Source organism: Hydra vulgaris, chromosome 11 (genome assembly GCF_038396675.1).
Source record: "Hydra vulgaris chromosome 11, alternate assembly HydraT2T_AEP".
NCBI lineage: Eukaryota > Metazoa > Cnidaria > Hydrozoa > Anthoathecata > Hydridae > Hydra > Hydra vulgaris.
The window spans coordinates 41627482-41771660 of NC_088930.1; the positions used below are offsets into that span (position 1 = coordinate 41627482).

At 27.9% G+C, this 144179-nt stretch overlaps 4 protein-coding genes across 4 annotated transcripts; 2 read left to right on the forward strand and 2 right to left on the reverse strand.

The window, feature by feature from the left end:
- Positions 1–2562: 2562 nt before the first annotated feature.
- Positions 2563–14920, reverse strand: LOC100213106 (zinc finger protein 721). Its single transcript, XM_065808867.1, has 5 exons — positions 13781–14920; positions 12526–12678; positions 8113–8218; positions 6210–6929; positions 2563–6052 (listed from the first exon to the last, which is right to left on the reverse strand). Exons 1-5 carry the CDS (start codon positions 13829–13831, stop codon positions 2796–2798), a joined length of 4287 nt encoding a protein of 1428 aa, XP_065664939.1. The 5' UTR covers positions 13832–14920; the 3' UTR covers positions 2563–2795.
- Positions 14921–26377: 11457 nt separating this feature from the next.
- LOC100197697 (cleavage and polyadenylation specificity factor subunit 2) lies at positions 26378–105859 on the reverse strand. Its single transcript, XM_065808868.1, has 21 exons — positions 105645–105859; positions 95849–96008; positions 85625–85730; positions 81848–81977; positions 72692–72807; positions 72488–72576; positions 69338–69436; positions 69187–69254; positions 68769–68823; positions 68491–68658; positions 68259–68371; positions 64254–64353; positions 61620–61720; positions 61448–61542; positions 56781–56835; positions 43139–43226; positions 40208–40348; positions 39900–40091; positions 31089–31169; positions 26913–26966; positions 26378–26801 (listed from the first exon to the last, which is right to left on the reverse strand). The coding sequence occupies exons 1-21, from the start codon at positions 105791–105793 to the stop codon at positions 26709–26711; spliced, it is 2253 nt and encodes a 750-aa protein (XP_065664940.1). The 5' UTR covers positions 105794–105859; the 3' UTR covers positions 26378–26708.
- LOC136087448 (52 kDa repressor of the inhibitor of the protein kinase-like) lies at positions 78427–80985 on the forward strand. The gene is made up of 3 exons (XM_065810223.1): positions 78427–79677; positions 79725–80733; positions 80811–80985. The coding sequence occupies exons 1-3, from the start codon at positions 78427–78429 to the stop codon at positions 80975–80977; spliced, it is 2427 nt and encodes an 808-aa protein (XP_065666295.1). The 3' UTR covers positions 80978–80985.
- A 16932-nt stretch (positions 105860–122791) lies between the features above and the next one.
- LOC100201262 (methylcrotonoyl-CoA carboxylase beta chain, mitochondrial) lies at positions 122792–134864 on the forward strand. The gene is made up of 3 exons (XM_065808869.1): positions 122792–123595; positions 128719–128909; positions 133431–134864. Exons 1-3 carry the CDS (start codon positions 123127–123129, stop codon positions 134448–134450), a joined length of 1680 nt encoding a protein of 559 aa, XP_065664941.1. The 5' UTR covers positions 122792–123126; the 3' UTR covers positions 134451–134864.
- Positions 134865–144179: the final 9315 nt, after the last annotated feature.

Consider the following 144179-nt stretch of genomic DNA (forward strand, 5'->3'; position numbering starts at 1 on the left):
ACTTGCTCCTAATTATCAAACCACTTAAAAAACTTAACAAAAATACAAATCAAGATCTAGCTAATATTGTTCACTGGTTCCGTTCCAATAAATCCAGTATTTCTAAAAAAAAAACAGAAATTGTTTATTTAAATCTGTTCAAAGAAAAATAAGTAATTAAACTTTAAACTAAGTGGGCAGAAAATAAATCCAGTTAACTCTATAAAATATCTTGGAATCAAAATCGCATCTTTAAGACTTAGTATTGAAATTAAGCAGGTCAAACAGCATGTTAGCTAAAATCCATCATTATGTTAATCATGAAACTTTGCTTAATATATATCATGCTATTTTTCACTCTCATCTCACAATATAAACAGCTTGTAAGACTAACTCATCTCCAAAATAAAGCTCTAAAGTTAATTTATTTTCAACATACTACTTCAAACTGTAGCGTACTCAATTTTTTTATCTAAAGTCCTTAACATGTGTGACCTTATTCAGCTATCAAATTGCTTATTTGTTTGAAATTAAAATCGCAATAACCTACCTCTTACATTTATCAAACTTGTTAATTAAAGGAGAAATTTTAACTTTAAGTTCCAAAATATTGAACTGTTCATTACGGCTACGAATGCATACAACTTAAAAGTATACAAACGTGGAACAATCTCCCTTCCCAACTAAAATCTCTTAAATCATTCTCAGAATTAAAAACTGTTTCCTTTTTTTTTTAGAAAAATATTGCTTTTAAATCTTATACCTTTTTTCAACTTATTTATAATCCTAACTCTGAACTTCTATTTATCTAACTTTTTTTTCTCTTTTCTGTTGTGTTAAAATACTCATAGTTTTTTTTCTCTTTTCTGTTGTGTTATAATACTCATAGTTTTTTTTCTCTTTTCTTTTGTGTTATAATACTCATAGTTTTTTTTCTCTTTTCTGTTGTGTTATAATACTCATAGTTTTTTTTCTCTTTTCTGTTGTGTTATAATACTTATAGTTTTTTTTCTCTTTTCTTTTGTGTTATAATACTCATAGTTTTTTTTCTCTTTTCTGTTGTGTTATAATACTCATAGTTTTTTTTCTCTTTTCTGTTGTGTTATAATACTCATAGTAATATCTTTTGTTAAATTTATTATTTTTAATCTTTCTTAAACTGAAATATTTTTATTAGCATTCTCTTCATCACTGTTATTGTTATTATTACTATTTTTATCATTATAAATATTATTATTTGTACTGTTGTTAATATTGTTATAATTTTTTTTATTTTACAGTTTTTGTTATATGATTATTGTTGTTGTAGTTATTATTATTATATACTTTTTATAACCTTTACTACTACTTATAATATACTACTTATACTTGTACTTGTATTATAATTACTTATACTTGTATTATAATTATTATCATTTTATAATTAATTAATTTTAAAGGTGTTTACTTCAATTAAAATAATATTATTAATTGTAGATAATCTTGATGTAACAATTTTATTTAGAATATATTTGATTTGATAATATCTTAAAATTTGATTGGTTTAAAATGCTTATTTTCTATTTTGGTATTATAAGAAATATAACTTTGTGAGAAACTGTGTAACTTTTAAGAACTTTTGAGTGCTTTGGCTTTCGATAGGATTGTATTTTACAGTATTCATTTTGATCTATAGCTTAATATTCATCAATAAACTACAGTAACCATTATACACTTAATGTAAAACAAAAAGAATAGAACGCAATTCAAAAAAACTGGCAATGAAATTTAGAGGAAAATTAATTGTGAATAATGATGAGTTATATTTCCACTTGAAATCAGATTTAATGCTAAGGAAGAATTATTTTTTTACCAATGATAAACCTTGAAATGAAGTTAGATTTCATTATTATAAAATGTATCTAATAAAACTGATAGTATGAATGCGTGCTTGTAAAAATAGTATCGGGGAGCCGTTCTTCATTGAAAAACCAAGCAGCTGCACAAATCAGATTTATTGAAAAATTATTAAAATGATCTTATACCTTTTATCAATCGCTATCATTTTGATAACTATTTTTTGACCTGATTTGGTATTGCCCACTACCCGCGTAAATTATTAGTTTTGCTTAATGACACAAAGAACCCATGTGGGTAAAATTGATAATCCACCCAAATTGACAATGTCTTCCAATCAAGAAATATTGGTCGACTATAACGAGATTTAAAAGAATGGATCGGAGGCTGATTTTTTAAAACAACTGAAAAATGTCATAAAAAAGGTCCATTAATTAAATGGACAAACCGAATTTATTCTGCGACTTAGTGTCACTAATGCCGCGTCTAAAAAAAGTTAAAAAATTTGAATCATAAAACGTTATTTAACAAGGTTTTGTGTTTTTTGCTACTTTTTATGTTATAATATCAATGTATGTTTTAGATATTTTTTGCTTAAATCATTGTCACTTTTTTTAAAAAAAACTTAAGCTAATTTTCACGCAACACGAGTTAAAATTTGCAAATCCCCTTTCTTCTCCTTTCCTACTCCACAAAGGTATGCTTATATTATATATTATATGCTTACTAAAAAATGTACCAACAAAATATTCAAATAACATCAATATTAAACTTTGAATAGGACATAATTAAAATAAGTAATTTTAACACAAAAATATCAAAATCGTGTAAGCTTATGTAAAAAAAAAAAAATACAAAATTTATTACTAATACAAAAAATAATTTACAATATAAATAATTTTTACCAAAAAAGTAGTAGAAAAATATAGCTGTTAAATCTATGAAGAAATCTATTTTTAATAAGTACTAAATTGTAACTTTTAGGATTCCATCTTGGCAACAAAAGTAGGCTCATTGTCAACAGGTATGTCGTCTTGTGTTAATAAATCTTGACCTTCATCTTCTTCAATCCTTTGCTGAATGTCTAAAGGCACGTTTTCGTGGGTTGTCATATGCGCTAAAAGATTATCTTTTGATTGATACTTTTGTAAACAAATGCAGCATGAATAAACAGTTATTCCTTTATGCACAATATAATGACGTAAAAGTTGCGCTTTTTCGTCAAACGTTTCTCCACAAAATGTACAGCTAAATGACGTCCTTTCAGGATGATTTTTAACATGCTGTTTGAGACTCCACAGACATCTAAAAGACTTTTGGCATAATTCACAGGTCAAAGATTTTCGTTCTTTGTTATGAATCATTTCATGGCGTTGTAAATTTGCTTTTTGCCGGAATGCCTTGTGACATGTCTGACATGGAAAAGGTTTTTTATTCATGTGGATCAACTTATGTTTGAGTAAATTTGCTTTTTGAGAAAATTGTTTGCCACATACATCGCAAACAATTAAACTGTGATGTGCGCGCTTGTGGGATTCTAGACTTGCCATTGATACGAACAATTTTGAGCAGGAATCGCAATGATAGGATTCTTTTTTTGTTTTCATTTTTTGTTTACCAAACTCTGACAATTCGTCCGACGGAACAATTGTTAGAATATCATCGTTGTCGTGGTTTAATTCTTCTAACACACTAGTTTTTGGTTGTTCACTTCTCTCACTAGTTATAGAATTACTTTGGTTTAAATCGTCCAACATTGTTGGTAGTGGTTCCTCAGCACTCATGTAATCTTCTTTTTTAATTGGATTATAATGTGAACTTAATTCGTCTTCACTATTTTCACTATTTTCACCATTATAATAAGAGAGGTTTTCTTCATTAAAGTCAACTTCATTATTCTTTGATTCGTTGCTTAGCCGATTTCTTTTTCCGGTTTTATGAGTTTGAACATGTCTTTTTAAATTTCCTTTCTGGTTGAACCTTTTTGTGCAAATGTAGCATGAAAATGGTTTAGCTCCAGTGTGAATGAGAGAGTGCGTTTTTAACGAAGCCATATGATTAAATCTTTTGCCACAAATTTCACATACAAAATCACGATTCTGTGTATGTGTAAGTTGATGACGTTGAAGGTTTGATCTTTGACTAAACGCTCGATGGCATAAATGGCAGACGTGAGGTTTCTCTCCACTATGAACAATTAAATGTTTATCTAGATTTGGTTTATGGTTAAATCGTTTTGAACACAGATGACACTTGTAAGGATAAATGCCAGTATGAATAAGCATATGTTTTTCTAGGCTGTATTTATAAGTAAGAGTACGATTACAAATTTTACAACTATAATTTCCTCTTTCATATCGTCCTTTGGATTCATATTCGTGTGATCCACCTAAAATATTATCTTTAATAAACTCTTGATTGTCTTTTATCATCTGTTCTTCGTCTTCAGTGATTAGTTCAACTTCACCATCATCTTTCTCGTCTGTTTCAACTTTATGAATTGAAAACGCACTTGAAGTATTTAACTGTAGTGTATCTGTCTCGAACTGCTTTGGGGAAATAGAAAAGCTTTGGGACTGGATTTGATTTACATTTTTACTTTTTTTATGCAAATCAAGGTTTTCACCACTGTGCACGGTAGCATAATGTTCTTTCATGTGAATTTTAGATAAGAAAAGTTGCTTACATAATGGGCAGCGCGAAACACGAGTTGTTTTTTTCTCTTTATGATTTTCTAAACGATTATCATGCCTTGAAACAAATTCAATTGGAGTAGAAATTTGCTCGTCTTTCAGTTTTGGCACTAATGACTTATTAAGTTCTTGTAGTTTAGAAGACTGGACGCTAGAAACATTGAGTTTACTGTTTGGATCAAATGAGTTCTTACTTAAAGTATGGTGCGCTTCTATATGTTCTTTCAGCTTAGTTGATGACATAAAAATAACACCGCATACTTCACATTGTAAAGGAGATGCTCCATCATGCAAACGATTATTAATGTGTGATTCATCAGAAAATTCTCTTTGATGACATTGAAGATGTTGGTTGTAGACAATCGGATTATCAAAATTAATTCCACAATCAACACAGTAAAACGTTTCACCCGAGGACTTCTCGAAATACTTTTGAGGCAAAGACATTGCTAATGAGGCTTCTTCAATATGTTCACTAAAGTGTCTCTCTAAATTGTCTGAGGTAGTACACTTTTGATAGCAAATATAACATTCTGTATTTGATGTTACATGCACAAGCATGTGACGTTGTAAGTTTGTACGCGATCCAAACATTCGATTGCACGTTTGACACATAAAACTACTTGAACCGTTTGTATGTATTGTGTAATGCTTTTGTAATGAAGAACGCTGACGAAATGCTTTGCCACATACGTAACATTGAAAAGGTTTGGACCCAGAATGAATGAGAAGATGTTTGTGAAGATTGGCTTTCTGAGCAAATGTTTTTTCACATATATCACAACGGAACTCCTGACGATCAAATGAAATTAGATTTTCATTATTATTAGAAACGTCACTAAACTCTTTTGTTGATGATAAATAAGCATTTTTTTCAACTCCATCATCAATAAAATCATTTGATTCATCGATAAAATCAGATTCACTTAAAATATCTCTTGAAGCTTTTACAAAATCGTCTTTATTTTGCTCTGTATGTGAAAGTATATGTCTTTGTAAATTTGCTTTTTGAGTAAAAGATTTCGAACACATTGAACATCGATATGGTCGGCTGCCTTCGTGTATATGCATATGGCGTTGCAGGTTAACTTTCTGAGTAAAACGTCGAAAACAAACTGCACACTGATGAGGTTTAACACCACTATGAACAATTAAATGCGTGGTAAGATTAGTTCGATGACGAAACTGTTTACCACATACATGACAGTCTAATGAGTTAGAACGATCTACATGTATCAAAGAGTGTTGCGCACGGTCGCTTTCCGTTTCAAACATTTCATCGCACAGATTGCATCGAAAAAATTTCTTTTCATCTAAATTATCAATTAGTCTGCATTCACCCTTTTTTAGCAGAAGAGCTTCGTTTATAGGTTGAAAATCTAAAGCTGTCATGGTTGCCATTGAAGGAGATTTATTTAAAAAGTTTTTATTTTCCGAGACTTTTTGATTTTGAGAAGACAGGTAAAGCAAGCTTGTATTACACGATTGTTGGTCAGAGTAGTCCTCAAGTTCTATTTCCTCTTTTATTTTTGCTACATTCTCATCTAAAAAAAAAAAAGTATTCATTCTGATTACAACTTCCGTTTTGAATTAAAATATAATGGATTTAAAAAAAAAACACAATTAAAACCATTATAGTTGTTAAATATTATTTAATTCATTTTTTTCATTACAATATTTTTATAATAATAAAAATCTGACCGGAATTTTGAACTTTTATGTTTTCTGACGCTTGAGCAGCATGCAATGGATGCATCTCGAGATGTTTTTGCAGTGCTGACAATATCAAAAAACTTTGATGACATTGAGAACAAGAATATAGCTGATCCGTTGGCTGTGTGTTGACAAACTCTTTTTCATGATTTTCATTATAATGCGTTTTTAATTTGTCTTTTCCATCAAATATCATATTGCAAAACTTACACTCGAACGTACCTGGTTTCAACAATTTTGGCGGATCTTTTTTTAAAAGACTCACTTGTTCGTGCATGTACATATGTTGACGATACTTTACATCTTCGTAAAGTATTTCAGAACATATAGAGCATTTAAAAAAAACTCCTGAATTATCAAACGAGAGTTTTGTATTTTCACCAGACAATTGATTATAACCATGAGAGCTTGTATTTCGATTCAAACTATTTTCACGCGATAAAGGTGAATGGTGTGATTTAAAAGAAGAAGTAAACTTTGAATTGTTATTTGCTGGTATTAAGTTAGAATATGATTCGTGAGTTAAGCTTGAATATTGCTGGTGAATATAACCTTCAGTTGAATTATTCTCAACTATTAAAAACTTTGATCTATCGGGATCATGAATTTGATTCGGTGATTTATTAATGTTTTCTATATCAATCCGTTTAACAACTTGATCATTACATTGTTCGTCTTTTGTAGCTGTGTATATGGCGGGTTTTTGTTCTAAAAAAAGTTATTATTAAATTATTATTGTAATGCTAATAAGGAAAAAGTATTTTATTCGTTAAAATATTATAAATAGATTGTATAATGACTAGTTAAATAAACAAGGACTTATTAATAAGTTAAATAAATATTTTTAGTAATAAGCAGAGATTAGAACTCTTAAACCCTTTTTTAACATAAAGGTTCTGAAACTCCTTTTACAGAACCCTGATACGCAAGATTCTAAAACCACGCGGGTTTCCTAACCCTTTTTTTATGGAAGGGCTTCAACGCAACGCAACGAGTAAAAAGAAAAGAAAGACTAGTTCTTCTCAGTGAAAATCTACTTGACACCAATGAACCATGACCTGCTTCTAGTAGTATCGGCGATGATTCATCTCCATTTTGTAAGAAACCCTTATAGCAAAAAAAATATTATCCTAACAGAACTTGTTAAAAAAGAATTTATTATTTGCTGGTGGCAGTGTACATAGTGAATGGCAATTTTTGAAATATGTATAATTTACGAGAAAAAGTGCAATCTTTTACTATTATCAAATGATGAAAAGGTATATACTATAACTTACCATCTATAGATTTTAAGTATCAAATGTGCTTACTATTTGTAAAAAAAAAATTAAAAAATGAAGCCTTTGTTTTTTTCAACCAAACAAAAACGGTTTCTCGCGCACTAAAACATGAATTTTCAAATATTTTCCATTCGCCATCGTTCCTCGTTTTCCTCTGCATTTCTGATCCTCTATGTCGTTTTAATAATAAAAATCCTAAGCTAATTTCGGAAGAAATTCGAAAGCAAATTCGAAAGTACAATTCACTGAGGAACGCCGAATGAATTTTGAAGAATAAAAAACAGGACTAAACAGGATGAAAAGTTATCGACAAATTTAATATCTCAATAAAAAATATTTTATCGTTTACAAGTTATAAATTTGAAAAACAACTTTTTTAAAACTGGAAATATATTTTATATATGTATTTTATAGTGAAATTTTCATTTTCTCAAGGAATTTTTTTAACAATTATATAAACAAATAAAAACGAGATATAAAAAAAAAAGAATTGTTGTTCTCACAAGTGGGCTGAAGAGTCTGAATTTCAGGAAAATATTAATAATTTCTCTGCTTTAATACTTAATAAAATTTAGTATATTATGTTATTATAATATACTAAAAAAAATTACCTAAGCATTGAGACATTTTAAGTCTTGAAATAACTGCTTGTATCCCCCCAATCCTTCTTGGTTTTGACATTGATTCATTGCAAGTAAATGAAGCAATAGTATCACTCTAAAACGACAAAGAAAATTCTTAAGTGAACTTATTTCTATTTTTAAGTAAATAAAAACTTTGAAAACTCACAGCAACTCGGTGGGAAACGAGCTAGCGAGCAACTCGGTAGGAAAGCTAGCGAGTAAACTCGGTGGGAAACGAGCTAGCGAGCAAATCGGTGGGAAACGAGCTAGCGAGCAAATCGGTGGGAAACGAGCTAGCGAGCAACTAGCGAATAGCTAGCTTTATATCGATTTTTTTAACAATTTTTTTTCTCTTTTTACTATTTTATTTTACGTCTTAAAAAATTTGATTTTTACTACTGGGTCTAATATATTTACGATAATAATAATTATTATCATAAATATATTAGACGATATATTGATTGCAGCTTTACATCGATATTATGTATGATATATCGTAGCACTGTAGTTAGATAAAACATAACGACACATCTGTAGTTAGTCGATGACTACATATCGCAGCTTTGTAGCTAGCAATGTTATTACTACCTTTACTTTTAAGTTTACCTTTGTGCATTATTTAAAAAAAAAAAATCAATACCGAGAGCCGAACCTGGATTCCTCGGTTTACTAGCAAATGGGAAGAAAATTATATTTATAAATATATATTTTTGCATGTACAATATATTATAATGTATTATTATGTATTATATATATAATATTTTGCATGTATTATATATCGGAAGAATAGGTTTTTAAAATTGGTATCATGTTTAGGATAGCGATGCTAATTTATACAATCTTACACGGAACTATTGGGGTGAAGAAAAAACATTAACAGACTGAAAAGGAAGATACAAAGCTAATTTTAGGAGGGAGGTGTGTGAGTGTGTGTGAGGGGAGGGGGAGGGGGCAATAGAGTGTTACGGATGCGTTACGAGAAGGATGGGGGAGGGGGTCAAAAACTGCGTGACGTAATTTATGGACAACACCTAAAGAGATTTTTTTTTTAAATATTATTTTATCATTAATAAAAGTTTGGTTTTTATTTAAGTGACATATCACTTGCTTATAGCTATTACAATTATTTTTAATTGCTTTTTATTTTTACGGTTACCTTTTATCATTACTTTTTATTTACACTATTCTTCTTATTATTTTTCATTCATTAATTTTTTAGCATCGCTTTTTCGTTATACATATTATAATATACATATATCCAAAGCAGAAATTTAAAATTGTGGCAAACAACTTTCCTCTATTTTTCTAAGTTAGTTCTGAACTCTGAATTTTTCTAAGTTAGTTCTGAGTTTTCGTTGACAAATTTAAGTATATATTTATAAGCAGAAGCACAATATAATACACAAGTATACGCAATTGAAAGAAATTTATTTCTATTTAAAAAAAAATTATTAACATTAAAAAAATAAAAATGTTATTACTATTTGTTTAAACGAATAGTACTGTTACAACGAATTTGTTAGATTCGAAGATTGCAAGCTTTTCTAGCTAGCGATCTTCTTGGCCAAATCGCTGCCTTATCGTTACGAGTTGTCGCTAGCTGGCAACTAGCTAGCGATATCCTCGTGGCTAAATTGCTGTTTTGTTACAAATATTGTTACCCAGCAAACACAGCGTTTTTTTTTGACTCATTATTGACGTATTTTGACGTCAAAAATATGAATATGTTTGCTGGGTAGCTAGTCGCTAGCCGATTTCCCAATGGAAATGAGTTGAATTTTAATCTAATACATTTTATATTCAAAGTATCATCCCATCTAATATTTATATTGTATTAAGAGAGAATAGGGTGGCGGGATGGTTTATACTTAATAAAAATATGAAGGAATATTGTTCCACCTCAATTTGAGCTTACTATATGAAACAAAATAATAGCAATAAACGAAGGAGAATAAAAAAAAAAAATACTTTAAACACTTTCATAAATTGATAACTATGAATTATACATCCGTAAACTGGGACTAGTGAACAAATTAATTGTAGTGAACTAGCCTTTAGAAACATAAAAAATAAATAAATTAGGAATTATAATTTGAATATTAGTATTTATAACTTTGCTTTTTGATTTAAAAATAAACAAACTTCAATGTTAAACGGCTTCTCCTCACCATTTTTTTTTAGCTAAGACAAAGTAACCCTTCTTAGTCAAAACATGATATCGACACTGTTTTCAGTAACATATTTTGGTCATCACATGATATCGACACTATTTTCAACAATACGTTTATAAATCATAACTTGATTCAGAAGTTATGATTTATAAACTTAAGTTTAAATAGTTTTCGAGTAGAAACACACCTCTATTAAATGAGAAAAATTGGGTAAAAAAATGGCTAACAGGAATATTAAAAAAGTAGCACTTAAAACAAAAGTATTGATAAAATTTATTGTAAAGATTGAATACAATGGTCCTACTAACAAAAAAAACAACCAAAATATGTTAAAAAAATTTATCTATCTTAGATAAATTTTTTTAACATTTTTTTTGTAGTTTTTAACATGGTTTTTGTAGTGTCCCAGCTCTAAAGCTGGGACACTACAAAAACCTTTCAAAAACTGTGCAAAGAAACCGCTGTAGGAGTAAAGTACAATTTTATGGTAGTTTAAAGTTTTCATAATTCAAAGTTATTTATTGAATAACGGCATATGTTTTATTTGTATTTGATATTATTTATTTTGAAACTAGTCTATAATTATTCAAAAATTTTTATCAAAAAATTTATCCGAACCTATTTCTAGTTAGAAAAGGTTTCAAAAAAGTAAGGTCTTTATTTCAACAATCAAAAACACCAAAGAAATTTACATTCATGATATCAACCATTAAAAATATCAAAAAAAAAATTTACATTCACGGTAGGAACCGTATTTGTAAGCTATACTTGATAAAAAACAAAAAACGTTTTCAAAACATACTAAAATAACAATTTCCTGTTTTTTAGAACAACGATTTTTTAACTTTCAAATTTGGACTACCTCTCCCCGTTCTAGGGAAATGACCTGGGTCCACCACTGGTAGTATAATCTAAGTTAGTTTTTAAAAAAATTTCAAATAATTCATTCGGATTAGAATATATCTTTTTTTATTTGTTTGCATTTGTTTGATCGTGTATTTATTTACATAGGATTTCCGTTATAAATAATTTTTAGAATATTATATAAACTTCTGTACTAGTTTCTGCACTAGGTAGTTTTAATAATTACACCTCATGAAAGAATATTTTTTTGTAAGGAATTGTTTTTCTAAATGTGTAAATATAAAGATCTGATGCGCGCGAAAGACTACGAAACAGATCTAAAAACGGATTTCCATTAACACATAAATTTTCCGCGAAACGGAGCGGAAAATTTTTTCATCAAATCATATAGAAAAATAAACTAAGATAATTAATGATACTCATTCCACGGAATATTTCCCATAAATGGAAATTCGTGTTAAATTTCCTTCTTCTCCTTGTTTTTGAAGTCACTTTTTGGTATGGTTTTACATGCGAGCGTTGGGTGTGTTACATTAATCTTCGCAGAAAATACAGTTAAATTAAAAAAGTTATTTTTTACTCAAGTATATAAATATATTATAAACTTAAAGTTCTATAAAATAACACATCATATAAAATGATGTAATTAAAAAAATTCCACTTTTATTTTTTGTACAAAAATTTAGACAAAAAGCAAGAAGTTTACTAGCTAAACTAAAAACTTTTTTCTTACGACTGAGAGTGGCTTACCATTTTCAAAATTTTAAAGTTCCGAAAAAATATTTGTATGATTTTGTCACTGACAAAAAAATGTTTCCAAAATTTCTCCAATTATGATCTTTTTAAAATATTTTTAAAAAGATCATAATTTTAACTAAAATATTTTTCATTGTGATGTTTTAATTAAAAAGAATCATGATTGGAGCCTGGAAAGATAAAAATCCTCAAACTTAATCTATTAGTTTTAAGAAAACAAACTTTTCTTAAAACGAAACAAGCCTTTTCGTTTTCGCAAATTTTTGTTGAAAATAACACACCGTATAAAATAGATAATTAAAAGCATAACAACAACAACAAAAAATAACAATACTATGAACGCTGACAAAATAATTTTAATTTATAAACATCATCTAAGATTCCGCTGTATTGGTCTATATCATGAATAAAAAAACATTCCGTGAAAACACTTATCATTTATATCGGTCATTTTTTAATGAAAATTAGAACGCTTAACGCACAAAAATGATTTTTCATATTTACCATACAGATCAGTAAAAAGGACTTAAATTCTACACTAAAATAAAAGTGTAGGAAAAGCAGCAACAAAAAAAGTTACCATTTTCATGCGCAATAAAAAAAAGCTTACTGTTTCGTTAGGTGTCGTTTCGTTCTTATATTTTACGTCATAAGAGTTTTCCTTTGACAAAAACTCATCTAAAAGACCCGGTGCTATTTGGCGGATATATTCTTCATTCTCCCATGTTTTTTCCCACTCAACTTCAAAAAAACGCATTTCATTCTATAATAAAAAAAAAAATTTTGTACATACATATATATAAGTATATATACATATATATAAGTATATAAACATATATATTAGTATGTAAATATATATATATATATATATATATATATATATATATATATATATATATATATATATATATATGTATGTATATTCAAATACAAATTTAATAAATAGATATATATATATATATAAAATTTATATTTTAGGATTAAATTCCTAATCAATTACCGTGCTTTATACAAAAATGCAATTATTTTTGCAAAACCGCTTTTTATTATGCAGTTTATATAACTAGTTATTCAATTTATTTAATGAGTTTCGTGCGTTGCGTGTCAGATGCTAAGTAAAAGAATCCGAAGAGAAAAAAAAAGAAAACCTTAAACTGAAAAATTTGTAAAACAATAATAGAATGATTTAAAACGTTGCACTTTCTTATTGTTGTAAATATTTCCTAAAACTAACTTTAATTTGTTTCAAATCTTTTTAATACCTAAAAACATGTCTATTTATTAATTTGCTTACTATTTTTTCACAATTATTTTAAGTCAAAGACTGGTAAAATATTTTGCGCAAAAAGGGTGATTACTGATTAACAATAACGTAAAAAAAAGTTTCAATTTCAGAGGCATAAGGCATATAGTAAACGAAAAGTATCACGCGTACTACTCTCTTCAATGGACTTCCTTTTTAGATTGAAAAACAAAAATTATCATTACATTTGTACGAAGGAGAGCCGATTACAGTGATTATAAGTTAATGGTGAAAAATAACTCAAAGGAATTATTACTGACTAAAGTAAATTATAAGCTTATGAAGAAAACAAATTGCAAAGTAAAGAAAATCAAACGTTGCAAAACTCATAAAGAAAAAATACTTAGAAAAATAAGTAAGCAGTCATCGCCTAATAGAAATTTGGTATTTGACAACAACAAAATTTTCTTTGACAATTATTTCAACTTTATAAGTTTTGAAAAACTCACAAAAACGAAAACAGGAATGTTTACATAGTAATAAAATGAGAACGAAAAATTAATGTTCTACTCAACATAAATAAAATGTAAAAGAAAAAAAAAAAAAAAGGAACTAATTCTACCTCAACTTTCAGTTGTAAAATTTTTCTTATCGAAAACTTGTTCTTTATCATCTTGAATGCCAAAAACTTGTTCTCTAAATTTTCTTTACTGTCATGTCATTTTCATAACAACTGCTTACTGACGTAAGAAAATATCGCCTATTGACTTGTTATTAAAGCGAAGAATGGCTTTTTCTCGCTTCACTTCACTTTATTCCAGTAGCAATTTACAGACCAGAAAAGAAAAACAACCCTTTATCTTGATTTGTCAAAACGCTTTAAATAAAACGAAAACAACAGGAAAACATGTCAACGGATTAAAAGAAAATTAAAACCTGCGAGTAAGTGTTGGAAAAAAAACCACTTCTTTGGAAACTAAAACCAAAGTTACGTTGTTTGGTTTCATCACGCTGTGCGAAAAGATTTATTTTTCATCAGTATCGTTAAGTAAATAATAATTTTTTTTTGGCAGGAATGAAAAGAACAAAATTAAAATTCTAAGTTAATTTTGCGCAAGAAAAAAAGAGTAACAAAAAGTTTTAAAATAAAATATGTAAAGAAGTTTTTTTAAAAGGAATTTTTCGTAATTATTTTTAAACCGCATGCATTTAATTTCTTTTATAAATCACAAGTCCTTTAATTTATCGTCAATTTATTAAACTTTAGTCAAATTTGCACACGCATTCGTTTTGGCTTTTTGTTTTGATTATTAAGTGCTTTCAATACTTTTTCAATTAAAAAAAAATACCACAACTTTTTAAATTTATGAACAAGTCTTTTTTAAATAAAAAAGGCCCATATATTAATTATTTTAGCATATAGCTGTATTTCTTCATAAACTAAACGAGAAATACTAAAAAAGAAAAAGGTTAAAGATAAAAAAAATATAAAATGTAAACATTTAAAAAATGACAAAAGTCATAATATCGAAACATAAAACAAAAATAAAAAAAAAATGAAAATAAAAAAAATAATTTATCGGAAAAAAATTCCGAAATATAAGAAAATTCCGGACTACGATTTTAATTATGTCACACAAGATATACAATGAAACAAAAAAAATAATTTGCAGGGAAAGTACTTAAAACCATATTATTGTTTAATGCTTCAATTGAAGAATGACTAGACGTAAAAACAGGAATTCCTTCGCTGCTTTAAAAGACTTAATTTTTATTATGCGAAAATTCCATAGAAAAAAGAAAGCTCTTTTGAAAAATGCTGTTTTAATACGTGACTTCAAAATAAAGCAAATTTTTGAAAGAGTTTTAAGCTAATTAAAAATAAAAAAACTTCTGCTGAAAGAAGACGAACCAAATATACGATATTCGTTAACATTTTAAGCTGTACTTCATTTATTCAGTCAAACTTTAATTTTTTTTATAAATTAGGCTTTTTTTAAGTGAAATATATTTTTAAAAATTTTTCAAGTATATTTCAATTAGAAATCAATATATATATATATATATATATATATATATATATATATATATATATATATATATATATATATATATATATATATATATATATATATATATATATATTTTCCTTTACTGTTATGTATATATATATATATATATAACACTAAAGCCGATAAAAGAAAAACATTTTCAGTAACATAAAAAGTTATATAAGCACTTAAATAAATCATATAATGTTTTTTTTTTTTTTTTTTTTTTAAACGTTTTGTAGTTTATGTTGAAGTTCCGAGGACACAATTTCAGGCTGTATTTTCCTTTCTTCATTAAACAACAAAAATGTCATCAAATGTGAACTCAAATCACTGTAAAAATATAAAAAAGTAAATATTGACTTAGAAATTTAATTCAGGATAAAAGAATAAACGAACGTGATTCGATCTTTCCAATTCAATTTCCTTTTAAAACAATTTCCTCATAAACATGAAGTTGAAAATGTCAACTGAAATGTTCCGACAGTACTTTCAACTACACCGGTTGTTTTGACTTCGCCTAAATAAGTAGAATGCATTTTAGCGTCACGTATTTTGCCAGGGAACTGTGAGACTCATTAAGCTTCAACAAATGGCGGATAACGATAAAGCATGAAAAAAGCGTTTATAGGTGAAAAATGGACAAGATAGAAAAACCTAAATTAAGAAACGGGTGTAATAATCCTTAAACTTCACTATATATAGTCAAAATATTTGAAATATTGAAATGTAAAATATTGTTTTATATTAAAAGCAATAAATAGTTATATTAAAAAAAAAAATCTATACTACGTATTTTGCACTTCCTTACAAAAGTTTCTCGAACTTTAAACAACTGATTTAAGTGCTATCGTTTTCTAAAAAACCAAACATGACGTAAAACTAAATCAACTTTTTAAAATGTTAATGTTTTTTTGTTTATAAACCTAACCATCCTAAGGATAGTGCTCGTTTCCATTCTATGTGCCTAGTTTTAAAAAATACCTTTTAGTTCCATCTTTTGGTATAAAAATATTTTTAAATAACACCAAAAAGAAAAAAATAAGAAGCTGTTTCACGAACTGCAAACATACCGTAACCTGGGCTACTTAAGTACAGGATATTCTTTAAAAAAAATTCAACTATAAATAACAAACATTTGTTTATTTTGAAATATTTTTGCGTTACATTCACGAGGACCAACCAACAACAAAACACGAGGACCAACTAAAACGAATCTAGTAAAAAAGTCTTTCAAAGTAGGTTTATAAAAATAGAGCTTAAAAATATTGCATGCCTAAACTATTGTTATTGTTATTGTTTTAAGATTTTATTAAGATTCAAAAGCTAGTGTTAAACATGGTTTAAAAAGCTAGTGTTAAACATGGTTTAAAAAACTAGTGTTAAACATGGTTTAAAATTGATCAGTATGAAAATATTGTTCAAAAATAAGCAAACCCAGTTTAATATTTCGAAATCCAGGGAGGTTAATATTTCAAAATCGAAGAAGTTAATATTTTGAAATCCAGGGAGGTTAATATTTCAAAATCGAAGAAGTTAATATTTTGAAATCCAGGGAGGATAATATTTTGAAACAAACTTAATAAAAAATTCATTATTTGGATTTCTTTAAAAATAAAAACCATGTTAAATAACATATTTTTAAATTACAAGCATACAAATAAAATCTCAAATATTAACCCTGCAATTATTACTGGAGCTTTAAGTGTTTCATATCACGAACCACTAAAATCTTCTACGAAAAATACAACAACGAAATTCAGTATATAATAGATATATTTGTTGAAAACGGTCATAAAAGATCAGATCTAGAAATAATTGCCGCGAGTTAACTTTCAAGTAAAAACGATCAGAATAATAAAGTTGCAAAAAAACTAGAAAATAATGTTGCAATAATAAAACTACCTTGGTTACCAACGCTTGGACCGAAACTACGCAAAGCACTAAAAACATATAATGTCAATCTTATTTTTACAATGCCACCAAATTTAAAAACAATTATTTGTAACAACAAATCTAGGTTAATACCAAATAGCTTTCACGGGGTGTACAAACGTATTTGTGTGGGGGAGTTTATAATGGGGAGACAAAAAATTTTGCAAAGAAGCATAGAACACCAAACTAATAGCATGAATAGCAATTGGTATGCTTCTTGATCAATTGAAAATTGCAAAGAATACCGTGGGATATTCGACTGGTTGCACCCTAAAAATCTAAAAATGACAATTATCATGAAAGGAAAATAAGGGAATTGCTTAAACAATCCCCGGTATTACTGAATAGGGATAACAAGGTAAAAGGTGCCTCAAATAGTTGGAGGTTACTATTTAAGAAAATCTTTAAAAAAAAAATTTCAATTTGTACTGATGTTGTTTTTGCAATAATTTCTTTATGGTTTTTAATATTTTATATTGTAACGGTTTTTAAATTGGCATTTTACATCTGATGCCGACCTATACAAATTAGACTGAAATATTTCATGAAAGAAAATTAGTTTTTACTGTTTTTAATGTTTTATTACTTATTGTAACTTATTACAACAAAATTTGTTCCCAAAAACTAAATTATTAAATCTTTTTTTATTGAACAAATTTTTGTGTTTATATTATTTTGCATTATTAAACATTTCAACAAAAAACATTGCTAAAAAAGTTCTGACAAACTCGTTTCCAACTTTAATTAAATTTAGTTAATTTCGCCGTTTAAAAATGCTTACAATGTACAACAATATAAAAAAGTATATAATTGGATGGAGCAAGAATAAGGCATAAATTAGCCTTATCACTGAGCCCCAATAGTAACGTTTCTAAATATCCGTATCATAGCAACAGCATTTAAAAAGAGAATTTTAAGACGTTAAGAAACAAAAAATGTAATTAAAAGAAAAAAAAAACGAAAAAAAAAACGAACTGATTAAAATACAGTTATAAAAATGACAAAATTTTTCATTTTTGGTTATAAACTGAGCGTAATTCGAAATTAAAATTATGAAATTTCTGTTGCAATATCATAAAATATATTAAAGTAAATTATAGGTAACTTTAAAAGTAAATATTTTCAATGAAAGTCTGATAAAGACATTGAAATTCTTAATATTGATTTTGTTCTTTTTGTTACATGATTTTTAAATTTATTGCGTTAATTTAGTTTAATAACTTTTAAAAGCAACAGACAAAACTTTTAAAAGTAACAGACAAAACTTACTATATTAAAATCCGAAAGTATTAAATAACGCCTTAATTTAAATTTGAATTGCGGAAATGTTTTTTCTTTAATATTAACATCATGCTGAAAATTTTTCCACAAAATAGGTCCCGGTACTGAATAGAATAAGAACATAACCTTTGGTTATATTTTTGAGTAACAAAATTATTTTCTGAAAACTTGGTGGTGTATTTTTGGCTTACTTCTCTAAAATTGAGTTCACATAAAAGTGGCTTACAATGCACAGTTCTTGTTGCTCCAAATATGATTCTACATGCATGTTTTTGTTAAGTATCCTTTTTTTTTTAACTTAGCGTAACTGATACTTGCCCATACAAAATTTTGTATGGGCAAGCACAAAGTTTGAGATAAGAGATCATTTATATAAAGAGAAAACAGTAATGATCCTAAGATTGAGCCTTGAGGAACTCCACATTTGATTATACTTTTTAAGATTTCCATATTGATTATATTGCTGGCTGTTTGATAAGTATGCTTGAAACCATAGTAAGTTATAGTTTTTTATTCCATCCTGTTCAATTTTTTTAAAAGAATGACACAGTTGACTTTGCCAAAGACTTTAAACAGATCAATAAACTTCCTAATGTAAAACAGTCATCATTAAAGGTATTGATTACATGAGTTACAAGCTCGGTCAAAGCGTGATCAGTTAAATGATTTTTTTTAAAGCCAAATTGCTTGTTGTACAATATTTTATTTGCTATTAAGTAGCAGTTTAGTCTATTATGCTTTATACGTTTGAGTAACGTAGAAAAGCATAGTAAAACTGATTTTGGTCTGTAATTTGAAAAATCCGTGTCATCACTAGACTTAAAAATAGACAAGACTCGTGCAATTTATAATCTTTCTCTTCAATCTGGAACTGTACCAGATTGAAGAGAAAGATTAAAGATGTGATGCAAAGAGGTTTCTGTAATATAAAAAACTGATTTTACAATTTTAAGTTGATATCATTAGTTTATGTTTATTAAAAAAATAGCTAAGTTATTAAAGCGCTTGCTAAGTTATTAAAGCGCTTGCTTGTCATTGTTGAATGAAGCCATTATGGCAATTGCATACTTATATAAGCTACTATCGTTTTCTAAAATAGTTTGTATGTAAAATATCATAAAACTTATGGATTCGATTTAAATATAGTTTTAAGTACAAACATTCAAGACCGTGGAAGAAGACTTAAAGGTGTTTAACCCCCAACAAAAATTATATTCAAAAATTAGTTAGCAAATTTGGATACTGGAGTGGGCAAAATTGAATCTGTTGTTGACAGTCGGCAAATCTTAGCCAACAACGACCTATTTTTTCAAAGGTCTTATTTGGCAGAATATTTCTTTCTAGACATTAGTCGACAAAAAACTGATACGTCACCCCCCCTCCTTCTTTAAGATCACTTCGGGACGGCCCTGCAAATGATCGAACTGCATCAGAATCAATATCAGAGTTGTATACTTTAATGGTAATCTAAAGCAGCCATGAAGCAACGGTTAGAACGATGGCATCAAAGTATATAAATTCGAATCCGTAATCATTTATTATGTTTTAAACAGTTCATTAATATTTAAAGCTTTATTTACTCTACTATCTTGATGGTGGTCTTTAAAATGTTTAAATAATTTTTCCTTGCAGAGTCCGTCATGGCCCTCTCCTGGATTATCAAGTAAACATATTTGGAGCGCCAAAAATATCAAATGCCTATAACTGAATCGAATTTTTAGCATAGTAAAATCATAGATTATGACAATTCTAATTTTCAATTGACCACTTTTGCATTTTTATATTTACATTGAGTTGTGACATGAACTATGTGCGGCCGTGGCGCAGTGGTTAGAGCACTTGCTATATAAACAGGGAGATCCAGCTTCGAAACGAGCTCTGAACATATTTAAGTTGTAACATAATCTACTTATTTTTAAACATAGTGAGATTTTAATCGATTTTTAAACTACTGTATTTTATCGATCGATTTTTCAACCGATTGATGACTTATCGACATAATAACTACGTTTATTCCGGTGTCAAATAAAATTTTACGGCAGTGGTATAATTTCAAGACCAATAAAAAAGCTTAGTAACGTCCAGCTAACTAATTAATTAGATGTGAGCCACGTTATTCATATTATCATAAAGTAAAATTGATCTAGAAAGTGACCAAATGGGAATTAAAAAAGTGGATTTAAACTGAAACTATATCTTTACTTACCGCCTTAAACTTTTTGTGAGCCATTCCAATTTGCCTCCAGCATTTCTGGAACGTTTTTACAATTTTTTACTACACTAGAGAGCCAACTTTGTACAAAAGCATAGTTTTTTTTAGTATATGTATATTTCGCCGTTTGACAATAATTCCAATAACTAAGTAAATTAATAAAAAATAACATGACAGGAGCAAAAAGAAGACCATAGTTGTCTTATCACTAAGCCCCGTAATATATAACATACATAGCATAGCTTTTAAAAACCGTGAAAGATAATACAAAATCTTTTAAATATTAATTAAATTTTCTTGAAAATTATATTTTAAAGAAAGAAAGAAAGAAAAAAATAAATAAATAAAAACAAAAAAAAAAAAAAGAACAATATATATATATATATATATATATATATATATATATATATATATATATATATATATATATATATATATATATATATATATATATATATATATATATATATATATATATATATATATATATATATATATATATATATATAGATAACAAAAACAAAAAGATAAAAAATTTCAAGAATATATAGTATAAACTTTTTTACAACTTAAACATAAATATAAGAATTTGATAAAGATTTATTTTGAAAATATTTATTATATTGAGTTCACTAAAAAGTATTTTTGTATGGGAGAGTAGCGTATTTTCTATAAACTAGATAAAAAAGGTTTGTTTTGTAGAGTCTTGAACGAAGATACGTTATAACTTTGTGTTTATGTATTTGCCAATAGGAAAATAATTTACAACCGTAATTTACAAAAAAAATTTATCAAGTTTAAAAAGTTATAAAAACAAAATAAACAATGTACAAGTATAACATAACGCAAAAAATAATTAAATGGTTATTGAAGCAATTTAAAATTAATAACAATTAAGCGAAAAGAATTTTGGATTAAAACATTTTTGTTTTATACAAGCGTATACCTTGCAAGGGCGGATCTAGCATTTTTAGTCTTTGAAATGGCTAATTTCTAGACATGGAACAAATTATTTAACTAAATTCTAGACATGGAGCAAACTCCAAAAATTTATATGTTTATACTTATGTCAAATAAGGATGCTTTGCAAAAAATTGCGATGGTTAGAGACTTGGAACAAAAAAAGCTCCAAAATTTTAGCCGCCCCTGCACCAAACGTCAGAGCAACAAGTTGATAAAGTATTTTTACTACTATTCTTAACTAGATTTATATTCATCAATAAATTTTAAGTTTCATAGTATAATCTATTAGGCGTTCAAAAATTATGATCATATGTTTAAACCCGCTTAAGTTTGAGGGGGCTAGTGCTATTAAGTTTTTATTAATTTTTTTTCCAGACCATTTGCAGCATATATTAGGATCTTTGTCCCGTTAATTAATTTTTGTAGAAAAAAAAACTTTGAATGTAAAATCTTTTTTCCTATGAGAAAAAAAGTTATTTTTTTAATGTGTGTTAAACGCGCAGACCTAAGTTGGTAAAACACAGAGTTGTTAGTCCTTGGCCTTGGCTTTAGGCCAAAAATTAAGGCCTTGGCCTTGAAACTTTTGTTCTTGGCCTTGAAACTTTTGACTTTGGCCTTGGCCTTCAAAAAAAATGCATAAAATTAAAGATTAACTCTTTAATTTTATGCATTTTTTTTTTCTTAATTTTTATGTTTTTTTGTTTTCCGCTTTCATATATATCTACAAGCGTATTTTTTATTGACTCTGTTGAATTCTGCGCATAACCTTAATTAAGACCATAATGGCGGAAAAAATGCTAAATTTCAAAACATAATATCTTAAGTTAGCCATTATTATATGATCTAAAATTTTGTACACTTAGTCTAAACACTATATTATTCCATTTAACAGATAGATTTTTGATATATCCAATTAAACAATGAGTTGTGTAGATATTCCTCATTTTCATTTATTTTTTAATTTTTTAGAGAGGTCTGACTCCAAAAAAAAAAAACATTTACTGATCATCAACAAAAATTCATCTGTTAAATGAATTTTATAGGTATTTCAAGTAAGTACTGAAAATTGATTACTCAAGAGACTTTGTTTTAAAGTTTAAGCAAAAACGAATTTGAAAAATTCTTGATATATTATTTACAATATTGATAAATCCTCCTGAAACATAACTGTCTTTACATTCTTTTGCTTTCTCCTCATCTAGGTGATTTTTTTTCATGGCTCTATGAGTTTTTCTTCTTTTTTTTCTTCTGATGACTTGCACCTCATTTGACAAATCCTTTTTTTATTTTTAGAAGTCGCTGAAATGTTTAATACCATACCATGTAAACCAAAATGTCTCAAAATACTAATAATACTCTTTGCACCAGCTTCATATTCATCTATTTTAGCACCTTATATGCTAAAATTGTCGAATATGTTCCCATTTCCAGTGTTGATTTGGAAACAAAAACTCTTTTTGGTACACAAGCCCAAATAAGTCCATTAAGTGCCTCGTTAACATTTTGTGTATTTTCATGTAAACATTTTTAAAATAATTCATCTGATTTTTAAAATAATTCATCTGTAAATTTATAATGATTGGTAGAATTAAATCTTATATCCCCAAAAGTATGGTAGATTTGGGCTTGTAATTTTTTTGATTTAGAGCCCAGTATTCGCACCAACTATACTTTTCACAAAAGCAAAATTGGTGGCGTGTGTAGGAATCAGGAAAATCAGTGAAGTGGAAAAATATGGCGTAAACCGCTTTCTTTATAGAATACACATTTCCCACATTAGATCTGATTGCAAAACCATAAAAGTTTTACATTGGATTGATGCAGTTTTCAGTGAGTTTAACTCTGCCTAATATTGGTTTTTTAGAGCCTTTTTGGGCTTTGGCAAGATTTCGCGGACATATTCCCAACCGTTTTTAAAAATGTCTAACATATTCCAGTTTTACAGGCATAATACTCTTTGTAAGGATCTGGTACTTTTACATCATTAAAAGAAGATGTATCTCCATCTCCAAGATATTCTTTATATATCAACTTATTTTTTTGTAAAGATCTGTTAAACATGACCACAGCTCCTAAAGATTCCATACTAACCAATGAGCCCTCGTTATTCGATTCACAATGGTGATCAACTAACACTGATACTCTGGAGTTCCTGTTTTAAATCGCCATATTTTGCATTCATTGCAATTTTTGGTAAATATCTCTACATCAATACATTTATCACTACAAACAGCAGTTACAACACCATTCAATGAATTATGATCTCGCTTTTTCCATAAACCATCAATAGGTATTCTAACTTCCTTTATTTTAAGAGAATTGTTTATTGACTTAGTTTCCTCAGCAGCAATTTTGTATACCAACATTACAGTTTTGTTTATCTTATTAAAGCCAATAGGCTACAAACAATAAATGTTCATAGAGGAGGAAATATTTTTTATTGATCCATGACCAGCATCTATTTCAGCAATCTAATGACAGCTCCCTGATTGGTTGGTTGATCTCATATGGTGATTTTAGAATTGAAAATTCTTTTTTAACAGCATCAATAGGACATTTATTTGTGTTAAAAAAACTCTTTGACTTTGGTGAAGTTCTAAAATTTTTAGAAAACTTCATTTCAGGTAAATGATAAAAGCCCATGCGATCGCATGGGCTTTTGTCATTTACTTTTTCAAAGATAACGTTAATTCTCGCGCGAGAATCAACGTTATCTTTAATGAACAAATTTCTAATAAAGCAACTAGGGCAAACAGTGTGTGCAATTAATTACCTTAAGAATAAAATTTAATAAGTATAAAATAGTCGTTAATAAATCTCAAATTATTGGTATTATGTATAAAACAAAACATCTCGTGAACACAAATTGTTTAAAAAATATTTATTTTGCATTTATTCATAGCTACATCAGCTACTGCAACATAATATGGGCAAATACTTATCCTTCGAAGTTAAATACGATCTACAAAATAGAAAAACGAGCCAGTCGCTTGATATTAAATGAAAACAAATGTTTTAATGTCAGACCAAAACTAAGAGAAATTGGAGTGCTCAATGTCTATGAAATAAATATTTTTAACATACAACTTTTTGTTTAAGTTTAAAAATGATATGCTACCAAGTATTTTGCAATCTTTTTTTCTTTAAAGCACAAATACTAAACTAAATACACAATAAATAACTTTATTATACCAAAAACCTTAAAACAAACTGATTTTTCCTATTAATATTATTTTTATTATTAAAAACTTTTGTTAACCTTAGTTATTTAATGTCTTATAAATTGATTTATACTTAAAACATGTTAGGTATTATTTTATTTTATAATACTGACGCAATTTGTAGATGCAATATGTTGGCACAGATTTATTTGGTATTGTATGTATATATGAACGGATATATATGTGTAAGTATGTGTGCGTGTATAATAATAATAATAACAATAATAACAATAATAATAACAATAGTAATAATAATAAAGTAAAATAAAAGAGAGAATTTGAAAAAATAATAAGAAAAAATAATAAATTTTTCTTTTTTATGTAGACGGTAAATTGACTGACAGTTCTCGCTTTAATTTCTTTATTCCTTTTTATCAGCTGTATTTTTCAGTTATATTAACAGGAATGGACGATAAGACTTTGACTTCTGCCAGCTCCGATCGAAATTTTTATACGTTATACCTTTCTGTTGTAAAAACATTGCAACACTTATTTTCAATGACGAAATAAACAAAAAATAAATAAAAAAAAGCGTTAAAACGTTCAAAACATAAGACTTTTATCAGACGTTATTTTGACGTAGTTTTATGTATTTATTTTGACGTAGTTTTATGTGTTTTTAAATATTGTTGTTGTTTATTAATAATTATATTTATGTGTTGTTTTTATTTTTTAAAGTTTAACAAAATAAGTGGACCCTACCATGCATAAATCTGCATAATATATATTGCATCAAAGCCTAAGAACTACATTTTTTTCGGCGCAACGAATTATACATAAATCAAGCGAAGGATTGGGTTCGGTCAGCATTTAGAAATTGAATACGCCACGAAAGCACTTCTCAATTTTCACACAAGAATATTACACGCAAAGATATTTTTTTGTTGATCAAGTTTGAAAATCTCACATGTAAATTTTATACTTTTAAATGCTTATGCTGATTTCATAGGTATAAACATACAAAAAGCATCTTCATCCCCAGACTTAAATGTAGAGTGAAATACCCCACCCCAGGTTAAATGTTGAGTTAAATATCTACTCCTTAAACTATATCTTTAAATATTTTAAATAATTCAACTTAATAGAAACAACAGTTAAGCGATAAAAATTTGTGACTAAGTAAAATTCACACCACTCTTTCCCAAAAAATGAAGTATTTGTCAATAAAATCTGGATTCTGCCAATACATGTGTGTGCATTGATACATGATATTAAAATGGTTTCAAAAATGCAAGCTATTTTTTTAAAACAATTTTTTGAATTTCTCGACTAGGGGGTCTTAAAATTTATTTTTATTTTGCATACAACATATTTTAATAATTTAATAAGCTTTTTAGCTGAAAAAAGTGAACAAGCGTGATAATAAATATAACTAAAATTATATGTTTTAAGTAATAAAATACTAAAACTTCTAGTTACCCAGTTCCAATTAACATCTATGTTCCGGTAATCTGTAATTAAATTTTAGCTTAGGGGCTGTAACGGTGACGTCATATTTAAATCGAATTTCGAATTTATAAATATTGGATTTTAAACAACTTAAAAAAAAGAAAGCCTAAAATTGTTATGTTATTTGTGTAAGATACCATAGCCTCACCGCTCCAAAAAGCTGAGTAGACAATTTAAAAAAAAATAAAAAAAAAAATCAATTACCATGATTGGTTAATTAATAAGTTTCGTTTTCAATTAGTGACTTTTCAGTTTTCTTTATATATAAAAGACTCGTGTTGCGTTACTCGATAACGTGTTAAAAGTATAAACTTATTCGACTATAAATATCAGATCTCCAGTTTAACGTTTTGCCTATTTCTAAACAATATTAAATCTTTCATGCATCATAATAATTGTTCTTCGTTTCAAAAAATGTCTAAAATATTCTTTTTCATCTTAAACAATAGCGTACTGATCGTAAAGTAACTGTCGAATAACATAGTATTCTTCACACAAACCACCTTCAATAGATATTTTCCCCTGTTCTCCCTATAAAAAAAAGAAGCAATTTCAAATATCGTTATAAACAAATAAGCCATTTTAGCTATTGTTATAAACAAAGAAGTCATTTTAGTAAAGAAAGCAAAAATAGATTTTTACCCTTCTAACTGCAACCACATTGTTACATACTAAAACGCCTCCAGTAAACTCAGCCTGAAAACAATTTAAAGTTGTTAAGTAACTACATTAATTCTAAAATAATCAAAGCATTAAAATGATCAAATTAACTTTAACTTTTTTGCAATAGTGAATTGATGCCAGATCTAGTTAAAATAAAGTTGGTTATTTGCGCTCTTAACAAGAAAAGTAAGTTTTTTTTCCAAGCATTCGTTTACATATAGATCTGGTGTCAAATTTTAATTTGTTATGAAAAGAGAGATTTTAAAACCAAAACTACAAACAACTTGTCATACAATATGGAAAAATAATTTTTTAACTCAAATTTACTTAAATCAGATGTTTTGTAACGCTTAAACTAATAAATGTATTGATTTTCATTGAAGAGTTGCATGATCTTTTTTACAGTATTGTCTTCTAAAATGCAAAAACTTTTTTTTGTCACTAATTTAAGCAAATTTTAAGCTCGTCCATTTGCCTTAACTTCTCCAGCAAGTGATTTTTTTGGTACTTTTTTTATTACAATATGTTTTCAGATACTCCTTTTTATTTTTTATTACTTTTTTGTTGTGACTGAGTTATAACTAAGTTATGTGACTGAGTTGAAATTCAATGAATTAAGTAGACTATTTTTTTGGACTTCTTTTCCTAATAAATCTTGATTTTTTTACTACTTAATGATTTTCTGTTTCTAGTTTCATTCTTTTTACAGAACTTTTGACGTTATTTTCTATGTAAACTTTAGCACGACGGATTTTCTATGTAAACTTAATTTTTTTTGATTTTCAGATACTTTCTTGACATTGCAAAAACTAATTGTATACCAAAAAATCGCCAAAGTTCAGTCACCATGTAACTTCGGTCATTTAAGAATAAATAACAAAAATACATACGTATTTCAATTTTTTTAAACTTTTTTTTTTCCAATCATATTGGTTGTCACTTCGTGCTTAAGAATTGTTAAAAAAATGTTCATTTGAAATCTGCTAAAATAATTTGTTTACAAAATAAGTGTTTTGAAATTATGCATACTGTTGCAAAGTATTGAATAAAATGATCAAATTTAACACTAATATTATTAAGAGTTAACATTTGTAAACTTTTTTTTCTTTGATTTTTATATATTAAGTATTCTTTTTTCCTCAAAATCTGTGAAATTTTAAGGTACTATAACTTTGGTCACTTATGGATTATACAACAACGCGTCACTAAACGCTAAAAGCAACAATTAGCAGAAATGCCGTGAAACGTTGGTTGTGAAAAATGTATATGAACCAAAAAATAATTTAATTGCACAGCGCTGAAATAAAATATTTCTGTTCATATAAAAATTTCAAAATCGTGCATGTTATAAAAACTTTGAATAAGCTTTAAATATTCAAGAGTCATCTAAATAAATTTGTTTGCTAACAATAATTTTTGATTTTTAATAAATTTCTTTAGTCAAAGTTGTCAATTAAAAAAAAGGAAACTTTTTTAAAAATTGAATTAAACGATTTTGTTACATAATTTAATTAAAAAATAATAAGTTAACGTAACACCTATTTTTAAGAAAGAGAGCAGGACAAACTCAGCAAACTACCAGCCAATCTCACTCACTTCTATTCCTTCAAGGTAATGGAGCGCTTAATTCGAGATTGTATGCTCAAACATATGATTGACCACAACCTGCTTGACATCAATCAACATGGATTTATACCTCATAAATCGTGCATGACAAATTTCCATAGCGCTTGAATCTTATCTAGAAATTATCATGATTCTTCTTGATTTTGCAAAAGCTTTCGATAAAGTTAGTCATAGACTTCTAATTGTCAACTTTACGCGCCTTCTTAACTGGCCACTGTCATAGAGTTGTACAGGATGAGTACTTCTCTGATTGGTTGGATGTTCTCAGTGGAGTTAACAACATACTAGGCATGTTGTTAATAAAGATAACAAAGATTTTTGTAAATATTACAAACATGTTTGTAAGCTGTTTGCCCACAACATGAAACTAATTGCGGTTATAAAGACCACCTCCGATTATCAAACTCTCTAAAATGACAACCCTCTAAACGTCGAATGGGACCATATCTGGAGCATGAGTTTTAACATAGACAAGTTCAAAGCTATATTCTTTGACAAAAGAATTAACAACCACTATAACACTGTTTTTATTGACAACCTACCAAGATTGCGCATAATCTTTATCATGACCGACCACCTTGGTAACAACCACAGCCTTGGCATCATTGTCAACAACCAACTCAAGTGGCGGTATCAAGTTGCACACGCTGTTGCATAAGCTAACATGGCACTAGAAATATTAATAAGAACCTTCCACTATTGGGATATTAATAGTTTTTGTATACTTTAAACAACTTATGTACAACCACATCTTGAGTTCTGTTCTTTCATTGACATTTTCGAAGCAGTGCAAGAAAGAGTTAATTTTTATAATCTGCTTCGTAATACTTTACCATAAAACTATTCATAACAACTGCCTAAAAGTTTTATATTTGATTATAAAATAACAGAAATTTTCCCAAATTAAAAATTTTGGGGAAAAACTTCATCCCTAATTATCATTATAAAAATCATTATAAAAAAAAAAGAAAAGAAAATTAGAATTTATTAGGAGTTTTTGAAAAAATTTAAGGTTGTCCAGACTTCAACCTATCATAACCATTATCATACCATGTAAAAAAGCAAACTTCAACCAATCCTAGTGAAAAAACAAACTTCAACCAATCATGGTAAAAGAACAAACTTAACCAATCACTATGATAGTAATTAAAAAACACACCAAAAAACAAAAGCAACTTTACCTATAATAGCAGGGTAAACATTAAATTAGTGATAAAAGTAATCTCAATGAATCACTTTAAGTACATTCTTAAGTACATTTCAGTACAATCACTTTAAGTACATTCTTTAAGTAGATAAGTTCTAATCTCAGTGAGTCATTTTAAGTACAATAAGTAGATAAGTTCTAATCTCAGCGACTTTAAATAAATAAACCTCTTATTTTTTATATCCAATTTTGTTATAAAAATATCATTTTATCAATAAACTTAGATATATAATTCTAACATTTTGAGGCTGAAATATAATTGAATAACCCGATTTAACACTAAGCAAATCATTGTATACAGAACCTAAACCCATGAAAAACCTTTAAAAGCAACTTAATGACTTAAATTAAAGGATCAATCAGATCAATTATCTGATCAGTTGAACTTTAAATTAGTGTGGCAAGTAGAAACTAAATTGAAAATTTACAAATCAATTGACAAAGGATATTATTGTATTTAGCAAGATTTTAAAGTAATTTTGTTGACTATTGATATTAGCACTTTGAAATAAATTTTCAAAGGAAATTCTGAAGAGATTTTTTTTAAAGCTTTGGTAATTAACAGTTCAACTTTATTGCAATGTTTTTTTTACAAAAATTATTTTTAAACAATCTTTTGGTAAATAACTACTGCTTACTGTTTTTGCTTATAAAACGAAAGTTTTTTTTTTAAACTGAAAATACATGTATCTATTTTGTTGCGGTTTACATACAACCTTCAAAAGTTGCTTTATGGTTTTATGGTAATATATTTTAAAACAATATACCTTTATACCTATAAAAAAATATAATAGCAATTATATATATATATATATATATATATATATATATATATATATATATATATATATATATATATATATATATATATATATATATATAAATGCATTCCTTGATTAACAGTCTGATATTATACTGAGACAAAAGAGATGCCAGGAGCTTCAGTACATACATCCACTGACTATCAAGGTAGAACATGCAAGTGGGTGCCACTTTATTGACTAAGGTTTTTATTTAATAATATTTATAATTAATCTTCCTTGACACATAAATATGCTTACTGCCTATTAGGAATAATTAATTAAATAATTAAATAAATTAAAGGAATAATAATTAGTAAAATACATACTGTAGTTAATCATACCTAGCATAGTTATATTATTTTATAATTTCATTTATTTATTTTTATATATTTTTTAAAATTTCATTTTACTTTATTTTCATTTTTAAGTATATATTATATTAATAATATTTATCTTATCAAAATATACCTTATTTAACATATATTTATTATAAAATATAAATATAAATAAGAAAGCAACCTGAATTCCAGCTTTTGTTAAAACTTGCTTGAAGTCACTTAGACGAGGTTCGTCAATAAACACAGTAGCATGCCCTGGAATCTAGTTAAAATTAAAAAAACTGATTTATATATATCTTATACTACTGATTTAGGTGAGCAGTGTGACGCCATACTGAAATAGCCAGCTGCCGGGGGCTTCAGTACATACATTGACTGACAAATAGCCTAACTCACAGCAGAGTGCTGCTACATCGACTGAGGGTTTGGCATGGGGCAGCTATCTTTTCATTCATTATTCTTGATTTTTTTCTTCTTTTTCTAAAAAAGCCGTATCGATTTAGATAAGCAAAAAAAGGGAGCAAATGCTTACATTAATATGCTATAGTAGATATATATATGTATATATATATATATATATATATATATATATATATATATATATATATATATATATATATATATATATATATATTTATATATATATATATATATTTATATTTATATATATATATATATATATAATTTCAATGAAAAAATACAACTTTATAATGAAACTTAAAGTTAAAGTTTTAAATTTTAGAGTTTTTAAACATGGTTGATGATTGCTTTTTGGCAATCATCAGCCATCAGCATCAGTAATCATCAGCATATTCAAAAATATAAAATAAAAACCATTATAAAAAATACAAGTTTAGTGTTGCAACAGCACCTGATGCCAAATATATGTGATCCGATATGTGCTAATTGCTGGAATAAAAGTGAAACTAAGTAATTGTTTCCTATGCCTAATTTTTTTTGTTCAGTAGTGATCCCATATCAAAAATCATAAAATACTTTTCATAAATAAAAAGATTACGCTTTTTTGTGGATGGGTTGTAAAATTGGCATCTTTTAACTATTTTTCAATTGATTATAGGCATGTTACCTGCGTCTATATGTTTCCAGATTTTTTTGGAAAGTTCTTTTCTATACCTGGTTGCATTAAATGATTTGAGGTTGTTATGGCAAACCTAAGTTTAAACGCATTTTCACTAATACTTATGTAAGATTTTTTCTATAAGACTGGGATTAGGTGATGCTAAAGTGGCTTTATGTATAACATTTTTTGATAGACATTGGTTATTTAACGGACATGCGGTTTTCTTAATGCAGTTGCAGTTTGTATCATTAGCAATGAGTTTGCTGCGCAAAATTTGTTGGTTGTGTAAATTATAATTGATTAAATATTTAGCATGCAGCTGTAACCAACTTTTATTTATGGTAAACAAATTTTATTTCTGTTTTATTTTCTGGAAAATGTAAGTCAATTAAATTTAAGAAAAGGTATATTTTGGTTACAACATTTTTGCTGAAAGAAGGATTAAACCATATAATATTTCTTTTTTACTATTTAGATTTAAATGATGATGGAGATTGGTGTGAAATCCAAACTTTTCTAATGTGTCTTCAAAAATAGAAGCAGTCTTTTGAAAAATTTTTTGGCTTCAAGAATCGGAAGATAATCTATGTTCAATTGAGGTTAGTACTAACACAGATAAAATTTAAGGAACTATCAGGCTTATGGTAAGGTTGAAAACTGCAGTTGTTAAGATTTAGTGTAATATCAAAGAAATCAACAACTTTCATATTATATTCAATGGAAATACTGAGGTTGTTTTGCTTAAATATTTGAGTAAAATGCTTCTTAACTTTTTCCATCTTAGGACTGCTTGCTTATTTAAACATAGCTAAGCCATCATCTCTATATAATCTGAAACTTGCAAAGTCTGGAAAAGAAAAAAAGTACTAACTAATTTGCGCACCTCCGCTTCATCAAATACAACCATGGTAACATCAAACAAACCACTCAATTTTTTCATCCAAAACTTGGTCATTGGTAAAAAATAAAGATTTTTGCGTGTGGAAAATTAAAGATTTATTGTCTGCATCAAATGGTAAATTATTTTAATGGTAGTTATGTTTTGCAAAGTGAATGGAGTTGATAAGGAGCTTTTTATTTGTTAAAGGGTAAAAGTGACCATGTCAAAAATAAAGAACTTATAAAAATGTTAGTCATTGATATTTTTAACCAATTTATTAAATTTTGTGTACTATTCCACTGATTTAAATGCAAAACATTTCTTAGCCTGGTGTTAATATTGGATAAAATATGTTTACTTATTCTACCAACTTAGTTCCAACCACCCACCAATATTTCTCACTTTGATTCAGGCGATTAGCAAATATCTGATCCCGTATATTGTATGTCAGATGCTGTTGCAACACTAAACTTGTATTTTCAACATTATACAATATATATGTGTGTGTGTGTGTGTGTGTGTGTGTGTGTGTGTGTGTGTGTGTGTGTGTGTGTGTGTGTATATATATGTGTGTATATACATATATATGTGTATATACATATATATGTGTATCTATACATGTGTGTGTATATATATATATATATATATATATATATATATATATATATATATATATATATGAATATATATATATATATAAATATATATACATATATATAAATATATATATAAATATATATATATATATATATATATATATATATATATATATATATATATATATATATATATATATATATATATATATATATATATATATATATATATATACACACACACACATATATATATTTATGTATATATATATTTATAAAGGGCTTGAAATAGCTGCCAGATATCGGACATTGTCCTGTAAATTACGACGTCTATCAGCCAATTTGTCGGACTCATATTTTGTGAGCATTTATTTTATAATCTTTTTAGTTCCAAAATTAATTATAAATTCAGTATTGTATATAAACTTTATTATTATTATTTTTTTTTGTTAACTACAGAAAATGAAGTTGAACACAGCTACATAAATAAAATACGTCATTTTTTTGAGCTAATTCATTATTTAAATGAGGCCTAAGCATTAATTTTTTTCAAATAAGGCAGCCCTTGTTTTTATCATTTATGTTAAAACGTTGCAATTAACTAATAATTTAAACTTATATTTCAGTATTTATTTTATCTTTTGTCTGATGGTTTTTATAAATTTTAAACATATATTTTAGCTTTCGAAACGTCTCTTAAATTCATTTTATAAAAATTTCAACATAATAGTTTTTTTAACTTTTATAGAAACCAGTACTTTTTATTACACTATTAAATTTGAGTTTTGTTATGAAATGCTTGTTTTCCCACTAAAAGTTTTCGCTATTAAAAGTGTTTATAAAAGCAATCAGAAAAAGTTTGAAAAGATTTATTAAATATTTTATATTTATATAAATAAATTTTTTTTTAACATCATCGCTTCCAACAAGGCTGCAAGCAACCACTAATTAAAGTTGGAAGTTACTGGAAGAAAAAAAATGAAAATTGCAGAGCAAGATGATGATTGACAGACGACTTAAAGGATTGCTAATTATATGAATCAGAAAAGCAAGATGAAGGAAGCAAATTCCAAAGAGCTGATGTTCGAGGAAAAAAACTAGATGAATAAGCATTTTTGGAGCACTTAGGAACAGTCGCAGAAAAAGGATGAGACTTTATTGAATGACAAGTAATACGAGAATGAATTTTAGTAGATGGCACAAAAGACACTAGCTCTTTAGAGCAGTGCCCATTTTAGTATTTGTAGAAAAGAGAAAAAGAAGCAACATTACAATGATGTGATAATGGTTGGAGGTTGGCTGCAAGAGCAGGTCCAACTATGTTTACAATGCGTTTTTGCACCTTGTCTAAAAGAGAAAGGGTATCATTAAAAGATCCGCCCCAGATATGGCAACAGTATTCCATACAAGGCCAGATTTGAGATTTATAGAGATAGAGAATAAAATCTGGAGTAAGAAAGTGTCGAGCTCGATAATTAGATTTTAACCTTAGCAGATACTAATTTTGCAACTGATTGGATATATGGTTTCCAAGAAAGATCAGAAGTAAGAGTTAATCCTAGAAGATGAAGGGTCATGATGACTCATCAAGTATGTTACAGTTCATAAATATAGGAAGATCTAAACTATTGTGATAACAATTGGCTAAAAAAAACTGAGTTTCATCTGAATAAAAGTTCACCAGTCACTATGAGCCCCATGCTGTTGCAGAAGTGAGATCCTTTTCAAGCTCAAATGCCTCCTCCAAGCAATCAGAGAGCGTTGACTTATCATGACAAGAATAAATGGTAATATCATCAGTAAACAATGTCATCTTAGATGAGAGAATATCTGGAAGTACATTAATGTAAATTAAAAAGAATATAGGGCCAAGGATTGAACCTTGAGGAACCCCTAAAGATACAGAATAAGAAGAAGAGTGCTGTCCATCGAGGACAACTTTTATACTACAATTGGAAAGAAAGGATTCAATAATCTTGAAGATGTTACCAGATACACCGTAAAAAGAAAGCTTCTGGAGAAGACCAGTGTGCCAAACTTTATCAAAAGCTTTAGAAATGTTAAGAGCGATGACCTTAACCTCTCCACCTTCATCTAATGCACAATAAAACTTATCGGTTATTACTGTTAGCAAATCAGCTGTAGAACGAGAAGATCGAAATCCATATTGATGATCAGAAAGTAAGTTATTAGATTCCAGATGAGAAATTAAGTGTTTGTTAATTAAAGATTCAAAAACCTTCCTTATAATAGGAAGAAGATTAATGGGAAGGTAGTTTGACGAATCAGATCGCTCTCCAGAATTTTTGAAAATAGGGATAACAGATGCCGCTTTCCAGCAGGCTGGAATACAAGACTCTGATAAGCACTTGTTGAATAGTTTTGAAAGTATAGACGATAGCTCTGGAGAACACTTCTGCAAGACTCCAACAGGTATGTTGTTTGAGTCACAAGCTGTAGAAGAGTCTAACCAGGAAATCACTTTAGATACAGAAGCTGGAGTGATACAAATGTCAAGCAATGGATCAACCTGTTTGACAGCTACATCAGGTAGAACACAACTAGTGGAATCAAGAGATGATATTGATGAAAAGTTCTTAGCAAATAATTCAGCTTTGTTTTTAAGCGTGGTGACAAAGTCTGAACCATACAAGAGAGGTGGAATTACAGATTTGCCTTACTATTGATACTATTAAAGATTCTCCAGAAGTCACGAGAGCCTAATTTTTGTGATGAAATATGAGACTTCATGACCTGAGAATGGCGAGCTTTAGCGTTAGACAAAGCCTTTTTACAATGGTTTCTAGCAGTAATAAACAGACTTCTGTTTTCTGGAGAATTGTTTTGCTGGTAAATATGGAAGTAACGGTTTCGATTGAAAATCGCAGCAGCGCAGTGTGAGGAAAACCATGGAGGAGAGTGAGGCTTGACCTGGAATCGTTGAGAGGGAACAAAAGATTCCATGTCAGTCTGAATCCACGAAGTTATGTAAAAAGCACATTTGTCAACAGGAAGATGAAAGATTTCTACCCAATTGCCATCACGAAGAAAATCACAGAAAGAGTCCCAGTCAGCTTTAAGATAGTTGTAAGAGGTATGATGATAGGGGATTCAGACGATAAAGAAGAATGAGATAAAAGTTTTAGAGAGGTAAAACTGTGATCAGAAGCATCTGAGGGTGAATGTGGAGAAACTGAGCACTGACTAGGATAAGAAACAAGACATAAGTCGATTAGAGAAGTAAATGATTCGAGGAAAATACCATGGCAAGGAACTTTTTAAAGGGGTTTACATAAGAGAGCACTGCAGCAGAGCAAGAGGCGTTAAACTAAATACAGAAAAAAAATACAAAAGCAATAAACTGGAAAAGACTTTGCCAAACCAGCCCTTTCGCTATATCATCCACCGCCGCACAGGTACTGTACGCTGCATTGACACAAATGAATCAAAAAAGAATTCGAGATGTCAATGGATCAGCAAGGAACAAACTGAAATTATCTGGTGGCCTTCTGTAATAACACAACATAACACCACAAGCTTCAATGCCGCTATGTCTGTTGTTAATGGTACCAATCCAGTCCCTAGCTCCAAATATAGCTAAAGTAAAGAGGCGTATACCTCCCAAACAATTTGAAAATGTGTATCTTCCGGGTTTGGGTTTAAAAAAACCAGAACCTGCAAGATACGCACAACAACCATTACTCAATACTGCAACTAAATTCAAACACAACCCCATCTACATTTGGGCTAACAACCCTTGCTCTTTAAATAGCGATAAAATACTAGAGCTCAAAGCTAGAATCAACACTTGTATATTATGTATATTAAATCTACTATTCCTGCTGTATTAACTAGTATAAAAAAACTAAACAACTTTAACATTGAGGAACTTTGGCAAATTATCAAGTTCGGTAATGAAAAACGACCTCAAGATAATATAGATGATACCCTCATGAAAAAAATTTCTGTAACAAAAGCTGCGAAATACAATCTCTCGAAACTAGGCTGCTCACCCATGTACTTATAAAACTCTTATATAACTTTACAACTCTTCTATAACTTTAGTCACACAACATATGAAGAACAGTTGATGACAGTACACTAGTTGTAGCGCATATCAACAAAGAATGGCCTAGTGACACCAAGTTCATCAATGCTTAGGTGAACATTTTTTTACTCAAATGATAACATTCCCAAATTATTGTAACTCAAGAAATAAAGCACCGGGTAATATTCTTGACCTTGTCATTACCAATAAACCAAACTAAGTCAAAGACCTCAAAAAGGATGATCTGATTGGAGACACACCTAAGGGTAAAGCTTATTTCCTACTCAGTGGACATTTCAAAACTATGAAATTTGAAGTACGAGCTACTTTTCATTCAAATTATATTTGGAGCAAAGCAAACTATCAAAAATATATCATAATATATCATTGATTGCGATTTGGACAAAAACTTTACTAATCATTCATCAAACTACCAACTACTTGTAAATAAATATATGGAAGTTGTGTGCAAATATATTCCAGTGACTTCTGTTCCATTCAAAATAAAAAAAACATCTTGGACCACACCTGAAGTTAAAGAAGCGGTTTTTCATAAATGTAATCTCTGGAGGCAATATGTTGCTTCTGGAACTAAAACACACGAAACACTCAGAAGTAAGCATAAAACATCCTGTAAACATGTTTCAGAGGTAATAAAAATAGCTACTCAAAGATACAAACATCAGTTAGTTAGTATTTTCAAAACTGACCCTAAGAAAATTTTTGATCACATCAAACAAAAAGAAGAAACTAATAACTTACTTCAAGCTCTCAAAGATGACAATAAAAACATTATAATCTATGGTGCTGTAATTTTTGATATTATAAATGATTACTTTCATTCTGTATTCAATACTAAAAAACCAGATTTGCTGCCAGATTTTGAATCACATACAAATGCATTTTGCACTATAGACATAAATCTTCTATTGACAAATTGAGTTCAAGAAAGAATAAAAAAGCTCATTGAAACCAAGTCAAAAGGATATGATGACATACACCAACAAGTATTACGCAACCGCACCTCAGCATTCGCAATTCCATTAGCTATGATCTACCGAAAATCAATTTGCGATTCACAGGTTCCAGGGCTCTGAAAAAAATCAAATATCACCCCAATTTTTAAACAAGGCAGAAAGCAGAACCAAGCCAATTATAGACCAGCCTCACTAGTATCAGTACTCTGCAAAATTATAAAAGGTATTATACACGAAAAAATCATAAATCACTGTCTTGGCACTAATCTAATATTCAAAGAACACCACAGATTTCTTCATATTATAGGATGCACATCGAACTTACTTGAAACTTGAGATAAACTAACAGAAGCAATGCATCAAGATCTATGCCAACGATTGCAAAATACTTGCAGTTCTAAAATCTGAGAAGGACAAAAGAACTTTGCAAACTGACATAGATAGCTTAGTAGATTGGTCGCATAAATGGAATATGCCTCTCAACTTTGATAAGTATAAAGTTATGCACATCGGGCATGGTAACTCCAAATCTATTCAAAATTATTTGATAGTTGACTTGGGTGGAAACAGAATTCAACTTGAAGCATTTGTCATAAGAAGAACACCATCATCTTAGCTTAACTGCACTTAAAGAAAGGAGAGTTCGAGGTGATCTGATTCAGCTGTTTAAACTTTCAAAAGGTATTGATCAAATCATTTTTGAGAACTCTCAAGTCTACGCACCATCGATTTCTAAATCCAATTTGCATAGACATCTTTGACTTGAACATCAAATGATAAAAAACTGCAAAGAAAGATTCAATTTCTTCATTAATTGCATTGCCAATGTATGAAATACGCTACCTTTAGACGCCATAAGTGCTGATTCAGTCAACTTGTTCAAAGATAGTGTTTACAAATTGAAATTCAGTATAGACGAATGATCGGACACACAAGTGTCTTTTCTTACACCATGGAAGTGCCTGGAGTAGCACTTTCTCATCAAAATATATAAATGTAATACATGCATATATAACTGATTTCTGAAATACATAAACTCAAACTCAAAACTCATTTACTTTTAAAAAGTTTAGTGCTTTAAAAATGTACAATTTTTTTTAAAAGTTTAATTTAATTACATTATTTAATTTAGTCTGCACTAATTTCCTCTTCAGTTTGATTATTTAATAATGCCCTAGCCTGGTTATAAAAAAACTAAATTTAGCCAAAACCAAGATTAGTCAGTTACTAGATGCTAACTTTAGCAAAGCTCCATATTAAACCAAAAAAAACTTGAAATTAATTTAACTTCACTTTTAAAGGAGTATTTTTTTTGTTTTTTGAATGTGTGCATTAAAAACTTTTCTATAACAAACATACACACACACACACACACACACACACACACACACTTAATAAAATACTTTTTACCATTTCAGGTGGCAGTTGCTCAAGCACTGGAACAACATCTTGTTTTTCAACTTTTTCACTATTTTCTTGTTCTATTTTATTAAACTTTTCACCACGAGCTTCCATAACTAATTGTCCATCAACCCATGCAAGCTCAGTGTCTCGGGCAACTGCAAACTTAAGTGAACTGACAAGTGAATCTTTTAATTTAACCTATAAAGAATATTTTTTTTTAAGCTTGATATATGTTTTATGCTACATGTGATTTTTGAAATACTCAGTGTAACCATAGTAACTAAATCATGTGTAACTAAACTAGTTTTGAGTACCTGATAAATATGACTTTCTCTAGTTGCATCTACCATCTCATTTGTATATGGAGTATAAACCTTTGAAACATTAAATTGAGTGCTAGTTTGGCAGTAACGTGACAACGCTTCAGTTGCAGCAGGACTACCATGAATCAAAATCTGTTAAAAAAATTATTTATATCGTTAAGTATTACAATTGCTATATTATATACAACAATATAATTCAACAAAAGGTGGAAGGGTTTAAAAACATCATATGAAAAAAAATTGAGTTAAAAACAACATAAAATCACCAGATTTATGTTTTATATATATGTGTGGTGTTGAACAATTTAATTGATTTTAAAAGAGATTTATCTAAGATTTATCTATCATAAGAAAATTACTTGTGGTTATCGCACGCATAAAAAAAAATTTTGATCCTACAAACATAGAAAAACCAGATAGAGGACAATTTTTTAAAAGCAATTTATATTACCATTAAAAATTTTAATTTAATTTTTTAATGATTATTATATTTGTATAAATTGTAAAATAAAAATTTTAGTATTAATAGTTGCTTTAAATTAGATCTTCAAACATAATACATAATTGATATTATTCTTGATTGCCATCTATTCAATAAATATTTTAATTTTACAATACTTTTATTTTTAATGTTATTATTATTATTACTTTTAATATTTTGTGTCACTCTAATGAATTTGTCGAACTACTTTAGTTACGTTATCATTTTTATTATATGTTAAGTTATTTAGTTACTATGATATAAAATATTATAATGAATTTGTTGAACTACTTTCATTATGTTATTAATAACGTTAAGTTATTTATATTTTTATTATATTTAGCTAAGTTATTTAGTTACTATGATAATAAGTTTTAATAAGTACTTAATAATAATTAATGCTAATTATTATTACTAGTTATGCTAATTATTAATACTTACCTTTACCATATACTTATGTAATGTAACGGTTGTAAGGAAAATAAATTTCTTGTTGTTGTTGTTGTTGGTGTTATAGATTAAAAATGTCTAGTGAAAAGGAACAACTTTACAAATCTATTTATGAAGGATATTTAAAAGCATTTGCAAACAAACCAAAGCAAAAGTCTCAAGAAACAAATAAAATCTGGTCTGAGATTAAAACAAAGAGTAAAACATCCAAATTAAATGTAGTAGTTGAAAAAAAAATTGAAAGAGCTAAAACAAACTGAACTTCGAAATAAAGTTGATATTTTATTTTACTGGACAAAATTACCGAACTGTGTACCTAATACACTAAAAAAGTGTGCAGATCTAAAACTACTTTTGATGGGGTGACTGATGTGACCCTGTCAATTACAACAAGTGAAGAGAGCGAAAAAGAAAATGTTCAAAAGTTTTAACAAAACAAGCCCCGAAACAAGATCAGTTAGAGAATGAAATTTTTATTTTACAAAAAGATATTGCATATCTTACTGAACAAAAAACTTGTAGTCACAAGAAGACTACCAAATACTAGGGTAAAAGAAAAAACTTTTGGTAGAAAAAACCAAGATCTTATACTTCATCAAAAAGCAACCGGACTAAAAAGAAAAAAAGCAATAGAAGCTTTAGATCCAGATATTAGAAAAAAGTTGTGTGGAATTTAAAATTCAGTACCAAAAGGTCAACTGCTAGCCTGTGATCAGGACAGTTAAATAAAAGCAATTGTAGATATTGCCATGAAAGGGTCTGCTTCTGATGATAGGAGAAGACCTAAAACCATTTTAACTGTAAAAAAATTAAATGACTTGGTTGAAGAATTGAAAAAGCATGTTAAAAAGCACTTGTTAACTCTCTTGTTGTAATAAATTATAAAAACTATAAAAAAAATTGTATGCTATTTAAAGAACCCCTCCTCCTATGAGTACACATACTTTATGGACGACCCCTAATAAGTAAATAATAAATAGAAATTGATAAATGTAATTGTATGTATATAATAAATGTAATTGTATGTATATGATAAATGTAGTTGATAATAATAGTAATTAGTTGCAATGTAATAGTAATAATTATATATAATATAATAATAATAACATAATAATTGCGATAATTAAAAAGTAAAAAGTATGTATAGGAATAAGAATATATAAGAAAAATCATTTAAACCAATGGTTATTGTTTATTCTGTTTATTTTATAGATCAAAGAAATAATGAAATGTAAAGAAATCATTGAAATAAAATCAAAGAAAAAATTTTTTAAAACTTTTTAATTATTTGTATTTATCCTGAAACAAGAATGTTAAAAAAGTATATATAATTAAATTATAAAAGAATCAAGATATCAATGATTATTGATTGGTTATTGATTATTTATATTAAAAAAACAAAAATAACAAAAAACAACAACTGAAAACTGAGAGATTTTATAAGCTGATCCATTTGACCCTTACTCACTTTCATGTCAATGACTAATAGCTATTATTGACAATATCATGTCATTAGTTTTTATTTATGGAGATTATTGATAACTATTTGTCATTTATTATTTTCAACAAATTCTGAAATATCAATTTTCAACAAATTCTATTCATCCAAAATACCACAAAAAATGTTTTTAAACTTATAACGTCTAAAAAATCACGTAAAAAAACTAAAAAAAGTTTTTAATTGTATTAAATTGTTTAAGGGATCATCTATAAACAATGCAAAGCTAAGTTTTACTAATAAGCAAGACAAAAAAGGTCGAAAGTTTTCCTTGGCAGAGTCTTAAGTTAAATACAAAATTAAAATTGCACGTTAATTTTAATGAAAACTGCCGCGTAAAAGAGATTAAAATCTCCTACTTCTGTTTTTTAAATAAACTTAGTGTTGCATAAACTATCAACGATCCCTAAAGGTTATTAATTTTGATGTATTCATGTGAACTTTCAAAAATTCAAACTATAAATTATAAAATAAATTAAAAAAAAAATTATACCAACTGTCTCGGTTTTACAATTGATAAAATTCGCCTCACTGATTCACCATCTGAACGCCCCTCAAAATCAATGTAAGAAATCTTACATCTATAAATAAATAAAAATAAACTAAATAATAAATACTTTTTAGTTATTACTAATTATAACATAAATATTTCTAATTTTAATAAACTTTAATATAATTGTTAAGTTTAAATACCAATAATTGGATATATATATATATATATATATATATATATATATATATATATATATATATATATATATATATATATATATATATATATATATATATATATATATATGGGCAATTCTGGAGAGTGGCGGTCGTAACAACTGACGTTCTTTAAGCTATTAAAAATAAACCAAAAATGGAAATGACTTGAAACTTTCCAGAAATGTGGAATACTATTACATAATTTAGTATGCAACAGTTACAATATTGAAGTCATAAACTTTTTTCAAAAATTAACTCTGCATTGCGTGAAGGTCGTAATGTTTACTTTTTACCACTTCTGAACAAAACAACTTTGTCAAACTAACTGCAGCGAATGGCATGGTAAAAAAAAAAATCATTTGGTGTGTGTATTTAGCACATATTGATGTTATTATATGCTGAGTTTCATAGTTTTTACTTGATGTTTTATAGGCATTTCTATGTTTTTTTTTTCAAAAAAAAAAGAAAAAAAAAAGATAAATAGTTATAAAAACTATGTAAACTATGTAAAAGTATAAACTTTTAACTTTATCAAAGTTTTTTAAATTATGGTTTTTTGATACTGGGTTCGTTAAATTTAAAATAGACAACTAAAGGCTGCTATATTTATTTATACTTTACTAAAGTTTAAATGGTTAATGTCCCTGTTCCCAACATAAGTTTATAAAATAATTCTTTCAGAAAAGTGAAATTATCAAATTTAAAATCAACTTTTGCTTGATTTTTTGTTTGTCTCTTTTTCTTGGTGTTAATAACTGTCTTCTTTGATAACTTCCCTTTCTTTCTTTTTCCAACAAAGCTTTTCTGTTTCTTGCCCTATGAGCTTTTGATCGTTCACCATATAATTTAGGCATTTAAAAAATGTTATTAAATATAACAGCTTTCTTTTGAGATTTACATTCTGTTATGATTAAAAAAAAAAAAGCAAATTTTATAAATAAAAAAAACGCGATATCGAATGAGCAAAAACATTGCAATACATACTATAAAAAAAATTTTAACTAAAAAAGTTTTCTTTATGTGTTAGAAGTTTTTATTTCTTAACAAATATTAATTTCTTTTCATCAATTATTTTAAATAAGTGATTTATATTTAAAAAAAGAAATACTTTCTAATTATTTTAAATTTTAAATTATTCTAAATTACTTTAACAAGCTTAGCAATATTATGAGTGATAATTATGATATTATAATATTATGATATTAATATTAATATTATTATAATTACAATATTATGACAAACTGAAAATGATTTTTAACTTGGTTTCAATAATAAAATCATTCGCGCTTAAACTTTTTATTCAAGTCAAGTAACCGTTATGGAAAAACAAACACAAAGTGATGATTGTAAAGTACTTTGTTACATCTTAATCTTATCATCTGAAACTCTTTTGAAAAAAAAATTAAAACAATAATAAAACTTATATCAGTATCTTTACTTTTACTATATTTTTAGTTTTACAAAGTCTGGTACGAAGCCTAGGAAAAACTTCTCGACTTTTTTCTGTGACGCTCGTAACGCATTAATTTGATAAATATAATCTTTTTTTATACATAGTTGGAGTGCATTTTTATAAATAATATTCTACATAATGTTTAATTTTGTCTTTAAGTTAAACTTAAAAGTAATAGTTACATAAAAGGGCAGCACAAAAATTGTTTATATAAGGGTAATTCCATATAAAAGTGGGACAGCCATTTCAGTCACCCCTTGGATTTTCTTTAAATTTAAACCAGTGGTACCTATTAATGAAACATGAAAAAATGCAAAATTTGAGCTCTCAAATCTAAGCGGTTCAAAAGTTATGATGTTTTGAAATTCAGCCTAAAATATACCTTTTTTTTACAATGTCTACCATTATGAATTTTGTAGTTGTACTTTTGATTGAATAATTTAAGATCTAGTGGAGGAATGTGGCTAAAAATTGATACCTGACCATTTATGAGGGTACTGAATTCAAAAATGTAGATAAAATAGTGAAATTTAAACTTTTTGATAGTTATTTTTTTATTTTAAAATGTCAAATTTTTTGTTCTGTTACCATGGGTTGCGCTTTCATTAATTCTCGGAGTTGCCCAAGTCTCATGGATTCGATTTTCTTATCAAATGAAGTAGGTGATCCTAGGCTATCTTTATAAAAAAGATGGTTTTGGTTTCTTAAAGCATAATACAGATATGTCATTTTGAAATTTAGACAAAAAATTTCTTTATTTGGCCTCTATTCTCTATTATAGATTTTATAGCAATACTTTTTGTGTGAATAATTTAAGTTCTAGTAGAAAAATATGACTGAAAATTGGTACCTGACCATTTTTAAAGGTGTTGAATACAAAGACGAAGAGAAATTAATCCAATTCCTAATTTTTTAGAATAATTTTTGAATTTAAAAATGTCAACAGTCCTTTTTTTCCTTCTTGTAACCATAACTTACATTTCACTTATTTCTGAAGTTGCCTTACTCTCATTGTGAAATAAAATGTTTCGGAAAAGTTTAGGTCTCTGAAAGAAAATAAAAAATTATATTGTTTTGCATAATTTGCATATTTATGATTCTAATAATTAGGTATTATTTCAAAATATTGGATGCATGCTAAATTTTAGGTTACATGCTCAAATGTTGTGTTAAAAAATAAGAAACTAAAATGCAAACTTTTTTGAAAAATATTAAAAACCTGCTTTATTGAAAAAAGTTCAAAAATAAAAATGAAAAGGAATAATCAAATATTACTAAAATTGAAGTTTACATCATTTAAATAATGAAAGTAAAATATTAACCAACTTTCACTGAAAAGATAAAACTTGTTCAAATAGAGTTTCATCTTCTTTTGAGATTTGGTACTGATGCCCAGAAGATGTTGACAGTGTTTTAACAAGAGAAATGACATTCATTCTTGGCACCCAGCAATTAACATCCCACTTTGACCAGTAGTATGACCGACTTGGATAATGTCGATGCATAAACTTTACCATAAAATCATCATTCTCTTTATCAACTTCAGAAACCATACCAAGCCAGAAAAAATCGCGTATTTGCAAAATAGGTATTGTGACTTCATAACATTGTCAATTTTAATAATTTCATATTTTTGTTTTTTGAGGAAGTCAAATGTTAGAGAAAAATCATCACCATCGGATACCCTTTTCATTTTGGAAACTTCTTGTCCCAGGAATAGTGGTTGCTATTAAAAGTCTATCAGTAAGTTTGTTTCTTACTAGCTCCATTTCTTTAGCAGTGACGTACACAAACGTAATCCCACTGATTGACTTTTGACAGTATTCAAACATTGCTTGAGAAGACAGTATATGACCTGTGGTTGGCTCTGCAAGCTAGCTGTTGCAACAAGCCTTTTAACAGTGCCACCTATTCCCTCGCATGGAGATTTGCCATGGCTCGTTGCAAAGAAATTCCAGATGCAACAAACAGAAAAATCTTGAGTGTGGTGACATAAATTGTAAAAATGTTTGCAGCTTTTATACTGCCCTGCACAGCCATCAGAAAAATAATGAATTTTTGTAATTGTGGGATAAATATGAGTTTTTATATGATTATTGGTTCCAAAAATCCAACATCATGATTCAAATCATCTGAAATTACACAAAACGAAGATATTTCCAATTTCACTTTCTTGCAGTAGATGACATTTGGATGAAGAGAACATTGACTCTTGCTCCAATGGTAATTCTGTATCTCGTCTTCTACTACAAAAGTATAATTCTCTGCAAAATCTGCCAGTACAATAGCCTAATCAATACTAATTGTTTTTTTGAGATGCTTTAGATAGCTAGATTGTGATTTTATCAAGATTTTCACACAGGAGCTCTATGAATTCATTTAATGGAAGTTTTATTGTTAATAGTTCAGTTCTATCTGTTGTTGTCCACTGTTCGAAATCCACTGACGGTTCATTTTCATCACTGTCATATTGCTCTTTTGGATCATCATTTTGTGTGAGATACTGCTGGAAATAATTTTGGGCAGCTTGTATGCCTGGATAACTATTGCATTGGTGAATCATGCAAACTTTAGATTTTCTGCTGCAGACAATCTTTTCAATGATTTCATGGTAAGATGTTTCAAGGCCTATAGCACTCAACCTTAATTTAACATTTTGGTGTATTGTACACACATAAACAGAATGTGTACCTTTTGGGCCAGCAAGGATGCACCATGTAGGCAGACTACAAAATTTAGAAAATCCAATTTTATGGCATGCGTACTTTGTCTTATATGCCACATAGACCTCCTTTAAGTTACACAAAATCAATTTTTTTGACATGTATTTTTTTCCCCCAACACTTACAGTCTTTTTTATCTAGCATTTGCCTTGGATACTTATTGTCGCGGTTAAAAAGCTTTACAAGTTCTATAACATCTTTACTGATTCGATGCGGTTTAACCACATCAGGGTATGCTATGATGCCTTTTGGTCGCGTAAAAACTTTGCATTTTGAATTTTTTGTTTGGAAACTGAAAACACTTTTGATGCTTTTCTGATAGACCAAGATTTTGGGGTTAATGCCAGAATTTGAAGTTGCTGCCTTCTGTTAGAAACCTTAAGTTTTTCTTTCATGCATTCTACAAGGAAGTCTAGATCGTCAGCATTGGTTTGAATTTCCTTTAGAACTTCATTTTTTGGTGCAACAAGATCAGATGTGGTTACATCCAGAGCAGTTGCAAGCTTCTTAATAACTGTTTCTTCAACTTGCTTTATTTTTATCTTTCAAGTAAAAGCTTGTTAGAGGTTTTGGGTAAATGAACTTTTAGAGGAGACACTTCAAGTTCCCATAAAGTACTGTTGAGCAATGATCTTGTTGATTCCAGTATAATTTCTTTTTCCATATTATCTTCAGTTAATTTTATCTCCAACTCGTTCTCTTCTGATTCTTCACTTGAAGCTAATTTATGTCTGCATTGTGGACAAAGTTTTTCACCTGGAACTACGAATTTGCCTTTACTGCATAGGTACTTTGCTGTATCCAAGTTGATTTCATGAAGACTACCTAAAAAAGGGAAGAACTCTTTTTTGTATAAAAATTTTAATAAAACCTTAAAAAGTTTAAAGTTGTATGGCATTTAATAGTGCACTTTCAGGAGTCAGCTAAAACGTTAAATATAGCTAAAATAGAATTTGGCTGCCATTAATTTCATTATTGTAACTCACAACATTTTCACAAAACTAAAAGTTATTATTACTATAAATACCTTTTATAACTTTGTTATGAGTATTAAATGGATTGCAGCACTGTGTTAATTTAGTTTAATGAAGTAATTTAGTATAATGCTTCAAATAAATATGTTTATAATGGAGACAAGTTGTTGGTTTGACATTTATTATTGAGAGCCTAGTCCTCCATATTAATATTTCTCTTTCATATTTAGGAATATCTTCAAAAGGTTCAAGTCCCAGCAACAATGTATATGTTGTGAGATGACATTCACTTTCTAGGTTGATTCCGATGGAGCACTGTTGGCTGTTTGCCATGACTAAGAAACTGAATTTTGGCATGTCTGAACAAACAAGATAATTATATTTAATTATAAAACTAAAATAACTTTTTTTATTGAAACTTGTTATTGTTAACTGTTGTTTCAAAACTGTATTTAAAAGACATAACTGACATCCCAAAACTATATTTATACATCACAGCAGGCGTTGCAAAACTATATTTATACATCACAGCAGGCATTGCAAAACTATTTTATACATCACAGCAGGCATTGCAAAACTATATTTTTCATGATAATTCACTTTACAAAAGTTCAGTTATATATCAAAGCCAACCTTAATAAACTGTTTTTACACACCACAATTAAATCCATGAGAGTCAGGCAATTTGAGAAAATGTTACCCTGTTTTATGGTTAAGTAAAACTATACCATTTTAAAATACAAAAAATATCCTAAAATATTAGGAATTGGGTTAATTTCTCTTCGTCTTTGTATTCAACACCTTTAAAAATGGTCAGGTACCAATTTTCAGTCATATTTTTCTACTAGAACTTAAATTATTCACACAAAAATATCGTTATAAAATCTATAATAAAGAACAGAGGCCAAATAAAGAAATTTTTTGCCTAAATTTTAAAATGAGATATCTTTATTATGCTTTAGGCAACCAAAACCATCTTTTTTGTAAAGATAGCCTAGGATCACCTAATTCATTTGGAAAAAAAATCGAATCCATGAGACATAGGCAACTCCAAGAATTAATGAAAGCACAACCCATGGTAACAGAACAAAAAATTTGACATTTTAAAATAAAAAAATAACTATCAAAAAATTTACATCTCACTATTTTATCTACATTTTTAAATTCAGTACCCTCAAAAATGGTCAGGTACAAATTTTTAGCCACATTCTTCCACTAGATCTTAAATTACTCAATTAAAAGTACTACTAATAAGTAATGGCAGAAGTGAAAAAAATAGGGCGTTTTAGGCTGAATTTCAAAATGTCATAACTTTTTGAACCGTTTGGATTTGGGAGCTCAAACTTAAAACTAATTTATTTATGCTTTATATAATATATATATATTTATATATATATATAAATATATATATATATATATATATATATATATATATATATATATATATATATATATATATGTATATGTTATCTTTATATAAACCTGTCTATATAATATAAATATATATATATATATATAATATATAATATACATAATATATATATATATATATATACAACATAAATAAATTAGTTATAACTTAAACAATTCTATAGCTTCTTTATATATATATATATATATATATATATATATATATATATATATATATATATATATATATATATATATATATATATATATATATATATATATATATATATATATATATATCTTTAAAAAATCTTTTTTAATAATTAAGTGGTTAGATGTTTAAATGTTGTTAAGTGATGAAAAAAAGTAAATCATTAAAGTTTCAAAGCATTATTCCAATATATAGTAACAGCTCAATTAAGTTTACTTTTTAATGGGGTCCTAAAATTTAAAAAAAAAAAGTTCCTTAACTCCTTAAGGACCGGTACTTTTTAAATAAATGCACTAAAAAAATCAATTTTTTTTTATGCTTAGAACTTAGATATTGACATATTAAGAATAAAAAAAAAGCCTGTTATAAATCTAAATATTATTAATTCGATTGATTCTTAGTTGATTTAATATAATAATATTGTTATAAGATTATTTTCACAAATTATTTCGGGCTAATACATAATTAAATGTAAAATATGTGACCGCCCGAGTTATCTCGGGTTCGGTCTTTTTGGACTATATAGCATGACCCGAGATATCTTGGGCCTGGTCCTTAAGGGGTTAAAAGTAGGTCAACCTGGTACTCAAAAGAAGCAAAATAATATATAAATTTCAAAAATAATAATTGTTTTATAAAAAATAAGTCAAAGAACTTTTATATTTATTAAAAACTAGTAAAAATGTACTTTTTTTATTTCTAGTTAAAAAACCATAGTTTTTGTGCAATTAAATCTAAAATAATAATTGTAGTATGAAATTATTATTTTTTTTGAAATTTTTATATTATTTCGCTACTTTTAAGACCCAACATGAAATACTTTTGAAAAAACTTCTTTTTTCAAAATAATAGGGACCTGTTAAAAAGTAAAGTAAGTTGAGCTGTCCCCAAAACACATTATTTAAGTTTGCAATTTTGAACTAATTTTCCTGACCACAAACCACATCAAATCAATGGGTAGCCCAAATAAAGTTCAGAAATTATTTTTTTTATATACAATTTTGAAATGGTCTAATATATTTGTTATGTTTATATAAATCTGCCTATCTAATATATATATATATATATATATATATATATATATATATATATATATATATATATATATATATATATATATATATATATACATACACATAAATATATAATATACATAATGTATACAATATATATATATATATATATATATATATATATATATATATATATATATATATATATATATATATATACATATATATATATATATATATATATATATATATATATATATATATATATATATATATATATATTTATATAGATATATATATAAATTTTTTTTATCCATTTATTTAATCATAAAATATGAAAACTGACAATAAGATTTTATAAACTCACATAGGTAAGCCTTTTTAAGCAAAGGCTAGGTGATACCAACTCTGACTTAAAACACCTTCTGCCTTGGGGCTCTTGGTTGAGTAAAGGCTAGAGATGGTGTCTTGATAAAAATACTCATCTTGGGCAGATGTTAAATGCATTGGGCTACTGTCTTGTAGAAGGCCTCCTAAGCAAAAACTTAAGGGGTAAACAGATTCTATCGGTTGACCAGCCTCGCACCCCTTCTTCATGTATTAGGCTGGCGCAGATGTATTTTTAATACATTGTTTCTAGTTTAGGATGTTGATTGCAGCATATTCTTGACTCAGTTCATGGGTTTTGCTTGTGTCTCTGTATGACTAGGCAACTTACTATATTATCTCCTAATGAGGGAGCTCTAAAACTCAGTTTTATGGTTCTAAGGCCAGCTGGTAGTCAGGTTTCCCGAACTCTGTGGTAGCTCTCAAAGAGGCTGATTCCATCAACAGCTGAAAAATATCAAAGTATTAACAGTGCCATGTTAAGCATGGATGGTGTCCCTGTTTGTACTTTTGATGTGCATTGCAGAGGCCACATTTGGAGCCCTTTGTTACGGCTTTGGGTTTATTAATAATAATGAGGCAATTGCTTGGGCTATTAAACAATGTACTGAGTATTATCTATGCTTTGAGTCAAGTTCTTCAACAAATTTAAAATGAATAAAGTACCAAAAAACTATAAAACACAAAAAACCATCATCATCACCAAGTTCTCTAAACCTATCATTCACTAATATTCGTGGTCTTCGAAGTAACTTTTAATCTGTTGAGTCTTATCTCTTGCAAAGTTCACCAGACCTACTTGCTCTTTGTGAGACTAATTTGAGTTCAGCTGTCTAATCTTGCGATCTTAGTGTTGATGGTTATCTTCCTTTAATTCGTAAAGACTCCAATAGTCACATGCTTGGCCTGGGCATTTACATTCGTAACAATTCACCCATTTGTCGTGAAACTAGGTTTGGATCCATAGACTATTCTTTTATGTACTTTCGTTTAGCATCACTTCACTCTATTGCCTTCCTCTTTGTTCTATATTGCTCTCCTTCATCTCAAGACTGCACTCTTTTTGATGTTATTTCTGATCATATTGACCAAGCCCTCTCTCTTTTTCCAACAGCTAATATTGTTGTGGTTAGTGACTTTAATGCTCATCACACTGAATGGCTTGGCTCTAGTGTCAGTGACTCATCAGGCATTAAAACCCACAACTTTTGACTTTCTCAATCCCTAACTCAAATAGTCAACTTTCCAACTTGTTTTCCAGACAACCCGAATCATTTACCTTCTCTACTCGACTTATGTCTTGTTTCTGATCCTAGTTAGTGCTCAGTTTCTCCACATTCACCCTAAGGTGCTTCTGATCACAGTTTGATCTCCCTAACACTAATATCTCATTATTCTTCATCACCTGAATCCCCCTATTATCGTACCTCTTACAACTACAGTAAAGCTGACTGGGATTCTTTCCGTGATTTTCTGAGTGATGGCCTTCAGGTAGAAACTTTTGTCTTCCTGTCGACAAATGTGCTTCTTACATAACTTCGTGGACTCAGACTGGCATGGAATCTTTTATTCCCTCTCAATGATTCCAGGTCAAGCCTCACTCTCCTCCGTGGTTTTCCTCACACTGCGCTGCTGTGATTACCAATCGAAACCGTTACTTCCATATTTACCAGCAAAAAAATTCTCCAGAAAACAGACGTCTGTTTATTACTGCTAGAAACCATTGTAAAAAAGTTTTGTCTAACGCTAAAGCCCGCTATTCTCAGGTCATAAAATCTCGTATCTCATCTCAAAAATTAGGCTCTCGTGACTTCTGGAGAATCTTAAATAGTATCAATAATAAGGGCAAATCTTCAATTCCACCTCTCTTGTATGGTTCAGACTTTGTCACCTCACCTAAAGACAAAGCTGAATTGTTTGCTAAAAACTTTTCATCAATATCATCTCTTGATTCCACTAGTTGTGTTCTGCCTGATATTGCCAACAAATAGGTTGATCCATTGCTTGACATTTGTATCACTCCAGCTTCTGTATCTAAAGTGATTTCCTGCCTAGATTCTTCTACAGCTTGTGAGCTGGACAACTGAAGCCTGGACAACATACCTGTTATTGTCTTGCAAAAGTGTTCTCCGGAGCTGTCGTCTATACTCTCAAAACTATTCAACAAGTGCTTATCAGAGTTTCGTTTTCCAGCCTGCTGGAAAGCGACATCTGTTATCCCTATCTTCGAAAATTCTGGAGAGCGATCTGAGTCGTCTAACTACCGTCCCATTAGTCTTCTTCCAATCATAAGCAAGGTTTTTGAATCTTTAATTAACAAACACTTAATTTCTCATCTGGAATCTAATAACTTACTTTCTGATCATCAATATGGATTTCGATCTTCTCGTTCTACAGCTGATTTGCTAACAGTAATAACTGATAGGTTTTATCGTGCATTAGATAAAGGTGGAGAGGTTAAGGTCATCGCTCTCGACATTTCAAAAGCTTTTGATAAAGTTTGGCATGCTGGTCTTCTCCATAAGCTTTCTTCTTATTGTGTATCTGGCAACACCTTTAAGATTATTGAATCCTTCCTTTCCAATCGTAGTACAAAAGTTGCCCTCGACGGATAGCACTCTTCTTCTTATTCTGTAACTTCAGGAGTTCCTCAAGGTTCTATCCTTGGCCCTATACTCTTTTTAATTTACATTAATGATCTTCCAGATATTCTCACATCTAAGGTGGTATTGTTTGCTGATGATGCTACTACTTATTCTTGTCGTGGTAAGAAACCAACACTCTTTGATTGCTTGGAGGGGGCATTTGAGCTTGAAAAGGATCTCACTTCTGCAACAGCATGGGGCTTACAGTGGCTGGTGAACTTCAATACAGATAAAATTCAATTTTTTTCAGCCAATCATTATCGCAATAATTTAGATCCTCCTATATTTATGAACGGTGATGTACTCGATGAGTCATCTATTCTTCATCTTCTAGGATTAACTCTTACTTCCAATCTTTCTTGGAAACCATATATCAAATCAGTTGCAAAATTAGCATTTGCTAAGGTTGCATCTCTTTATCGAGCTTGAAACTTTCTTACTCCAGATTCTATTCTCTATCTCTACAAATCTCAAATCTGGCCTTGTATGGAATACTGTTGCCATATCTGGGGCGGATCTTTTAATGATACCCTTTCTCTTTTAGACAAGGTGCAAAAAAAATAATAATGTGAATAAAAAAACAAATACTAACTATATCATGATAACTTTACTAATAATTATAACTAATGATAAAAACAATGGTAAAAATAGTTATACTAAAGTTTATAACTGACAGAAATTAATAAAATAAACATAACAATTGCAAAAATTAGGACAATAACCATAAAAACTATTACTACAATTGAATCACTATCACTATCATTATAAATAATATTAGTAAGATTTAAAAAACAAAGATAAATTAATGATAATAGTAATATTAGTATAGTTAAAGTACAAAATAAAACAGTATAAAATAAAAGTAATAATAGTTTTATAAATACAATAATTTAAACAAAGCAATAATAATAAAAGATAAAATTAATATTCACTAAATATATACTCAAATAAAAATTTCTTAATTTGGTTTCGATTAAGAAGAAGAATGTTGGTAATAATAGGGTAATTAGTTAAAATCTTTTTTTTTATAAATGGTATTATTTTGTTCCAGTGAGAAATACATTGATGTTTTATAGAGCGCTAGCCATATTTATATATATATATATATATATATATATATATATATATATATAAATATATACATATATATATATATAAATATATATATATATATATATATATATATATATATATATATATATATATATATACAGGGCTCGAATTAAGCGTATCGCATTCGCGAATCGCTTTCAATCTCTCCAAAAATCACCATTGTTTAGCTTTACTTGACGTTTATAACTGGCTGTTAAATGTGAATGATGGAGCTTTTGGCGATAAAGCTATCGGTGAAGTTGTTGAACATTTTTCTGAATTTTTAATTGGTGTAGAATGTGATTTGAATAATATACTTCATGAGTGGATCATTTTAAAAGCATACATGTTCTCCATCATAAGTAACAATCAAAATGAGTATTATTTGAAAATTTGGGAAATTGTTTTTTCCAAATCAAATTTGGTCAAAGAATGCTGAAATATTCTTGATATTTTTGAACTATTTTTAATTTGTCCTTTTACAAATGCGAAAGTAGAACGAATGTTTTTATGTATGAATCGCGTAAAAAATGACTGGAGAAGTTGTCTTAGACGAGATCTCTTAGTATCTCTACTTCGGATAAGTGAAGAAGGTCCTGAGATTGACAAATTTGAACCTGATACTGCTATGAACGAATGGTATAATGATAAAGTTAGACGATTGTCAGCAAATTTTCATCATTTCACCGGAAAAAAGAAAAAGAAAGTCAGGAAAAACAGACATTGATCTAGCAACAGTTACAATATCGGATTTGGAAGAAAGTGAAAGCGAGGAATAAAATTGTGACAACTTTTAATTTTATTTTAGCGCATTAAATAATAACTTGTAATGGTGTATGACTTTTTGCTTAGTAAAAACAATTTTTTGTTAGTAAAAATCCTGAAAAATTCTAAGCATTAAACTTGTGAAATGATTACAAAACGATCAAAATATTTATGATTATGATCTAATACTTTTTCTATTACCAATCAAAAAAAGTATTAGATCGTAAAAGATTTTAGACACATTTTTTTCTTTCGCTTTATTTTATTGAATGAAAAAAGTGGACGCTAACTTTTATTAAAAAATACATTGAATGAAAAAGCAACAGATAGAAATATCATGGAAATTTGATAAGGTTACTAAAATAAGAAAACTTACTTAATAAAAACTTAATTATGTTATGACATCTTATGCAAAAATGAGACTTATTATATATGTTTTTATAAATAAGTTAAAATAAATAATGCCCTCTCCCCTCCGGCGGGAGTGGAGGAGGGGTTATGAGCAGCAAAAAAATCACGATAAATTTTTTTACGTTAATCCGAGCCCTGATATATATATATATATATATATATATATATATATATATATATATATATATATATATATATATATATATATGTAAAACATAAATAAATTAGTTTTAACTTAAACAATTCTATAGCTTCTTTTTTAAATTTTTTAAACATACTAGTGTTTTTTTAATAAAAGTATTTTTTAGTAAAATAATTTTTTAATAAAAAGATAATATACCTAACATCAACTTTGACCATTTCACTAACACTTTTTGTAGGAGGCTCTTTAATTTCTAAGTGGAAACATTACATCATTAGCAATTAATTCTATATATTCTGAAAAAAAAAAAAAAAAAAAAAAAAAAAAATCAAAATAGAAATGAAAACTTTGTAACTTCACAATAAACTTGAAATGTCAATAAAGTTACAATAAAGAGTTAAACAATAAAGTTACAATAAAGAAAAAAATTATTTTTATTAAGTAAATCTAAACAATAATAATAATAATGATAATAATAATTAAAAAAAAGTTTAAAAGTATAATTACATTTGTAATAGTAAATAAAAAGTATTAAAACAGATTTTTGGGTTCAGTTTGATATTTCTTTGGGTTCAGTTTGATATTTCTTTGGGTTCAGTTTGATATTTCTTTGGGTTCAGTTTGATATTTCTTTGGGTTCAGTTTGATATTTCTTTGGGTTCAGTTTGATATTTCTTTGGGTTCAGTTTGATATTTCTTTGGGTTCAGTTTGATATTTCTTTGGGTTCAGTTTGATATTTCTTTGGATTCAGTTTTACATTTTGAGAGAAATTTATTCAGACAAGTATAACAATAAAATATTTTGATAGTAATTCTTTATTTAAAATTACTATTTAAATTTCTTTATTTAAAATTATTATTTATATTTCTTTACCTAAAATTATGGTTATATAAAATGCATGAACTATAATTAAATGGAAAAAAATTATAATTAATATAATTATAACATTATATTTAAAGTTTGCAAGTATGTGAACTTGAAAATGTATATTCATATACTTATAAAGTTCAAAAATTAAATTATTTACAACTTTATTTAAAGTAAAATAAAAAATAAAAATACTTCTACTTCAAATGGAGAAAAAAAAAATTTGAAAACATAACAAATTTTCTGTTTATTTTAGCTATTACTTCTTTAATTTATTATTTACTTATTACTACTATTATTATTTATCTTAATTCTATTTAACTATTATTTCTTCAGAAAAATAAATTAAAATATAATAAATTAAAAAAAAAATTGCAGACTGTATTTTATTTAAAATCTATCATTTGATTATTAACAAAAATATGACAATTTCACAAAGACTTGTGAATTTTGATTTGAAGACAGTAAAATGTAATCTTTGTTGTATACAAATTTATATGCTCCTAGCTAAAATGTTAGGTATATTCTTATGGAAATATTCCATGGAATTCTATGAGTGAACCATGGTTTTTCCATGGAATTTCCATGGGGGAATTTCCATTGAAATTGAAATCTTATATAATTGCCATGGTTTTTTTTTCATAGTTCATGTTGCACCATGGGTTTTACAAATGCGCGTTTAAATATGTCATAATATGTTTAAATATGTCATAATAAATGTCATAGTAACTCGTAGAGTTACAATCATTTGTAACTTGAGTAAATAATGTTTTTTGAATTCTTCTGCTTTTCTGTATTTAATAAGATTATAAATTATGTCTTTTATAATGCATCACATTTAATATGATTTAAACTAAACATACAGATATATACAACTAGACATACTTGCAATAGCTAGAATATGATAAATGTATGCATCTTATAATGCATCATAATACAATATTACCAGAGATGTAGGTCTCAGGACTTAAATCTTGGTCCCGAGATGTCTCAAGACTTATATTTAACAGTCTTAGTATTGAAGCTTGGGATCTTGGACTTAGTCTTGGTCTTGAGCCATAATGTCTTGGTCTTTCTCTTGGTCTCGGCTTTTATTGTCCTTCCCTGTCTTTACACCTCTGGATATTATCATATTCTAATGGATTATAAAATGCATATATTTATCTTATTCTAACTATTGCCAATAGCTTTGATTATTTCCCATTACTTGCAATAGTATAGCAAGTATGTCAAGTGAATCAGTTTGATTTTAAATGCTTTTTATTTTTAATGTACATTAGATAACCAGTGTATTAGATAAGCTTAAATAAGCAGGGTATTGGGTAAGGTTAAATAAGCAGGGTATTGGGTAAAGTTAAATAAGCAGGGTATTGGGTAAGGTTAGACAACTAATGTACAAAAGATAACTAGTACTATTTTTTATAATTTATAACATTGTCAGTTTTCATATGCATTTAGTATTTTTTTAAATAAAATGTTGAATTAAGTTCGAATTAAGCGGAAAAGATATAAGCGTAATCTTTGGAATTCAACTTGTAATGATGTTCCAAGAACAACTAAGTGGAAAAGGAAAACTACAGAAATGTTTTAAAAATATCAGAAAGGAAGGTTAATTAATACACAAGACAAGAGTTAAATGTAAGCATATAAAAGCAATGTTTATAAATAATACACTATTATTTATTATAATACAATTATTTTTATTTGTTTATGTTTAACTAATGTGATGTGCTCATCTAAAGTAAAAATGAACTAATTTATGCACACACTTTTATATTTATGTTTTTACATTACTATACTTAAAACTTTTCGATTCTTTGCAAGGTCATCGTAGATGGCGGTCGTGTTTTTTTAACAATTGAAAAAAATAAAAGGAAATAAGAAAAGAAAATCAAAAACTGAGTTAATTGTCAATTGTTAAAATAAAGAATTCAAAAATATCAAAAGAAAATGAAGAGTAAAAAAAAACAAGTCATATTATAAACAAAGAAGCACTTAAAAAGTAAATACTCAAAGTTAACACTTAAAAAAACTTACAAAAGAAAATTCGAACATTGATTTGTACAAGTCGCTAACACCTTTTTTTTCACCATAAATAACAAAAAATTATTATTATTTCATTAAAACGTAAAAAATTATTATGTTTGCATAAAGTTTGTTTTTATTTGTGCTGTTTTGCTAATTGTTTCTATTTTTGTTTGCTGTTGTTACGAATTGAGTGTTTTCATACTTTCTGTCTTATTATTTAATTTATTATAGCTTTATCGTTATTATTATTATTTTTAAGTTAATTTAATTTACACATGGTTTTATTATTATTATTTTTTGTTTGTTCATTTTATTTAGGTGTCACTTCAATGGCTAGTTTTCAACTATATGAGTGACACCTAACCTAATTTTAAAATTATAAAAAAAAACTATTATTATATTATTATTATATTTATTATGTTTTAAATAGTAAAGTAAAAATATAATAAATTTTTGAATTTAATAGTGTGTGCATAAGTTCTTTTTATCTAACTTTTTCATTTATTTAAACTACTGCAGGCAGGTTTGACTGGTGATAGAAATGTTTTACATCTTTTAGATAGATTGGATAAAGAAGTAAGCTTTTTTTAAATTACTATTTATAAGTAATAATATATTTGTTGCTGCCTTGTTCTATATAAATGTTACCAACATACAGGTAACATTTATATATGTGGATAAATCTTTTCATTTTAACTTTATCATTTTATTTAAATTACTACGTTATCAGCAGACAGGTTTGACTGGCGATAGAAATAATGTTTTATATCTTTCATATAGTTCGGACGATGAAGTAAATAAATTACCATTTTTACAATTTACCATAAGTAATAATATATTTGTTGCTAACTTGTTCTATATAAATTTTATCAACGTACAGGTAATATTTATATATATGCATAAATCTTTTTATTTTAACTTTATCATTTTATTCAAGGTTTGACTGGCAATATAAATGATATTGTACACCATGTAGATAGCTCAGACAAAGAAGAGATAAAAATCTTAAAACTATAATTTTTAAATAATGATATATTCACTGCTACATTTTTCTATATAAATGTTACCATTTAGCAAGATTTATACAGAACATTCAAAAAGTTGTGTGTTGATGCGTAATTAGAGTAAATTATAATAGATAATAATTATAAGTATAAATAAATTAGTAAATAAAGAAAATTAATCAGTATGTATATATTAATCTTATAATGTATTGTCTAGATTGGGGAAATGGACAATAATACTAACTGTGGTGAAAACAATAATGAATATCAAAATATGAATGGTAATTTGTTTGACGATTACCTGGTTCTGTAAAGATTTAAAACTGTAACTTTAAAGAACTTCAATACTCTTAAAAAATAGTCTTAGAGTATATAAATTAGTGTAAATTGTCTAATTACATTGTCTAATTATCTAATACCAATTTGAGTTTAAAATCTGTAAACTTCCGTCTATTTTGAATCCTTTATACAACAATCTAGTAATGTCAATTTAGACCAAAACATTTTTGAACTTATCTTTAGCTTCAGTTAATGTTAAACTACGTAAACACGCACATCAAATCAAAAAAAAAAAAGGCATCCCAAAATAAACCCTGATATCACCACCACATGATTTTACACTTGTGTGGTTTAAAGAGCTTACAATAAAGCTGTTTTTCACGACAGAATGCTTCTCCAACAACAACCTGCTATTTGCTATTCTTTTTCCTGCAACAAGGTATCTGGTTGTTGGTTGGAACTACTAAAAAAATTACCATACAAGGTTTACAATCTAATTATGAATGTGTTCATGATTTAATTTATTGTCTTCATATTCCAGTGAAATAATTACCTTCATATTTCTTTAAAATATTAAACTCAAACGATCTTGCATCAATATATATTTATCAAAAAATTTATTTGACTAAAAAAAAATGCATATAAAAATAAAATGGTTTCTATCTGTGTTTGAGATAAAAATGTACCTAATGCCTCTAAATCCTCTTTCATATCTTCAATGGTAATCTTTGGTCCTTCTTCCTCCATTAAATTATTTTCAATGATAACATAATCTTCAGGTCTAAAATTATTGTAACTTTTAAACATAATAATCAATAACAATTAGAAAAAATTGGCGACACCTAATAATTTCCTCACCTAATAATTTCACCATAATCATCCCACTTAAGCCTCTCTTCTTTAAATGGAAACATTGGATAGATTTTGGCTTGTTTAAAAAAACTGCTCTTATGTCGTAGCTTAAAGATAAATAATAACTGATATATATATATATATATATATATATATATATATATATATATATATATATATATATATATATATGTAAATTATGTTAGTGTATTTTACAAATAGAGTGCTCAATGTTCTTAAAGAACAGAGCAATAATAAATTAGTAAAAAACACTTAATTTATATATATATATATATATATATATATATATATATATATATATATATATATATATATATATATATATATATATATATATATATATATATATATATATATATATATAGCCCTTGGAATTAGAAAAATGAAGTTGGCATTTACCGACCTTAAACTGTTAGAGGTCAGTATCAGGTAGACAAAATAAATTTGACACAAAGGGGTTACTATAAAACATAGTAACAAGGTGAATTAATTTTTTCAGAACTCAAACACTTTTTGGTCAACACTGCCAAAAGCCAATCTTAATTCCGCTGGCTATATATATATATATATATATATATATATATATATATATATATATATATATATATATATATATATATATATATATATATATATATATATATATATATATATATATATATATATATATATCAACCCTCGGAATTAGGGTCCGCATTCGGCAATCCGACCTAACTGCCGACCTGAAAGTGTTTGAGGTCGGCAAAAAATTGCCGACCTCCTTTCTATGTTTTATGGTCACACCTTTGTATCAAATAATTATTGCCGACCTCAAAAAGATTGAGATCGGCAAATTATTGCCGACCTTATTTTTCCTAATTCCGAGGGTTGATATATATATATATACATATATGTATATATATATATATACATACATACACATACATACATACATATATGTATGTATGCATATGTGCATATATACATGGTTGCCACTATAACTTTGGAATAAAATTCTCTGATTTTCCCTGATTATTTCAATGAAATTGTGGTTATTTTTCTCCGATATTTCTATCATTCATACTAAAATACTTTGCATTAAAACTTCAACATTAACCTCCTTTTCTTACTTTTCTTACCTTTTTTTACTCCTTAAAGAAAACAAACTGTCTGCTTTTCATATACAAGGAATTTCTATATTTCTGCTTTATATGGAAAACCAATAACTTGTTAGAAAAAATAGTATAAAATTAAAGAACACCCTGATTTTTAAAAAAATCAATCTTTTTTCCCTGATTTTCTCTGATCATATCTAAATTTCCCTGACTTTCCTGAATTTCCTGATTTGATGGCAACCCTGAATATATATACACACACACACACACACACACACACACACACACACACACACACACACACACACACACACACACACACATACACACACACACATATAAGGGTTTTAACATTTTAATTTTAACATGGCCTACCTAATTAGAATTAATACAAACACTTGATATATACTCTGTTTTTTTGCTTTGCGTTGACAAAAACAATCCCAGGACAAATCTTGAAATATTTTTATAGAAACAATATAAAGGTATGTATGTAAGGGGGGTATTTTTGAAGGTATGTAGGGTGGATTTATGTAGGGTACATTTAAACCTCAAACCTCTTGATTGTTAGTCATTATTTTGAATGCACGTACAACAACAGGCCTTGTTACGAGATTTTGCTGCGTAACGAAAACACGTAACGCATTTCTAAGTAACTCAACTCGGCAAATATATTTTGTATTGTTAGAAGTTATATTGTGTCACTAGCGTCTTTTCAAGTACCGCATTGCAATTAAAGTTATTTTATTAACGCGTTAAAAATCATACAGTTTTTTTTTTCTCACTATAACAAAAGTTATAAATAAAATCTAAGTTCCTATTTGAAAAATCATTTTTTATTATTTTTTCCAAATATGAACTAAGTTTTAAACTATTATGACAAAAAATAATTTTTATATTTAAAAGTAATTTATATATTTAATTCCTTAAGATAAAACTTAAAACACTTTTTTTTTTTAACTAATTTTTAACAACAACAAAAAATTATTAAACTGTTCCTTTAAGAAAAAATCAATTAGTTTACAATTGAGGTTAAATGCTTTTACTTACGACTTTATTTTTTCTGAATAAACGTCACGTTAACGACATCAAAAGATAATTTAAAATATTCTAAAAGATAAAAGTTTTTGCGTAGCGCGACACTGCTGAACACGTAGACAAATTGCCTTTTCACAGAAAAAATGCGAGCTGCGTAACGCTTCTTAACAAGGTCTGCAACAACATTCCAGATTACACATGTATCTAATTTTTACCAACATAGTTATAATATCTTTTCGTAATTGATATGTTGTATCTGCATCATATCTTATATAAAAAGTTATATACAAAGAGAAATGTTGAAAAATTCTTTTAAATTTACAAATAACTGACACTTCCAAAAAAAATTTAGTATAGAGCCATCAGTGAAAGTTTGTGCTAAACTAAAGCTGCATAGGTAACTTGTGTGTGCGTGTGTGTGTTTTATGTTTGAATATATTTAGTAGGACTTTTTCATTATCATTTTATGAGAAAAAATTTTTAGAACCTTTTCATTAGTTATCATCAGATCATACTTTGACTTATTCAAATTTTCCTCCTCCATTTCTTCTTCACTTTCACTTTCATCCTTGAACACATTTTCTTGCCTGAACAATTATAATCATGTTAAATTTAAATATTTTAATTTTTAAACATAATTATCAAAAATTTTTAAACATAATTATCAAAAATTATTTAAATTTTACAAAACTATAATAACTGATACTTCATTAAATTTATTATGGTAACTATGGTAATAAATTTATTATGGTAATAAATTATAATTAATATATATTTATATATATTTATAGTATAATTAATTTAACAATATTTATATTATTGTCTGAAACTCTTATCTTAAATTGTGGGTCTTGAGATAAGATGTAAAATAAACAAATATACATGGTATTTATTTACCCATACTCATGACTTCATTGTACTGTAGCAGAATCTTAAAGCATTATAATATGTAAGCTACATATATATGAACAGTAAAATATTAAAGTACTCTCATATAAAATCATCAAATATTAATATATAAAATTATTAAGATTACCATTTTATAAAGATTAACACTTTATTATTATCTTATCAGAATGGTTTTACATAAAGCAAAAGTCATACAATTAGTCTGTTTGAATATATGGATAGAGTATAGAGAGATGTTGCAAATGGCAAATCAATTGATATTTTTATGTCACAGAAGCCATTGATAAAAAATTGCACAGAAGATTAATAATAAATCTTGAAGCTTATGAAATTGCATCTACAATATTGAAATGGATACACTCTTTTTTTAACTGGTAGAAAGAAAAAAGTTGTACTTGAAGAATATAAACCATCATGGGCAAATATAGCAAGCCGTATGCCTCAAGTATCTTTTCTTGGTCCAAATTTATTTCCAATATACATTGATGATCTTCTATTTCATCCAATAGTTCAGCATTTTTGGTTTTTGAGATAACAGACTAATTGTGAGTGACAATTTATTATTTTTATTTTAAATAAATTTAAAATTAAAATAAATTTATTAAACAATTTATTTACTATGATATTGTATAAATGACTTGTAAGATTGTGCTTCTTGCTTTGCAAACAATAAGAAATTGTAAAATTTGATAATTATATTTTTATTAACTAACTTTTAAGTGATAATTTATTTAAACAGATAGATAAATAAAATGTAATGGTATTTACAAGTTTTACAAAATGTAATGATATACTACAAGTTTAATTAACTTATTCAATGATAAATTTTTTATACATTATTTTATTTATCAAATTTAAAATGATTTTTTCAAAAAAAAAAAACAAAAAAAAAACAACAACAAATTTATCTAGTCTAACAATTATTCACAACAGTTATGTCACTCTTTGGTCAGACTAACCTAATTTTAAAACTAATGCCTATATTTTTTTATTCTGATTAAGCAAGGCTGCAAAAAATCACTATTTATGTTAAGAATTACCAGAATTAAAATAGAATACTGTTAAAGAGAAAGAAAATGGTTGATAGAAGACTTAAAAAACACTAAATTGTATGAGTCTCGGAAAAATGAAGAAGTGAGAGAGTTACAAAGCATTGCCAGAAAAGCAAAAATTTTATTTATCTATATAAATAAAAGTTTTTAGAACATGTAGGGAAAATAAAGTAAAAGGATGCAGCTGAATAATGAGTCAAGCAAGAATAAGAACAAAGAAACATTTAAAAAAGTAAATACTCAAAATTAACACTTTAAAACACTAACAAAAGAAAATTCGAACATCAATTTGTACTAAGTCGCTTCCAACTTTTCTTTTGCCAAAAATAACAAAAAATTATTATTATTTCTTTTATTTTGTAGAAGTTTTTGTGTTTTCATTTTTGTAGTTTTTGCTTTCATTTTGTAGTTTTTGTGTTGTGCCTTTTTGTTTGCGTAAAATTTGTAATTATTTGTACTGTTGTGAGTAATTATTTTTATTGTTGTTCGCTGTTTTTCTATTTTACTAATTTTTCTACACCTTTTTTTTTTTTTTTTTAAACCTTTCTTTTTTTCGCCAAAAATAACTAAAGATTGTTTTCAATTTAATTTTGTAGAAGTTTTTGTGTTTTGCCTTTTCGTATGTGTAAAGTTTGTTTTTATTTGTGCTGTTTTGCTAATTGTTTTTATTTTTGTTTGCTGTTGTTATTAATTAAGTGTTTCCTTATTTTTTGTCTTATTATTTAATTTATTATAGCTTTATCGTTATTATTATTATTTTTAAGTTAATTTAATTTACGCATGGTTTTATTATTATTATTTTTTGTTTGTTTATTTTATTTAGGTGTCACTCCAATGACTAGTTTTCAACTATATGAGTGACACCTATCCTAATTTTGTAAAAATTATAAAAAAAGAACTTGTAATTTTTCAATTTTTGGTTAAATAAATAAATTATTAATAAGTTTTGGTTGAGATAATAGCTCATTAGAGTAACGACCTTTAAAGTATTTTTAAAAGAGAGAAAAAGATTTATCAACCTTATGACTATGGGCTAGTGGTTCAAGCTTGGCAAAAAGAGAAAGTTCAACTATAACCAGCCCAAATATGACAACAGTATTCCATGAGCGACCTTAGCAGATGTTAGCTTTGTAATGGATTGCATATATGATTCCTATTAGAGGTCAGTAATGAATGATAATCCAAGAAGACATAAAGTAGAGGACTCAATGAGAGTGTTGCCATTCATTAATATAGGAATATAAAATATAAATATAAAATGAGTGTTGACCCTCAAGGACCACTTTAATATTACGGTTAGAAAAAATGATTCAACAACCTCAAAACATTTCTTGATACATCATATGAAGCAATCTATGGAGAAGAGCAGGATGCTAGACTTTATCAAAAGCCTTGATCTGTTAAGAGCATTAGTCCATGCCTCACCACCACTAATGGCCTTGCCTCACCACCATCTTATGCAAGATAGAACCTTTCTGTTATAATAGTTAACAAGTCAGCTGTAAAGCCTGAGGATCAAACTATTGTATTGATTGTCAGAAAATAATTTATTAGACTCAGGATGAGATAAAAACTTGTTATTTTAACGACTCAAAAGGCTTGCTAATAAGAAGACTGATTAGATGATAGTTAGGTGATAGATTGATAGGTCAGAATGTTTCTAAAGTTTTTAAAAACTAGAGCCACAAATATTTATACAAGTAGTATTTAAAACATGTAAGTTATGAGAGTCTCAGGTACAATTTTTTTTGGAAGTAAATATGTTTTTTTTTCCTTTTATTCACCTTTTTTTTAATGTCCTTTTTTTTAAAAAAAATATATTAGATAATATTAATTAGATAAAAACAAGAATCAAAATCAGTACCTGAATTGCAACATTTACCATTAAATGGTAAAATGAAAAAAAATTGACATCTTTAAAATAACAAAAAATGCAAGGCAATCTCACACAAGTGCATAAATGTAAAAATCTATAAACGGTATCAAGACACTGAGAAAGTTGAAAAATATACTGCACCATTCGTGATTTTTAAATTTTACAAACTCATCTTCAGATATTTAATGACAAACTTTTATTCACTGATTAGAAATATACACACTTATTTACTTGATCAAGTTTGTAAAAAATTTAACTAGGCAATAAATCTCAACAGCATTTTTAAAAATCTAATTTAGGGAAGAGTAGAAGGAGCTTTTAAGTCATTACCCTTCAAAATCTTTTGTGTAATTGTAACACTGAGCTACAATAAAAAAGACTAATTACTACACTTTTTTTCATAATGATAAAAAAAATTAAAATAAAATAAAAAGTTTAATGACTTAATGAAAATGAAGAAAAAACTTTTTCAGCTTTCAGATCCAGCTCCATTTTCTAATACAAATCTTTAATTCCTACAGGTAAAATCCCTGTAGGAATAAAAGTTTTTACAACAGTATCTCTATAGTTATAAACTTGTTATGTTATAAACTAATAACATACTTATGCAATAAAATTATATTGTTAATAGTATAATTAAAATAATCTTTAATACCTAACATCAACCTCAGTTAGTTTGCGTTGAAGTTTTGCTTGACGAGCTTTTTCTTTTTCAACTTCTAAATACTGTGACAGCTCAAGCCCTTCCAATCTCACTCGTTTGAACACCTAAACACAATGATTACATGACAACAATAAGAAATGAAAACTTGATAAAAGATTACTTCTGAATAAGGAATAAAGCTATGTAAAAGATACAAACATACTAACAAACAAAAAAATCAAACCTCGAGTTCTAGAGAATCAATTTTTGGATTATCGATTAAAGTTCGTGCCAAACTTCCAGGAGAGGTTTTGAATGTAAATATTACACTATTCTTTGGATTTGATGCCCATTGTACAAAAAGATCTTTTGAAAAACCACAGTTCATGTCAGCAGCACTTGCTAACACAACCTTTATATTTTTGTAAAATAAGCAAGACAAATTGGATAATCAAGAAAAATAAGTAAAAAAAAAACAAACAAACAATATAAAACTTAAATAAAGTAAAACATTACTTATACCTTAGGAGAAGGTAATTGGTCTAACTCTTTAAGGAAATGACATAAAGTTATATGCCTGTAAAAATTATATCACAAATAAAAAAAACATGAAAAAATTAAAATAAATATATCTTTTATATTGGCAATATAATATAGAAAATAAAAATACAATAAATTCCCGTTAACTCAAACCTCCATGTGACCAAGGAAAATGATTCAAAAAAACTAATGTTTGACTTAAGCAAATTAAAACAGTTGTTATTGCTTTCAAGGGACTATAGAAATTAGTTTGAGATAATAAAAGTTCGAGTTAACCGATGTTCAACTTACCAGGAATTACCTGTACCTTTTTTTAAAAAAAAAGACTGTATTTAACTAAGCTATGGTCATATGTTAATATATTCATGCATAATTTATATCAATACAAAATAAATCTTACTTGAAAGCAAAAGGATTTCTACGATCTACTTCAAAACTTTTCATCATCCTATCGCTCATCCACTCCACCTTACAAAAAGTTTCAAATATAAAATATAAAATATAAAAACTAAACAACAAAAATATTAAAAGTGTCTAAAAGAAATACATACTTGACTTTTGGCAAATTCAACAACATTATAACTGACGTTGTTAAGAAGAGCCAACGAATAAACTGACAAACCAGATTCTTTAGCACTCCACATTTGATCCTAAATGTAAAACATTAAGTTTGTTAACGAAACTCTCTCTTTAAGGAGTTTCTTTATTTTCTCTTAAAACTTCTCTTTTAAATAAGTCTTTGAAGAAATTATTAGAAATAAATGAATGTTTTAATCACTTCCTAAGTATTAAAAAAATTAATTTGTCTTAAAAAAATCATTCATTCAAAAAATCATTCATTTCAGCATCACTTATAAAAAGGTTAGCCATTCAATAGTTATTCATTTCAGTATCATCAATAATGAGGTCATTTCATGTTAGCTTCATGTGACCGAAAGAACTACAACTGTCAACTTAGCAGAGTTGTTATTCTTTGGCCTTGCCTTAAGGCCAAAAATTTAGGCCTTGACCTTGAAACTGTTGACCTTGGCCTTTAAAAAAATACATATTTTCTTATTGATTTCGTTGAATTTTGTGCATAACCTTAGTCTGTTTTTACAAAATGTTGTTTTATTGTCACAGCACTTGCTACTTTTAATAACAGTTTTTTTAATAATTGGCCTTAACATTAGGCAAAAATTGAAGTCTTTTGTCTTGAAAATGTTTGCGTAGGCCTTGGCCTTGAAACTCTTAATCTTGGCCTTTACCTTAAAACTCTTGGCCTTGTAACATGTGGCCTTGGCCTTGCTACTTTTGGCCTTGTTAACAACTCTGCATCTTAACATAAAGCCAACATAAATTTAAATAAAGTAAACATAAAATTTCCTTCTTTCTCAATTGTTTTTACTAATATACTAAGTGATACTAGTAAAAATAGCTGAGAAATAGAAATTTTGTTTTGATCTTAAGTTGTTGTTATTACTACTGCTAATGGTAATCAATATTTGTGCTACCAAATGTCTGCATTTATTTTAAATGGCATTGAGATCACCTTGATTTTTTATAAAATAATGACACACATGCGTATATACTGGTTTCTGCAAAACTGAATATTGCATGTGCAGTGAAAAACTAAAACAGACTTGGAGGCAAGTGAATATTGTATGGGCAGGGAAATACTAAAACAGAAAAAGTCTGTGCAAATGCCTATTGTTAGGGCAAAAAAATATTAAGCTTGAATATTTTTTTGCCCTAACAATATAACATTTTAAATATGCAAAGTTGCATTTTTACTTTTTTTGTTTAAATAAAATGCAACCAAACCTAATAAACATTAATTAAAAATTAAAATTTATAGCTTGTGCAGGCTTTGTTTTGCCCACATAAACTGGCTTATATTGGTAAGAAGGCAGGTATGGGCAACAGCCCACCATTCCTGCTGAAGCCATTCAACAGTCTACCATTCCTGAGTTGTAAAATTTTGTTCTTACTATGAATTTTATTGAATAAACTAAACTAAAAGTTAAACAATAAATGCAAATATAAACATAAATTATATGTGTAAACATTTAAATCTTATGTTTTTACATTTAAAGTTTTGAATAAAGATGTTTATTTAAAGTGCATTATAACTTTGAAATTGAGTAACGTAAGTTAAAGCTGTGTAAATTTTCTCAAAATTTTTAGCACTCTAAAGATTCAATTTTTTGCAAGATTACTTTTCTTATTAAAACTTTTTTAATACATTTTTATTTAAAGTTATTTGCTAGAGTATTAAGACTTTATTAGTACAGCTTTACATAACAAACATCCAGTTGACATTCCATTTACTGATTATGTGAAAGCATTTGACACTGTATCACATGAACATGTTATCCATAAAATTAAATCATAAGATTTTAATAAAAAAATTTGCGATGTGGATAAAATCTTAAGTAAAAAACAACAACAAGTAGTTTTGAAAACGTAGGTGAAAAAATCTGACTGACATTCAATTAGAAGTGGTGTAGTACAAGGATCAGTACTGCTTTTATTCACAATATTTATAAATGACTTTTCTTGTCAACTTTTCCTTGTGACAAAATATACGCTGATGATAGTAAGACTCTTGCTGAGCTAGACAAAATCGAGACACTAAGAAACGAATTACAAAATGATATAGATAAAATAGCCAAATGGTGTCATGTATGGAAGATGAAACTTAATGTAAGTAAATGTAAAATAATGCATTTTGGTACGTATAATAAAAAGAGAGAATATACTATCTTAGACTAAAATCATAACATACGAATTCAAATTGAAGTCTCTGATTTAAAAAAAAACTAGGCGCTATGACATCTACTGATGGAAAATACAGCCAACATATCAATTACTGTGCTAACAGAGCAACCAAAATGCTAGGTTTAATTAAACACAGTTTTGAATTCTAAACCATCTCAATTGCTAAAATATGGTATAAAGCTTTTGTTAGATTCCTTCTTGAATGAGAACTCTCGAAATCCTATTTGACTTGTTGTCTGAGAATGTTGTCCATTAGGAGAGAATTTTATTCTTAATAGCATAGTCACTGTATGGAATTGTTTTCTTCTATCTATCGTGCTATCTACATCAGTGAAAGTATTTTTAAAATGATTAGATGAATATATTAAAAGCAAACATCAATTCACCGGCTGATATAGAGTTTGCTTTTTTCACACTCTTGTTTAACATTATAAACATTAAATTTTTTGTTATAAATTATTTTCATTGTTATTTTGTTAAATTATAGCAACAAATAGTTATTCTGATTATTTAAAGATTGACAAAAAATTCCAAAAGAATTTTTTAAACTCTTTGAATATCAATAGATAACTTCAAATAAATCAATTAAAAACGAAATTTTTAAAAACTTTTGCGGGACTTACTAAACTATTAAAAAATATAATTAGAATAAAAAAAAAGTTCACAAAATTTTTTGTAGAGCCCCTACAAAGGAGGAGCCAGTTTTTCGGATATTGGCCAATTCTTTATACCAAAAAACTGATGAAATCACATTATATGCTAATTTCAGAACAATTTATTTGATTTGTTTTTATATTAAAAACAGTAATACTTTCTAGAACAGCAGGGCAACTTAGACAAAAACTGTCAATGCATTGTTTAAAGAAAATGTTATTTATAATTATTTATTTGTAATTATTATGTAACAACTTAAAAAATGATAAGAATGAAGAAAATTTTACCAAAAGTTGCATAAGCTCTAGTATACGACCAGCAGTATCAACAGCAAGAAGAACATTTCCATCTTGCCGCAATGCCGATAAAATAGAATCTTCAAAAAAAAATACAGTTCCAAATTAATACAATATAAAAAAATAAAAACAAGCTTTAAACTAAGTAAACTAAATTAAAATAATAATACCTAAATAATCAAAAAATAAACATACTCATTAGCTGAATATCTCTTTCCTTCCTTCGTTCCTGGTTACATAGTGCAGCATATGAATCAGTTATAAGAAGTGCAGGTCTGCTTAAAGTTTCAAGTACAGCCCCATTGAGATGACTACAATAAAAAATAGCAATGTAAAATTTAAAAAATTTTTAAAAATTTTATTTTTAAAACCGCTTGTAAGGAAAAGGCTTCGTGAAAATAAAAAAATATTTTGTCTAAAAAAATATATATATATTTATATATATATATATATATAATATATATAATATATATATATATATATATATACATATATATATATACATATATATATAATATATATATATATATGCATATAGATATATATATATATATATATATATATATATATATATATATATATATATATATATATATATATATACACATGCACACACACACATATATACCCTTGTTTTATATGTAAGATTTTTTTTTTTTATTTTAAAAAAATTTTAGGGGTAGAACAAGGCCTCAAAATACTTTTTTTTTTAAACCTTTTTTTAACATTTTTGACCCTTGTGTGCCACCCTTTAACATTATTTTATTTAATTTTTTTTCCTATATTTGTTTTCACAATGACTAATATTAAAAAAATCTGTTTATTTTTTTTCTCAACACTGGAAAAGTTAAAGAAAAGTAAAAAAGTAACAAAAAAAAAATTATTTCCCTATTTCTACGGTCTTTTTTATTACAAAATCCACTTTAACTAGTCAAATTATAAGTTATTTAAATATGCTATATTATTTTGGATATTAAACTTAGTAAAGTATCTTAAGTAAGGTGGATCAGCTCTCCTCTAATAATATACCTTTCTTTAAAGTTGCAGGAAGCCAAAGCAGAAAAAAAAACAATATTAGACACAGACACAATAAATAAGACTTCAATAAAATAAGACTTTTTTAAAAAATTATTAACAATTGTTCAAAAGTACTATTAGTTGTATTTGATGCTAAATCTGTTTTCTTTTCCTCTTGCCTTCTTTTGTAAAAATGGTTAAACAAGGACAAATAATATCTTTTCTTCTTTTTCAAAGATAAAAATAGTAAAATTTCAAACTGTAAAGGGATCTTAAGCCACTGCGACTCACTCTTTCCATGTCTAATTTTATCAAAGATAAACCAAGATTGCTCAGTTACTATAGCACTAAGAGATGGAGACTGATCTTGTGCAAAATCTAGAGAGTGAAGCTCTTTATTTACCATAACATCTTCAAGTGGATATACTTCAGGTTTTCTAGGAAGTGTACTGTACAATACTTTGTCAATATCTTCTCTGTTCAGGCAATGTTTATTTGCTAAAGCAAACACAACTAAGGTAGGATCAAGATACCAGCTGTACCTGCCAAATAATTTTATTGCTGAAGTAGCTGCATGAAGATTTACATCCATGAACCTCTTCATCTACCACAGCGTTTTCATGTCCTACAAAATATTTTAACAAAATTAGATTAACTCATCAATCAAACAACAAACTAATCTTTTTTAATTTGTTTTCTTGTTTCTTCTAATTATTTTTAACCTGATATCTATATTAGGTTAAAAATAATTAGAAGAAACAATTAGAAAAATAATTAGAAAAATAATTAGAAGAAACAAGCAGTAGTTGCAGATACTGCTCTAAGGAACTACTGAGTGTAAAAAATGCCTACAAATATATCCATATCTCTTTTATATTTTCCTCTGATAAGTTTGGAATGATTTCCAACAGTAAATATATTTTAAGGTAATATAATGTTTTTCCCATGATTCTTGCATGATACAATGGACAAATAATACAAAACTTCTATTTTTGAGAAACTGCCATTAATTATTTTAGGTGTTTAAAGAGCTGATTGTCTGGACCAGACATTTTACTACCAGGAGAAATCTTGTAAGAGTGGGCAATATGTCTTTCTAAAACAAGACAGGCAAGGAAAAGCAGTGGCTGCCTAAACTTATGTGCCATTCTTTTTATTATTCCTTGGTGTTTCCACTGTTGGAAGCAGTAGTATCAAAACATATACACTGTATATGATAACTGAGGTCAAAAGATTCTACTAGATTGTAAACTGCTTTGAACTGTATTTCTACAACTTTTTATATTGATTCATATTGAATATATAAATCAGGTGCTGCATTTAAATATGAATCAGGTGCAGGTAAATATGAATGAATGCCTAGTAGCTTTTCTTAACCACTTTTACTAGTACAACAGCATGGCTGAAATATAATGATGATTCAGATAAAACAAAATCATTTATTTCTCCTCCTGAGATAGCAATATCACTGCAGTATTATACTTTGTTCTTCTTTGTAAGTATTATCATTTAGCTCACTTTTAACAGAGTCATTGCATTCTGAGCTTAAAAAATCCGTGAAATCACTTTCTGAGCTATAAGATATATGTGCAGATATCTCAGCACCCTTTTTAAAGCCAATATTAGAACCTAGACAACCTTGTCTTTTTTCCTTATGCAGCAGTTCTTTTTCGGCTTTTGGACAATTTGGTGTAAATATTGCACCTTTATTTGAACAACAAACTAAGTTTTTAATAGAAATGGATGGTTTGGACTGTCGTAGGTAAAGATAATACTGAATTATTTCTTCAACAGTTAATAACTGAATATATGATAGTGTCTTCCTAGTTTTTTTTTAACTGAAAATATTTCTTTGCCTCTATTTCTTATTTTACTTCTTCTTTCATTCTTAAACTTTTATTTTACTTTTTATTTCATTTAAATGAACTATAATAACATAAATCAAGAACTATTTAAACCTATCTTTAAGCTTTGTTAAATCTTATTAATACAGCAGATGTTGAAAACTGAGCATTGTTAATACATTAATGCAATAAAATCACACCGCTGTCATGGAAACAGTTTTGTGTACAGAAATAATGAAAATTATAAATATATAAATAAATTTAAAAAAAAATCAGTCTTGAGTCTTTTAATAACTTTTTTTTTTTAATTTAAAAAGATATATATAAAAAGACTAACATTTGTTTATATCAGCCATTGAGAAAAATATATAGAAAAAAAAAATTTAATTTAGTAACGTTGAAGGGTGGCACAGCACACATGGGTCAAAAAATGTCAAAAAAAGGTAAACAAAAAAGTACTTTTGGGCCATGTGCCATCCTTAAACTTGTTTTAAATTTGGAGAAAAAAAAATCTTACATATAAAACAAAGGTCTGCGCACCTTATAAGCTTTTACTCTAGTTAAAAAAAAAATTTCACCTTAATCTGAACCACCCTAATATATCTATATCTATATCTATATCTATATCTATATCTATATCTATATCTATATCTATATATATATATATATATATATATATATATATATATATATATATATATATATATATATATATATATATATATATATATATATATATATATATATATAAACTTTAATTTTTTAATCTTTCAATCTAAGCAAGAAATAAAAGGAACAAAAAATTATAACTAATTTTTGAAAGAAAAAAAATTAAAAAGTTTAACAAATTCACTTCCAATAAAGCTGCAAATACCCACTAAATAAGTTGGGAGTGAATAGTAGATCCAACAACCTTTACAATTTCTAGCCTCATTAGAAGAACCAGCCTAAATATAACAACAGTATTCAATACAAGGACATATGACAAAACTATAAGAGATTTACCAATGTAGAGAATGAAATCAGAATTGATAAAATGGCACAATATAAAGGAAACCTTAGCCGATTCTAGTTTTGGAATGAATTGCATGGTTTCTATGAGAGATCAGTAGTGGAAAATAATAAGTGAAAACACAAGGACTCAGTAAGTATTTCCACTCATTAATCATTAATAATTATCAAAAATACTGTGATGATTATTAGCAGCTAATGACTGAGATTTGTTTGAGTTAAAATTTACCAGCCACCACAAGCTCCAAGGTGTCACAGAAAGAAGATAAGATTCAAGATCAGGTTTAAACATGCTAGTTCTAAGCAATTAAAATGAGAAGACTTTTGTCAAGGCTGGAAAATATAGTTGCAGGTTTTGCAGGTTTTAAGAAATAGAATTACTCTAAAGTAAGATTATCAAAAAGTTACTAGAAATGAAGGAAAGTGTTTTCCATCAAGGACTTTAATACTGCGGTTGAAAAGGAATGCTTAAATAATTTTAAAACTTTTTTCAGATACACTATATGAATTATATGGAAAAGATTAGTATTCCAGATTTTATGGAAAGCCTTTGTTAAGTGATAATGAGCATTAGGTCTTGCCTGACTGCATTTATCTAATTCACAATAAAACTTTTTTGTTATAGTCAAGTCAGTTCAAACAGGTCAGCAGTAGAACAAGAGAATTAAAATCAGTAAAATGTTAGCCTCAAAAGAAGATACTAGGAGTGTGAGAGACTAGAAGTTTGTTAACTAAAGATTCTGAGACTTGGCTAATCAATAAGAAGAAGACTAATTGGAAGTTAATCAGCAATCTCCAGAGTTTTTAAAACTTGGAATTACAAAAACCATTTTTCAGCAGCCAGGAAAATAGTTTTTCGCAAAAAAGCATGCATCAATTTCTTGCAATGATAAAAAGATTTTGTTCTCCAGTGAGTTGTTCATGTTGAAAAGATGAAAGAAATTATTACAAATAAAAACAACAGCTGTACAAAAAGAAAATCATGGGGTAGAGGGGCCTTAAAACTAACATAAGGCTTAACAACAAGAAGGATATTAGTACATTGCAGCACCTTAATACACAAATACAGAATTTAAACCAGAGTTTTTTTAAATAAAGAAAAAAATTTATAATAAAAAAAAATTTGCAGTAAGGTCTACATTTATTGATTCTATGTATGTCCAAATGTGCTTTACTTTTTTTAGTTTTATCTGACGATTTATAAAATGAATAAAAATATTAAAGTTTAATAATAAAAATAATAGTTTTTTTATGAGATTTTATATCATAATTCAAGATCAATATAAATATTTTTTATGGAATAACAGCTATTGAGTTTATGGTTTTTATAAAGCTAAAAATTTAAAGAATGGAAGCATTTCCAGATATTGCAATTTTCGATCACTTAATTCGAGTATCTTGTGTGTGTGTGTGTGTGTGTGTGTGTGTGTGTGTGTGTGTGTGTGTGTGTGTGTGTGTGTGTGTGTGTATATATATCACAATGAAATAGTCTGTGAGAGATATGTGTATCAGTCTTCTGTTTAAAATATAATGTGAAGGCACAAAATAGCGTCGGCCAGATGGTCATTTTAAGGTTGCTGTATACAATAGAGATAAAAGTTTTTATTTAAATTAAATTCTAGATACAGGGGCGGGTTTAAGGGGGGGGGGCTAAGGGGGTAGTAGCCCCCCCCCCCGTGGGACAATGTTATATATTTTTTAAAACGAATAATAAAATATATCAATGATCTTTATATGCAAAAGTTATGCATAAATGCATATACATAAGTTATGCAACATAACTTCGTTTTAGTTTTATTGAAAAAACGCTTGAATGCTTCTTGCATTTTTGAGTTAATAAGTTTCTTAACCATAATGCATTGCAACTTAGATTGTTATTATAAAGCGGTGTCATATAGTTTGCATTGTAGTTTATTCTTCTGTATTTGTTTATAGCCGTGCTTTTATTTTTGTTTTTTAGTTTTAAATTTAATTTTTTAAATTTTAAGGGATATTTTTAAGTTTTATGTGTTGTATGTCATGTGTTTTGTTTAAAGTTTTACACAAAATTTTTAACAAATGAGCAATGCCAATGGAAATGGTAAAAACCCAGCTAATGCAAAAAGAAAACAAGTCAATATTTCTACATATTTTAACAAGAAACACATTTTATCAGAACAAGTTAATAAAACAGAGAACTTAACCATTCCGATACCGTGCACTTCTCAATTATCTGAAAATGATAAAAACACTGCTTGCAGTATCGAAAAAGATATTTTAGAACCTTTAACTTTTATTGAGGATATTGGATATTATATAAACTCAAAGTCTTTAAATCAGAATACAAGATATAGATTAGTTAAAAAAAAATGGTTGCCTGGATCTGATTTTATTTATCCTTTTTCAACACATGTTAAAAAAGGCAAAGAAGTAAAGCGATACTTAAATCAATCTCACTTAATGAAATTCCCTTGGTTAGTATATTCATCATTAAAATCTGGGTTATTCTGTAAATTTTGTGTACTTTTCCTTGTTAACAATACTGGAGGATTAAGAAATACTGAACCTTTAAAAAAATTAGTCACTGTACCATTAAATACATTTGCTAAACTATTAGGAAAAGATGGCGATCTAGAATCCCACCAAAATAATTTATATCACAAAAATGCAATTTTACAAGCTAATGAGTTTTTAATCCGTTATGAACAGCCAGAAAGAGAAGTTCTAAACTTGATTGACAGCGAAAGAAAGAGGCAAATAGTTGAAAATAGAGAAAGAATTACTCCTATTATTGAGTCAATAATTTTTTTAGCTAGACAAAACATTCCTTTAAGAGGGCATAGGGATGATGGAGAATTATTAATTAATTCTAGTTCAAAAACATCCGTTATCAATGAAGGGAACTTTAGAGAACTTTTAAGATTCCGAATAAAATCTGGTGATAAGATATTAGAAAATCATCTTAACACAACTCATGCCAAAGCTACATATATAAGTAATACTATTCAAGAAGAATTAATAGAATGCTGCAAAGAAGAAATTATTTATAAAATATTGACAGATATTCAATGTAATAAGTTTTATAGTATTTTATTAGACGAAACTACAGATGTATCACATTCATCTCAAATGACACTAATTTTAAGATATATTTTTGATGAAAAAATAAAAGAAGATTTTGTTTCATTCATAAATTGTCACACATACTTTTATAATAAGCAAAAGTCAAACCAGGAGGAACATATCAATCATAGTGAAGAATGTGTAGAAAATTATGAAAGCACTATTATTGAACCAAAACTCACAGGTGAAGTTCTTGGAAAAATAGTCGTTAATATTCTAAAAAGTTTAAATTTAAACTTGAAACACTGTGTTAGAATTGCAACAGATGGTTGCTCTATTATGACATCCACAGTTCGTGGTGCTGTTATATTCAATCAAATATATATTCAATATTCAATCAAAAATATATTCAATATATTCAATCAAATGCAACTCCAAATGCAGTTTATAGTCCATGTACGAATCATTGTTTAAATTTATCAATTTCTAAATCATCTAGTGTCATGGAAATTAGAGACTCTATTGGTATTATTAAAGAAACTGTTAAGTTTTTTAATATGTCAGCCAAAAGAAATCATGTTCTTAAAATAGTTTTTGGTAAAGAAAAAAATTTAATGAGTTTATGTGAAACAAGATGGATTGAAAGACACGATAGTGTTTTAATATTTAAGAATTCTCTACACTATATCATTAAATCTCTGAACCTTATAACTGAATGGCAAGATAATGATTCATCAGTAAAAGGTTATTCTCTTTTAAATTCATTAACTACATGTCAATTTATAATATCATTATTTATACTATCAGATTTACTCAACTTAACGTCACCTGCAAGTAAACTACTTCAAAGTGTTCAAAAAGACCTGCATTTTGCAGAAGATTGCTTTAAGGATATTATAAATATTATGGAAAATAGGCGGTCTACTTGTTATATAAATTTTAAAACAATATTTATAGAAAGTAAACAACTTATGGAAAAATTGGATGTGGAAGTAAAGTTACCTCGTATTACTAAGCATCAAATACACAGACCAAATATAAATACTTTAACCGTAGAAGAATACTTTAGAATTTCTGTTTATAATCCACTGTATGATCATGTCCTTGCTGATTTAAAAGATAGATATTTAAGTAAGAAAAATTTAACTGTTTATAAATTATTACTTCTTATACCAAGCCTCGTTGTTGCTATCAAGTTGCATGATATGAATAATATTGCAGACATTGTTGCTAAAGAATACTCATTTATTTGCATAGAAAAACGACAGTTTTCTTCTGAACTTGATTTGTGGATTACAAAATGGACCAGAGTTAAAAATGAAGGTAAATATTAAAACTATTAATAATTTATTTCAGGCTAAATTATCTAAATTATAAGAATTTAATCTCTTAATTTCAAGGAGGTTATTTACCATCTACAGTCATTGATGGTTTGGATTATTGTCCAGATATATTGTTCCCAAGTATTAAAACAATACTTTTAATTATTGGTTGTCTGCCCATTAGCATTGCATCAGCTGAAAGAAGTTTTTCTTCTTTGCGAAGGTATATCTACATTCAAAATTAAAATATCAAATTAATAACCAAATAATCTTGTTTTTAACTAAAATGATTTAAATCTGAGTCATGATAGATTGAATGGTTTAGCTTTACTTTATGTTCATCGGGACAAAGAAGTGTTAACAGACAGCGTTATTGAACGGTTTTCAAAAGTGAAAAAAAGAAACATTGAATTTATATTGTAATGTTCAGAAAAACGTTTTAGTTATTACTTATGTTTCTTTTTAAAAATGGTTTCCGGTAAAAATTGACATCAATTAAACTTTAGTTGGTAACAAATAAGAAATTAATAAACAAGCGGTTTTAAAAAGCTTGGCATGGGTAAGAAAAGTTATTAAGCACGCATTAGGTTCTCTCCTATATTAAGCACGCGAGAGAATGAGTAGAACCATTAAGAGTAGTCCATAATTTACGTCAACCAACTTTAACAAATTTTACCCCCATCGTAATGCTTTTGTAACAAGATCCGTAGTTTAAAGACAACCCTTTATGTGAATTAATATGTTAGAGACAAATACGATTAAATAGACGTAAAATACGACTAGGTAAATTTTTTAAACTTTAGCCCCCCCCTTGGTAAGTGACCAAACCCGCCCCTGTCTAGATAGAATAATAAAAGTAAAAAGGGCAAAAAAATACAAAACATTTTATACAAGTATTAAACAAAATAATTAAAACAAAAAAAGAAAGACAAACATTTTATTTAAATTCTAAATAAAAATAGTTAAAAAAAATTCATAAAATAAATAAAAAATTTATAAAATAAATTAAAATTCATAAAAAAAAAATAAAAAAAAAGAATTAAGAAAAAGAAAAAATGAATTATATACGCTAAACATATATACACTAAACATTACGATAAAGAAATAAAACATACATTTCTTTTTTATGATTATAATCTACAGCATAGATTATATCTTCCTCACCCTCCTTCATTATTTTCCACATAGTACCACCAATCATGTGACCAGCAGCATATGGAGTAATACTTAAACCATGACCGCGACCTAGTCCATGAAAACTTGGGTTAAACTTAGATAAATAAACTTTATTTAAATTACACAAAGCATAAAATAAACATCTTGCATAATATATACTTAATTTGTATTGCATTATATACTCAATATGTATGTATGTATGTTAGGGATGTGACTTTTTGGTAAATTTTTGGTATCTCTAGTTTCCAATATAAAAAAAGACGAACTTTGGTTTGAAAGTAACTGAAAACTCATTGGTTTTATTTAATTTTTGAAAAAGGTCACCCTCCATGACACTTGATTACACACTGGCTCCCATATATCAGTGAATTTTTTTTTCTTCAAAAGTATATCAACCTGGGTATATACATACATGCATACATACATACATACATACATACATACATACATACATACATACATACATACATACATATATATATATATATATATATATATATATATATATATATATATATATATATATATATATATATATATATAGGCAATTTCATTTTTAACTTACGTTACATGCGCAATAACTTTATTAAATATTTGCCTATTTCAACTATAAATTAAACTTTTAGTTATTTTGTATGAAAGCTGTTAGTCTAAAGAATAAAATAGGCTAAAAATTTTTGAGTCTGGTCAAAAGAGGGCGAACTTATTACAGAAAATGCCACTTAACTTACATTAGACATAAAACAAGGTAAAAAAATTGTTTCAACTTTTAGGTCAAATTTCTGCAAATCAGTAAAACGGTTTGTGTTTGAAACTTTCACAAGATGTTGAAAATTCTATACCAATTTAAAAAATACATAAAAATTTATCAGAGGTGACTGGCTAAGGAAAATAAACTGGTTTTTTTGATACTATGTATTCAACTTACATTACCGAGCAATTATTATAGTGGATTTTTTTTATATCTATTATAATGATTTAGAGTTACATAACAAAAAAGTTGCAAAAGTATTGAACTCATTCATTAAAAATAATTAACAAAGGAAATTATAAAAAACTGGTGGCACTTTTCCTTAGTGATTTTTCATAACATTTTTGAAAGTTATCAAATCAAATACAATTTCTTCCGCAATACTAAGAGCAACTTTGAAAAATTATTTTAGTATTACAACTTTATTAATACTTATTTGAGTTGTTTAAATAAAAAAACTTTGGTTTGTTGAAGATTTTACTTAGACTTCTTACGTTTATGCAAATTGCCTAATTTTCATTAGGTTAAACTTTTAAAATGCTGCAAAGTATTTACATTTAAATCTTTTAAAATATTTTATCCATAAAAACTTCTATCACAGTTCAGGAGGGAGAAGGGTTCAGGTATAAGGATCGTTTGTGACATCAGGGAATGGGCTAAGAATTGACAAATATAGGATGAATAATTTTAATTAACATAAAAAAAGATTTTTTTCTAAATTCTCCTAATATAATAAGTTTCAGCTGGAACCAATGCGACAAAATAAGAATTACTTAATGATGTAATTCATTTTGTTAACAAAAAAGCGCCAGAACTTTAGTAAATGCATGTAGTTTTAACTTACGTTACACAAATTTGAAATAAAAATGTGCTTGAACTTTGCATTGTTATTCAAAACTTTAAATGTAAAAACATAATATTTAATATTCTTTTGTATATATTATTAAAAAACTTAAGTTTTTAAAGTAAGTTTTGGAAAAAACAAAACTTTATCATGTTTTTGTTAACTTACGTTACATGAAAATTGCAAAAGTTCTTTCGTTATTTTCGTGAAATATATATTTTTTATAAAGTATAAAATCTGACCAACAACAATTTGAACTTGTTAACCCCAACTTCAAGCTAAATTAATTTGGATTATGCAAATAAATTTATGGTTAAAATAACATTTTATAACGAACGTTTTTAATCATAAGACAATGAGAAAAGCCGTAACTTCGGAAACATAAAAATGACTTAAATTAATTAATTTTAGTACTAAAGATATATTTTATATAAACTTTTATGTTTCTATATTAATATTCATTTGCTAAAAGTTGACAAAAAAGTGAATAATATTTGACTACTTTTTCAATTTCCGCCGTGAAATGTGTGTATATATATATATATATATATATATATATATATATATATATATATATATATATATATATATATATATATACACATATATATATATATATATTATAAATGATGACATCTTGTAAGAGAGTTGAATAAATTTAATATATGAACATCAATAATTACGAATTCTCTCAATACTAATTTTTTTATTGTATCTAAGAAATTTTTGTTAGATTATTGATACTAGCATCTTCAGCTTTAATTACAAATTATTAATTAAATTAAATTACAAACAAACAGAAACGTCACTTTTTAATGGCTTCTTTAAAGTTCACTTTAATTGGGCTTCTTTAATATTACGTAGGTATAAAAAATATGGCATCCAGAATTGCAATTTTACATATTGACCATCATCTAAATTCATACCTCCATTTTTAGGTCTGCATTTGTTGAACTGAATTTCGATTGCCTCTCGAACATTTCTTTCAAATTTTTTGGGTTCTACTTTTAACATCTTTACTTGATCCCATTTTATACTACACGAACATTTAATTTTATGATGCCCAATTGCAGATTGTTCTAATTTTTCTTCCAAAACATTTTTTTGATGTTGTTTTGTTCTTGTTGCTATTTTCATTTTTGTTTTGCCGATGTGGAGGTATGAATTTAGATGATGGTCAATATGTAAAAACGCAATTCTGGATGACATATTTTTTATACCTAAGTAATATTAAAGAAGCCAAATTAAAGCGAACTTTAAAGAAGCCATTAAAAAGTGACGTTACCGTTTGTTTGTAATTTAATTTAATTAATAATTTGTAATTAAAGCTGAAGATGCTAGTATCAATAATCTAGCGAAAATTTCTTAGATAAAATAAAAAAATTAGTATTGAGAGAACTCGTATTTATTGATGTTCATATATTAAATATATATTTATATATATATATATATATATATATATATATATATATATATATATATATATATATATATATATGTATATATATATATATATATATGTATATATATATATATATATACATATATATCAATATCCTTGTGTTGTTAGATCAGCACTACCCTAATATATTTTGCATTTTTTGGATATAAGTCATAATTTTTAAACACCTAATGTTTAAAAATGCTGACTTAAATCCAAGCATCTTTTTAGAAAAAGAAGAAATTAAAAAAAATAAAGTTTTTTTTACTATAATAAAAATCTATCTAGCCTAAATGCTTCAGTGCAAACTTGCCTAAATCCAAACCCTTAGTCAAAGTTTGCTCTGAAGCCCCTGCATCTCCCTTTTTTAGTGTGACATCATCAATGACGTTTTATGCTAAGCAAAGATATTTGTATAAATATACATTAATATTTTGAACTTATTAGTTAAACCTAATTTTTTAAATAATCTTAGCATCGAGTAGTAAAACATAAAACACTGCCAGTCTACTTTTTTTAACTTATTACAAAACTTTAAATATTTTTTGACTATTTTTAAATTCATAATAGCCTAAAACACCTTGAAGAAAGCTCAGTGGTGTGTGTGGTGCCAGTTGATTTTTTCTTGGTTTTTACAAACATTTGCTTCTCTTTTGTTGAAACAACAAAAAAGAACTTACCTTTTAAACTAACATGTTGGGAATACTTTAGTTGAATAATCTTATCAAATGCGGCATCAACTTCATCCAAAGTATAATGTGAGAAATCTTGATTGTTCACGTGAGACTAAAAATAAAATCTTTGTTCTACTGTTTTTATAAGCATTAAATTTTTTCAATGTATTCCTTGTTGGAAATTTGGGACTTAAGTCAACAAATATTACATTTAAATATTTAAACCAACAAACATGGTTTTAAACACATAATAATGTTTGAAAAAATTTCAAAGATAACCTAATATAAATGGTAATCTAGAAAATAAAAATTGGTAGTTGGAGCCACCAATTTTACCACTAACTTCACTAAAATCAAGTATTCAAATATGGTATCTAATTTTATTATAGTATTGAATTGACATCTCTCATATAAAAATATTAGTGAAAATTTAATTAAAATAATAATATTAACCTATATTTACTCATATTACTATATTTACACATATAAGTTTTACAAAAAAAAAAGAAAGAATGTATATATATATATATATATATATATATATATATATATATATATATATATATATATATATATATATATATATATATATATATATAATATATATATATATATATATATATAAAATCTTTGAGCGTAGCGTTTAGAATGAGGAAGTAGTTAATATTTTGAAAAACATCTTTTTTATTTTTATATTTTCTTTTTTTAGGTGCCCCAAGAAGTCCTAACGGTCTTGTCACAGAGCATCGCAGAAGTGCATTTAACCAGGAAGTTCACGCCTCCTTTCTTACCGTGACGCGAAAATATGTCCAGAGCTCGTTTCGAACCTGGATCTCCTGCTTATAAAGCAAGCGTTCTAACCACTGCGCCACGGCTGCCTTAAAAATACCAACAATTCTAGTGTTGGTATTTTTATATAATTCAAGACAATGAATAAATTAATTAAAAATAAATAATTAAAACATATTTTTCATAAAAACTAAGTTAATATGTTTATTTAAAATTAAAAATAGTCCTTTTTTATTTTAAAAAATTAGGTTGAAAAAATAATTAGTAAAAAATTTGGATTTTATGTCGAGCCATTATGTTTCTAACCAGCTTGACTTTATATCTAGTAATTAAACAGATAAATTTTCAGGCTTGGAAAAGAATGGCGTGCAAATGAACACTATTTCTGACCATGCAAATGATTTTTTTTGTTGACAACTTAACCACTACTGTTTAGATGTCTTGATTTCAGAAATGTGCTGAAAAAAAACCACTAAGATAAACTTAAACTAGGAAAAAAAACTTAAGAAAAAAGGAAACAATTCCCTATGAAAAAAAAAAAAAAAAAAGCTTTAAAATGAAACTCAAAAAACTTAAACTTGAAGCAAAAATTACTTTTTGTAACATTTTTAATTGCATTATAAATAAATACCTTCAAAACTTATCTTGCGAAATATTTTGTTAAAGTTACGCAAAACGCTGTAACAAATTATTTATACTAATTGTTTAATAAATGAACAAATAATATTTAAATTATTGAAAAGTAAAACTAAGTTATTGCTAAGAAAAAAATAGAATATTTTTAAATATATAAGCATTTAAAAAAACAATTTTCGTAGTCTTTTTAAAATAGTAATTTTTAATCATTTCATGTTATAATTAGTAAGGCAAGTTTAAATAAACAGTGCTCAGTTTCTCCACATTCACCATTATGTGTTTCTGATCACAGTTTGATCACTCTAAAACTACTATTTCATTCTTCTTCATCATCTGAATCCCCCTATCATTGTACCTCTTACAATTACCTTAAAGCTGACTGGGACTCTTTCTGTGATTTTCTTTGTGATGGCCCTTGGGTAGAAATCTTTCGTCTTCCTGTTGACAAATGTGCTTCTTACATGACTTTGTGGATTCAGGCTGGCATAGAATCTTTTATTCCCTCTCGACAATTCCAGGTCAAGCCTCACTCTTCTCCATAGTTTTCCTCTTATTGTGCTGCTGCAATTGCCAATCGAAACTGTTACTTCAATATCTATAAGCAAAACAACTCTCCAAAAAACAGACGCAGTGGGCCAAACAGTGGACTTTGCTTAAAAATCAATGTTACCAAAATAAATTTAAGTTAGTTGTTATTGAAAGCCAAATAAACTTCATGTTCATAAAAAAAAAAGCATAATTTGTTCAGGAAGTATACAAATTTGAATAATGTAAACTTGTTGCAAAAAATATGTAATAGGTATAAATGATACATAAAAGTCATTTTTGGCATTATATAAGAAAAAATGTCACTATATAAGCAGTGCTAATGCGATAATTGTATGTAGAAACAATCTTAGACTGCAGTTTATGGAAATGTGAATGTGAATTTTAGTTGTGTGAAATGTGTTGTGTTAAATGTGAATTTTAGTTGTTTCATTAGGTATAACATGTAAAAAAAATTTTATGCTATAATCTATGATGTTAATCATAGATTATAGCATAAAATTTTTTTTACATGTTATACCTAATGAAACAACTAAAATTTAGCAAAATTTTAGTGTTTTTTAACTAATTTTTTATCAGAAAAAATAATTTATCTCAAAAAGTGCTAAGTTGGCACTAGTAAACCCATATATTTTAAAACTCCTATAACAAAGAGGAGTAAGATGTTTTTTAACTAAATTGTGCCAACTTAGGACTTTTTAAAAAAAATGAAAAAGAATGACCTTACCCCTTTAATTAAACTTTTTGTAAAATATATTTAAAAATATTTATGTAAATAGTTTTACATTATTTTGTACATATTTTGAAATGGGGAAGATGTGTTCAGTAAAAGTGTATGTCTAGAAATTAAAAAAAGGATTAAGTCCAATTTTGATAAACACCTCCCCCCCCAGCCCTCTTTCTATTGAACATTTTTTTTGACTAAATTTAATCAGTTAGTACCACCATTAATTAAAAAAAATACTGCAGCATCGAAATCTGTTTTAAAATGAACAAATTGCAAGAGTTAAAATCAAAACTGAAGGCTTTGTGGTGTATATATGTTGTGGTGTATATATGTTGTGGTGTATATATGTTGCGGTGTATATATGTTGTGGTGTATATAGTAATAATATTTTTACTTTTCATGTGAACTTGTTTATATTTTGAATTATATTATTTAAAGTTTAAATCATTTTGTTTAAATAATTAGACAATGAATCAACAAAAATATTTATATTTTTAGTTTAATAAAAATGAAGCTTACTGAATTATTTGAAATTTTCATTGCTGAGGAAAATAAACAATCAAAAACTATTTCTGCAAACATAATAGGTTGTATACTAGATAATTGCTAAGACAATTGGCTCTGATAAATTGACATTTGCACAAAAAACAATAGTTCAGAATAGCTTGTAAAGATTTGCATCTGAAGAAAAGCCAACTTAAAAAAATGGGCTATGCTGGCTTATAATTCAAGGCTGGTAAAGGAAACCTTGCTTGAAGAGTATGTTAAAGAATATCTCTTTCAATAAGTTTCCAATAGAAACAATGTCAATTTAAACAGTTTGTGCTTGTGTTGTTAGAGATGCATATTGTGATCATGTGCACATGCTCAAAAAATCATTGTTTGAATATTGAAAGAATTGAAAATGGTTTTGTAATCAATCATGACAATATAACTATGAATGAAATATTTAACCAACTTGAACAGGAAGACATTTCTTTACTTAAAAAATTCCAATTATATCACAAGGGCCGGACAAACCATCGAACCAATTCCAATCTGTGATGTAAAGCCAATACAAGTAAATTGGTATCTTGTAATAGTGTTCATATTATTCTATATCTTTAATATGTGAACATACTTGATATAAAAAGTTATTACATTTAGAAATTACTGATATTTTTATAGGTTCTTCATGCTTTACTGGGTATATTTGACCATTTCATAAAACTGTTGCACATGTTTTTGATTGGTCTGAGTCCCCTTTCAGTGCTTCAAATAGCTTTCTGAAGCAAGCAGAGTCTTCATAACAAACAGAGATATTAAAAAAACAGGTATAAAATGGGTCTTCCTTAATGAAATTGGAAAAAGAGGAACAATAACAACAGGTTACATAGCTATTGCAGAGAACTATTGCACAAAAAATCAAACAGGGATTTAATTATTGCACAATTACCTGCTTAATATCATGCAACATTTCAAAAGTTCTAATCGGTGCTCAGTAATTCTTTGAGTATTTTCCTCAAAAAGAAAAATTTATGTGGATCAATATAACTATATTTGTATATTTCTATTGTACAGACTTTTATTTATTCCTATTTAACGAGTTTTCACCTGTTACAAAAATAAATTTACCTGGATCAGTATAACACCATCGCCACAAACTGATTGGTCATTCTTGGGCGCTAATTTTGAATAATGAAGAAAGTGCTCTGGGAAATCTTTATAATTCAGGGTTAAAAAGTATTAACAAAATATTAAGATTGATACTGGACTAACATACTAGACTTTCAAGAAAATTGTTCACTTTCAAAAAACCGCTAAATTATCAATTTAGCATTCACCATTAACTATATGTGGATATCGTCTAATCAAAATTTCTTTTGACAAGAGATACAAGTCAAAATCATTTTGCAAATTTTGGTATGAATGAGAACATTCTGATAAATATTCTCATAAACAAAATGTCTCTAAAAACATTTTATCTGAAGATGACACATATTTTAAAATGTTAACATATGAATAAATTATGTATCTTAGTACTTTTTTTGATAATTTCTATTATTTTGGCCATTGATGTACCTATGTTATCTTTGTATTACAAAATTACATACATATTTATAAACATTTATACATATTTTTGCTATAACCTATAAAAAAGCAAATTTTATGAAATTTTACTTTGTTTTTTTAAATTATTACCTAAGTATCCTGCAGCAAAATTATTTTTTAGTTTTTCTAAAATTTACACATAAAAACCTTTCCAAAAAGTCTTTAACCAACCCCATAGGATTTTCTGTTCAAAAGTTATGAACCAATGTCCATGAAAACAGCTGTTTGGCCCACTATGAGACGTCTGTTTATTATTGCTTGAAACCATTGTAAAAAGGTTTTGTCTAACGTCAAAGCCCGCTATTCTCAGGTCATGAAATCACAAAAATTAGGGTCTCTTTTTTTTTGAATCTTTATTTAACAAACACTTAATCTCTCATCTTGAATCTAATAACTTACTTTCTGATCATCAATATGGATTTCGATCTTCTTGTTCTACAGCTGATTTGCTAACAGTAATAACCGATAGGTTTTATCGTGCATTAGATAAAGGTGGAGAGGTTAAAGCCATCGCTCTTGACATTTCAAAAGCTTTTGATAAAGTTTGGCATGCTGGTCTTCTCCATAAGCTTTCTTCTTACATATATCTGGTAACATCTTTAAGATTGAATCCTTTCTTTCCAATCATAGTATAAAAGTTGTCCTGAATGGATAGCGCTTTTCTTCTTATTCTGTAACTTCAGGGGTTCCTCAAGGTTCTATCCTTGGCCTTATACTCTTTTTAATTTACATTAACAATCTTTCAGATATTCTCACATCTAAGATGGCATTGTTCGCTGATGATACTACCATTTATTCTTGTCGTGATAAAAAGCCAACACTCTCTAATTGCTTGGAGGGGGCATTTGAGCTTGAAAAGGATCTCACTCCTGCTACAGCATGGGGCTCACAGTGGCTGGTGAATTTTAATTCAAATACTCAATTTTTTTCAGCCAATCGTTATTGTAATAAATTAGATCTTCTTATATTTATGAACAGTAATGTACTCGATGAGTCATCTACCCTTCATCCTCTTGGATTAACTCTCACTTCAAATCTTTCTTGGAAACCATATATCAAATCAATTGCAAAATTAGCATCTGCTAATTTTGCATTTCTTTATCGAGCTTGACACTTTCTTACTCCAGATTCTATTCTCTATCTCTATAAATCTCAAATCTGGCCTTGTATGGAATACTGTTGCTATATCTAGGGCGAATCTTCTAATGATGCCCTTTCTCTTTTAGACAAGGTACAAAAACGCATTGTAAATATAGTTGGACCTGCTCTTGCCAACCTCCAACCATTATCACATCATCGTAACGTTACTACTCTTTCTCTTTTCTGCAAATAATATAATGGGCACTGCTCGAAAGAGCTAGCGTCTCTTGTGCCATCTAATAAAATTCATTCTTGTGTTACTCGTCATTCAATTAAGTCTCATCCTTTTTCTGTGACTGTTCCCAAGTGCTCCAAAAACTCTTATTCGTCTAATTTTTTTCCTTGAACATCAGCTCTTTGGAATTTGCTTCCTTCATCTTGCTTTACTGATTCATATAATTTGCAATCCTTTAAGTCGTCTGTCAATCGTTATCTTGCTCTACAATCTTTATCTTTTTTCTTTCAGTAACTTCCATCTCTAATTAGTGGTTGCTTGCAGTCTTGTTGGAAGTGAAGATGTTTAAAAAATATTAAAAAATAAAAAATATATATATATATAACTTTTGGAATTAGGAAATATAAGGTCAAATAATTTGCTGACCTTAATCTGTTAGGGGTCAGCATCAGGTCGGCAAAAAAAATTTAATACCAAGGTTTTACCATAACACATAGAAACAAGGTCGGCCACTTTTCAACAACCTCAAACACTTCTAGGTTGGCTATATATAACTATAATAATAGTTGTGCTAAAATTTAATATCAATCAGGTTAAACCTAAGCATTACATGGTTAAATATGAAAAATACAGCTATATATCAGGGCTCAAATTAGGCGTATCGCAATTGCAAATCACATTTGCTTTACACACCTTTGCGAATTGTTTTTTCTTAAAAAAATACTTTCGCAATTTGTTTGTTTTTTTTGTTTTGTTTTTTTTCTTTTCTAATTTAGCATTTTTTTGGCCAACCCTAAAAGTTATGTTTTTTGTCTAAGTTTTTTATTAGGGGTCATAAAGTACATCACGCTAAATTTATCTTTTGAATAGAAGTATGATTATTTGCTCTTTTGTATGGAGATTTTTATTCAACATAAAGTGCTTTTAAATTTAAACTTTAGATTTCTGCATGGAAGCCAATAATTTTAAAGTTATGTTGAAATATTATAAACTTAAATGTTATAGTTAAATTTATAATTAGTTTGATTTACTGAATGGATGAAGTATATAACAGTAAATTTACCAATCAAAACAATATATTATAAATCAAAACAATCAGTTAATTTACTACAGTTACTCAACTATTTAATTTACTTAACTCAAAGACTCACAAAAATTCTCTTATTCAAATAATTTTGTGATTGAAATTTCAAATTGAAAAAAAAAATTTAAAATTTAAAAGAATTTTAACGCTCAATAATTATAAATTTAATAACACTGGCATCCATAATACCCAGTGGCATAGCAAGAAACATTCCTGAAAGTTAACCGTATATCTAGCAACAGTAACAATATCAAATTTAGAACATGGTGCAAGCATATACTTGAACTTAAGGAAATATATTTTATTGCAAAACAATTTAAATTAAAAAATTTAATAAAAACATCAACTTAAAAACCATTTGAATGAAAAAATTATACTTAAATTTTTAATGGTACGCTAGATCAAGAAACAATAAATTGTGAAAAATGTGGTATCTAATGAATTTTCGCATTGATCTTACTCATTTGGCCTATAGATTGTAGACTGGTATGGTCTACAGAGATGTTTTTGCGCAAATATAAAATTTAAAGTTTTATGACAATATTGTTTTAATTTTTTAATTAGTACAATTCTATTTTTTTGACTTCTTTTTATTTTAAATGTGTTTTATGTTATAAACTGTAAAACACAGCAATAAAACAGCAAAGTTGTTTTACATCAACACAAGCTCTTTATATTGTCAAAACAACTTTGTTTATAAATAAAATAGTATATAATATAAAATAAAATAATTTGGTTATAAATAAAACAATAAAACAGTTTGTTTTAATGTTGTTATATAGCTTTTTACAATAACAACTCTTTTAAAATAATACATGTTTTATTGTCATCAAATTAAAGTGGTTTAACACAATAACTAATTAAAGTGATTTAAATATTGTAGTATTCGCATTTTTACTTTGAACTTTTTACTTTGACTTTTTTAAGTATCATGCTAAGTAAAAACAAATACTAATAATAATATCATAATAGTATTACATACGTTACTTGTTCATTACTTCATTATAACTTGTTTATTACACTTTAACTGCAACTTAAACTTTAAATAACTTAAGCTGTTAATTAGAACAGTAACATATGCTATTTTAAATTCCAAACAAGAAAATTTTTATGAAAAATATATTGTCTTAGAAAAACAACAACTACAAACTTATGTAGAAAAGATACAATATCATATTAACGCATGCTCCCCCCATCCTTTACCGCAAAGCGGCGCCAAGAATAAGGGGAGGGGGAGATTTTTTTCCCTGAATAGATTTTTTTTGTATTAATTCGAGCCCTTTATATAAAAATATACAACTATAAAAAAAAGCTAGTCTAGGCTAGCTTATTTTAGGCGTACATAATTTTAATGAACACTTGATCTGTCAAGAGATATAATCAACCATTATATAGAAACTAAAGAAAAAATTTTTTACCTGAACAAATGTAAATTATAAAACTAACATTGTCTAAATAAATATTTACATGCTTTTAAGATTATTTTGCTTGAAATAATTTTTTTTTTTTTTTTTTACATTTCTTTCATTTATGATGTAAGTAAAACAATAAACGAGTTTTTCTTCTGCAGCTGAATATTTTAATTATTTCAATAAAAAAAGTTTAAGAAAAATTCTAACAATAGTTTCATTCAAACAAAAAACCAAACATTAGTATTAAAAAGTGATGAAAATCTCCAAGAAATTTTCTATTCCGAAAAAATTTCCAAAATTTCTGGAAATTTTCCGAAATTAAAAAAAACATTTTTAGTAAATTTGAAATATTTACAAATAGTTGATAAAAAAAAAAAAAGAACAAATGATTTCAAGGTCATAAATTTCACCTCTATTGAAAAAAAACGCTTCTCTGCAACTTGTTTTAAAGACTATAGTCTCACTGCCACAACCTTGCTAGGGCACTTTTGACATAAATCAATAAATTAAAAAATATTGATATCCTTTAAAATGGTTTAAATGTTTTTAAACCAATGCTACCAAGTAGACATTTTTTGTGTGAATTTTTTAAGTATCATACCATGCTAATTATTTTATTATTTTACTGAATATTCAGATCAAATGAATTTTCTTATGTTATTTTTATATAAATTATTCTAATACAGCTAGCGCATTTATAACATGTACCTTTTATAAAAAAAATTTTGAAATTGCACATAAAAATCTTTTTATCTTTTTTTAAAACTTTATATTCAATCTTTACACAATCTTTGTTTCATTAAAACACTCTACAAAAATAATACACAATAAAATTTATTATTCAAAAAAAGATTTTATACTTTTTCTTTTGTGAATATTTTACATCGTAGTTGAGAGAAGTAAAAGCTAGAAATTTGTTATACAAAAGCTCAAAAGACAAGTTAACACAGAAAACATCTACTTTTCAATGCTCCACAATAACACAGAAAACATATACTTTTCAAAGCTCCACAATAACACAGAAGTCATCTACTTTTCAAAGTTCCACAAAAGTGATCTACATAAAAGTAATACTTTTACTGCGCTTTTAACAAATGCGCTATTCTTAATTTAATAAACTTGATTACAAAAATTTGACTAAAAACTGTGTATATATTGCTTGAGTCTTTATTATTTTATATTTTTGGTTGAAATTTTTAAAGAATGTCCAAATACTATTATAATAGTATTGCATATAATTTTAAGCAAATTTTCCCAGAAAATTTCTGGAAATTTTCAACCCTAGTATTAATCAATAGATAAGTTTTTTCTTCTGTGGTTGAATATTTTCATTATTTCAATATTTCAATAAAGTAGTTAGTTTTTATAAAAATTTAAACTTTAATTTTTTTAAATTTTAGCTGAATTTATTATATTTGTAAATAATGAGCATATTTTATGTATTTGCAATTTAAACTTTTGTCACAGTAAGACTGTGCGATTTTTTAAACATTAACTTCTTTACATTATAATACCGTTAAAAAAAATTAACTATTTCATTAAAATAAGACTTAAAAATATCTATAAATATTATCAAACAAAAAATTAAACAAATAGTTTTAGTTTTTATTTCAATTATAAATTAATTTACTTGGTAAAAGTCATAAAGAAACATTTGTCCCATTTTGTATACTGGAATTGTTGCATAAACTGGACAATTTAAATTACACTTTCCAATAAGATATGGAAGAGCACCAAGATGGTATATATCTGGATGAGACAGAAGAACTGCATCTATGGAATGTGCATGTCTACAGAAACATAGAAAATAGTAAATAAAACTAATGGTAAAACACAACATTAAAAACACAAAATTTTTAACCAAATGATTAATTTAATATATTCTTCAAAAACTCATTAAACTTTGGAAGAAAAACCAAAGCAAAGTATGCCACTTATGCCTCCAAATAATTTTAAATGGTCAATTTAAAAACTAGTCGTTTGGACCTGTAAAATACAGGTCTTGGATTGGTTGGATTGGAAGTAAAATACAGGTCTTGGAAGGCCTATTCCATTTCTATACTTATTCTATACTCCAATATTTTATAGCAGTAGAAAAATAATTATATGTATATATATAGAAAAACTGTACATATTTTCTATTTTAAAGGTATGAAAAAAATTTAAAATACAACTACCTTTAAAAAATTTTAAAAGCCAGTGCGGGAACCTCTATTTATCATTAATATCTGCATGAAATGTGTTCATTAATTACAATCGGAATAAAAAGTTTCAAAAGCATGTGGATATAAACTTAAAAATATTTTGAATAATAGACTTTATAACTTCTTATTGCAAAATTTGTAAATTTCAATAAAAAAAAACTAGGACGGCTTATTAATTTTAATCTTTGTTATGTTTTTATCAAGCTTTTATAAATTTTTTTAAGACCATCTGCAGCATATTACCCTTGCCTCATAAACTATTTTTGAAGAAAAGAAGTGTTTGAATGTAAGATCTTTTTTCCTATGAAAAAGAAAGTTGTTTCTTTAATGTGTGTTTAACATGCAATGTGCAGACTTAACTAATTAGACCTAAGCATATTAATAACATAAGCATCTCTCTCTTGACAAATGCGCAAAAAATTTCTTCCACTGTTTTGATGTTTATAGAATTTTTATGCTATTTTAAAAGTTCTGTCACTTTTGTTTGATTTAGTATATAATCTCTATACATGTTATGTATATAATGTCAAAAAAACTTGAAAAATATTAAAAAACAAAAATGAATTTTGCAAGCAACAGGATTTGAACCACTAAGACACACTAATCTAATAAATTTTAACACTATTTAATAAACAAAAGACCGTATAACTTTAAAAAACTGCAAATAATTGCTGTAAATCAAAATTAAAGAGATATTGCTACAATGTAATTTTCAAGTAAAAGAAAAACTGTAAAACTTAATATAACTTTTAACATAGCATAATTTGAATTTTATTAAGTAGATATTTGCATACAATTTTATTCAAAATTTTCTTATAATAAATAGCGCTGTGACTCTTTCTTGCAATTAACTTGGGTCTGATGGCTGTTGTGAGTTCTGTGCCAAACACTCACAAATGACCATTACTATTAAGCTGCTCATTAATATATATGATTAACTAAAAGTAGGATCTTTGAGAGCATGAATAAAATATTGTGTACTACAGTTATTTCAGGGGGTATTTATATGGGATACTTTATTTCATTAACATCTTTCAACTAGAAGCTCTAACTTTGAATCATTTCAAAAACTGTTATATAAATACCAAAGTAATATTTAAGAAGAAATATCTTTAGATTTTGTCAGGTAACTACCTGACTAAATATAAAATTAAGTATTGTGAAAAAAAGACAAAAATTTAATTAAAAGGTTAATGAAATTATCCTTTCTTAAAAATGACAGTGACAATGACAGTGTCCACTCAAAAATGCTTGAGTGGACACTGTCATTGTCACTTTTAAAAATGCTAGCACTTATTACGCCATGTAGACACATTTTCCTAATCATAGCTCCAAAAACTATACCAGTATTTTAAAAGCAAAAAATTATTATAAATTAAATAAATTCAAGCATTTAAGATATTTCTGAATAAATTTAATGACAATAGGGTTTCTAACACCTGTTAACAGAAACCCGGAAAACAGCTGTTTTTCAGCCAAAGTTGGAAAACAGGAAACAGCTGTTTTTTTGTTACCAGTTTTCCTGTTTTTGATTTTTATCTTAATATTTTTTCTATCAGAAAATTAAGAAAAAATTTAACTTAAAAAAACACTTTGATTTTTTAATGATTTCTGAACTTTTAAAATGAAACAAAATAGTGAATGAATTGGTCCTAAAAATATTTTTGTGAAAAGTGAGTGTAATGATTGTCACAAAACTAATTCCCTACAGACTATCTTTTCTAACACTCGTTTAGAGTATTAAAAATACAACAAAAAAACATTTATTATCAAAGATTGCAACACAAGTAGTTTCCTTTAGATAATTATATTTGTTAATCACATAGGGAATATGAAAAACTATAATGATTGCAAAACTATTTCCTTAAGCAACTAAATCTGCATGAGAAACTCAAGCACGAGTGGAATAAATGCTGTAGTGCTGAATTCATCTGTTGGAATAACAATAAGAAACATTACACAGTTTTAACATAATATTGTTACTTGTAATGGTTTAATAAAATATAGAAACAAATGTTAAATAAAACATAATAATGATTTCTCTTTCCTATAAATATGAATAGAAAATATAACAATGAGGTTGAGTTGTTGATATTATTAACTTAACTAAGTCAATTTGCAATTATTTCAATATTTCTCTAAGGTCATTCCATATGAAATCATCCAGACCATAACACCCTTATGTCTCAGAATTTCTTTATTTTTACCTCACTTGCAGTCTATATTAAAAAAATAACTTACCATCAGTTGAAATAATGCTGACTCAGCATTTTAGTAATTATCTGAAGTGACTACAAAGCAACTTTGACATATAGTATCTTCATAATAGCTTGGAAAAATTTCCTAAAATTTAGTACCCCAATAGATTTTTACCTGAGGAATCTAATAATAGCATCCCCAAGACTCGATTGTCTCAGGAAATGCCTTGTTTATCTAATTTTTTTCAAAATTATTGACTTGTAAATTCATAATTTTTGGAGTTAAAATGAAGACTGTGGCCCAAAATCCTGAGTAAAAAGTTTGTATATTTTATATCATTATTTTATCTTAGGTCTACTGAAAAAAATTAGAATCAGTTTCTTTAATAAGTCTCTTTAATACTTGATCACAATTTGCGTTTAAAAATTGTGTCCTATTAGAAAAATTTAAATTTTGTAACGAAAGCAATTGAAATATTTTTTAAAACATTTGTTTGAGTAAAACATCCAATAGTGTTATTTATTGACTAATTTAGGACATTTATAGCCATAGGCCAAGGGAGGGCCAGAGGGCATCTGACCAACTCTGCTTCCCTTCCCCCCAATCTCCCTGAAAATGAATTTATAGTAAATAATTATTAAAATTCAATTTAAAAACAAAACTTTTTTAGTTTAAGTTTGAGAAACAATTTATTTTCGTTATTTCAATTCAAATCGGTGAATGCTCTCTTATTATATTATACCTCTTATTATATCAAAAAACAAGCAAAAGTTTTATTACACCCTTTTTAAAGGTTTTACTTTACTTGTTTGTATTTTCTTAAAGAATGATTATGATTTTTTTGTTTTTAAATTTTTTTTCAGCAGTTAACATTATAAATAATACATATATTTAATATGGAGAAAAATGACATTGGAAAAAGTTTTCATATTCATTGCCACAAAACTGGATTTTCTAGAAAACAAGGTTTTGTTTAATTCAAAAATCTTCCTTGTGAAAAACAAGAAAAATTAATATGGCAAGCAAATTTAAAGGAAAAATATTGTTCAATAAGAATTACATGTTGTTATCATGAGCAATTCTATGGAAAATATTTTGAGAAAAAAATTACAAGGTGTTGTAATCCTTTTGGAACACACAAGGAAAGTAAAAAAATTACTATAAAAGGTAATCTGACAATAATTACAACAGAATTGATATGGAAATTTAAAGAAAAGCAATTTATTATTTATAAAAAATTTTATATTTTCAGTTATTTTAAAAACTTAAAACTAAATTTGTTTCTTAGGTAATATAAAGATTTCCCTAGACTTTGCAATATTTTTGCAAGAAAATAATGTTTATGTAACTCCAGGTTCAAAATTCTGAAGTAAATGTTACAAAAAAGCAGCAAAAACTGATAAAATTTGAATTCACAGGAGTAATGGGAATCAAAAAGTGAAAAAAAAATTAAGTCTATATAAGTCTATATACACTACAGAATTGCTTGGAATTTCACCAGTCAAACTAAAGTCTTTCAAAACACAGCAAATTGCCTGCAGCAAAAAGAAAGTTTGAGAAAACTACATTGAAAACAACATTAAAAATGACCATGATCTAGACATTTTAATGTATGAAATAAAAAAAAAAATTTCAGAGACTGACGTATACAAAAATATCAAGCTTCTTTGAAGTGTCTGAGTATCTTGTTCGAACTGTAAGAAAAGTTAAAAATGAGCACGGAATTCTATCATTGTCTGAAAAAAAAACTGGAAACCCACTTTCACCAGAAACAATTAATTTAGTGATTAACTTTTATCAAAGTTATGAATTTGCAAGAATGATGCCAGGAAAAAAGATTGTGTTAAGAAAAACCAACATGTTCAAAAAAGATTATTGCTACTCAATCTTAATGAATTACATGTTGCATTTAAAAAAGACTACCCTAACATCAAAGTCAGTTTGTCAATGTTTTGTACTCTTAAACCTAAATGGTGCATTACAACTAATGTGTCAGGTACTCATAATGTATGTGTATGCATACATCACCAAAATACAAAATCTCTCATTGATGCCATTAGGCAGAATAAAAGATTCTTGGCATTGATTGTTTGTTCTCTTGAAAATGCAGAATGTATGTTGCATCAATGTAACCAATGCCCTGATATTGAAGCATTAAAAAGTTTTTTAGTGCAGGAGTTTATGGACCATGAGGTCGAAGATGTAGCATTCAAGCAATGGCAGAGTACCAATTGTCCAACACTACTATTACAATCATTGCTACTAGATGAATTTAATGATTTATTATGTGACAGCATTGACAGCTTTATCACTCATTCATATATTGCAAAAACACAAAATAGATACTTGAAAAACTGTAAAGAAAATCTTACCCAAAATAAATGTTCAATTTTAGGAGATTTTACTGAAAATTATCAATATGTTGCTCAGGATGAGTTTCAATGTTATCTTTTTACAATTGTACTTTATTTTATAGAGAAAAAAGTTCTCAAACATAAATCTTTTTGTTACCTTTCAGGAGATGTTGATTATGACACAGGATTTAATTACAAGACTCAGAAAGATATAACTAGATATATAAAAAAAAATCTACCTAATATATCAAGTGTAAAATACTTTTCCAATGGTTGTGCAGCACAGTTAAAAAATTTTAAAAACTTTATGAATCTTTGTCATCACATTAAAGAATTTAATTTAAATGCTGAATGGGTATTTTTTGCTACCAGTCATGGTAAATCCCCTTGTGATGGTATTGGTGGGACTGTTAAAAGAGTGGTATGTCAAGAAAGTCTAAAATAAATAACTACTGGGCAGATTTTAGATGTGTGCTGATTCTTTTTATTATTACTATTATTATCTTTGTTGAATTTATTATGTGTATACTAAAATTACCCTGTTTGTATATTTTAGTTTACATATTATTATATGAAGAATAAAGCCTTCTATGTTAGCTTAGAATTAATTATAGTCTATTAAATTCACTACACTACAATTTATTCTTCATATCTTAATGGATAAATATCTAAGACCGAAACAATTTGACAGCAATCCCAACTCTGCACCAGCGTCTAAAGAATGGTCACACTGGTTTAGAACTTTTACAAACTTGATGAAAACTAAACAAACAGAAGATAAATTAGAGGCCCTCATTAACTCTTTATCTCCTTCCGTGTTTGACTATATTGCTGATATTGAATCATTTGATGGCGCTGTAGAAATCCTGGAAAACTTATTTGTAAATCCTAAAAATGAATTATTTTCCAGATATCAGTTAGCTTCATGTAACGATCATACAGAGAATCTATTGATGAGTTTTTGCAGGCCTTACGTACACTCAGTAAAGATTGCAACTTTAAACAGGTTTCTGCTTCAGAACTTTGTGAAGAATACATTCATGATTCATTTACAAGTGGTCTAAGCTCTCATCATATTCGCCAACAACTACTAGAAAACTCTACTCTTAAACTTACTGAGGCCTATAATCAAGCTTGTTCATTGAAAAACGCTCAAATAATGAAATGTATTCACATACAGAGTATAGTAATGTTGCTACAATTAATAAACATTCTGAATGTATTACTGAGCTTGCTTCAGTTTCTACTAAGCCTAGCAGACTTTGCTATTATCTGTGGAAGTAAACGTCACCCTCGACAATCATGTCCTGCCAGAGACACAGAATGTAACAATTGTGGTAAAAAAGGACATTTCAAAAAAGTATACAAATCATCAAAGGACTTTGTCATGTCTGCTGCTACTAACTTCCATGCACCAAGTTTAGCCTTGATTACTTGCTATTCTGTCAACTCACTCAACTCTATTGTTTATATCTTTATTGCTAGGGCCAAGGTAAGAGCTCTTCTTGACACTGGAAGCTCTGACACATTTATAAGCAAATCATTATGTTACTCTTTAAAACTTAATATACTCCCTTCTAATAAAACAGCCTCTATGGCTGATCCTTTCTTATCTTGTCAAGTTATAGGTAAAGTTTTAACTAACTTCACTTTTTTTGGTATGAAGCACTCTAATATTAACTTTTTGATTATAACCAACTTTTGCGAACAAATCATACTTGGTAGAGATTTCCTACAGTTGCACAAAAGACTTCATATCAATTATGGTGGTAAAAAGATTCTTTAAAAATCTTTTCTCTAAATAGTATTACAATGAAATCTAGCACTCTTTTCCCTTTTCTATCTCCAGAATGTAGACTGATAGCTTTACCTTCTAGGTGATATAACTCAGAGGACAAAGCATTCAATGATCATGAAACTAAAAAACTTTTGGAACTAGATATAGTTGAACCCAGTAACTCTCCTTGGCAATCACAAATAGTTGTTACCAGGAATGAGAGATATAAGAAACGCATGGTCATTGATTACTCACAAACAATAAATTGCTTTACACTACTTGATGCTTATCCTTTACCTAACATCAATGAATTAGTTAACTCTGTTGCAAAATATTCATTATTTAGCACATTTGATTTAAAAAGCGTTTATCACCAAATAACTCTCCTAGAAAGTGACTAGTATTATACTGCCTTTGAGTCCGATGGACATCTTTTCCAATTTAAAAGAATTCCTTTTGGCTTCAGTAATGCTGACACACAATTTCAAAGAATGATGGATAAGTTTATTCAAAAAAACAAATTAGAAGACACCTTTGTATATCTTGATAACTTGCTTGTATGTGGTACATCTAAAAATAAACATGATTTCAATTTAGAAAAATTCCTTGAAGCTTCTAAGAAAGCAATGTTTACATTCAATGAAGAAAAGTCTATATTGTCTACTTCATGTATAACCTTCTTAGGTTATACATAAAGTATATGTTATTCAGATCGCTTAAAGCCATTAATTGAAATGCCTGCTCCCACTGATAGTGCTTCTCTTCGTTGAGTCCTTGGTATGTTCTCATATCATCAAACATTTTTCTGACAAAATTCATCCTTTATCTCTAACTTCTACCTTTCCACTATCAGCTGAAGTTAATAAATGTTTCAATGAAATGAAAGAATTAATCTCTCAATCAGCTCTACAAGCTATTGATGAAATTGGATGCCTCCAATTTTGCCAATCAGGCTAAAAAACCGGTTGCATTCTTTTCTTGCAAACTTTCACCTACTGAAAAAAACATTCTTCTGTTGAGAAGGAAGCTTATGCTATTGTCGAATCACTTTAAAAATGGAAACACTACCTTATTGGTCAGTATTTTACCCTAGTCACCGACCAGCGCTGTCTCTTTCATGTTTGACAGTAACAAGAGTGGAAAAATTTATAATGAACCTGATATGATTCCTTCACCAGAGCCTCTCCATCCTAAAAGATCTCAAAACTTTCCCACTCTTTCTCAAAAAAATCCTAATGGAACTTCTATTGAAGAATTAGTCCCTTGTTGTTCAGGAAGATCCCAGAATCCTCCTAAATATTTAAATGACTATATTTGAACTATTTGAACTTATTTACTTATTTTGTTTTATTTTAGTATGGTAGAATGTGCTGATTCTTATTATTATTATCCTTGTTGAATTAATTATGTGTATACTAAAACTAACCTGTTTATATATTTTAGTTTACATATTATTATGTGAAGAATAAACCCTTCTATGTTGACTTAGAATTAATTATAGACTATTAAATTCACAACACTAAACGATTTTAATTTAATGTACTGCTTTTGTAATACCAAGACAAAAGGAATTTGTTTTAAATTATTTTCTAAAGATGAAATCAACCAAACACAAGCACAGTTAGAAAAAAGATATTTAGGTGGAAAAACAGTTGCTGGCACAAGAATGTATCATCATTTTATTCCAATTGCTTCAAACACTATAAGTTATAAAAAAAAAATATTGATAAATGAATTGAAATATTTGATATCATTTGAAAAAGCAAACATAATAAAGAGATTTCATTAAACATTTAAAAAATGGATTACATTGCATGTTTTTATGATGGATTTTGGTGGGTAGGGATTGCTGAAGATGTAAGTGAGCTTGATATAAAAGTCAGATTCACACATCCACATGGACCAGGTAAAAACTTCTTTTGGCCAATGTTATACGCCTAATTTCAACACCCACAACAATATTATACATACATACATACATCATAAGTACAACGTTTCTGATTTAGAATGGAGAATATAAGCAGTTGGTTACAAAAAAAAAATTAAATACATTTAAAACAGTTTTGTTGTAATTTTATTTACCTATTTTGCATTTAAAATTTGTCTTTCTTTTTTTCTTTCTTCAAATCCTCAAATGGAAGGGGGTTTAAATAAAATCCCACTATCCGCCTTACTATGTCAATGACTATTTTAGTCTTAAACTACTAAATAATACCATAAAGCCATTGATTGTTAAAATGTTTTAAAAAACATTTTAACATCTTTGGTTTTACGATTTATGATTTTAAAAATCATGAAAAGATCTCAGTTTTTAGTGCTTACTTTGAAATAAGAGTTAAGTATTTATCAATTTGAAATACTGCAAATAAATTGTTTCTCAAACTTAAACTTGAAAAAAAAGAATGTTTTTAAATTGAATTTTAATAATTATTTATTATTAATTCATTTTAGGCATTAAAAATAAAATCTATGGAGATAGGGAGGGGGAGGGGCAAGGGTATTTTGAACAGTCTTCATTTTACCACCAAAATCATGATTTTACATTTATTATAAAATTATCAACAATAAAGTCAATAATTTTGAACAAAATTGGATAAACAAGACATTTCCTGTGACAATCAAGTCTTGAGGGTGCTATTTTTGGATTCCTCAAGTAAAAATTTAATGGGGTATCAAATTTCTTTTAATATAAAACAGAAAACAGCTATTTTATGAAACTACCTGTTTTTTTTCTTCCTAAATGACTCCAAATTAATACTTGAATCTAGTCTTTATGACCAAAGAAAGTAAATAGTAAACAAATTTTGTTTATATAGAAAGCTTTGAGTGAAATGATTACAGCAAATTCAAAAACTACATTATTTTTATAGAAGTATTAACACTTTAAATTACCTTTTAATATTTTCAATAACATCTTGGCTTAAATTTTCATCCCAACCGCAATCAAGCAAAAATTTAAATTCATCTACTTGCAAAAGATAACACAATGGTCCTTCATCTTGTGCACCAGACAGAGGAGTGAATCGAATTATTGAAGTCATCTCAATATTTATGACTCCATTTGCAACAACTAAAATTTTAGTTCTAAGAAATTTACCTAAAAATAATATAAATATTTTAATATTAACTTATTTTACATTTTTCAGACACTTATCAAAGAGCAATGTACTGTAAACGCTACACATAAGATTATTACAATGTGTTTTTAAATATTAGGATTTTATTTTCTTAAATTTATACTCTTCAAAGTAAAATCATTTTTAATGACAACTTTTTATTATATTTCTCACAATGTTTTTTAAAATATTGATGTTATGAACAATTTAAACAGCCATGAATTTTAGGAAGCTCCTAATAAAAACTTTAGTAAAACAAATTTTAAAATTTTGGGTTATTTCATAATATAGAAGCCATATTAGACATGAAAGCATTTATTTAAACAAAATATTTGGTAAACTGAATTTCTTTTAAAATGTGAAATTTTGTTATTAACAGAGAATTTAAACAGATTTTGATCTGCTGCATTTTGACTTAGTAAAAAATAGAGTTAAACTTTTAAAGTTAATGTCATAGATCAAGTTGGTTTGTCAAAAAATAAGACCCAATAACAATCAGACCTACTCCATTGACAGCCTTAATAATATGAAGGAATTTGGTTATTGTAACACATAATTGAACTCATACTAAAGGAAAGCATCAAATACGGCTATCTAAACTTTTATCAATTATAATTTATCAAAACAAAAAAAGTACAAAAAAAAAGAAACAAATCAAGTAAAACCATCTACCAAAACTTATTGTCGTTTGACTCGCCTTTCAGCAAAGTCTCATTCATTTACTGTATGCATGCTCTAAAAACTTTTGTCTAGTTCTTTTCAGTTCACCTTTTGGAACTCTCTCTCATCTTGATGTTATCCTGACTAATACAACCTACAACTTTTCAATTTTTCTGTCAACCGTTTCCTTGCTCTATGACTATTCTTTTTTTCTAGTAACTCTCAACTTAATAGTGGTTGCTTGCAGCTTTGTTGGAAGTGTATCAAAAAAAAAAATGATGCTGATGACCATTATTTAAATTGGCCGATTAAACCAACTGATCACTATAACAATATAATCATTGTAACAATGCGTTGGGTTAACTAGCCAAACATACACATCATATATGTGTATGTTTATATTGTTTGGATGTACATAAAATGCATGAACATTCACATAAATATATTAGCATACAATAGGCATACGTACATAGGCATTTGTCTAACTATACATATTTTTTTATAAACAAATATAAGTCTGCGTGTGTTATGTAGGTATATATTGAGTATGTATTACATACAATATATATACCTACATAAGACACACATGTGTGAAAGTTAGTTGTGTATGCTAAACATGTGTAACGTTTTTTATTAAGAATTTATAATTTATACGGCACTTTCAAAGTATAACCAATAGCTCATAATTAATATAGCTGCTCACTTTTGTGGGCCAAAGTAACATCACCTAACTACAATTTTTTTTTTAGTTTTTATTTAATATATTTCAATACAACAGTTTACATTTTATCTCAGGGGCAGATCTAGGATTTATTTCTCCTTTGGCGAAATTTCCGACCCCCCCTCCCCAACCAGTCTCTCAGCCCCATTCTCTTTCATGCACACTTCTGTCAGGTGCCAAAGAAACGCCCCCTACCAATTCATCAATTGTGAATTTTTCCCATCTACCTGAATTCATATTTGTAAAAAGTTCTCACGTCACCTTATTTTTATGACCTCCCTTCCTGTTTACTTTGCACACTAGAGTTTTATGACTGAGTCAAATTTTTTTTTAATTACACAGGTCTGCGACATAAAAATTGTTTCAAATTTAATAAGTGATTTTTAGAGTATTTTCAATGCTGATTTCGGGAATAATAGTGAAAAAATTCCATCACGTACAGTTATTTCACAAACTGCTTGTCAAGTTTTAGCTTTTTGAATTTTGGTTTTTAAATCTCCACAAACTGTTATTTAGCCTAAAGTACAAGCTGTTTTATGGAAAATGGCTACCAGAGGATGTATAAACTCACCAAATTGCTTCTGCTACGTTTGTGGTAACTATACCATTAAATGCGACAAAGAAACATCTCCGATTTTGTTGAAAACGTATATTTTTCCTATTTTGGTATAAAGTTAGGCGATCAAGATAAGTCTTGGGCTCCACACAAAATTTGTTCAATATGTGTTGAATAACTGAGGCTATGGTTTCAAGGTAAAAAGAAGTTCTTATGTTATGGAATACCAATGGTTTGGAGGGAGCCCAAAAATCATAGTAATGACTGTTATTTTTGTTCTTGCAACGTAAAAGGTTTCAATATGAAACACAAAAAGGATATTTCTTGCATTCAATCAGCCATTCGCCCTATTCCTTATGGACCTGAAATACTAATACCCTCTCCTCCAGATTCTTTGGATGATATTTTAGATGATCACTAGACATTAGCTCAGCAAGGTGATAATGAAGAAGACAGTGATTGCTACGATCCTTGCACAACCGATCCCATTCCATTCGCAAAATCTGAACTGAACAATTTAGTTAGAGACCTAGATCTTCCTAAAGACTCAGCAAAAGTTTTGTGTTTTAGATTGAAAGATAAAAATATGTTGGCTCCGGGTACATCCTTTTTTTGATATCGATCAAAGGAAAAGGAATTTGTATCTTTCTTCTCTCAAGAAGGTGACCTGGTATTTTGCAGTGATGTTCCTGAACTTATGACATGTTTTAAAATAGAATATGCTCCTGATGAGTGGAGACTTTTTATCAATTCATCAAAAAGAAGCCTCAAAGCAGTACTTCTGCTCAATGGCAATAAGTATGCTTTTAGACCAGTTGGACACTCGGTGCGCTTAGAAGAATGTTACGAAAACCTTAAACTGGTTTTAAACAAACTCGGCTACTCAGACTACAAATGGACACTGTACAGGGATTTAAAAGTTATTTCAATGCTGCTTGGTCAACAAAGTGGCTATACAAAGTTCTCTTGCTTTCTCTGTGAATGGGACAGTCGAGACAGAAAGCAGCACTAAATAAGTTTGGCCCTTGAGAAAAACAGTAGAATTAGGGGATTTAAAATGTTGAGAGAAAAAGCCTTCAAGATCCCAAAAAGGTGTTACTTTCATCACTTCACATTAAGTATGGTCTGATAAAACAATTTGTTAAGGCATTGCCAAAAGAAGGGGAGACTTTCAAATATCATTGTGGGCAGTTTCCTGGTTTATCCGAAGCAAAGCTAAAGGAAGAAATCTTTGTCGAACCATACATTAAAAACTTATGAGAGACCCTAAATTTGCGAACAAAATGGAACAAAAGAAAAGGCAGCATGGACATCCTTTAAATTTGTTGTTACCGGTTTCCTAGGAAACAACAAAGATCCAAACTACAAGACCATAGTCACAGACATGCTCAACAACTTCAAGAAGCTGGGCTGTAATATGAGCATTAAAATTCATTTTCTCCATTGACATCTTGACTTCCCTGCAAACCTTGATGATGTAAGTAAAGAGGAAGGCAAAAGAGTTTACCAATACATCAAGGAAATGGAAAGAAGATAACAGGAAAGATAGAACATCAACATGATAGTGGACTACTGCTGGATGTTGAAGAGAGATGATCCTGAACGAGTCTAGAGCCGGTAAAGCAATAAAAGAAGCTTTGACAGAAAGCAAAAACGGTATTATAAGGACTTATAAGCTGAAAGAGAAATGTAAGTGTTCTTGAAATATAGTTTAGAAAAGATTTATACATAAAGTAAAATTCTATAATGTTTGAAAAATGTAAAAAATTGGTCGAATTTTGTTATTTTACCCAAAAATAATCCCTTTTTTGTGAGAAAACCTGACGTCATAGAAAAAAAATTGATTGCATTTTTGAAATTAGCGCTAATCCTGACTAAATTTGGGTCATTATTTTTTCTAAAATTTTTTATAAAAGATATCCATAAATTTAAATTGAATTGAAATAATACCTATATCTCATTTTTGAAACCTGAACACAAATAGCACAGTTAAATTTTTATTTATGAGTAAACTAAATTCAAAATATATGCTGATGCTCCACCTCCACAGTATAAAGGTTAAAAGAGAATCTGTCTGGAAGGTATGTGTTTAAAATACATGAACCACGTCAAGGTTACTTCCTATTCATGTGTAAGATTTTTTATGAAGAACGATTGAAGACATATGACAGAAAAATACACCACCAATTACCAAACTGCTATTCTCTGCACAATTTTATTCCTGGATTATATATAAAATACATTATGGCAATGTGCAGTAGTGGATCAAGACTTTTTGGGACCCAGGAATGTTTTAAAGCAGGAGGCCTCTTTCGATGATAAATCAAAAAATTTATCATAGAAAAAATTCAGAGTTTCTTTTAAAAATATATTTTTCTATGCACAGAAGTCTCCAAAACTGTGGGGCCCAATTCTATAGCACTGGCAATGTAACTCCATAAGGAAATATGCAAATATTTTTTAAAATTTTAAAATTTAAAAAAATACAAACTTACTGAACACAATTCACATTTTTAGATAAATAGCAGATTTAGAAAAGGCGATATTCAAAACGTTATTAAAAATTTTTACTTACCACTGCTAATAATACCATTAAATTTTGGATGTTGGAATAAAACGTCACATTAACATACAATTCGATTGAATTAAGAACCCATAAAACACCAACTAACAAATACTTTTAAACTAAACTATACTTTTATACTAAATCCTAAACTATAGTGGCAGTTACAAGTTTTGATCTAAAATAAATTCAAATAATACAAACAAAACATTTACAAACTTTACAATTCTTTTGAATTTTTTTTTTCAATAAATAAAGGTCACTTGCAGGAACACATTACAAATAACTGATCCAATAAAAAACACAACTCTTAGACAGTGCTTAAAACTTCTAAATTTTGGTACCAACCATCAACTGTATAATTTAAATAAAATAAAGCTGATTAATAAGAAATATATATAACTGACAGATATTGCTATGGGTCGTTCCAGCTCAATTCAATTTATGCTTGGTACCATACCATCTAAGATTTTGATGATTTTTGGAATACAAGCTTAAATTAAAGAAAGAAGACATCACTCCAAATTTTAGTGTCTGACACCTTACGTTTTCAGAGGTATTGATATTCAGTCCCAATCTCTTTTTTGACTGTTTTTTTCAGCGCCATTTATTTTTAAAGCCAATTGCACAACACAATTAGCTTTAACTTATGAAATACTTGTTCAATAGTTGTGAAAGTTTGTACCTAACTATTTTTTAGGGTAAGAAAACCCCAAATAATTAAGCTTCTATATGAAAATCTAGTTTCAATATGGTGCACCACTTTTTTTAAGTTTTACAAAAAAACGTTTATCTGGAGATGCCTAAAAGATACGATTCTGAAATTTTTTCCTAATGTTCTACATTTAACAAACTCTATAACACAAAAAAAACTGCAAGGGTTTTCTTTTTTAAATCAGATTTATTTGCATTTAAAGACCTTTTGACCTATAGACATCAAGATTTCGGCAACATCAATCAGTTGTATTTTTTCTGGAAAAAGTGTTGCTTATATTATAATTGACATGATGCAAAATCTATATTTAAAAATAATATGTTTATATATAAAAACAATATTATAAAACTATTAACAGCAATATTATAAAACTATTAGCTAGTAGTTTGTACTTTACTAAGACAAACATAGGTTTTTAAAATAATACTATAAAAGCATATGCTTGTCTTAGCAACTTACATACTGCTAGCATAGTTTTGTAATATTGCTGTTGTGATGTATATATATATATATATATATATATATATATATATATATATATATATATATATATATATATATATATATATATATATATATATATATATATATATATATATATATATATATATATATCTTTTTTATATGAATATATATATCTTTTTTATATTAATATATATATCTTTTTTATATTAATATATATATCTTTTTTATATTAATATATATATCTTTTTTATACTAATATATATATTTTATATTTTATCAATATATAAAAAATATATATCTATATAAAAATATGTATATGTTTACAAATACAAACATAACAGCAGCATTATCACAAAACTATGCTAGCAGTTTGTAATTCACTAAGCCAAGCATAGGTTTTTATAAAGTTACAAAAAGAGAAAGCAAATTATTGTTTACTTTTTGCAAATTCATAAAACTGCATGATAAAGCAGCAAATTATCTTCACTGAAGATAATTGTTGCTTTATTGCATAATAGCACAAAGTAAATAAAGCATTATAAACGGTTAATAGCTTTCTAAATAGGTACAAGTTTATCCAATTTCGAGGTTTTGGTGTTTGTTTCTGAACAGAAGTTTCGCTTAAGATGAATGCAGGTTTTCTTTATACAGAAAACATAAAGAATTTACTTATAAGACAACTTCTTGCAAATTTCATTCAATAAAACTACATCGTTTTGCTCTAAAGTCATTCGCACATTATTACAAATATCATAAATAAGGCACTTAAAGCACTTTACAATGCTAACTGAAAAATCCTTGTGGGATTTATTGGCTTGTTTATCTAATTTTTTCGAGTTGCAAAATTAATTTCCAGACTTTTTATCTAGGTCCAGATTAGATTAGGCGTATTGACCACTTAGTTCCATACTACTTTAGGCATAACTAAATTTTCGTTAGTTAAAGTGTTTAAAAATACACACCTCGTACCGAGATTAGATTAGGCAAATCTTATTTCGCCTAATGCATGAAAAACCCATTTGTAAATAACACATTTAAACATAGTTTGTAGCACTCCCGCGCTTATCATAGTTATGTTACTCATCAGGAACGCCAAAACCAAGAATAATAAAAAACGCCCGATGGAATTTTAAAATGTAAAGTAAATTATTACATCTTAACTGTAATATAATATGTCTCCTTAGGTAGCCGCCTAATGTGCCAAACCCTAGATCCGCCACTGTATCTTATATCTTGTTAGTGGTGATTACTGGTTCTAAATTTCGATCTCTAAAATTTGTTGCGTTTATAAAATGTTTACGACCCACAGTGGATCGATTCATACAATCTAGCTGGACAAAAGTCAATTCAAGGAATTAATTAGTAGATATTCCCATAATATTATTGAATACTCCCGAGAGAAAATTCAAAATATTAATTAGTGCACGCTTTTTTAAGTGTTAAATCGTTAGCGCTCAAGTGTCACTTAAAGATAAACATATTTTTGTATAAAAAATAGCTCTTTGCTATTGTAACAGTAACGTATAACTAATTTATTGTAAATAATATTTAACTCTGCTGTAATGAATTTTATATTAGAGGGTATGTACTTTGTATTTTATTGAAAACTTATTTAAAATAATTGGCATAAATGACATTCTGTAGATTTAAAAAAACTATGTTAAAATTACAATTACTTTTTTTGTTTTTTAATTTTCAAAACGTGTAACTAATTTTATCCAAATATATCCAGGCTGATTTTTTTTATATATTATAACCACAACAATAAGGCGTTTAAATATAAATATTTGGCTGCCCGCGTCTGCCCGTTTCATTATTATTTATATATTTTCAGACTGAGTGTATTCTATTACAAAATTGGAGATATTTGAAGAATAACAAAAACATACAAAGGAAGCACGAAATTCTCTTTCGTGTGATTTTATTTTGAAAGACTATACTACAGAGGATTTTATTAGTGATTCGAAAAAAAAAATACAGTTAAAAATGGCAAGCATATCCGCTAAATTTGCGCAAAAGTGGAATGCAGCCTATAGAAATATGGATCATTTTTTAAATAAAAATAAAAGTTGGTAAGAGGGCAATAATTTAGAATTTAAAATAAATTTTCATCGGTCCTGTGCTTCCACAACATCTGAAGAAAATCGGCCTCAAGCTCGGCCGAAGAAAAACTTTGAAGACTCATCTTTAAAAACCAAAAGACGTAGAGTTGAAGACTTATTGCAATTGCGGAGAGCCAATGAATTAACAAAGGCTGCTGAATAGCACATCGTTTGTCGGGTCAAAGAAACGTAACTACTTTTATTAGAAAAAGTACGAAATCTTAGAGCGATGAAAATCTATTGATGTTATTTGTGGTAGCAGGCAGTTCATTATAGGGGATGTGATGGAAGTTCTTGCCACAGTACCTATAAACAAAGATTTGAGAACTCCAATGCTAATGATGAGTTTCTGTTTGTGTTTGCGTTTGTCCCGTTGAGATTTAGTAATGACTCTAATACTTTTATTTTACAAAATCCTCGCAACAAATGATGGCAACACAGCTTGTAGGTTTTTTTTAAATCCAGAAAAGAGCGGAGAGATTAGGGAAGACCGGGGCTAGTTGGCTCGGTATTTACTCTATGAGTACTGTCGCCCAAACAGCACATTTTTTTGAAAATATTAAAGCGTAGTCTCAAAGAGAATGAATTTGGGTAACTGATTAAATTTGCATTAATTTACAAAAAAAAATTCTTAGGGCCTTCCGGGCCCTCAAAAAAAAATTGCGCCAACTTTTCCCACCACGGGGTAAATTGGCGCAAACTATAAAAATGATTAATAATGTACTATTAAGTGCAAAATTGATAGAAATTTTTTTACTATTAATTTTGGCAACAAATTTAAGCCAAAAATTTAATATTAGTTTTAGCTCGTACTTAGCACGTTCAACAGCCAAAACAGTATCCCACTTTTTATCTGTGAAAAAAAAACAAAAAAATTTTTTTTTTTTAATATTTTTGTAGGAGTAAGTTTTTTTAATATTGTTAAAAATTAAAAAAAAAATAATAATAATTTTATAAAAATATTTTTTTTTTCCATAGTAAATTCTATGAGCCAACTTACCCCGTGAAAATTTTGTCAACTTACCCCGATAGCCTTTTTTTCAATAAACAGTCTATAGATCCTAAAAAACGGCAACTTTGAAAAAAAGTCTGACTGAATATAGTAAACCAATTGTGACTGGAACTTTTACAATAATTTTTTTTTCATGCGACTAACTATTTTCTTTGTAAAGTAAAAAGGAAGCAATGTTCCTAAAGTTACGTTTTTGTCCAAAAAACACATAAGTTTTAATATCTCCCATGCGCATGCATGGGAGATATTAAAACTTATGCAGTTAATTAAAAAATTTAACGTCGAGTCAATTAAAAAATTTAGTGTTTTATTAAGAACGCTATCTTCTGGCCATGACATTGATTGTGTCAAATTTGAAAAACTTTGTTTTGAAATAAGGACTTTATATTTAAATTTATATTTGTGGTATTACATGCCTGTTACAGTGCATAAAATTGTAATGCATAGCACGGAAAGTTATAAAGTCGTGTATTCTTTCGATTGTCCAGCTCTCAGAAGAATCTCAAGAAGTGCGAAGTAAAGGTTGTAGGATATTTTGAGAATATTATACTAGGAAAAAGTCACGTATTTCTACAAATACAGATTTGATGAATATGCTCTTAATAACATCTGACCCTGTCATCAATTCACTTAGAGAACTGCCTGCAAAAAGAAGCGAAAAATTGCCAGTAGAGGTTTTGAACTTGATTGTTCCGGCTCCAACAATAGGAAACTGTAACTTGTCCGATGAATCAAATGGTGAGTCATCTGAAGATTCAAGTGATGAGTGTTAGGTGGATATAAACGACAAGTTTTCTGATAACTAAATATAAAATTTATTGTATAATATTATGTATTCTTGTTTCATAAATATATTTTTTCTTTTTTACTTCATTTTTTTTTTATAACAATGTGATTGCTGCAATGAGGGGGAATGGGGGGGGGGGGGTGTAGGTGAGGAGTTTCCCCCTATCCTCCGCAAAAAAAAAAACTTCTTAGTTATTAAAACCAAAATAATTATTCAATAAAACAACAAAATATTATTTATTTCAACCTTTCATGACTAGAACAATGGAATTCGTGAACAAAAAAGTTTTGTCCTGCTAGATTGTATGAAACGATTCACTTTTTTCACTGATTTACAATTGCATTTATAAAATGCTTAGTTGCAGAAATTTAGTGACTTTACTTGTAGAAATTTACTATATATTTTACTTGACTAAAGTAAAGTTTATAATTGTTATTAAAGAAATTTTTTAATCAGTAAGTATTTTGGTAAACGGATCCATGTAATCAAATTTTTATAACTTTTTTCGAGTATTATGTGTTGGTGTATTTCGAGTTTTTATATGCTTCGAGTATTGTGTGTTAATAACTTTTCGCTTTTCGAATATTGTTTATTTATTAACTTCTATTGCTTTTTTAGTATTGGGTGTAATTTTAAAATTTAAAAAATATTTGTTAAACATCAGCACCATAGTCCTTAACGTCTATCAACTGAGTTTTGTTTTGGATTTTATATCCGGTTATAGATATGTTTAAATTCTCAGTTATATTCGACTGTTAAACATCCAAATCCTCAGTTTTAAAAAATTAATATTATTTTTCTTCTTTTAAATCATCTCAAAGTTCTTCTGTTTTAATAAATTAACGCCTTTTTTTTTTTTTTCAAATCGTCTTAAATTCTTGACAAGCAATAGAGACGTAGATACTGAAAAATTGCTGTTTTTACCAATGTTTTCCGGTCTGATAATTTTTATTTTTATTTATATTTATACACATACATATATAAATACACGCACACACATACACATACATATATGTACACACATACATAGCATGTATGTGTATGTATTACATACACATACATATATGTACATACATACATACATACATACATACATACATACATACATACATACATACATACATACATACATACATACATACATACATACATACATACATACATACATACATACATACATACATACATACATACATACATACATACATACATACATACATACATACATACATACATACATACATACATACATACATACATTTTGTAAATATAGTTATATATAAATTTTCTTTTTTTTAATATAAAGTTTTACATTTACAAATATTTGAATTTTTATACTTTTAATAAATTATAATAAAGAATGCAACCACCATATCAATAAGAATAAAAATAAAAATAACAAAAAAAAGGAAGGACTAGTTTAAATAAAAACTTCGTACCTAAACTTCGTATAGAAGAGCTTCGTACCTAATAGAAAAGCTAATGATCTTGTCGCCAGAACCACAAAACGTTAAAATAAAAATAACTTAAGTCATTAATAAATATAAACAAATAAAAATGACAAAATACCAGAACAAAAGAGTATGTTTATATAAATTTCTTATTTTTAAAAGTATTTCTAAAAATTTTGTCATTAAAAAAAAAGGTTGATTTCTTTTAATTTCTTTTTAAAAACTGGGAATTATTTGATACATCAAAGTTATATGTAAAACGATTCTGTTCCAGAGATTAGGTGCACGATAAGCTATACGGAATTGCTTGAATTTGGTTCAACAAAATGGTTCATTGAGTAAGTTATCATTTCGTAGTGTATACTTATTTTTTGGTTTTCAAGGTAATAAAATCTTTAAAAATGTGTAATGACGGATTGATTTTGCACTGAACCATAAAGCACAATATTTCATGTACATTCACTTCAATAGTATTAAGTACTTTAATATTTTTAAATTAAAACTTTGAATGCAAAAGTCGATTTTCAAAACAAACTAAGCGTATTGCGTGTTTCTGACGATGATAAAGAGTACGCAACTTACTTTTGCTTGTTCTTCCTTAAGCAATATTTTCATAGTAAATATAACTACGTATAAATGAGTAAGATTAAAATGGTTTTGTTTAAATAATTACTTGACTTAAATAGGACTCCTATATTTTTAGAGACTTTAGCGCAAATGTAATCAACATGTGGTTTCCATGTAACATTTTCATCAAGATAAATGCCAAGAAAACTAATAAAAGTTTCCTTTTTTATTTTATATTCATCTTATGTTATTGTATATTTTATGCAATATATACTTGTAAATATATAATATATATTGTATATCCACAATATATACTGTGTATATATAATATATGCAAACTCATAAGTCTTAAGAGAATTTCATAAACAAACTAATGTCTTAAAAACAATTTCTGAAAAAATAAAGGTCAGTGTAACTTTTTAAAATTTTTGGCAACTCCATGCCTATGTGAACTGCAAGCGTAATATCTTTTAATGAATAATTTTTGGCAACATAGTTTAACAGTTTATATACAACTTTTTGCAAAACTATAATAAATTTTTCTCTTTTAAAACAAATAATTTTCCCCTATCATCCTCTAAATGTGATAAAAACTGCTAATGCTTTATGAAAAGTCTACCTTTTCATAAAGCATTAGCAGTTTTTATCACACAAAGTTTGTATATAAGCAGTTACCTTGCGATAACGAGAACCTGACAATTGGCCATTTCGTGGCAAAATCTGTAAATCTAATTCACCTTCTTGGCAATTTTATCTTTATTTGGTTTATTTAATTTTTATAGTTTTTATTTTTTCAGTTTTTATAGATTATATTTATTATCTAGTTCATGAAACAAGATAGAATATATTTAATTTGCTTGATGCGGAAATTAAAAAATGTGTTCAGAGTCTTCAAATTTTATTTTGATTTTTTACAAATAGTGCATCAAACATGGTTTTGTATCGACAAAAATTAAAGATCTTTCATCAATTTTTGAGCAATTTTTACTGAATATAATAAATTTCATAATTGGTCCGTCAAGTTTGCATAATTTTTTCACTATTGAAAAGATAATTTAACCTGCTAAAAATTAGTTAAGATAAAAGTTTATTTTTTGATATGTTTAAGAAGATATTGCGTCGAGTGTGCCGAGCTGCTCGTGCTGTCTCAACAGGATATGTTGAGCAACTGCGTGGAGCAAGTTAAGCAATCAACGCATGAAATGCATGATAGGTAATTTAAATATATCATCAATCAACTTCCTCATCAACTCAACTTTCTTGAAACTGATTTAAAAGGTTACTATTAATATATATATATATATATATGTATATATATATCTTAGTTCAGATTAATTTATTTTGTTATGTTACTAGAAAAGATGACACAATTATGATCAAGTGAGCTAGAAAAATCAGGAAAAAACGGTTAATTTTTCTCGAAGTCCAATAAATTATGTAAAATATGAACACTTAAATGATGTCACATAAAAAGATTTATAAGCATCTAAGATAAAAATAGCAATAATTTTTTTTTTTTACTTTTTAGGTCTAAAATAGAAAAAGTGCCTGTGCATTTTACTCGACTGCCATACAACAAACTTTTTTTACGAATTGTATTACTATTTTAGTTTCCTAATGATTGTAGGCAATTAAAGTATCTAAAAAACTACACATGACAAAACATCTAATTTTCCAAAATTAGATGTTTTGTCATGTGTAGTTTTTTAGATACTTTAATTGCCTAGTTGCGTAGTTTTTTAGATACTTTAATTAATTTAGATGTGTAGTTTTTTAGATACTTTAATTGCCTAGCTTACCCTTATACTCAACAAACCTCACTTTACCCATTCAAATTTAGTGCAATTTGTCGTTCATTAGCATTGTACATTAAAAACGCAGTGTCTAAGTAAGCTTTTAATATTGCATTTTCATTGTCGTAAATACCTCATTAGTTTTGTAACAGTGCATTAAGATTTGAAAGTTACGCAGACTTATTTAATGAATGGTATAACAAAATGCAAGATATGATAATTTTGTAATAGCGTTCAATACATCGAATAAGTTCGGTACGCCCATTTTCCATTTAATAAACCTTCATTTACAAAATGACTAGCTCAAGAAAAAATCATAATTAATATTCTAATGAAATTGGGAAAGCTAAAAGTTAATTTTGTTTATGAAGTGCGGTCTCCTTTGAAGCAAGAGTTTTAAAGAAAATTTTGATCTACGTTGTTCCTAGAACAATCAAAAGCATGAATAATGTTTCTTTTAAAAAAATATGATGGTCTATAAGTGATTAAATTACAGTTTGGCTCAAAGAATTGCTTTCTTACAAGTAAAAGTTAATATTATTCAAGTACAAGTTAATATTGTTCAAGTACAAGTTTTAGTCAACAACATCATGCAATATGGATATAAAATCTGACTATGAGGGAGCTACTGTTTCTGCGAATCTTTTTGTGACAGCAAAATATTGTTGATGTTTTCGCTTTAGGTATTTCTTAGTATCTTTGCCAAGCATACGCACTGGTGTTTTATTTATTTGAAATTGTACTGGGCTTACATACAAATATCAAGATTAATCACGCTGAATTCACTACTTGGGTTTTAAATATTTTCATGAACAACGATCTTTTCTGGTATATAGTCCTGAATAAAAAGCATCAAAATCTTGCTTTTGTTATGGTAGATTAGGAGTGCATTTGTTGTATGGTAGATTAGGAGTGCATTTGTTGTATGATAGATTAGGAGTGCATTTGTTGTATGGTAGATTAAGAGTGCATTTGTTGTATTGTAGATCAGGAGTGCATTTGTTGTAGTTTTGCACTTCATTTTAATGGTAATGACACATAACAGTGTCAATGTGAAGATTTATTTTGTTCATGGTAAATATGTCAATTTGTTATGAAAATTGATTGTGTAGTTGGTACTTTTGCTTGTTTTAATTGATCATGATCAGGATGCCCATTCTTTTTAGACGCTTCTCATCTGGTACCATTGGTGAACCTGTGATGTTCACATTTTTAGCTTTATTTAAACTTCTCATAAGCCTATTTTCAATTAGTTTTAGCTCATTCATAATTTTTCACATCCAGTTTTTAATTTTAAAAGTGCTTTGACACATCTTTATCCAACAACTCAATGGTGAATAACCCATCTTTTACATCCCGGTACTGCCTATATGGATTGCAACCACGTTGTTGATTAAATGTGCATTCTTTATGATTTATTATATAAGTTCTAAAATTGGAAATAAATAAAACAATCGTAAATAAAAAATCCAAGTCATGTCTAAATTCTTTTTTACCAATGTGCAGAAAAGAAAGTGCAATTGAAAACAAAGTTTACTTATTTGTTTAAAGAAGAAAGTGTTTATTTTCTTAGTTATTCCTTAAGCAAATTCATTGTGTTTTGATGACTGTGAGCTTTTTACAGTTTCTCTCTACTCAACGCAGGGCCATAATACTGTAACTAGCCATTAATTTCTTAATTAATATTATTAATTAAAATACACCGAGTGAATTGTTTTGAAGCTAATCAAAAATAAGTTAACTTGAATATCATCAATTGTCAAAGCATTATCAAGTAAATTTGGGGTTTAACCTATACGTTAACGCCAAGGATGTTGAATTAAGGTAACTAATTTATTAAATAATTTCCTCGACAGCATATAGTATAGAAAGACATAATAAAGTATACTTCTTTGAAAGCAATCAAATCAATTAAAACATGATGTCTTTAATACGTATTCTTAATTTTCTTTCGATTTTTTAATATTTTATCTATTTTTCAAATTGGTTTTTCTAGAGAGTAAGTTAAGTTCCCACGTAAATTTTTTTTATATGGCAGTCTACATTTTTAACAACATATTTCCAGAACATATTTTTCAAATCTTTTGGCTTCAGTTTTTACAGCAGTCTAAAGTTGGAACAGTTTTTTTAAAAACGTTTTTTCACGGCTGATTTTTTTGAGATGCCAACGCAACCACGCGCAGTTTTATTTTTTAAGATTAAACTCACAGCTATAATCTGGTGTAAAAAAATCCATGTTGCTATGTTGGCTTTAAGAGTTCTAACTATTATACAAAGTAAATATGTGAAAAATACTAAGTTGTCAGCATTAGCAACAGTCTGAATCTTACAGTCAATGGCTCTTAAGGGGTCATCCATAAATTACGTCATACAATTTTCAACATTTTTTAACCCCCTCGTAACGCATCGTAACATTTTAATAACCCCACCACCACCACCACCACCATCAACACCATCACCACCACCACTCTTGATATTATACAACAATTTTAACCCCTTCCCCCATCCCCTAAAAAACTTTTTTAAACGATTTTAAACGAAATAATGCCTATAGTTTTCTTAGCTTCCTTGAGTAAATTAGTTAGTACTTTTCAGTCTGTTTAATGTTTTTTTTTTCACCCCAGTAGTTCCGTGTAAAGTTGTATAAATTAACATCACTATACTAAACATGATTTTAAATAGCTATAGCTATTTAAAATCGGGAATATATTCTTCCTTTAAGAATATATCAAGAAGGTATATATTAGAAAAATGTATTCATTAAGAGTATATTCTTCCAATACATACATGCAAAAATATTTCAGGCTAGTGATCTAAGGGTTAGAGGTTCGTCTCTCGATGCCAAATTTTTTTTTTTTTTTTAGTTAGTGCACAAAAGTTGTTTTTTTGTTGCTGCGCACTTTTATTCACCAACTAAATAAAGTTCTGCACTTGGACCAAATAAAGTCAAAGCGCAGAACGTGCACTGCACATAGACTGTTACAGCCGTAGAGTCAAACAGTCCGTAAAAAGATCGTTTATAACGCAAAATTTCGCAATAAACAAAACAAAAAAAGATCAAAAGTTTTCCCTCGCAGAGCCTTAATCTAAATAAAAAATCAAATAAGTCCATTAAGTTTAATGAAAATCGCCGCGCAAAAGAGCTTATTATCTCCTACTTACGTTTTTAATATGTATTTTGCGTTGTGTAATTTATGGACGATCCCTTACAGGCTGCAACTACTCCGTTAACTGAGTGTACACATCGACCAAGTAAGATTTAGGCGCAGTTGATTTTACAATCAATGTAGATACATCAACTGAGGGTTGTGGTTTGGTCAGATTCTCTTTTAATTAAAAGAAAGTCTCTAGGTTTAAAACTAAAAAAAAAATAAAATGTTGCGTAACAAAATTAGAGACCCCCTCTCCCTACCATCCTAACAAATCGTCGCAAAATCGTCCCATCCCATCCATCCCTTCCTTAAAGCGTGACGTAATTTATTGACCCCTAAGATAAGCGCTAATTTATTATTGGAACAATTTTATCAAATTGTTTTCTTTTAGCCAATAAGATTTACACTTTCAAAAACAACAAATGCTTTTGCCAAGTTGTTGCCTTCTTTTGGTTACATTTAGATTTTATTATTTTGAATAACCACCGCAAAATATTGCAAAATATCTGGTGACCCTAGTCTAGCGTGATAACTGTTTTTAAGTAACTATTATTGACCAAGGTAGTAATCCAACGAGGGAAAAAATGAAAATCCGTTTACAAAAAGAAACATCAAGAATATTTCTGTTGTCATCAATTGCATTCTTTTAAATATACATATGGTAGAAATAAAACAAAAAAATGTAAACATGAGGTATTATAACTGAGACTGAGAATGTTTTCGTCAATATTGGTAAAAGTGCCGGTTAGTATTTATAATTGTATGCACTCTAATATTCGTGTTTGTTATTTATCTTCATTAAATTACATTAATTCACTTAACTCTTGGCCAAAGTCAAGATTTAAAATTTTAGAAGGTCAGTTTAACATCTCTCCAAATAAGTTTAATGAATTTGTTGATTTAAATGCAACTGTAAATGAAGTATTCGAAGAAAAAAGAAAAAAAGCTTTAAATGGCGGTGGGGATTCTGCAATATTACAACATACACAGAGAAATAAGAAAATTCTTGCACGTAAAAGAATTGAGCTTCTAGTTGATCCAAATTACCCTTTATTAGAAATTGGTTTATTTTCTGGACTCGGATTGAACTATGGAGATATATGTTGCAGTGGTCTTATTGTTGTTATAGGGAAAATTTCAAATCAGCTTTGTATTATCAGTGCCAGTGATGCAACTGTTAAAGGTTAGTACTAAAAAATTATATTACATTTTCCAATGTTTATTAACTTATTTTTTATCGAAACATGTTGTATAAAAAGTTGTATATATAATTAGAGGGAAATTTTTTAATTAAATTTTTTTGAGTGTAAAGTGAAATAAATGTTATTTGTTAATACTAAAGTACTATCAACTTATTAGTTGTTAAGTTCAAAACATCTACAATCTATAAAAAAAAACTTAGCTTTTTTAACAAACTTTACCAGTAATATTTATAACCTTTAGAGCTTTACAAGTAATATACCTAGGAATAATTATAATTGATAAAGTCTTCAAAACATTTTTCATATTGATCTCAATTAACAAAATTGCTCAACTTGCTCTACACAAATTATTTCTCTAAAAGAAATCTCATGCACTACCTGCTTACTACTACAGTACTTTCAACTTCCTGTTTTATTTTTAAATATCTTCCAACATTAGCCTAATAAATATATTCATAAATATTGTAAAGATAACATCAGTGTTAGATTAGTCCTTACACTATTCAAAATCAAAAAGTATATTTTCAGTAAATGATCCCTTTCCTGAAAATCTTAAATCTGTTGTTCTTTACAAATTTTTATGTCATAGCTGCAATATTAGATGAAATTATACATGGGTGAATCAAGGGTTCATTCATGTATACATGGGTAAAGCTTCTTATATATATAAACATCTTTAGTCATTCAAAAACGCAAATCATTTTGACTTTTTCTCCATTAGAAATAGTGCCTACTCAAAAAATGAATAAATATTAAAGTCATCATTATTATTATATATATAGTTTTGTTATTAATATTGCTTTGTTACAGGTTTACTTTATATCTTTAGGGGATTTCCATTTCTGTGTGTGATTTTTTTATTTTTATTTTTTTTAACAATTAAAAGTTGAGACTTAAATCAATATGCCTACTATAATGATTTTCTTAAAAAACATATATAACCAAAATGTTTTTATCATAATTTAGGCTACCTGAATAAATTAAATATATATATTTTGATCATTTTATTTTTTTTTGCGAAATAATATCGCTACTGTTTGAAAATGATCAACAATTTTCAAAACGCTATACTTTAGCTAGAAATAATTGATAACTGCCATTTCTCATTGAAAATATACTAAGAGTCGCAGAAGTATTTTAAGAATATTTCTTAAAAATATCTACATAAAATTAACAAATTCGCAACTTCGGTGCGTGATCATTCATGAACTGCATTTAAACAATTGCTGTGACTCTATGTGGAAATCTCTACTAATGTTTCTCTACTTCTCTACTAATTCTCTACTAATATCATTTAAAAAATATATATATATATATATAACGCTGAAACTTATTTTTTTTGAGTAATTAAAGTTTATTTATCTAGTAACTAAAATTTGAGTTTTTCTGTTCTGTGCGTGATTCCGTTCCAAACTTAAATTATTCTTTGTTAACATTACTAATGTATACCATTTTTTGTTTACAAAATATTTATATAGGTTAGAATTAATTGAGGGCAAATTGAAGATCGCCAGTTTTATTATTATGAAAATAATAGACAAAACATATACAAATTTCTGTGCGTGATTTTTTGGAAATGCCCTTTATTGTTCATGATGATAACAATCAATCTGATGATGTTGATGTTATTAATAAAACGCATTTAAATATTTTTAAAAGACTTTTTTTTATCAAAATGTTTTAAGCAGAACATAACTTGTGCTACTTATATTTATATTTGGAAACTTATATTTGGAAAAAGTAACTAAATATCAATAATTACTTCTATAGTTGGTCCCAGTGGTTTGAAAATTCGAAAAATTTTAATCGTAAACATATAGAAGTGGTAGGCTCACATAAATTTTATGCCAAAAAACTATTTTCCTGTACCATTTTATATCTTTTTTAGAATATTATTTGCTTTTCTGTAGAAGATAAAGGATCTTTATTTTTCCTTAGCCTAATTTCTTTTTTTTTCAATGAATATATCGAGTTTTACATGTTTGAAAAATAAATTTTATGTTATGTAACAGGTGTCGATTTAAGTAAAAGATTTGTTGTTTTTAATACTTTAAAAAATTTATTATGTGGGAAAGTGGGTTGTTGATTTTGTAATAAATAATTATCTGTATAATTTGTAATAAATAATTATAATTTGTAATAATTTGTAATAAATATAATAATAATAATTTAATAATAATAAATATAATATATAATTTAATATAATAATATATAATTTAATATAATAAATAATATATAAATAATAAATAATTTATAATATTATAAACAATATATAAATAATAATATATAATTTAATATAATAAATATAATAATTATAATTTGTAATAATTTGTAATAAATATAATAATAATAATAATAATAATATAATAATAATAAATATAATTTGTAATAAATAATTATCTGTATAATAATTATTTTGTAATAAATAATTATATTTTGTAATAAATAATTATATTTTGTAATAAATAATTATATATAGCTAAAGAGAGGGGGGAAAGGGTTGTTTAAAACATACAAATGCATACAAAGGGGGAGGAAGGGTCCTAAATTAAAGGTTTTACTTGGTATGTACTTTATAGATACCCCCTGAAATAAATGGTTGGTCTTAACCGTTTGATATTAGGCTATAAAATTTTGGTAGTTAAGACATCAGAAATAAAATTTGGGTAGTTAGGACAGTAATAATTTTTGTTTTTTAATTTATATTTATTGTCTATATTTATTGTTTAAAATTTCCAACTATGGTTATCGCATAACAAGTTTATTTGTTCTGTAATCTTAGTCCAATCTTAATTCGTGATTTTTTTCAAAAGCCAGACAAGTAATGTATACAAAATATTCCCATACTTGTATAGTTTCTTTCATTGCTTTGCATTGACACTTAGCTTAGACATTTGTCACAATTGCAAATTTAAATCTGAGATTTAGTAGTATCTGCTTAATTTCCTATTTTAAATACAATATTACAAAGTTATAAGTTATAATAAATGCTACTTGTTTTATTTAGACAATTTCCTTTTCGTTTTTTTTTTTTTTTTTTATTTTTTGTGTTTAAATAATATCTACTTTGTTTTTGTTTAGTTAATATCTTGTTGAAGGTTAAATGTAGATGAGTTTAAATGTAGATTACATTAATAATAAATTAACAAATTGCAAAAACAAGTATATAGTCTAATTTCAAAAGATAATGCCACCATTATGAGCAAAAAAGAGACTGTGTTTCAAAAGCAGATATAAAGTGTATGTGTGTAACATAAAGTTCAGATTTTTTCACCTCACCTAAAGACAAAGCTGAATTATTTGCTAAGAACTTTTCAGCAATATCATCTCTTGATTCCACTAGTCGTGTTCTATGTGATGTAGCCGTCAAACAGGTTGATCCATTGCTTGACATTCGTATCACTTCAGCTTCTGTATCTAAAGTGATTTTCTGCTTAGACTCTTCTACAGCTTGTGGTCTAGACAACATATCTGTTGTAGTCTTGCAGAAGTGTTCTCCAGAGCTGTCGTCTATACCTTCAAAACTATTTAACAAGTGCTTATCAGAGTCTTGTTTTCCAGCATGCTGGAAAGCAGCATTTGTTATTTTATTTTTAAAAATTCTGGAGAGCGATTGACTCATCTAACTACCGTCCCATTATTTTTCTTCCTATTATAAGCAAGGTTTAATTAACAAACTATTAATCACTTGTCCTGAATCTAATAACTTTCTGACCATCAATATCTATCTTTCATCATAATCTAACTTTTTGATCATCAATATGGATTTCGATCTTCTTTTGATACAGCTGATTTGCTAACTGTAATAACCAATAGTTTTATCATGCATTAGATGGAGGTGGAGAGGTCAAGCCTATCGCTCTTTACATTTCTAAAACTTTTGATAAAGTTTGGCATGCTGGTCTTCTCCATAAGCTTTCTTCTTACAGTGTATCAGGTAACATCTTTAAGATTATTGAATCCTTTCTTTCCAATTATATTATAAAAGTTGTTCTCGATTGACAGCGCTCTTCTTCATATCCTGTAACTACAGGGGTTCCTCAAGGTTCTATCCTTGGCCCTATACTCTTTTTAATTTACATTAACAATCTTCCAGATATTCTCACATCTAAGATGGCATTGTTTGCTGATGATACAACCATTTATTCTTGTCTTAATAAGAAGCCAGCTCTCTGATTGCTTGGAGGGGGCATTTGATGCAAAAATTAGTATCTGGTAAGGTTGCATCTCTTTATCATGCTTGACAATTTTTTTACTCAGGATTCTATTCTTTATCTCTACGAATCTCAAATCCATCCTTGTATGGAATTCTATTGCCATTTCTAGGGCAGATCTTCAAATGATGCCCTTACTCTTGCCCTTAGACAAAAAAACACATTGTAAACATAGTTAAACCTGCTCTTGCAGCCAACCTCCAACCATTATTACATCGTCTTAATCTTGCTTCTCTTTCTCTTTTCTATAAATAATATAATAAACACTGGTCTAAAGAGCTAGTGTCTTTTGTGCCAACTATAAAAATTTATTTTGTTACTTGTCATTCAATTAAGTCTCATCCTTTTTCTGTGACTATTCCTAAGTGTTCCAAAAACTCTTATTTGTCTAGTTTTTTTCCTTAAACATCAGCTCTTTCGAATTCACTTCCTTTATCTTGCTTTCCTGATTCATATAATTTGCAATCTTTTAAGTCATCTGTCAATCGTTATCTAGCTCTATAAACTTTATCTTTTCTCATTCAGTAACTTCCAACTCTAATAGTGGTTGCTTGTAGCTTTGTTGGAAGCGAAGATGTTGAAAAATAAAAAATAAGTATAAATATATATATAAACATATATATATATATATATATATATATATATATATATATATATATATATATATATATATATATATATATATATCAATGTATACATATAAATTTCCATCAAACGTCTATATTTGTGTGTATATGTGTGCGTCTATTTATATATCTCTGTGTGTGGGTGTATATATATGTGTGTGTGTATATATATATATATTTATATTATGTATAGCCCTAAGAATTAAGGTCAGCATTCAGCAATACCTAACTGCATATATAAGTATGTATTTATTTGTTTAAAAGGTGGTGCTATATATCCTATTGGTGTAAAGAAACAAACACGAATGCAGGAGATAGGAGCTGAAAATAATTTACCGTGTGTGTATATTATTGATTCAGGAGGAGGATTCTTACCACTGCAAGCTGAGGTTTTTAATCCAGGTGGCAAGGTTTTCTGCAATGAAGCAGTTATGAATGCTTCAGGGGTGCCACAGGTATGCGATGGCATTATAATGAGTCATGATTTTTACAAAAGTCAAATGAATAAACCAAATATATTATACAAATATATTTGAAAAGTATTTATTATATAAGTATTTTATTGATTTATATTAGTGGTTCCCAAACTTATATGGCCTACTACCCCTTTTCAAAAAAATAATAAGTCAATGCCCCTTTTTAAAGAGAACAAACAGAAAGATATATGTATCTGTTTTTGCTTGTGTATTCATAAAAATGTTGTAGTGAAATATGTTGTAAATTTATTAAAGTTACTGAAAATTAATACAATTAAGGTTAACATAAAAGTAGCATCAAAATTATCCTAATGATAACAATGTATTGCTATCAAAGTACCAATTCTTCTATTTTTGTAAGAATGAACCTGATTGCACTGAATTTCTACTAAATATGATGAAAGAAATGCGATTAAAAACTTTTCTGTTACAAACATTAATCCATGATAAATAGTAGGAATCTGCTTTAGCAGTCAAAACAGTTGGTATTTATCATTGAATTTAAATTTTGATTCATCATTTGTGGTTACTTCCATCAGTTCTTCTTGTAATTTTGGGTCTTCTTGTGTTTGCCCTTGAAAGAGGACTCCAAACCCAATCAGATATGTTCATTTTTAAAAATATTTTCAAGTCGTTGGTTGAAGTCAGAATGGAGAGCATCCAAGTGCTGACAATACGTAAGTATGTCTTTATAATTTTTTATAACCTTGCCAAATCTGGATATTGGCTAAATTTCCTTTGTTGATATTTTATTTAGCACAGAAAAAAGTTTAATTAGGCTCAGCATATTAACTTGAAATTTTACATTTGTTTTATTAATTATATGAAGCAAGTCTGTCAAATAGACTATATCATTTTTGGATTCAATCAACTTGCTTCAAAAAGTGTCATCTTTTTTTTTTAGAATCTCCTAATAAATATTCTATTTGATTTGAATGGTTGAAGTTTTCATCATTATTAATACAAAGTTGATTGAACATTTAAATCATCTAATCTTCTCTCCTTTTTTATGTTTAAACAAGTTCCTTATTTTTTTCACTCCCCCCCCCCCCCCCCTTCCAAGTCTACACTAGGCTACTACTTCCCTCTGGATTGTTCCAGCACCCCCAGGGGCATTGTCACCAACTTTGAGAACCACTGATAATATATGTATGTATGTATGTATGTATGCATGTATGTATGTATGTATGTATGTATGTATGTATGTATGTATGTATGTATGTATGTATGTATGTATATATATATATATATATATATATATATATATATGTATATTGCTATCAAATCTTTGAAAGTGTTACTGCAAATTTTGTAGCTAGTAATGCTAGTCTGCATTTACCATGCTACAAAAAAACTTTATATGTATTGAAATCAAAAACTTTTTTATTAAGAGATTGTCAAATAGAATCATTATGGAAAATTCAGAATTTAAGTGTCACATTTAGATTAAAGTCTCTACCTCAGTTGTTAGACATTTGAAAGTACCATAGAAATTTTACCCGGTGGCCCTGGTATCTGTAACTTCCTCTTCAGGGTTGCATTGGTTTTATTTGGTGTGATACCAAATAAAACCAGTCTTTTGATTTTAGGCATTTCAGATTCTATTTCAGCATTCTTTAAAAGGGCTTGAACTCTTTAAAGGATGTCTAGCGTGGCACTTTCTGGTTTTTTTTTGTTATTTGTTAACTTTTTACTTAAGAGCAATTTAAAGTTAAGACACCCAGGAGTTTTGCTCCAGGTTTGACCATATGTTTGAGATAATAGACCTGAAAGGCAATAAAACAGTTGATATTTAAGTTTTACATCAGTGTTTTGTATATGAATTTACATGTGTAATTTGAATCAGTTTCATTTAATTTATGTGCATAAAAAGTTTGCTTTTTTTTATCTGTAGTTTGAATCTAGGGCCTGGTTATGTGTGGGTTGCTGTATAGATGTCTCTGTACTGGTTTGTATCTTCTTTGCATCTGGTTTTTGCTTGTCTTTATAAGTCTTTGTCTTGCTAGTGCTTATTACATTTTGCTTTGAAGTTTACCTCAAGTGTCACCTTTTTTATGCCTGAAATAATTAAATAATTGAACTTAAAACTTAATATTTTGAATAATTAGTTTTTATTAAAATAATTAAATTTATTCTCCAGCAATTTCTTGAATGTTTTTGTTTAAAGATTTGTATTAGTTATTATTTGAAATAATTATATATTTTTCTACTGTGCATATATCAGTTAACCATTATTTGTATATTGAGCACCATCACTATTAAGCTTTATGTGCATAGCCATAAAGAGCTATTTCCACAGTCCTTAACATCACTATTGCTTGATGTGGCTGCTTTATCTGCTGAATTCATGCTTGCAGTGTCACTGTTTTTAGCCAGCTGCTGCTGCTGTCAAATTATGTTCTTCATGAATTGCAGACCAATTCTTTTTTATTCATTTTTATTTGATCTAAACTGACTTAAATTTTGACTGGGCGATTACTGCTGCTAATAATTCTTTATTCATGATGTATTGATTGAATCTGCTTTCTATGGCAGCATCTATGCTTACCACTGTTGGTTTGCACTCCTGGATTGAGCTGTTGTGATGAAAAAACTGCATTGTTCTTTTTGTTTCAAAGTCATTTCAATTAATACGTCAGCAGGTATGCCGTGAAGACCTTTGTTTCACACTGCAGGATATCTAATGTATGAGCTATAGGCTTCATAACAGAGACATGCTCTGCAATAAATGCTACTTCAGCACGTTAAAGCTGGAAAATCAAGCTTATTACAAATGCCATTCATCGCATTGGTTCCTTTATCAGTTATCAGCCTGTTCATGCTTTCCACAGACATGTACTTTGATTTCCACCTTACCTGATTAGGAACAACGAACTGCAGTCCAAAGGATTCATTAATGACTTCTGCAGATGTATTTCTTTGTGAATGCTTTCTTAACTTTCAAACTTTAATTGATTAATTTTTTCGAAGGCAGCATTATAGTCAGCAGCCTCAACAAAACGAATAGCTATTAACTTCATTGAGTTAAACATTGCATTCAAATATAGCCAAGAAGATTCAGATTTATCATCTTATCTACAGCACTACCGGAGGTTGCCATGGTTCCCAATGCCAACAAATAGCATAGCTGCGTTTTGTCATAAATGTTTCTGAATAGTTTTTCAAAAAGACATTTTCACATCGCTCCGTTAAACCCTACGGTGTTAAAAGGTGATGAGGTTAAAAGTAAAATGGCAGTTTTTAATGTCGGTGATAAAATAAACTCGTATTCTTATGTCTCCGTTTATTTAACGGCAGGAAAAAATTTAGTTATCGGAAGGCTGTTAACGCCAAAATCTAACCCTGCTCTACCTTTCTGTTAAAACTGTTATCAGTGGAATTTTCTATTAAATTAAGAAAAATAAAAACGAAAAACAAAAACAAAAAATGGTATTCAATCAAAACAAGCGTAAACAAATAAGTTTACTTTTATAACAAATAAGTTATAATATATGATATATCAAATTTATATGATTTATCCCCAAGTAAATGTTAAAAAAAATGAAATGTATTTTGCATTTGATTATAATGCACACACTGTTACAAACATATGTATGTTAAATACTTATGTATCTGTATAACATTTATTTTTGTATAAAACCATATTTACGTATAAAAGCAAATATACATGTACTTGATTATATATATGTGTGTGTGTGTGTATATATATATATATATGTTTGTATATATGTATATACATAAAACTATATATATATATATATATATATATATATATATATATATATATATATATATATATATATATATATATATATATATATATATATATATATATATACATATGTATAAATATATATATATGTATATATATATATGTATATATATATATGTATATATATATATATATATATATATATATATATATATATATATATATATATATATATATATATATATATATATATATATACACACACACTAACAATGGGAAGTATTGTTACTTACAAATTACCACAGAAGTAAATAAGCGCCCTGTTTCACTAATGGCTTACGAGTACTGGTCCATTATGGATACTTTAAATTCAGTAACTGATATAATACAGTAACTGATAACCACGTAATAACAATTATTTTGTTAGCCAAATTGGTTAACGAGATAAACTCTTATTAAGCTAAACTTTTTAAGAATAATGTTATTGGTTAAAATTATATTACGTTTCAATGCATGACTTGAGCATAAGTCAAATAAATTTTGGAAATCTTTGCTTATGGTTCACATGAAAATATCATCAGCATAAGTAAGATGGTATATATGTGTTTGTGTATATATAAAATATATATATATATATACATATATATATATTATATATATTATATATATATTATATATACTATATATATTATATATATACTATATATATACACATATATATATACTGCCTCTGCAGATATATAAATATATATATATATATTAATATTGTTTTGTTTTTTTATCTACAGATCTGTGTTGTTGCAGGTTCTTGTACTGCAGGTGCTGCTTACATACCTACAATGTCAAATGAAGTAGTGATGATAGACAAAATAAGTAGCATATTTCTAGCGGGACCACCTTTAGTTTTTGCAGCTACTGGCGAACAAATTTCTGAGCAAGATTTGGGTGGGGCATCAGTTCATTGTAAAATTAGTGGTTGCGCAGATTATATGGTAAAAAATGAAATAGAAGCATTAGAAATAACAAAAGATATAATGTCAACTTTGAACATGAAGGTATTTATTAATGAACATATGAATATCGAAGAACCGATTTATGATATTAAAGATTTATCTATTTTGCAGTTTGCTCGTAACGATAATGGTTGCTTGTTTATTAAACAAATTATTTCACGAGTTGTTGATGGCAGTCGATTTCACGAGTATAAGCCATATTTTGGAACTAGCATTTTGACAGGATATGCTCGTATAAATGGAATTCTAGTTGGTATTTTAGCAAATAATGGTTCATTTACACCAGATGGTTGTTTGAAAGGTAGTAACTTTGTTTCTCTTTGTAATGAAAGAGGTATTCCTTTGATATTTTTCCAAGATATAATGGAAAATAATTCTAAAGACGAGACTCAATTAATTAAATATATATCACAACTAATGACGGTTGTTGCTACTGCGCATGTCCCCAAAATAACTATCCTCATTGGTAATAGTTTTGGAGCTGGTCACTATGCGATGTGTGGCAGAAGTATGTCACCAAGATTTTTGTTTAGGTGGCCTGATTCAAAATTGTGTATTGGAGACTTTTATGATAAAGAAATGCACCAAAACTTTAATGAGAAAGAAATAAAAAATAATAACGCATTAAACCACTATGAATTCGAGAAATCAAGTTATTATGGTTCTGCAAGGTTATGGGACGATGGTGTCGTTCTTCCACAAGATACTCGAAGTGTTCTTTCCCTTGCATTAAATGCTTGTCTGACTCATAAACAAATATTATGTGGTTCGGTTCAAAGTGTTTTAAGAATGTAATGAATACACGTCCTTTTTTTTTTTTTTTTTTTTTTTCAAATGTAACTTGTTCTGGCTCAGATTATCGTGCATTAAAGAGAACAGAAAATGTTAGGAAAAGAAATAAAGTCTGAAAGGCTTCTCTAACAAACAACTAACTATGCACAAATACTTCTCTTTAGTTATGTTTTGAATAGATCAAAGCAAGTATATCTAAATGTCTCTATATAACTTTTTAGTTAAGAAGCATTAAACATTTGAGCTTCAATAAGTGTTAAATTTTTTAAGAAAAACATCAGGCAAAAAGTGCTTCTTATTTAAACAAAACTAAAAAACGTAGCAATTTTAACTTTGATTTTTGTGAGCCAATTGTTTGGCAATTATTGTTTTTTTGTAACTTTTATTCTGAAATTCTTTAATATTCCAGTTTTTGAATTCGAATTTTTATTTTCAAAACGATTGCTCCTGTTGCTTTTTGTTTTAACAATTTATTGAAAAAATGTTTTATTTTAAAGCAGTCGTGGTCAGAATACTTGCTTTAGATGCAAGAGATCCAGGGTTCGAAGCGAGCTCTAGGTATATTTCGCGCTATCGGTAAGGAAGGAAGCATGAGTTTCCTAGTTAAATACTCTTCCGCGTTGCTCTGTGACAAGACCGTTAGGTCATCTTGGGGTCATCTAAAACAAAAAATAATATATAGATTAATTAATCAAGAAATAATTTTTCTAATTTCTATGCTTTATATTTGATTAATATATACTTTCTCAAAACTTTTTAAATGTGACTCGCTATTTTTTCCCGTGTACTCTTCATACTTTTGTAAATATAATATATACTATAAAGGAAAAATGTCCGAAATTGATGTTTGTTTCAGTGACAATTCTTTTTCAACAGCTTTCAAAAAGCTACTCTTTCAATTTCACTGCTCTGAGTAAACATCGAAAAATTAACGAGGGTATCAATTGCTTTACAAACTTCTTCAGTCGTTGACTTTGTCACCGTTTCATCCGACTTTTCGCTTCCTTCTTCTTCTTCTTGCACTTCTTCTTCAACTACCTCAATGATATCTTGAACAATATCTTCATCTGTCATCACTCCTCCCATAACTGAAATGTCATCATCAATTGTTAACATATCTTCGTAAGTAAAATCTTCCGGAACAAGATCCTCATCAGGCTGACGTAACTGATCAATTGAATTTTTTAATGCAGGGAAGTGTTCTTCATCTTTGTCTGGTATCCTACTCCTTCCTTAAATCCTGCTTTGCGGAAATAGTTAATAATAGTGGTTTCTTAAACTTCATTCCAAGAATGAACAAGCATTTTCATAGCATCAAGTATGGAGATTGAAGGCATTTGTTTTCCATTATCAATAACATTTATGATCTTGTTAATTAAATTTGCTCGGTACTTACACTTCAACTATCGAATGACTCCTTGATCTATCGGCTGCAAACATGAAGTTGTGTTTGGGGGGAAAAAGTAGAGTGTGACCAATTTAAGATTCTCAATATTCGGATGGGCGGTGCAATTATTATAAACCAATGCTACCTTACGGTCTTCTAATGCAAACTTTCTATCATTTTCTCTAACCCACTCCTCAAATAGTTCAGAGGTCATCCAGCTCTTTTTTTGTGCACGGTAACGACATGGAGTGCTTCTAATTCCTTTAAAGCAACGGGGTTTGCTTGATTTCCCAATAACAAACATTGGAAGTTTTTCTGCACAATGTTGGCTGCAGCAAGCCCAGTTAGACTTATCTTGCAATTCTAACCTCCACTACATTTCTCACCTTTCAAATGCATTTTTTTTTGGAAGTGCTTTATAAAACAAACCAAACTCACCTGCATTGAATATATCACGCGAGTTATAACGAGACAATATTGTCGGCAAAGTTGTTTCCCTTCAAGGAGCGGTCATTTGATTAGTAACATCTTGACTTTTACCTATGAAAAATAAGAAAAGCAACTTTAAAATCAGCATAAATTTTATTAGCTATGGTTTAGGACTTACTTCTCATGCAGTGCGTGGTAATAAGCCAAAACGTGGTAATGACTTTAAACAAATTAAAAACAAAAGAATTGGATTGATAATTTATTGTTTTATTTGCGATGGAATAGAAATAAGAGTTCCATGCTTATTATTATTATTTAGACAAATGACTGAAAAAAATGTAAACATCAATGAAAAATAAAATTATAAAATACCTGATATTGTTTAAAACCTGTGGTTCCCAACCTTTTCTAACCCGTTCCCCAAATTATATATCATAAAATCTTCATGGACCCCTTTGCTTTTAAATTTTTTACAAGGCGAAAATTTTAATAATGTAACTTTTATTCATCCGGATAATATTTTGTTTAAGGTATTTTTGATTAGACTGTCTAGTGACAGTCTATTCAAAAATATGCCAGTCTATCAATGACACAAAAGTATTTTATCTTAATATATGATACAAAAGCAGGTCAGTGGGAAATCTGGCACTGCTTACCAGCAAATAATATCTGAAAATTCGGTTTAATTTAATATCTGCATTGATATCGAGTCTATTTCTTTTTTTTTTAGTTTTAAGAGATAGCATAGCTAAAAACTCGGCTTCACACAAATGTGATGTTGAAATGGGAATAAGGGCTATAAGTGCATTTGATGAACACAATGGATATAAATTCCTCATTTTCGTCCAGAAGTTATCTGATGGTCTTACTTTGAAGTGACCCTTATCCGTGGTATCATCCTTTAACTCCATAAATTCTTCTTGCGCTTCCTCTTCCATATTTTTTACATCACAAGAAAGTGGTGATATAATAATTTTACTGCTGAAAATGTTATCATCTAGAATATAGTTACCCAATTCATTAATCAAATTATCTAGGTGACGAACTATTTCTATCTTTACAATGTAGGGAAGCATGTTATTTCCAATTACGCTATTTAAATTTTGAAACATGATCAAATTTCCATTGTTAATTCTAGTCTTATACAGTTTGAGCTTTTCAATAAATTCCTTCAGTATTTCTAAGTGTGTAATAACATTTGCATTTTTGCCACAATATGACCCACAATGTTCACGTGATAAGCCGTTGTTATTTCAAAATTGTCAAACTTAAATATTCTACCAGTCCACTTTTCATTTTACATAAAAATTATTTCACTTTTATTCTAAGCTTGAAAAATCTTTAAAAAAATTTTCCAGCAGAAAAAAGTTGAGTGTTGAAAGCAGAGGATTTTATATGACCAATTTGACTAACTGATTAAATACAGCTTTCAAGCTACCTATTAATGTTTTGGTTGCCAAAGCCTGTCTATGAATAAAACAGTGTACATCAACTTCATTTGGAGCAATCTATTTTACTCTAGTCTGCAATCCAGACTTCACAACCAGAGGCAATTTTACGAAAGAGTGTTACACCCCTATCCTCTCAAAGATTATGATTTTCAATATTTGGGGGATATTTCCATTTTAATTGTTTGTCATTGAAAAACTTTAAAAATTTCCATAATGTCTTGTTATATAATATCATAACATATTGTTGTTTCAAGGATAGAAGAGAACAAAAATTCTTCCTTGAAGTTGTTATTGAAAATATACCTACAAAATACAATAAATAGTGCTATTGAACTTACATCCGTGATCTCATCCAACTGAATAAAAAAATTTGGTGATTCTTTAGTTTCAAGATTTTTTAGTTTTGTGGTCCACTTAAAAAGTTTTTATGGACCCCCAGGGGTCCATGGACCACCGGTTGGGAACCACTGTTTTAAACGATACATTGTTTTTTTTTTCCATCTATCGTTTTACTTGATAGCTTTCTTTCAGCAACCTTCGACATTTTTAGTAAATAAAACTTGATCGAAGCTTAACCGAATCGAAGATATCAGTGAAAATGTTTAGGTCGTTAAATTATGTTTGGAGATCGTCCATAAACTACGTAACGCAAACTTTCACAATAAGCAAAACAAAAAAGAACTTAAGTTTTACCTCGCAGTCTTAATTTAAATCAAAAATCAAAATCTAAGCGTAAAAGAGCTTAATGTCTCCTACGGACGATCCCTTGACGCTAAGGTAATTAATTTTCGGACGTTTTAAGTTTTGAATTTTAATCGATATTTTTAAATTTTTAATGTGATAGTTAACAAATAGAATTTAGTCGAAACTTAACTGAATTGAAAGATCTCCGTGAAAACGTTTAGCTATGTTTAATTGTATTTGACGCAAATGTATTTTATTTTCGAGCGTTTAAAGTTTGGAATTTTTATAGAAGTATCGGAAGTTTTGGTATTATATGCACTTATATGCAATTTAAAATAAAAGTACTTGTAAAGCGAACTTTTTTGCCGAAGGAACCTCAAAAAACAGTACGAGTTAGCGAATGGTCCGACTTAACCAGGGTACGACTGAAGCGGATGATTTTACAGTAAGTTGATAGAGAACGTTCAAGGGGAATTGAAATTCTGTCCGACTTATTAAAAGTCCAACTTATCCAGGGTCCGAGTTAACGGGATTCAACTGGAGTTTTAATATTATATTATTAGTAACCTAAAAACCAACTTCCTAATAATAACACGTATAAGAAAAACTTTAAGCGCTCAAAGTACGCCTAAAATCCTATTTTAAGCAGTTAGTTTATGCAAGAACATGTTCTTTAAAATTTACTAATTTAAGTAGTTGTCCAATACCGATTGCAGGAAAATAACAGAAAGTTTTAAAGAACATGTTGCGTATAAATTAAATACATAAAAAATATTTACATTGTTAATAATATTTTATAATGAAATTTTAGAATTTATAAATAAATTTTAATCTTGTTTATTTAAAAAAAAAAGTTGTTTTTCACATTTGGGGCTGTCCATATAGGACGTCACCATTTATTAGGTATTTTATGACCCTTTCCCCCCCCCCCCCCCCCCCCCATCTATGTCACCGATTGTCCTTTTCATCCTATACCCCCCCCTCCTTAAAAAGGACGTCATAAAATTGAGTCCCCTCACCCCCTTCCTTCATATAAATGTCATTCAGAATCTGATTAGGTATTTCCACGTATGTTTTTGTTCTTTTGCCTTTCTGAAAAAAAAAAATTATTTAATATTACTATAGTCTTATCCGACATATTAAATTTAATCAAATTGTATCATGGGAACTTGCCTCACTCATCATATATCAGAGAATTTTTTAAGTGGTCCTAAATTGATATGATTGGAAAAGAGCAGTCCGTTACGTCTGAAATAGTTGAATCATTCGGAATATAAAGGCCCCCCGTTTCGATTTCGTCTTCATCGAACCATTCAGCAAAGGCCGCGTTCTCTTCTACTGCAACTACAGCCATTAACTTTCTTTTGCGCTTGGCGGTAATGCGAACAGGCCTGAATTGCAAAAGAGTAATAGCCATTCGGTTAATAACATTGGAGTGAGTAAAGTTGACATTCTTTTTGAGCATGACTTGGGAGGCAAAGTAAAAGTTACAGTTGCAAATTTTCTGAGATAAACTTGATTGCACAGAGGGACAAAACAGATCGTAAGGAGGAGGTTTGAATGATTTCAACGATCGAGGAGTGATGCTCTGAATATTGGAAGCAATAAGAAAAAATACAGAAGGAAAACAATTCTTGCTGGCGACGTCTTAAATGGATACAGCTTTCAAGCCATCTTCTGACTGGCTGATTGGAATAGGTGGAGGCAGAAATCGACCAGGAATAACATGGAAGTAAGAGGTCCTTTTCAAAGCGCAACATCCGGGATCTTCACATTTCACAATTTGCGTGAAATATTGACCAGTGCGCACATGAGAAGCAAACCAGTCCTGATCCTTTAATAAGAGATGATGGACATCGAGCTCCGTCTTTTTGTTTGGATTGATACACTCGGCCACCGTTGGAAACTGGTTAATCCTCAGACCTGAAAAGACCGAGGCACCGCTCTTTCCAGCAAATTCAAAGTTCTGTTCCTCCAAAAGAAGACCCGCTGTCTTGCCTTAAATATAAGTCGCAATGCAGATAATAATAAACCAAGCTCATCCAACGATTTGAGGCTCTTTAAAAGTAATTAAAAAATAATCAGTGAATAAGTTCAGAGGCTGAAAAGTTATATTGAGACCTTATATAGTCCATTAGAACTATTTATTATCTAAAGTTGTTCTCTCACCCAAAAAACTTCAGATTGTCTTTTCTCGTAGGCAGCAGATTCATGTTCAGCAAGTTGAATGATGACACGCGATATCTCAGATTGTTCTACCTCAATAGTATGGCGACCAATTCCATCACGTACTTTAAGAGTTTTTTTTCACTTCCGGGTGGATAGGGAACACCTACAGTACCGAAAGAACTATACAAATAAGTTAATGTTTATTTTTACAATATTATTATTGAAACTTATTATTATATGATGCGATAAATATTACCTAATTCATGACAGTTTTCTATTCAGCCCTTGATTTTTGTTTTGACTTTATATTGCCAATCAACTTGTTTAGATTACTCGTATGCTCCTGGACATTAGCCTTCTTCTTTTTAATGGTTTCTTCTTCAGCATTGGTCCATAAGCTACTTCTTTTTCTGCTCTTCACAGCAACTATTTCTTGATTCAAAACAACGATCTCTGCTTTAATTGTGTCTTGAGCATGAGTCTTGGCCTTCTTCGTCTCAATTTGAACTGTGCTCAGGATGTCATGTCGAGAGGCATCTGACGTGGTATCAACGACATCTATTGGCTCAATAAATTGATCTGAAAAAAGCTGGAACTCTAAAGAGAAAGAACTGGCATGGGAAGGAACAGATTGCTTGATTGTTTGATGGGTCCAAAATGACATTAAAGAACCTTTTTGTTTCAAGACCATTGAGGTATACTTTTGGATCAAAGTCTTTACTTGAATCTCCAAATCTTGTTTTTCCTTGATCTCATTCCATATTTTATGGACTTTTTTTTGACTATCGGCTTTTTTCTTAAACGGATGAGCATTATTGTATGATTTTATAAGCGAATTTAGAAGACTATTTTTATCCATCATTTAATATACAGACAACAATGATCTTTGACACTTTTGCCACACATTGAAAAAATAATAAAAAATATGCTTTATGTAATGATTGCTGGACAACCAATTCCCTTTGGACAATCATTTGTAATATTCGCTTAAGACAATCATTATTAATTGCTACACAAGCAATTCCCATTGGAAAAATATTTGTAAAACTCTATTAAAAATCATAAATGATATCAACACTAAGTCCTTGAGGACGAATTTCGCAACAAAAAAAACCCTTGGTAGTTTCTCGTATATATGATACGAGAAACTACCAAAGGCTGAGCAATATATAATTAATTGTAATATATTCAGTATATTCATATATACAAAAATAAAATTTAAATAAATATCAACACGAATTTCTTTCCAATATTACGATAAATAAAAGCATAACATTCCCTTACATTAATTTCATAAAAACACATTTTTACATAAAAAAAATTAAATAAAGTGATGTCTTTTTCTGATGATCTCCCTTCCCTTTTGTCCATTTTTTTCCTTATAATTTGGACCTCCTCCCCCCTCCTATTTGTATGACGTCTTTTATGGATGGCCCCTTTAAGGATGTTTTGCCATGTTTTTTGCAAACAATGCGGTTTAACTTTAATGAGAATGACAAATATCTAGTAAATATTCGATGAACAAATAACTTGAAAAGAACACATTAATCTGAGAAAAAATAAAATCTCAGAAAGTATTAGAATTACGTACAAAACAAGGTATAGGGTAGACCGGGGCAATTTTCCTCAAGGGCCATTTTGCTACATTTAATATTTCAAAACAAGATGTTATTTTGGCATAACACCATATTAAGATGATAGTCCCACAGTTTAAAAAAAAAAATTATGTACAGTATTTTTGCTTTCTAAACCATATTTAATATTTATAATTATATTTAATATTTATAATTATATAAACAGTTTTATGAAATCATTGAACTTATATTTGGAATAATAGTAAAATTATATAATAGATAAATTTATTAGAAGTATTTTGAAGGTATAATAAATCAATAGTTTTAAGATATAAATTTAAAACTAAAGTGCTTTAAAATTTAACTTAAAAAAGGTTTTCTAAAGTTCTCCTAAAATTTTGGATTCTAAAATTTCGTTTGTTCCAACTGAATGCATTTTTTATATCACCATCGCAGTGGTGATGATAAGAAATGCGAATATTCGCATATTCATCACCATCGCAGATCACACCATCGCAGATTGTTTATAGCTACTATATTGATTAGCATGATTAAAATGTATATATATATATATATATATATATATATATATATATATATATATATATATATATATATATATATATACATTTTAATCATGCTAATCAATATATAACGTGCCGCCCTAGTTCTTAATTAACCTTTAAAAAAGACCAGAGATCAACAATTGTCTGAAATGAATAAAATTCTCATCCTCATAGTGTTCATCGGGCAAAGGTTCCCCTAGCAGCAGTTTATAAGCTTTATACTTTTATATTAAAAATAAAAACTATTTAAAATAGTCTGTTTAAGTAAAGTGGGTAGGCTCTTATATTCATTCGAAAAAAAAAACGGAATGGAAAATATAAAAATACCTCTTCAAATCTCATTAAATAAACAACCACTCAATTAAAGAACAAATTGTTATTCCAAATTGAAAAAAAAATTAAACTTCTATTAACTTTTATTATTTATCATTAAACTCATCTATTGACTACTTTTTTATACATATAAAGAATAAAAATATAATCGAAATTTTAAATAAAAAAATTAAAAATTCGAAACTTTTTAGAAACCTAAAATAAACAATTTTTATTACTTTGGAAGGGGAACTCCTCTGGCTTTTATTTGAGCAAATTCAATTTTCAGCTCTCTTATATTTAACGACTTAGCTGTTTTGCTCTCAATAGAAATAACTGAAAGTCTGTTCAATTTTTCTTGACTGATGTTTGATCGTTAGTTTGGAAAACGATCTTTCGCTATGACAGACAGTGACTGGAACTCTGTTAGCAAGAGTCTCAATGCAATACAAATATTAGGAAAGATTTCTTCAAGATTATGTGTGAATATAAGTTTTAGAATATCCAATGGATTTTTTTTCATCAATTTTTTGTGACTACAAACTAAGTTGAGTCATCAATTCTTCACCAGAAAAGGATATTAAAAAATCGTCTTCGTTGGTTAAAATTTCTTCCAACAAATTACAATTACCTATTAATATATCTTCACTCATGTTTGTTTAAAATTCGGAATTTCAAATGAGAACTGAAAAGGAGTCATAGTTGTTCGAAAGTCTTTAAAACGCTTCTTCATAGATTCAATGGCACGACTAAAAATTATATCAAAGAAATTTTTCTTGAACTTTGATTTGGAATCCAAATCAGGATCTTCGTTTGCTTCAAAAAACTTTTTTTTCTTCGTGACTTATTTAACTTTGTTTGTGTAGTTAATTTCGTTCAATAGATCATGCCAAATAACAATTTCACTCAGAGGCGTAGCTTTGGGAAAGGGAGGGGTAGGGGGAGTCTCCACCCTCAAAATCTTAGAAAGAGAAAAGTTGGGAATTTCCTTGCCACAAGTTGGTGTAGTTGGGAAGTCGATAATAAAATGAAAAAATATTTTCTAATTAAATAAAATTAAAAGAAGTTTGCGAAAATCCATCAAGATGGAATTTTTTTTTTACTTTGGACAAATAAACTTTACGTTTATTAAAAGATTTAAGGTTGTATGTTTAACTAAA

What these genes read in the sequence shown, in the direction of transcription:
- LOC136087448 (XM_065810223.1), top strand. Translation starts at nt 78,427, where the DNA reads ATGAGCAATGCCAATGGAAATGGTAAAAACCCAGCTAATGCAAAAAGA. An exon ending in AAGTTCTTGGAAAAATAGTC is followed by an intron (nt 79,678 to 79,724) that starts GTTAATATTCTA and finishes ACACTGTGTTAG; the next exon opens with AATTGCAACAGATGGTTGCT. An exon ending in GACCAGAGTTAAAAATGAAG is followed by an intron (nt 80,734 to 80,810) that starts GTAAATATTAAA and finishes CTTAATTTCAAG; the next exon opens with GAGGTTATTTACCATCTACA.
- LOC100201262 (XM_065808869.1), top strand. Translation starts at nt 123,127, where the DNA reads ATGTTTTCGTCAATATTGGTAAAAGTGCCGGTTAGTATTTATAATTGT. An exon ending in CAGTGATGCAACTGTTAAAG is followed by an intron (nt 123,596 to 128,718) that starts GTTAGTACTAAA and finishes TTTGTTTAAAAG; the next exon opens with GTGGTGCTATATATCCTATT. An exon ending in ATGCTTCAGGGGTGCCACAG is followed by an intron (nt 128,910 to 133,430) that starts GTATGCGATGGC and finishes TTTTATCTACAG; the next exon opens with ATCTGTGTTGTTGCAGGTTC.
- LOC100213106 (XM_065808867.1), bottom strand. Translation starts at nt 13,831, where the DNA reads ATGATAAAGAACAAGTTTTCGATAAGAAAAATTTTACAACTGAAAGTT. An exon ending in TTTTACAACTGAAAGTTGAG is followed by an intron (nt 12,679 to 13,780) that starts GTAGAATTAGTT and finishes TTTTTATTATAG; the next exon opens with AATGAAATGCGTTTTTTTGA. An exon ending in AAACGACACCTAACGAAACA is followed by an intron (nt 8,219 to 12,525) that starts GTAAGCTTTTTT and finishes TTGTCGTTTTAG; the next exon opens with AGTGATACTATTGCTTCATT.
- LOC100197697 (XM_065808868.1), bottom strand. Translation starts at nt 105,793, where the DNA reads ATGACTTCAATAATTCGATTCACTCCTCTGTCTGGTGCACAAGATGAA. An exon ending in AAGAGATATTCAGCTAATGA is followed by an intron (nt 72,577 to 72,691) that starts GTATGTTTATTT and finishes TTTTTTTTGAAG; the next exon opens with ATTCTATTTTATCGGCATTG. An exon ending in TTGATTCTCTAGAACTCGAG is followed by an intron (nt 68,372 to 68,490) that starts GTTTGATTTTTT and finishes CATTGTGTTTAG; the next exon opens with GTGTTCAAACGAGTGAGATT.